General features: G+C 38.0%; 5 protein-coding genes across 7 annotated transcripts in view; all 5 read right to left on the bottom strand.

Annotated features, from left to right (window-relative positions):
* Nucleotides 1–9,633: 9,633 nt before the first annotated feature.
* Nucleotides 9,634–20,122, bottom strand: LOC114645350 (extracellular calcium-sensing receptor-like). The gene is made up of 6 exons (XM_028793212.2): nt 19,908–20,122; nt 19,006–19,297; nt 17,588–18,415; nt 16,617–16,844; nt 10,902–11,025; nt 9,634–10,544 (listed from the first exon to the last, which is right to left on the bottom strand). Exons 1-6 carry the CDS (start codon nt 20,120–20,122, stop codon nt 9,634–9,636), a joined length of 2,598 nt encoding a protein of 865 aa, XP_028649045.2.
* Nucleotides 20,123–29,972: 9,850 nt separating this feature from the next.
* LOC114643039 (extracellular calcium-sensing receptor-like) lies at nt 29,973–40,747 on the bottom strand. Its single transcript, XM_051922278.1, has 6 exons — nt 40,561–40,747; nt 39,767–40,058; nt 38,460–39,287; nt 34,488–34,715; nt 32,323–32,437; nt 29,973–30,886 (listed from the first exon to the last, which is right to left on the bottom strand). Exons 1-6 carry the CDS (start codon nt 40,647–40,649, stop codon nt 29,973–29,975), a joined length of 2,466 nt encoding a protein of 821 aa, XP_051778238.1. The 5' UTR covers nt 40,650–40,747.
* Nucleotides 40,748–44,769: 4,022 nt separating this feature from the next.
* On the bottom strand, nt 44,770–56,439 carry LOC114645349 (extracellular calcium-sensing receptor-like). Its single transcript, XM_028793211.2, is given in 4 exon segments — nt 44,770–45,205; nt 45,207–45,751; nt 52,260–52,383; nt 56,212–56,439. Coding segments are annotated over 4 exon segments (1,143 nt in total). The 5' UTR covers nt 56,314–56,439; the 3' UTR covers nt 44,770–44,833.
* Nucleotides 56,440–69,885: 13,446 nt separating this feature from the next.
* Nucleotides 69,886–95,549, bottom strand: LOC114645348 (extracellular calcium-sensing receptor-like). Of its 3 annotated transcripts, none has more exons than XM_051922274.1 (6): nt 95,357–95,549; nt 82,471–82,762; nt 79,716–80,534; nt 78,969–79,196; nt 74,874–74,997; nt 69,886–71,078 (listed from the first exon to the last, which is right to left on the bottom strand). In XM_051922274.1, exons 1-6 carry the CDS (start codon nt 95,443–95,445, stop codon nt 70,183–70,185), a joined length of 2,448 nt encoding a protein of 815 aa, XP_051778234.1. In that variant the 5' UTR covers nt 95,446–95,549; the 3' UTR covers nt 69,886–70,182. The 3 variants fall into 3 exon arrangements, with proteins under 3 accessions (XP_051778234.1, XP_051778235.1, XP_051778236.1); XM_051922275.1 differs by having other exon boundaries at nt 74,937–74,997; XM_051922276.1 differs by lacking the exon at nt 78,969–79,196.
* A 12,499-nt stretch (nt 95,550–108,048) lies between these two features.
* LOC127526617 (extracellular calcium-sensing receptor-like) overlaps nt 108,049–113,160 on the bottom strand; it is an 8,622-nt gene continuing 3,510 nt past the window's right edge. Inside the window, exon 4 of the mRNA XM_051922517.1 lies at nt 108,049–109,033. Within this exon, the coding sequence (XP_051778477.1) occupies nt 108,123–109,033 (911 nt within the window). The 3' untranslated portion in view covers nt 108,049–108,122. The remainder of the gene's footprint in view (nt 109,034–113,160) is intronic.

Here is a 113,160-nt window from a genome sequence, read left to right as displayed (position 1 = left end):
ATAAGGAAGTGTAAATGCACACTGAAGGAAGTAACAGTAAAATGAAATGATCATTAGATCAGGGGTCATCAAGTGCAGCCCTGGGGTACCCCTGTGGCTGTAGGCTTTCATTGCAGATCGCAAGATCAATTAGCTATTTGTTACATTTCATTGATCTGTTTAATTAGCTGGCCTTTTTGTCTCTTATTTTTCATTTAGAAAAGCACCTAGAATGATATTTACATTTAGAAGAAACTGAGAATTTTTTTTAACTTTAAACACTTAAACTTTCTTTTACAATTTTCTTTTTTTACTTCAACTTTTGTTTGTTCATTTGTGTGCTAATTAGCAAAAAAGGCTTAAATCAGTGGTTCTCAAGTTTAATCCAGTAGACTGGGGTCTTCAAAGTCAGTGTTATGAAGGCCACAGTGGCTGCAGGTTTTTGTTCCCACCCAATTTCTTAATGAGTGTTGATCGTCAAAATTCACCAAAGCATTTTTCACAGCAAACATGCTGTATTCACCGGTGAACTCGTTCGTTGAATATTTTTCTTGGAATTTGCTGTGCATCTACCTTAGACAGACATGTTTTTCCTAACATTCCATGATGCATGAGTACTGCATATGACACATAAGAACCGTAAGATCATTGCCAATTTGCTTTGGGCATGCATGATGTCACGACCTGGGGTGTGTTTCCTGAAAGTTTCCTAATTCTAAGTACTTCATTATCTAATACTGAAGATTGCTTATTAATTAGTGAGTGTATTCCAAAACCCTTCCTAACTAAAGTACTACTTAATCTTGTTTTTAAATTACTGATGACCCGACCCAGTTGTTATTTTTAAAGTTGTTCTTTATTTGGACTTTTGCATGCGATTCTGTCACAGAGAGACAGAGCTCACTCTAAGTTGATCAAAAATACTGACCCTCTTATTGGACAATTTAATAATAATAATAATAATAATAGGTCTATGTTGCAATATAAATAAAAAATGTAATATAGGTATAAATTGGGGCATAAGAGGCTCTTTGCAGTTTTTCTCAGTTAACTGATCAAAATTAGCTATTTAAGCAGTGTGATGGACGGCCAGCTGCTCATCCCGGCCGACACACAGGACGCTAGATGGCATCTTCCCTGCAGCCTAGAGGTGTCCCAGTTTCCTGCAGGGCATCATGGAAGACGGAGTTTGACTTCACAACCCTGCTGGGTACTGGGGGGGCCACCGTGTGACGCTGCAGGGAGACAAGGGGATTTTTGTTTCCCGTATAGCCTGGAAGCACTCCCAAATCGCAGGGACAGAAGAACAGAAATACTTCTGGGCTGAAGAAAAATACAAGTCTTCATGGGACCCGGAAGTGCTAATGAATCACATAGACAGAAGGACAGGAGCACTTCCGGGTCAAGAGCTATATAAAGGACTGGTGGAGACCCAGCAAGCGAGCCGGAGTTGGGAAGGAGTGTGACGGAGCTGCTGGGAGGAGAATTATTGTGTTTAATAGTGTGTATTTATTATAGTGATTACTTGTTTATGGTGGTGGAGGTGCTTTGGGGCACTTTGAAGAAGAAAATAAAAATATTTCTCAGTGCTTTTAAACCTGTATTTGCATCTGGCTGTTGGGTTTCACAGTGCAACAGCACCCTCAAGCATCCGACACCAGTCACATCTTTTAAAGTAAAATGGTGACTCCCGCCTTAGTACCAGCAACAACAATGGCAGCTGATGTGTGCAGCTAAACCAGAGACGTCATTTGAAACAATGCTGCCAAATAAGCAAAATCACAGGCTTACATGCTCTTTTCCACGCAGACATGAACCCCTTGGATCATATCAGTAATCAAATGTTAAGCTTGGCATAGGTGAAATAATAACCCTCCTTGGTCTGGTGCAGGATAAACTGGAAAGAGGAACACAACAGAATTTTTCTTTTGAAATTCATAAAGTCCCACTGTTCTGACCACTCTCTATTTCTCTGCAGACGGTCAGCGATACACATAGCTTCAGCAAGGATATTGTGTCCAAATCTGTGCATGCAATGAACAGACTAAAGTTGTGCCATTCACACAACAAACCTTGAGATTGTGGGTTTAAATTCACGCTACTGATATTGTGTCACCATAAGCAAGTCACTTAACCTGCATATGCTCCAACTGAAAAACAAAAGAAACATCACCAATTGTATCTGAAGTGCTGTTAATGGCCTTGGATAAAGGGTCAGCTAAATAGGTAAATAATAATAATAATAATAGACATGACATTAAACTTGTTTTTCATGTCATTGCAAGCTTATCTGGCATTGTAGGTACAGTGGATGGAATGCTCATCCCAGTTCACACTCCCAGCCTCTTGAATCCCATCTACATCTGTTGAAAAGATTTCTCAGCGTTAAATATTCAGGTGATATACAACCGGTCATCAGGGATCTTTTGCTAACATTGTGACAAAGAGGCCTGGGAGTACCTGTGATGCTTATATCTGATTCAACCCTGGAGTGTTTCAGATGGCAAAAGATGGTGCGTTTGCCATTGGCAAGGTATTAGTAAACAATGGGTGTCCTCTTTTTGAATACCTGTTAAATTTAGTGTTCAGGCCTCAAACCACAGGCTAAGGAAAGGTTGAACTCCACTCACCAAAGTGAATGCACTGTTGTAGAGTGCACTCTAGGCATGTGAAAAGTGTGATTCCTGTGCCTGCGGGGGTTTCTACAAACCATAACAAAAAATATTTCTGTAGTTTTCACTACATTTTTAGTTGTTTTAACTTCTCTTTTGTGAAGTGTTGATGTCTTTTCCTAACCACTGTTCTTTTATGCAAGGAAGCGGTGTCACATTTTGAGCCCTATATATATAGACTAATACATTCAATTAAATCTGCCCATTTGTTGAAACTTTAATTTATTTGGGCTTTGGGAAACACTCGGAAAACTCATAGGTTCTTTACATACATTATTCGTTATCTCTTTCTGTTTTAACTAAGATTGATCGTTTTTGGGAAACGCATCCAGTACTTCGGCCTTCAATCTTGAATGCATTCAAAGAAAAAAAAAAACCTGCAGTATTTTTGTTTGAGAGGAACATTAGCTGACTATAATGAGAATACTATGAATACTGCTACTGGATATACAACGCTGATCACTGTCAGCTGCACCGCATGGCTAATTTGCATTCATAATTAACCATGTGCCACAACTACCAGTCAAAACGAACCTTAAAGAGGCCATTCTCTTTGTCCTCCTCTTATCAGAAAATATAGGAGACCCTGTAAAATAACAATAATAACAAAAGATGTCTTACTATTTGTAAGGCATTTGTTTCATCTTGATGGAAGAGGAAAGAGCAAGCATATGCACAGATACCTGGGAAACAAAAAGACATACAAGCTGTGCCCCAGGCTGCATCTTCAAATAATAGAATGAGTCAGTTGCAAGCTGCCACTTTATAGCAGGGCCAATGTGTGCTTGCAAGACAGGAACTCTGTAAGTGCAATGGTGCCTGATAATCCCATTGGTTAATGGGCTATATCACTATCACTGAATTACTATGTAATTAACACAGTTAGAGAGTTTTTTTTTTTTTAATACCAGGAGCTAATATTATTACCATAAAATCTTGCATATAATGCGCACTTGTGTATAATGTGCATACTGATATAGCCAAAAATATTCAGGTAAAAAAAGAAATTCATATAATCTGTTACCTAAATTTTCAAGATATTACTAAAATTGCAGTGATTTTTTTAAACAAAATTAAAGTAATTAATATCAATTATAATAATTTTTTTAAATTTAAATTAGGTTAAAGCGTTATTTATAATAACAGGCGGATAAGTACCTATTAGGTAACAATTTTTTGATTTGCAAGATTTTATTTTAAATTAAGCTGAAATTTCTTTTACTAAATCTAAATATAGGTAACACCAATTATTACCCAATCAAAAATATGTAACTCTAAATATAGGTATAGAAGAACAGTCGTCATAACTGTTACTAGTGAGAAGCTCAACTAGTGCTGTCAAGTCAAAGATATTGTCATTGATACCATCGTAATAAATATCATCATCGTTATTTTTACCTGATAATGATGATGCCCGTGTTATCCTCCCACAAAATGTCATCCTTGCTGCTGTTAATATTATTAGAAATAGAAAGGTAGGCTCTCTTTGCCTGGAGGAAAGTTAAACTCATTGTCTTGACGTCTAATCTCTGTGTGTGTATCAGTAGGGACAAGAAAACGTCAAAAATAGCAATGACATCTGGCAAGAGAGCAAAGAGAACATGCAAAGCAAAATACTCAGTGCAATATTTTGGTGCAAGTGATCTGGAGAGGAACCGGCATCAGCTGATCGGTCCCCATCTGATAGTGGTGCTGAACAAGTTCATGTAGCTGATGCGACTATGGCAACATTAGCCTGGGAGGATGGCCACTTACAATTACAAGAGGTATAAACTAGATTGCATCACACTACAACCGCTGCTGCCCACTCCCCCACACGTCAGAGACGGCAAACATACAGCGAGAGTAGCCACAGAACCAGCAACACACATTTTATGTTGATTTATGTGAGAAACTTGCTTTGTATGCTTTTCAGAAAGCTGAGTTTTTTGGAAAATTATTCGGTCCTGTGAGAAAAGGAAAAAAAATCAGCCCTAAAAGTATTAAAATTATTACCTGCTGAAGGAACACGGTGACCCCCTCCCTACTACTATCAAATCCGTTGAGCAAATCATAATTACCAACTATAATGCGGTATAATGCGCATATGGACTGAGCAGTTAGTGAAAGATGAGCGCCAATGTCTGAAGTGAGAAGGGGATAACTGTAACGATGCTCCACCCAACGGAGAAGCCATACTGCAGGTGAAACCCAGTACTTTATACACATAATGAATTCAAGTGCCTACAATCCTACTGCACAAGGCTAATTGAAAACACCTATTTAATGTAATGTCTCATGTGTAATGTGCACCCCAGTTTTTAGCAAATTAAAATGAGTGAAAATTGTGCGCATTATATGTAAGATTTTACGGTACTAGAACTCCTTACTCTTGAATATGCTTCACACAATTGCACATGACTAATTGTATGTTGATTAATTGCTGCTTTTTCTGTTGACTGGCATTGGCTTTTGTTGATGGCTTTTTTGTGTTTGGGGGTCCTACTTTTGTGCCATGTGTTGACATCTGTAACTGATCCTCAGGTAGTGGCTGAAGAACTCAACAATATAAGAAAAATCAGCAAAGTCACAGTGTGGTGGAATACAAGGTATAGGCAGAGCTAATGTATACAAAATTGCATTGTTGCTGTCTTCATAAATAGTTTTTTTTTTTGCATTGCATTATAATCGATTTATGAGCTATTTGAATATACAGTACACACTGTGTACTCTCCAAGGGATTGTGGGAATTTTTAAAACATAATAGAGCTTACTGACTTCATTTAAGGATACTCAAATAATTTGCACATTTCCACCAGGTTGTTCAAGTGGTGACTACATATACAGAAGAGAGTAAAATAGGTTGTGATGTGTAGGCTTTTTGTCTTCATTGTATCATTTCCATTCATTCATCCATCTAGTTTCTTAACCCGCTTATGCAGGACAGGGTCTTGGGGAAGGTTGAGCCTATCCCAGCAAACTTCAGGCCCTAGGCGGAAACAATACCTGGACAGGGAACCAGTCCATCACTAAGTGCATACACACATACACACACATACACATGCACACGGAATTGAGTCAATTTAACAACGTCAACTCACCTAACATGCACGTCTTTGGACTGTGTAAGGAAACTGGAGCGCCCAGAGGAAACACACACAGACATTGGGAGAACATGCAAACTCCTCGCAGGGAACACCCCAGTCTCCTTGTATCATCTCACTCTCTGTCTTTTCTCACTGTTGGAAAGAATACTGTGTGCCTTAGTAAACCACAATCTCTGCTCATATCCAAAAGACCAAGCTTATTTTATTTTTTAGAAATGTATGATTTTTTGTTATGATATACTGTATGTCTGTCATTTTTCTGTGTTTGTATCAGAAACAATACATGTTCTATTTTGTGCTTATTTATACACTTTATTGTATCACATTATCAAATTATGGTGTTATGTTTGCTTCATATTACATTTCACCTTTTACAATTCCACTGAAGGCTTAAAGTGTTACCTTATAATTAAGTATTGCCAATCGAGTGCTTTTTAATCAAATTGTGCTGTTTCTGTTGTAGGAGAGTTCAGAGGCAGGGTTAACTAAGTAGTACTTTATGTTCACTCGTACAAGTGGCCGCTTAAGAAGAATTTTGGGAAAAGCATAAAAAAGTAGCTCATACTTTAAGAATGTGCACTGTAAAGTCGATCAGTAATCACTAAGATTCATTGTTTTCTGGAAATGCATCCCAGACCAGATTTTGATCCACAATTCTCCCAGGATGCATAAACTCTTCTCAAAAAGTGAGTGTCAGACTCAGATATCCATTAGCAATTTTCAACATACCCTTATCAGTAGACTTGATCTTCTTGGCATGTCCAGAGGGCTTTCCAACTGATGCAGTTTGTTTTTGGTTATATAAATGTCTGCAGTATTTAACGAAAAAATACATAGGTGGGAGTGCTGCTGCAATTTTGCTTGCAACATGAAGAATGAAATTTCTCATTTTCAGTGTAAATGTTTTATTAATTTTCAGATTCCCAGCAACACCATTTATAGCGTAACATAGTCTATCCTAAATATTATATTAAATCTCAAATCTAAATATTTTGTTTAAAGCTTAGGTAGAGTAAGTTATGAATACATAATCAGGAAAGTAATAGTAGCTAATGGTAGTAATAGTAATGTAGCTAACAATTTATTAATCTTGCTGAAGTCACATTTATAATATGTGGAGACAACCATGAATGGATTTTGTTTAAAACTGGGTGGGAACAATTAGACGGCTTCCTGAGTGTCATCTTTCTAAACCAATCCAACCTCTCATGAAGACGAGACTAAAACTAGGGGTGGATGTTTGTAAACTGCAAACATCAGAGTTGTGTTCTTCTTAACTTGGTCAAATTTAGAGCAAGCTTCTGATTATGATGAACCATCTATAGTCAAAAAGTCCTCTAAAAAACCTATTCGACCACAATTGTGTGTCACATGTGCAGAAAGCATAATCCATCCATCCATTACCCAAACCACTATATCCCAACTACAGGGTCACGGGGGTCTGCTGGAGCCAATCCCAGCCAACACAGGGTGCAAGGCAGGAAACAAACCCCGGGCAGGGCACCAGCCCACCGCAGTGCGCGCACACACACATACAGACACACCCACACACCAAGCACACACTAGGGACAATTTAGAATCGCCAATGCACCTAACCAGCAGGACTGTGGGAGGAAACCGGAGCAACCGGAGGAAACCCACGCAGACTCGGGGAGAACATGCAAACTCCACGCAGGGAGGACATGGGAAGCGAACCCAGGTCTCCTAACTGCGAGGCAGCAACGCTACCCACTGCGCCACCATGCTGCCCTGAAAGCACAATGCACTTTTTAAAAATGAACATAACCTGATGCATGGGAAAACCTTTCTGTAGCATCAAATTATACATTAGTATTCAGCATCAATGGACAAATGGTAAATGTGAATGAAGTATTTTCTCAGGTGCTGTGTGTGCTCTCTGTTGTTCAGCTACAACAATAGTGTAAGGCTTGATGCAAGCTTGAAAGAACTGGCAGCTATATTCTTGAAAATATCAACTGCAAAATATACATTTGAAATAAACATTGTGTCACAATCCATCAAAAGGACTGCCGTTAAGAAAGCTGATAATGAAGAGCCACAGGAGATGTAGATTTCAGTACTCAACACACACCCAAATCAACAAATCTGTCTGTATGTACCTTCTGACAGTATGCGTAAATGAATAACTAAAGATATTTAACATTACTGTCTAATTGGAAATGGAAACATACTATGACAAAACAGTTGCAACATTTTAACACGATGCATATCCGTAGATTACAAGGATTGTCTAAACTGTATTTACTGCTGTTATGTTACACAGTTAGTTAGTTAAAATGACAAAAGATATTGTAGTATACAGCAGCACTTGTGAAATGTGCGGAGTCCAGTAGCTGCAGTGGTCTATGTGTACATGTCTGTTTGTCTCCAATGTCTCAGTGCTCATTACTATGTTCAAATTAATAATTAAACTTTAGTTACCTTGTGCTACTGAGCTCCGGAATGGATATTAGTAATTTTAGATTTTAATTTTCTCTCAGTGTCAAGTCTTTTGTTCAGTATCTTTTGCTCTCTCCCTAACACTGGCATTTTAAAATGCAAAAGGAATTGGGGATAGACTTTTCAGGAAGAAACCCCGTTGGTGTAGCCTTTGGAGCAGAGGATTTTGCCGCTATTCACTACACACTTCTTAACAGGTTGTCTGTCTGGCCCCACAAGACTAATAATATATTGCCCATTCTGGACTGCTGACAAAGGATACACTAAATATTTTTTCAAAATTATACTGTACTAAAACTTTGGCTTTATGAGTATACAGTATGTGGAGAAACTATAAATTATCCTGCAAATTATATATTTTCTATTTTAAATTAACAATTGATTTAAACTGAGTACTCACACATTTTTCAAATTATGGCTTAGCTTATTTAAGTCCAAGACACTGACAGGGCTAATTCCATATTTGTAAGACAAACAGAGAGGTTGGGAGCATGCACTGATACAGCCGCACCCACCACACAATGAACCACCTCAGAATCCCAATTTAGGACCCGAGTGCAGCCGTGCAACGGGTGACACCTCAGCACCGGAATGGAACAGTGTACAGTTTTTTTTACGGTGGTTGGAGTGCCAATTCTGAGTGTACAGTTTTTTTTACGGTGGTTGGAGTGCCAATTCTGCCACCAACCCCTAAGTTTTCCCTGCTAGTTGGAGGACCACATCATACCCAGGACAGAGCAATTGCAGGTTAAGGGCCTTGCACAAGAGAATCACTTCTGGCATTTACAGGATTTGAACCGGCAAACTTCCAATTACTGGCACAGATCCCTAGCTTCAGAGCCTCCACTCCGTCTTATAGTTGTAAAACACATAAAAATATACTAGAATGAAAAAAGATGTTAGATGATGTGTCTCATGAAAAGAAAGCCTGATATTTTTTGGAATAAATATGATGTGATGCATGGCAGTGCAAGTAGAGACAGAACAAGAGTACAAACACCACACAGATAGTGACTAGGATTTGAGTGCAGAATGCTTCAACTGCGATGCAGGAGTGTTAACCACACTGAAAATCAAATGGATTATTTTATGAAAAATATAATATCACACAATAAAAATACCACTTTATACAATCCTGTAACTTAGGAAAGGAAATTATTACCTGATTTTCATTTACCTACAAAAAAACATTTTCACTGTATTACACTGCTAAGCTCAGATATAGTAGTTTAACATAGTATCACAAGTATACAAAAATAGATAAACTATTTGTATAAGCAAATGACTGTAATTTATTGTAAGGAAAGCTGAAAAGAGATTAAGAAGAATTGGGTACAAAGAAGAAGTCAGCCCAGAGCAGCGCAGCAGCCACTGATGCGCATGACCACACTCATACCTTTCCTTACATGCTGTAAACACAGTCCATAAAAATCTATTTATTTTTTCTTAAATTCTTTCCCAAGTAGTGCTTTTTTAGTGTTATATTCTGGTCGAAGGAGAATGACATAACATTTTGGGGCAAATATTGCAATTAGTAGGCCAAAACTAGAGGATAGGATGGCAAAAATCTCCACAGCAACTGTGTGCTTGCCAGGAGAGCTAATATAAGCAGGTATGAATGCTATCCAAACTGCACAGAAGATAAGCATACTAAAAGTGATGAATTTGGCTTCGTTGAAATTGTCAGGTAAACGTCTGGCCAAGAATGCCAAGAGAAACGACACACATGCTAGCAGACCAATGTACCCAAAGAGACAACTAAATCCCAGCACTGATCCAAGGTTGCACTCCAATATAATCTTTGCATGGTGATATTTTGTGTTTTTAGCTGGAGTGGGAGGTGCTGTCATTAACCAGGTTAAACATATGAAAGCCTGAATAAATGTAAAGAAGAAAACCGTGCCTCTCTGCCTGGAAATTCCAAACCTTTTAGTTATATTGTTACCAGGAACTGTTGCTTTAAATGCCATTATTACTACAACTGTTTTTACAAGAATGCAGGAAATGCATAAAACAAAACTGATACCAAACACTACATGCCGAAACATACAGGTCAGATTTGAAGGCTCACCAATGAAACAGAGTGAACAGAGAAAACATAAAGTTAGTGACAAAAGTAAGAGGAAGCTCAATTCAGAGTTGTTGGCTTTCACCATTGGTGTGTTTCGAAAAACAAGGAAAATCACTATTACTGAAACAGATGAGCAGGCTCCAAAAAATGATATTAATGTTAACGTCAATCCCATTGCATCTTCATAAGACAGAAATTCAATTTCTTTCAACACACATGCAGTTCTTTTTGGATTTGACCAGGAATCAGGAGGACATGTGTCACATTCGGAGGAATCTGCAAGAAAAATGTGACTGTTGAATTTGAGCTGTTCAGTCAAACTGTTTAGCTAACATCACATTCTAATTATCTGTTAATGTCTGAAACAACCTGAACAAGTTCTGATTGTTTTACAATACAGAGATGATGTTTCTTCATTATTGGAAATTTAGTAGCCATAATAGCCTTTATCTTCCTTTTTCATGGGAAATTTACAGAAGGATAATTAGATAAAGTATACAAGGTACAATGTAATGGAGACTTAAAATGGGCATGTTAATGAAACATGTTAATATAAAAGTCCAGAAATAAAGTTAGTAGCTCACATTGATCTACCCAAGGCCATAAGATGCTACTCAGTTAATTATAACATACCAGTTTGATTACTAACTGTTCCTTCTGCACATGGTATGCAGTCAAAGCAACACATTGGCTCTCCTTTCCTGGTGGCTTTTCTTGTTCCTGGTTGGCAGCTTTTACTGCAGACAGACTCTGGAACCTGATTGAAGAGAAAAATGAAATAAACACTGAATTTTTAACATCTATGAATATGTTTGGTTTACTTTTATAATACTTACTTGTGGCAAAAAATAGATGTTTCTGATATTATTAAGTGTTATTTGTTTACACGAGATGTACAGTAAGTGATATTATTATTTTGTGTTATGGCATCGGATGTGGTTCACCACAAAGTATAGATGCAAGGTTTCTTTTACAGTTTGAGGAACTGAAAAAGGAGATCCTTTTTGTATTATTTATACATTCTTTAAATACAGGTTGGACTGAGGCTGGAATAATATTTTTAAAAAAAATTGAATGTATATACTGTAACATGGGCATCAATGTATACTACCTTAACCAACAAAAAAACAGTCTCAAAACAACCTCTTTATCAAATCTGATAGTATATTATAAAAAAAAAACAAACAAACATAACACATCAATGCAATAAACAAAAATAAAACCTAGATGCCATTGCAAGCCTATTTGAACAGGTTTTAGATCCTGTCTACCATGTCATGTCATTTTCTAACACTCTTAATCCAGATCAGGCTCACAGGGGTTGCTGGAGCCTACCCCAGCTGGCATGGGATGTAAGGCAGGAACAAACCCTGGACAGGGCGCCAATCCATCGCAGGACAAATACACGCACCACACACACAAGGGCCAATTTAGCATAGTAGACAGTGGGAGGAGACCAGAGCACCCAGGGGAAACCCACACAGACATGGGGAGAACATACAAACTTCTGTTTACTATGTCTCATCCACTTACTCATTATCCAAAATTCAATGCTTCAAGCACGTAACCTCTTTTCCAGTTTCTTTCCAAAACACTTCACTGTTTCACTGTTCATTCACATTGCTACTGAAGTTTAAAGGTGTTTTCAGGTGGATTCATACCCAATCCCAGGTTTACAGTGAATTTACAATGCTTAATTCCTAGATCTACCTCAGGAGGTTCTGTAGATGTTTTCCTAGGGCTAAGGTTTTTCTAAATTTACATATTCATTTAAATGGCCATATATTTGCAGCATATGTAATACCGAATGATCCCTGTAACAGAGGACAAGAGTCTATCTGGTTGTTTAGGGCAGGGGTCCCCAACCCCAGGTCCGCGGCCCACTACCGGGCCACAGCCGAGAGAACTGCCGGCAACGGAGACTCACTCAGACTTTTCAGAACGCTAGGCGGGCGGGGCTTTGCAGTGGCGCAGAGAGAGGAGAGAGACTATGAGGGGCCAAACAGGCCATACATCATATATTTCTGTGTGTAATCTATTGGTAAGAGACCGAGGTGAGAGAGTATTACAACAAAGTATTTTTATGGTCCCGATGGTTTCCCCATATGACACGAGTCAACAGAAATCGCGTTACTACGAAGTACATTCAGCAGATGCTTTCATTACAACGAAGTGACCTTGAAATGCTTGAACGAATCATCTACAGAGCAGTTAGATCTGTGGTCGTAGCTCAGTTGTGCACGTTTGCACAACGATCCCCAAACAGAAACATTGTAAAAAAAAGTCTCTGTCTTCGAACTTTCCTCGTAGTTTTTTTTTTTTTTTTTTTTGCTGTTTTTGTTTTCTGTGGTTTTCGGCGATACCTTTTGCTTATTGCTTGTCAACATTTGAAAAACATCCATTGGAATTTAACTCATTGTTACCCTCCTATAGAAACAGCAGACACGAAAAAAAGATAGCAGTGTTAATATTTGTGATGTGAAATCTGTTGGAATGGCAAATGCAAAGCATACAGTATGTCTTTATTATATGCAAAAAAAGAAAAAAATCTCGGGTTGCAAACGTATGCGAACTGTTTAATAACTTACTAATAATAGAAATGTTATGTAAATTGTGTATAAAACTGCTCACCCCCCTCCCCCTCCCCCCGACCGGTCCATGGAAAAATTTGCATCTAATAAAGTGGTCCTTGCTGTCAAAAAGGTTGGGGACCACTGGTTTAGGGGATATCTTTTAGACTTCTGTGCATCTCTCTTAACATTTCAGTCAGTGAAATCTAAATAGTACAAAACCAAGAACCTCAGTGTAGGCTCCCTTCACAAAGTACAGACCTTTGGAGGCTTTGTCCCCTTTTGTTTCCACTTGACATTTCTGTCTATGGTGTCTCCTAGCCAAGCAGGCAACTTATAAAAATAAAAAGAGAATACCTTCCATCTTTGTATTAATAATTTATATAGAGTGAAGTCTTACATGCAGGTATTTCACAGAACTTTAAGTCACATTTGTTGATTGGGTCCTATAAAAACAATTAGATCATGATTGTCTATAAAAGTGCATGTACTAATTGAATATAATAACCATCTCCCAACCTGAAATATATACAGTGCATCTGGAAAGTATTCACAGCGCATCACTTTTTCCACATTTTGTTATGTTACAGCCTTATTCCAAAATGGATTAAATTCATTTTTTTCCTCAGAATTCTACACACAACACCCTATAATGACAACATGAAAAACGTTTGAGGTTTTTGCAAATTTATTAAAAATAAAAAAATTGAGAAAGCACATGTACATAAGTATTCACAGCCTTTGCCATGAAGCTCGAAATTGAGCTCAGGTGCATCCTGTTTCCCCTGATCATCCTTGAGATGTTTCTGCAGCTTAATTGGAGTCCACCTGTGGTAAATTCAGTTGATTGGACATGATTTGGAAAGGCACACACCTGTCTATTTAAGGTCCCACAGTTGACAGTTCATGTCAGAGCACAAACCAAGCATGAAGTCAAAGGAATTGTCTGTAGACCTCTGAGACAGGATTGTCTCGAGGCACAAATCTGGGGAAGGTTACAGAAAAATTTCTGCTGCTTTGATGGTCCCAATGAGCACAGTGGCCTCCATCATCCGTAAGTGGAAGAAGTTCGAAACCACCAGGACTCTTCCTAGAGCTGACCGGCCATCTAAACTGAGCGATTGGGGGAGAAGGGCCTTAGTCAGGGAGGTGACCAAGAACCCGATGGTCACTCTGTCAGAGCTCCAGAGGTCCTCTGTGGAGAGAGGAGAACCTTCCAGAAGGACAACCATCTCTGCAGCAATCCACCAATCAGGGCTGTATGGTAGAGTGGCCAGACGGAAGCAACTCCTTAGTAAAAGGCACATGGCAGCCCACCTGGAGTTTGCCAAAAGGCACCTGAAGGACTCTCAGACCATGAGAAAGAAAATTCTCTGGTCTGATGAGACAAAGATTGAACTCTTTGGTGTGAATGCCAGGCGTCACGTTTGGAGGAAACCAGGCACCGCTCATCACCAGGCCAGTACCATCCCTACAGTGAAGCATGGTGGTGGCAGCATCATGCTGTGGGTAAATTTTTCAGCGGCAGGAACTGGGAGACTAGTCAGGATAAAGGGAAAGATGACTGCAGCAATGTACAGAGACATCCTGGATGAAAACCTGCTCCAGAGCGCTCTTGACCTCAGACTGGGGCGACGGTTCATCTTTCAGCAGGACAACGACTCTAAGCACACAGCCAAGATATCAAAGGAGTGTCTTCAGGACAACTCTGTGAATGTCCTGGAGTGGCCCAGCAAGAGCCCGAACTTGAATCTGATTGAACATCTCTGGAGAGATCTTAAAATGGCTGTGCACCGACGCCTCCCATCCAACCTGATGGAGCTTGAGAGGTGCTGCAAAGAGGAATGGGCGAAACTGGCCAAGGATAGGTGTGCCAAGCTTGTGGCATCATATTCAAAAAGACATGAGGCTGTAATTGCTGCCAAAGGTGCATCGACAAAATATTGAGCAAAGGCTGTGAATACTTATGTACATGTGATTTCTCAGTTTTTTTATTTTTAATAAAATTTGCAAAAACCTCAAGTAAACTTTTTTCACATTGTCATTATGGGGTGTTGTGTGTAGAATTCTGAGGGAAAAATGAATTTAATCCATTTTGGAATAAGGCTGTAACATAACAAAATGTGGAAAAAGTGATGCGCTGTGAATACTTTCTGGATGCACTGTATAAACTAGCTGCATGTGGTCTTTGGGACAAAAAACAACCTCAAAACTCCTTAGCAGTTTTACTATATTGGTGAACTTGAAGAGGCTTCAGCTAAGTGGGCCGGGACAGGTCAGTCGAGTGCAGCTGTTGCACAAATTGAGCGGGACAGGCTAGACCCGTCCCAGGCAAACGTATAGTAGCTCGATGTGTGAATGTACAACGTGCATGTACCACAAAGCTGAATTTGTCTGCTTGGGTTTAATGAGAAGTGAGTTAAAAATGTAAATGTGAATGCATACGCCATCTCACCAAGTGTAAGTCACACTTGTATAAGCTTTTACATCTTCCATAGAATTCACACCAACTCCCATCGCTGCGGTTGAGCGTGAACAGAATGGACTGCTCCATAAACACACACAGGTCTTTCGTTTATGTAAGCCTAATGAATAATATTTAACATAAACAAATGTTAAATGTAATGCCCACACAACAACAACCTTTACCTGGAAACCAATTAGCTAAATACTACGCCTGTTTGAAAAAATATTTCAGAAATCAGAGTTGTTCTACTACATCCATTATCCATGTGTAACTTTGTTGTAATAAATGCATGTCTGCAGTAAAAAAAAACATTCAGCAAATTAAATATACTAAATTGATCTAATTCTCAGAGTGTATATTTTAATTGGCCTTCTGCTGCTTAGTACAGAATTTCTCCCACTCCAAAAATATGCTGACATTTCTCATCAATGATTCTTTGCATAACCTGTCGTGAGCACGTATTCTATTTGAGTTGAGATCCTGCTATTTATTAACTTAATGGTGCCAAGATACCTTGCAATAGTGTGAATAAAATGAATATAGAATGAACAAATTGATACATTATTTATATTTAACAAATAAGCATTATAAGTCTCAAAAACATATGCAAAATTATTTATTGTTTAAAGATTATTGATATTGCAGTTTTAAATATCACACATAAAATTTCTTCAAAATGTACGGTAGAGTGATGTATCTTTGTGATGCGTCTTGCATAGCATTTTGGTATTTATTTAGAATGGCTACCTCATGGATCCAGTCTCATGGGTTCAAGACCCACACCCAGTCATCGCTTGTATGTAGTTTGCACATTTTCCCTGTGTCTGTGCGGTTTTCCATCAGTACTCTAGTTTTCATCTCAAGTTCCCAAAGACATATGACTTAGGCAGCTCTAAACTGGCCTCAGTGGGAGTGGGAGTGGGTCTGCTGCTGTGTCTTTCCTGAAATGCAGTGGTGCCCTGTTTCTTTGCTTTGTACCCAGTGCTGCTGGGATAGGCCCCAGCACTCCACAACATTAAACTGAATTAAGCAGGTTAGAAACTGTGTGGTATATGTTATTGAAATTAAAAAATACCTTTATAACAGCAAGACATCATTCTAACTTTAAACTAGACGCACTCAAATGAACACTTTGAGGAAATAGGGTTAAAGATGATGGGGAAAATGCAAAACACCTTTAAATAGAATTTTTTTCATAAACTCCACATATGATAAAATACAGTATTAGCTTTTACACAGAAAAATAAACATAAAAAATAGGACAACTAAATATACAAAATATATATAATTTATATATATGATTCTACTTACTGTTCTAGAGTCAAAATTCCAAAAAATGTGATCTTGCTGAAGAGAAAGCTGGTGGTATGTTGTGGTCAGTTGATCAAAAACACCCACTGTTTTACTGACCACAGTCCCATCGGCTCTTCGCTGCCAGTTTACAATGTCAAATGTTGGGAGAGCGTCTCCATTTTCATCGAAAGTTACCCTCTCTCCTAAATGGTTAGTGAAATTCACTTTCCTTAGATAAAACACAAGCTTAAATATATAATAAGACAAAAATGTTAAACATGCTAAACATGTCTGTAATTGTATTTACAAATGTTCTCTCACAAATTACTTTAGAATCATGTTTGAAAGAATTGCATATTTTTGTACAGCAAAAGAAGCTTATTAAAATATGCATTTTTAGCTTCTTTCTACAGTATTTTTAAATCAACTAATAGGTATTTACTGCGGTGGGCTGGCACCCTTTCTGGGATTTGTTCCTGCCCACATTGTGTTGGCTGGGATTGGCTCCAGCAGACCCCCGTGACCCTGTGTTAGGATATAACGGGTTGGATACTGACTGACTGACTAATAATGAAAGGTCAACCAAAATGACACCTTTTATTGGTTAACTAAAAAGATTGCAGTATGCAAGCTTTCGAGGCAACTCAGGCCCCTTCTTCAGGCAAGATGTAATCAAATTCAGGCAAATTACATCTTGCCAGAAGAAGGGGCCCGAGTTGCCTCGAAAGCTTGCATATTGTAATCTTTTTAGTTAGCCAATAAAAGGTGTCATTTTGCTTGACTTTTCACTACATTCATAATGGCTAACACAGTACAACACCCTATTACTACTGACTGACTAATAGGTATTTACTGTATGTATATTTTAATTTATTATTTTGTAAAATAACAAGCATTCTAAATAACTTCACTTATTTTTTCATTTCTTATAAGTTAATTATGACAATGTTAAGAGTGAGAACAGGTAATTTATACATAGATAAACATACCTGCCAGGGCTGAAAGCTTGTAATATCCGCACATGTATTATTCTCAAATGGTCCATTTCCGCTTTCACAAGACATTAAATCATGGAGGGCATGAGCAACAGCATACACAGCTTTGTAGACATTATAAGAAGCTCTTAGCTGTGACACATCACTGAACTCAGTCCTCATGTCCCTGATTTTCTCTGCACCGGTGCAGATTTTGCCTTCACCCAAACTTGATAAATTAGATTTTGCCTCACTGAAGTAAAGCTTACAGCCAAACATGACCTCCCAAAACAGAGGCAATAAGCTATTGTGTGGGTCAGGTTGTGGTTGAATTTGAAAAAGAAACTCCTCCAGTCCTGGAAGTTCCCCTCTTCTTGCAGCGATACCTAGTGTTCCACCAAAGTAGTCAAATTTCTCACTGCTGGCCATTGCAGGGAAAGAACTCCAAGCTTCACTTGCTATCCACTGCTGGCCAGTAATGTTCTGACGAACAATTTCTTTTATCAGTTCCATTACCTCCACTTTTTGCAGAAATACAACAATGACTTTGGCAGTTGATTGCTTTATAACTCTGACAACCTGCAGCACCGTTTTCTTTTCATTGATGCTAAGAGTTTCTGAGAAGGTAATACAGCCAAATTTGTTCACCTGTCGAGTAAAGCTTGCAATAGCATACAGTCCATAGTCATCATTGCTTCCAATTACCCCAACCCAGGTCCATCCAAAATACTTAACAAGTTCAGCCATTGCTTTGACCTGAAAATCATCATTGGGGACTGTCCGAAAGAATGATGGAAACTCCAGTTTATTGCTTAAACAGGGACATGATGCGCAGTAACTGATCTGGAGAAAATATAAAATCTCATATGAGAGCATCTAACAAGGTCGAGAGTAAAAATGAAGTTACTGAAGTATAAGAGGGTTGCCAGAGCATATGTATATGTATGTGTTACAGTGAGTGATCCAAATGTTAACATTACATTACTGCATTTTTTTCAAAGTTGTCCTGAAGTCTGAAAAATTGTATTGTAACTGCAAAGATAACAAGTATAAGCATTTTTCACATGTAGTATTAAAAAGACAAATATGACATAAACCAGCACAATGGAATACTGCTTTTAAAAGCCAGGTCCTTTGCTGCTCTGTTGCTATAGTAAGTCAATAATAATTTTGATTAAGTTAGAAAATGGCAAATACATAAAATGTGCAGTGCAAAGAAAACTATAGTTCTGTATATATAAATATAAATCAATTAACTAATATATAATGATTCTGCTATTTCAAATATTTATTTTGTTATTTAGTCATATATTCAATAGTTGTACCAATTACATTCATAAGTATAAATATACCTTGCAATATACAAGGTTAATTACATTACTGTAATGTATTCCTACCTCTTGGAGCTTATAGTATGACTAATTAAATCTTACCTGAGGTATGCTAAAAATTCCCAAGATCCTGGCAATAGCAATAGAATGAGTAGAAACAGGTTCTCCAACAACAGCAACAACAGGTGTACGTCCATTACAGTAGGAATCAGTCATTGTGTCATCTAAACCAGCAATCAGAGTGGATGCTGCTCTCAGAGACACCTGCAGATTCATACAGTTGTCATATAATCTGTAACCAAGCGTTATGTTGGGTAGGAGGGTTTGATCCCTATTTATTTCTTCAATCGCAAACAGAAAAACCTGAGACCTTTGAAAAACTGCAATATCCAAGCTGTTGCAAGACAAAAAGTATACATTTTAATACATACTGTAATAAAATCCTTATAAAATATATAATGTTTATTTATAGCATTGCATCACTAGAAAACTCAGTTTGCAGACTTTAATATTGGGCAAAATGCCCCAGTTATATGCTAGTATAGTGTACAGACAAAGGATTATTTAAGCAACACATAGCTGACCACTGTTTTGGAAAAGATGGGTGCAGAAAATGAGAGATAAATTACTTATCAAAAAATCTATACTAACCTATTTCACTTTTCTAAACAAGCGTTAAATCAAATAATAACTTGATTGTTTCATACTTTTATAAGCTGAATATCTTATTGATAGCATAATATATTCATATATTTTAATAGTTGAAATTAAAAAATGTAATTGAAGATGTGCAGTGAAAATGAATACATTTTCTACAAAATTGATTGTGTGGGTCATGTCATAATAAAATTATATCTGAATTTAATATGTCCAGTTAAGAATACAATATATAATTTATATTATTAATTATATTATTTATATTATTAATAATAGAACAAAGTAATGGTGAAATACCATTTATAATAATATTTATGCATTACCTGATTCTTTAGAAAGTGACCTACCTTTCACATTTCCACTGTTCTGGCTTAGATTTAAATGAAAGTTCAGGTGCTATTGTTTTAAAATGTACAGAAAATACTCCACCCAGCATGATATCTCCAGTTTTATACAGCTCATTGAAGATATATTGTCCTAGAGGTTTGCATTTAGGGTTTTGAAGAGCAGTGATTAACAGAAGAACTGACAGCAGAGCTGAAGTGTACAATATGCATTTCATTGCTGCAGATCAAACGTTCTGGCACACATCTTATTTTAAATGGAATGTGCTTTTACCCTCCCGAGAGAAATGTTGACAGGAAACTAATGAAATCTTTTGTTTATTGTATAACTCCCTTTGAAAAATCTTTAGTCACCAAGGGACAAGTACTGCGGCGTAGCAATGGATTGTGCAGATTATGCAAAGCACAAGGGCCATGAGCTTCGGGGGGCCCACTTGGGGTGGTATAGATTTTAAAAAAATGAATAACTTAAATCACTTGCACAGTTCATTGCTTTAATAATTCACAAGTCCAATCCAATCCATGATGATATTACGTATTCGGCAGGCCTACAGTTTACACATTTCAACTTTGGGAGTTCGGAGGCTTGGAGCCTAATTGGAGGCACAACACATACTAGTATGCCTTACAGAGAACGGAAGAGGTTTTGAAGGACGTCACATGAATAATGTAAAAATACATTATTATCATAAATAATTGTTTCTTTAGTACTTTGATTTGATGTCAACAGTTTTTGAAATTTGAACCCATTAACGGTAAATCATAGCAATTCTGTTGTTATGGTCCCTGTTAGTCGGCAAAATATTGGAACAATTTGACACTTTTTATACTCTTGCCATACAACTCCATGTCGGCTAGTAGCAGTGGATCCTGCAAACATTATAAGAGTGGTGCTGCAAAACATAATGCACGCCTGAAACAGGAGTTGAAAAATGCTAAGCTTATCAAGATTTCTTCCTTTCTCAAAACTGATCAAGGTCCAGTGGTGGTAACTGAGAATGCTGATGCTGGTGAACAGTCGCAACGGTCGCAAGCAGGTTATGCAGACAGTGCAGTGAGTGAAATGGTTGCAACTACCAAGTCTGGAAGTAGCGATACAACAGCTTCAGATCAGGTACTATCTGCTAAAACCATTAAAAATGGAGAAACTACTGAAGACAAACAAGCAATATATATGACCAGGCAAATTTCCTACCAACAAGGCAAATTTCTTGGAACCATTGACACCTCACTTTATGATGTCCATTTTTGCAGAACTTGTGTAAAACAGGTCGATTGAGTAGTAGTATCCTGTCAGCCGGTGCTGTCATTTTAATTTGTTACAAATTGAAATTGCTTAATTTTATAGCACAGAACAGTTTCTACTTTCTAGCTTACATTACATTTTAATCATCTTCTTTCACAAAGTTGTCTTAGAAAAGCAAACGGGTCCACATTTTACATATACTGTATTTATCTACTACTACTACCCACACCTCCCATATTCCATTCCCACAATTTATTTTATTTTTGCTAACTTACAGCTGCCCTAATAAAGTGATTTAAAAAGTTCAGTGTGTTCACACCCCCTCCGTCAGCTTTGTTCACATCTTTGTGAATTAAGCAACTCTCAAACTGGGCTCGGACAAGCACGATAGGACATCTGCATTTATTTGTTCAGAGCCGGGACGATGACAGACACTAAAATTATATGGTTTGCAAGCTCAAGAACTATCTTGTGAGATGGGAGTTCATATCTTTCTGTCTATAGCCATTGAAGGGGAGCATGATCGGACACCAAGGTAAACTTACGACCCCATAAATAATAACGGAGAGATTCCACAGCTCATTTAATCGCCATACACTCCTTCTCAATTGTTGAATAACTGCACTCCTGGGGAAGAAATTTCCTACTAAAAAACGTGATAGGGTGCTCTTCACCATCAAAAATCTGAGACAGGACAGCGCCTAACCGAAACACACTAGCGTCTGTCTGTAGGACAAAATCTTTAGAGAAGTCAAGATTCCATAAAACCGGGTAAGAAGATAAAGCAGTTTTCAACTCACAAAAGTACCTTTTACAATCGTTCCACCAGATAACAGGGCGGTTCTTCCTGCCTCTCGTAAGATCGGAAAGAGGAGCAGCCCTATTTGCAAAATCAGGGATGAAACTCCTATAATAACAGGCTAGCCCGAGAAGTGCTTGAACGTTTTTCTGCATCTCTGGACATGGGTAAGCAAGCACCTCATCCACCTTTTTTAGTTGAGGATGAACCAACCCCCTGACCATAGAATATCCCAGATAATGAGTCTCAGACATACCCAATTTACATTAGCCATCAAAAAAAAAGAAAAATGACACAAGGCTACATGAAAATTGACAGAATAAATAAATGTAATTATCAAAACAAAATCTAATAGGGCATTGACCTTAAATATTGTTTAATAAAGATGTGTATCCACAGTTTTACTTCAAGCTTAACGTTCAACTGAGTGGCTTGTCAATCTGTCTCTGGTTTTTCCAACTATTTCACAATTTATTTTTGAGCCATGATGCTCAGGAAAATGCTTGAACAAATGTGAGCAACATACATGACAAGATGAGCAAACCATAGCACGTAAATACACAAATACACCTACAGGTCCATCTCTGTCGTATTGGGCAGGGTGTCGTGAGGTCAGTTTCTGATTGCAGCATTGGCTGTGAAATGATTAAGACTGGAATTACACACTGCCAACCTCTAGCCCCTCCGAAAAACAACTACAGGCTGCGGCAAGGTGCATTTCAAATGACTGCAATTTTGTTAGTACCGGTGTTGCTCATTTGATTTGGTCTTCGTATATATGAAAATTCAGCTTCATTGTAGTTCAAAAGATGCTGAAGGGTATGAAAATACTTTCTTTCTTGACTTTTACAAAGTGGTTATTTATAAAGCAAGGGAACCTGTGTTGAGTTCTAGAATTGTGACGTTGGTGTGGTAATGAGGTTGACTGCCCCAATCAAACTTTACAGAAATTCTGCTGATAACCTTAATCTCCTGGTATAGTTATTTGTGGCAAATTAGTCTAAGGGGAGGGGATAAACAAGGATAAGACTCTCATGATGCTTTTCAATTGACCTAGCCAAACCTTGCCCCAAAAGAGATACAAGAACCCATTTCTAGAGACAGACCTGATGATGTCACAAGTTGACATTTCAATTGATACATACATCCTTTTCAGTCTGAGCCTGATGAAGCTAATGGATGTACCCATGTATATTCACCACCTATAAGCCAAGGACAGCAGTTATGTGCAGTACCTGTAGGGGGGATTTAAACACACAACTTTTGGGTTTGAAGTCCAAAGCCTTAACTTTGGCAATGGAAAGTGGCCCTTGAGAAATAAAAATCTATATATATAAAATCCCTATGTGCGTCCAGGTGTACGTGTGTGGGTGTCTTCTGATGAAGTGCGCATGTACGGGGCATGGTGCGACGTGCGATATTACTGTCAGAGAAAGTTAGAGGCGTTTTACGGAAATACAAACCAGTATTACTGCGAGAGGAAATTAAAGGTACACAATACAGTGACGCATATTACAGCCACATACAAGCCAGTATTACTGTCAAAGGAGATTAAAGGCATATTACCGACGCGCACGCCTGTATTACCACCAGAGAAAATTAAAGGTATATTATGGACGTACAAGCCAGCGGACGTACAAGACGGTATCCTTCAATAAGGGCGCACACAAAAAGACGAGCCTCAAAAGGGTGCCCTCAATTGGGCACAGCGAATAAAGGCGCGCGTAAATAAAGATCTGCACCTTTGTTGCTCTTCACATATTCCAGAGCCATTTGAACTAAATTATCTACGAACGCCTTTATTTGCCGCGCTCAATTGAGGTCGCCCTTTTGAAGCTCACCTTTTTGTGCGCGCCCTTATTGAATAGAGCCGTACAAGACAGTATTACTGTCACAGAAAATTAAAGACACACAATACACGGCGGCAGCCCACGAAGAACGGTCAGCTCAGCAAGTAAACATCAAGAAAAGAAAGGCTGAAAGAAAGAAAAATACGACCAACAAAAAGAATGAGGTAAAAGTCCCTTGCCATTTAATATAGACTGTACCTACTAATGTTTATGCACTACTGTTCTAGCGCCCGTTATTGTAACGGGTTAAATGACTAGTATTCATATATTAGCCTAGAAAATGATTCAGTGTGTCATGTATGAGGTGCAAATAATTTTCATGCACATGGCTTTTGAAAGTGAAACATTTGAGAGTAATGGTTTATGATATTTGCAGGGTGCTTGCATAAACTTGTATCACAGAATCATTGGAAAATTCTTATGGGCACAAAGATAAGGTCAAACTTTCATGTCATTTTAGTGTATACACCAGTTGTTAATAAACTGGTATTTTATGAGTAACAATCTATCCAATATGAATTTGCCTCCTAGGAACTGAACTGAACTCAAAAAAATCTTATTTTTACTTCATAGTAATTTATGGACAGAAATATGAATAAAAACTCTAACATAAAACAAACAAAAAAAGAAAATCTGAAAAATTAATGCAATATACACCAAGAAAACCAAAAAAAAAAGAAAATGAACAGAAAACGAGAAAGAACCAAAGCTCAAAGCAAACTCAAAGCAGACTGTTAGTTTTAAAATGAACTCATCAAGAACATGGGGACCCAGCTGAAAACTTAAGGGGAAATTTTACACAAACATTAGGAAGTTTGGTATAAGCTACTAAGTATTGTAGTAGACAGTAAGACTTTAGGGACTTTCAAAGCTAGACTTGATGTATTTTTTAAGTGGAAAATATTAAGTGGATAGGACTGGCAAGCTTTGTTGGGCTGAATGGGCTTTTCTTGTCTAGATTATTCCAATGTTTTAATGTTCAAACTCTAATATCCAGTTCTATAGCAATAATGAAAGAATTACAACAGTTGACAAAAACAAAATTATACTCCAAACACACTGTAACATCTTAAATCTTAATGGGCAAATCCTAGATCTGCAATTGAAGGGCAAAGCAAAATCATTCTGAGAAGATTTTAATATTAATACAATACAATTCTCAAAATATTTACAATAGTCAAAACTAGATAAAATTAACTGAACTAAATGTTTTTAGGGTATAGAAGATGGTCATAGGGACAGTAAAGAAACCACACTAAAGAACTGAGAGAGAACTAAATAGCAGTGCCTCAAGAGACTGTCACAATTAGCTTCATACATGAGCAATTAATGACAACTGGAGGCCCCACACCATTTGTCTGTCTCCTCAAGGGAAAAACAGAAATCATTTAACAAATAAAATGCACATTTAAGGCAGCAGGTAAAATAGATCGACAGTGCTACTGAGAACATGACCAAACTGCTCCAAAAGGGAGTATCCCAGACACAACATAAATGAAAATACTACAGTTCCAAAAAATGTGAAAATGATGCTGACAGACAGACAGACAGGCATGGCACTAATAGTAGGTGCTTTTCCCATCATATGTGAGTACTCCTAAAAACAAATAAAAAAATCTAGAAAAATAATGCAACAGGCAGCAAGAGAAGGAGAAGGAATTTAGAAATAAATAATTTAACAGAAAATGAGAAAAAAGAAAAAAGCAAACTCTAAATTTAATTTTGAACACTAAAGAAAATTTTCAAAAATGAAACAGTTAATCTGGAATTGCTTAACCAAAACACAGATGACAAACAAAAATGCAAAACCAAATTAAACCCCAAAGAATTATTCATAGTAACCTAAATCTATCTATAAAGGGCAAATGCAAAACACATAATCAAAGGGCAGCATCAGTGCTTTAATACTACAGTCATTTTCAAAAGAAAGGCTTAAGATACAGTTAACTGAAATAAAGGCTTTAGGCTATAAAGGCAGTCTACAGGCATGGTGAGCAAAACCAACAGTTGCTAGGCATAGAAATGAGGAAGAAACTAATTTTTAAATAGCTGTGCCTCAGGTGGCTGCCGCAATTAGCAGCACCCCCGAGTAACCAATGACAATTGGAGGCCCCACCCCCTTGGGATTATTTTCAGGGGTAAAGGGAAAAAAAACTTAACAAATAATAGTGACATTAGGGGAGGGCTAGTGGAAAAACTAGCTCCAGTAGTAAAGCCCCAGTGAAAATATGACAGTATTAATTTCAATAAAACCTTCCAAATAAAACATAACAAAGACAGTTAACCTAAATGCTTTGTTTACCCCTGGATAAATGAGCCAAAAACATTAAACTTTTTTCAATAAGAAATAATGTTTTTACATTTAACAGAATGCCTAAACTTCCTCATAAATACAGTAGGAATGGCATGTCCATGTCCACTGTTGTATCGATATATTTTTAGTACATGTTCTTTGTGTGATATGTTTTGAAAGAATCACCAATGCACAGGATGACATCTCAGTCACAACAGTAGAAGCATGTTTCTCTGCACACTTTCTTATAATAGCTTCTGTTGCTTGCACATGAGAGTGTTAATGTCAGTGAGGTTAAACCAGTGTGTAACCAATGCAATGAATTAAATGAAAACCTCATTTGTAACATCACCATGTGAGGCACTGTGGTTTGCATGTGAATATATCTAAACGTATGTATTTCCTATGCTTTTACCTTTTGGATGGTAAGATTTGAGATTGACAGAGCCTCTGTTTTTGACTCATTCCTACAGAGTACAAAATACAAGGCTGCCCGTACTGTCTGAAACCTCATCATTAACAGTTCTATAATCCTCAATTGACTGTAACACAATGTTAGTTTGTTTTTGCTTTGTCTATTACCAAGCAAAACAAATACGATAAACATCATGCATATATGATCTCTTTCATGCAATGTTTTACACAGACAATGCAAATTGCCTTACAGGGTAGCAGATATGTTTTGTCAGGGATTTCAGGGATTGCAATGATTTTCTGGCTCATGATGACTTATACACAGATTTAGACGTCTTAGAGCCATCCTTGTGGAGTTGTGTGCTGAATTAAAGCCTAAATTATAGAGATCATCATGCAGAAATCACACAATCCCTGTTCAGTTACAGGTTTTAACAACCATAGAGCATTTGGTGATGGGAGCTTCTCAGAGTGAACTGGCTGACCAGTCAAGAATCTTGTAGTCATCCCTGAGATGTGATTTGCTATCTTTATATGATGGTATAATTAAGTTCCTACCCAAGTATATCCCATTTCCTTACAGGCAGGGTAAGCAAGGCAAGATCAAAAGGCAATTTGCAGCAATTGCTGATTTTCCTAATGTAATTGGTGCAATTGCTTGGACACAAACTGCTTTTGTAAACAGAAAGCACTTTTATTCAATTAATATACAACTAATATGCGATGCTCAAATGTGTTTCACTAATATTGGCACAGGGTGACCTGGCTCAACCCATGATTCCTTTATTTTATCAAGTAACATTGTGGGAAGCAGACTTCAGGGCCGTGCTTCATGTGATAGTTAGCTTCCTGGTAAGTAAGCCTAAATGATTAGATTGCACATAAGTTTAGTACATTACAGACAACTTGTATAATCAAGATGAGATATAATGAAAGGCACCCCTTGGGCACGGTCAGTAATACAACGGACCATTGGTTAATTAAAAGGTAGATGGTAGTGTTTGGACTCATTACGTTATTTGGTTACACACTGTAGTACAAACTCACAGTTTTACTGTATTGTGATGGCTTTTGCAGGACTGCAGAACATAGCACAGAAATATGGGTTGCTTCTGTCATCTGAGATACTGTAGGCTAAGATGAGTGCATAGATTACCCAGACACTGGCCCTCACGTATAATGCAGTGCATAGAATTCACACTCAAACATGGCATACAAACAAAACTGGAAATGTGCGTACACACAAAAAAATGCAGATGCATAAAACTATGTGTACGCCAAGTCCCACACACTTCCCCTTTATAAATTCCAATGAACATGAAAATTAATGCAGATGAATGCTCCTACAGCACCCCCATGACTCCAACCAGAATTTCACATATTTGAATATGCAAATCAATATATATAGCCCCATCCATTCAGTGTTTTGTTAAAAGACAATAGCTATAACAGGTGGAAAAAAGAAGAATTTCAGCGAATGTGAAGTGGACGCAAGGAAAAACATACTATTTGTTGGCTTAAGCAGTGGTATAAGCAACAAAAGGAAATTTATGCAGTGATACAGAGTGGTGTAGACACTCGAAAGTTCAAGTTCAGAAAGTCACACAGTGCCTGAAATAAACAAGTAGTCAGATATCAAAGTCAACGTGAAAAAAAGAGTTGCAGCCCACCGTCTGTTTATTCTGTTTCAGACAATTACAAAAGCTGACCCCTGTGCGGAAAACAAGATTCCAGGTGTTGCTGGTGCTGCTGTACCTAGTACATCTTCGGGTGCTGGCTGTGCACATACCTCTACCTCGGAAACTGCTGAACACCATCTGGCTGTGGGGTGACGGACGCTGTTCTGGAGTTACAAAATGTAATAATAGATAGTGTAAGAGATATAGCCTATGAACTAAGGAATATAAGGGGTGTACTATGTGATATTGACCACAATGTATTTAAATTTTTTAACAAATAAATGCTGCCTCTGATTACCTGTTTTTACATTCAAACAAAGTTGTAATGCTGACCTGCTGATATATTTATAGTCTGAGGTGTTCAGAGTAAAAAGAAGAGGAGAAAAGACTGTTTCTTGCTCACATCCATATCAGAAACACAGTCTTTGAGTCTCATAAACTGCAGTCTGCCCAACAAATAGTCCACTATCCATGAAACCTTAGGCTTATCCATCTGCATATCTCTGAGTTTACCCCTTAATATGGATGGCTGGATAGTATTGAAAGCGCTGGAGAAATCAAAATACATAATTCTCACAGTCCTGCCTGCTTTGTCCAGATGAGAATAGTCCATGTAGAGCAGATAGATAATTGCGTCGTCCACTCCAATCTTTGTCCAATAGGCGAACTGCAATGGGTCCAGGTGGTCTACCAGAAGAGAACTCATATAGTTCAGGACCAGTCTTCATGATGTGAGATGTAAGTGCCACTGGTCTGTAGTCATTAGGTGAAGACACATCTGCTTTCTTTGGAACAGGAACAATGCCAATGTCTTCCACAGCAGTGGCACTTTCTAAAGCATTAGAGACAGACTGAACAGGTGACAGAGGACACCACAAAGTTGGTCAGTACAGGCCTTAAGAACTCGAGGACTGACCCCATCTGGTCCCACAGCTTTTCCTGTATGTAACTTCCTTAGTTGTCTCCTTACCTTGCAAGACTTTATTGAAAACAGATTGTGAGATTACCTGCAATGAATACTTGGCTGCACTAGGATTGAGTGGTTATGCAGTGAATGACTCAAAAGCACTTGGATCCCAGATACTTGTTCAGCCTGATACTTTATGCATAGAGCTTGCCTATTCCCTACATACCTAATTGAGTTTCTTTCATTTTGCACCTATCTTCACTTTGCTCCATGTCAGTGAATGTATATATGTGCTCAAGTTTGGTTCCCACAATGGATAGTTCCTTTGTTGCAAGCATAAGTTTCAGCTTCATGTAACCTTAACTGAAAGGTATAGAAAATGACTAGACACATACTGTAACTAGGATGCGAAAGCTGCACTGTTGGAATTGATTCCATAAACAGCTGATAAACAGTAACCACTTTAGATTTGTTCACTGTAACACTGTAAAATTTATTTAGCATAATATATATTTAGCAAATAGACATCATACCAAATGTATTAGGCAATTTATGTCAGCCACTTTCCCAACCAAGATGCTACTAAAATGATAATGGGAATAACTATATGCAAATACATTCTACTGAAGAAGACAGATCATCAGCACTCTAATACTCTTAGTTCTTTTAGCCCACAGATCAACTGTTTTCAGTGTACCAAGCCTCACACCAAATGTAACATATTAGGCAATGTACAAATGATGATTTTTTTTATCATTATTTTTCCAAAATAGCACAGGAAAAAACTATATTAAACATAGGACAGTATTAAGCAACAACACGAAGAGAAAAATTTAATCTTTGAATATATTTTACACATTTTCAAGGTTGAACTTACTGATCATTTGTTTTTAGGAATGTCTCTGCCCATCAAGGCTTTTTTGGTGTTTTGTTCTGGTTTAAATAAAATGATGTAACATTTAGGAGCAAAAATCGCAATGAGCAGCCCAAAACTTGAGGCCAAAATAGCAAAAATTTCAACAGCCACAGTATGTTTCCCAGGAGAGCTGATATACGCAGGGATGAAGGTTATCCAGACAGCGCAGAAGATGAGCATGCTGAAAGTGATAAATTTAGCCTCATTAAACTTGTCTGGTAAATGTCTAGCAAGAAATGCAAGCAGAAAGGAAATGCCAGCAAGCATTCCAATGTATCCAAGGAGGCAGCTAAATCCTGTAACTGAACCAACATCACATTCAAATATAACTTTAGTAGGATGATGTTTTGTGTTTTTAAATGGATAGGGTGGAGCTGTTGTTAGCCATGCAATGCATATTAGTGCTTGAATGAAGGTAAAGAAGAAAACAGTGCCTCTCTGTTGAGAAATACCAAACCACTTTGTTATATTGTAACCAGGTAGCTTAGCTTTAAATGCCATGATCACAACAATTGTTTTTACAAGAATGCAAGAAATGCACAAGACAAAGCTGATACCAAACAGCGCATGCCTAAACATACATGTCAAGTCTGATGGTTTCCCGATAAAGCAGAGGGAGCACAAAAAACAAAGCGACAAAGACACAAGCAAAAGGAAACTCAGCTCAGAATTGTTTGCTTTTACAACTGGAGTGTTTCTGTATCGAATAAACACCACCAAAACAGAGACTGAAATGAAAACACCCAATAACGCAGTTACAGTTAAAGAAACTCCCATTGCATCTTCATATGAGAGAAACTCTATTTCTCTTGGCTCACATTTATTTCTCTTTTGATTAGACCAGAAATCAGGAAGACATCTGGAACATTCAGTAGAATCTGCAAGAACAAAAATGAGGACAGTGATAAATTAATTGAGTTTAACAAAATTTAAATGATATGAGATAAATGCACAAGTAATAAACAGCCATAATGGTTAAATGTAGTAACATCTTGCAGCATGTGCTTAACTCTGTTGAAAGAAATTGTAATTCTAGTCATGGAAACTTCATACATGGTGTAGTCATCTGTAGATGGGAGAACAATAATATAATAAAAGCAAGTGCTTTTTGCTTTCAAGAGGATTGAAATCAGTAAAGTGGCAGAGATGAGCTGAGATGACAGGAAGGCCAATAGAAAAAATATTTACTCATAAAGTAAAAAGAGATAAAAGTAGACCAAATGAAGATCTGCAGTAAGGGTCATTGGGACTACTAAGTGATGTATTATATATGCAACACACTTTAGTATACAGAAATCCCTCCTCCATCGCGGGGGTTGCGTTCCAGAGCCACCCGCGAAATAAGAAAATCCGCGAAGTAGAAACCATATGTTTATATGGTTATTTTTATACCAGAAATTAAAAGACCCATTGTCCGCAGAAATCCGCGAACCAGCAAAAAATCCGCGATATATATTTAAATATGCTTACATATAAAATCCGCGATAGAGTGAAGCCGTGAAAGGCGAAGCACGATATAGCGAGGGATCACTGTATCTGCTTTTAAGTTTGACATGTAATTTATCAGGTCTGTTATTATGTGTCCACTTAATTACATAGACAACTAGCTCTTAAAACACAAACTGTACATAAATGTATGTTTGAATCTATACAGTGTCATCCTGTGGAGTGCAATATATTGCGCATAGGAGGCAGTCAAAGAGCTTAACTGAGGGTAAGATGCCGAGTCGGGGGATGATGAAGCGCACTAATGTCTTTTCTCCCTCTTCTATTGATCATCAGAAGGGAAACCCAGCTAGACCTCAGTCAACTTCTGCATGCCCTTCCAGACCATGCCCTCCTACTGACCTCACTTCCACCAGTTCCCTCATGGACCCGCCTCTTCCAGCCAACCACCTTTTAAAAGTCCAACCACCTCACCTTTCCTTTAGTCACGTTTTAGACTCAGTCCAAAGAGATTACTTTGATGCTATTCACTGTGGTGATTAATCTGTCTTACAATATATGTGGTGGATCCCCAAACCGTTTTCTGTTTGTGTTTCCCTTCTTACAATACATACAGAACATTTGTGTGAAGGATATGAATTTTCAGGGACATGGAATTCACTGTGCACCTCAGACAAGGTATAGAAAGCAGTCTTAAAAACTCGCCATAGTATTTTAAAAGCCTTCAACTTACTTTAATAAACTAAAAAGTTCAAAAGCATTGCCTCAAAATGCCTTGATAGGTTTAAAGCATACCAAAGAAGAAGCATGTGAAGATAAAGGAAACATAGTTATGTCCAGTTAAAACAATAAAAGGGTTGCTATGTACCAGTTTGACTGCTGATTTCCCCATCTGCACACGGTATACAGTCAAAGCAGCAAATAGGCTGCCCTTTTCTGATGGCTTTTCTTGTACCTGGATAGCAGCTTTTACTACAAAAGGACTCAGGAACCTAGAAGGCAGACAACATTAGCAGTTAGATTAATATGCAAAATTAATTCTTTTTAATACTCAAGACATTCAAGAACAATTACAAACAAATAACAGAAGTACAGACAATGACAACATGAGCCTCATAAAATCATTGGATGTTTTTTTTTTGGTTAATGTTAGAAAAAAAGAGATATCAGTCCTGGACATGACCACTTCAGTCATAACATTTACCACTTCACACATAACCAGTATCTAATTACATTTACCAGCTTCACACATAACCAGTATCTAATTACATTTACCAGCTTCACACATAACCAGTATCTAATTACATTTACCAGCTTCACACATAACCAGTATCTAATTACATTTACCAGCTTCACACATAACCAGTATCTAATTACATTTACCAGCTTCACACATAACCAGTATCTAATTACATTTACCACTTCACACATAACCAGTATCTAATTACATTTACCAGCTTCACACATAACCAGTATGTAATTACATTTACCAGCTTCACACATAACCAGTATCTAATTACATTTACCACTTCACATATAACCAGTATCTAATTACATTTACCAGCTTCACACATAACCAGTATCTAATTACATTTACCAGCTTCACACATAACCAGTATCTAAGTACATTTACCAAACAAACATGATAACATATCTTTGGAATGGAGGATAACTTTGGGGTTACTACAAGAAATAGCACAATAGTAAAATTAGATTACATTTAAGAATTTTACTTTACAGAGCTGTATGTAGTATCAATATTTGTTGGAGAATAAGAAAATGACTTCTTGAAAGACTTCCAGCTGGATATTGAACATGGTGCCACACTTTATTAGACAGCAACACCCCTTCAATGTCACCTTGCACAGAAAGAACATAGAAATCACTACAACCAATAGAAATAATTTCACTGATTGGTTTAATTTCTCTTCAATTTAAAAATCTCCTTTCATATTTTAGCTACTGTTGCTTTTAAGCACTGCTACAGCTTGCAACATCATTATTCCTGTGTCACAATATTGTATGAAGGATATGAGCTAGTGTGTAGGTCTGGTTTTGTTACAACTGAAATAATTGTTAATGTTATATGAATAAATAGTAAAGCTTTGATATGGACATTTAATATTATTTTTGAGCCATTGTCAGGTGTAATATTTACACACAAAATACTAAAATGATAGTAAAATCCCTAAACCCAGATCTCTGAATTTATATCTAAATATACTCATCTTACTCTAACATTGCTCAGTAATGCATAGTTCCAGCTAATTATACTGGTGATTTCCAAATGTTTTTTTTCCACAAGGAAGCTGGAAGGATACTGTAAAATATTCAAGTAGGAATTTTACTGTACTCTGTACTCAATACTACACCTACTACTATTATATCTTACTACTATTATATCTACAGCCTCGTCAAACAGCAAACTATGTACTACAAATGTCTGTTATTAATTTGTATGAATGACACACACACTCAGATGACATTCATTATGATAGAGTGAATGCCTAGATTCATAAAAATTGCTATATTATAATATTATGATGACATTTATTATGATAAAGTGAATGCCTAGGCTCACAAACACTACTATATTATAACATTATCACTTGCAAACCTTCTTGTTGCAATTGACAATTATGTTTCAAAACAACTCTAGAGTTGTGCTGTATCTCACTTTTAAAATTTGCATTCAGTCTTTCTTAAAACAAAGATCAACATTAAAAACAAACACATTCATCCCGAATCAGGTTAATCAAGACCACTGTTGGCACCTAGTCTAGCAGAATCAGCTATAAGGCAGGATCCATCTCTGAACAGGGTGTCTGTGCAGCACAGCGCAAACACAAATCCACACTCACTCATATGGGGTCCAGTCATAAACAACAGTTAACTTAATTTGCATATCTTTGGAAGAAAAAGTGGAGTATCCAGCAATAAACCTACAAATATATGGGGAAGATATAGATGATCAGGAAAATTATGTTTAAAAATACATTCTATCAACTGACCCTACAAGACAGCAATACCTACAGTTCCAGATTTGAAATTCCAGAATATGTCTTCTTCGTTAAGAATAAGCTGGTCTTGAGACACAGATAACTGATTAAATACTCCAATAGTTTTACTGATCATAGTGCCATCTGCCATTTGCTGCCAATTTACAATATCAAAAACTGCAAGGGCATCCCCATTTTCATCAAAAGCCACACTTTCTCCAAAATGAGTGGTGAAGGTAACTTTCTTCAAGTAATGCAAAAGCTAATCATAGAAAAAAAATGTAATCAGTTTCAAAAATGCTATTGTTGAATATATGTACAACTTTCTAGGAGATAAATCACATTCCATAATTTTTAACTTTTGCCCAAACTCAAAACACTCTACAACTTCACAATAATTAACATCCTACTTTATTTTAGCTGAAACATCTGATTAATCTTTAAGAAAAAATCAAACACAAAATCCTTGTACTGAGGAAAAATTACTTGGAAAAACAAATATCAGATTTGCAATGAAATCTATTCTATCTTTATATTCTGAAAATAGTGTAATACAGGAACAAGAGCTGATTCAAATACTTGCCCAACATACTGTGGAGTGTTGATTCTACCCATTCAGTCCTGAAATCCACTGGACCAACCATTGTCACCACAGAGACATGGATGTCATTTGCTGTGGTGTGTTTGCTGAACCTGTTTCATCTGATATGCTATGCCAAAGTTCCACCAGGTCTGTCTTTAAAATCTCCTACTCACAATGTGGTGAGTTTATAGAAGTCATCATATTTTAGTTTAGCATGTGTTACATGTGGTATGTCAACTCCTCAGGTGCAACATAAATATTTAACTTTTACACACTTCTTGTTATGACATTTGGATATTAAAGCAATTTTGATGAGGACAGGCCATTCATCACAAAAAAGTCATTAATCCTAATTTCTTCAGAAAGAAATTGAGAGAAGTTCATTCCCTATTTGACAGCTTTCATAATAGCTTTCCCCACAGCAATCTATCTCTTCCTTATTCCCTTTTTAGAGTACTCTGCATTAGACAACTAATTATTGCCTCTTGAAAAAATGAATTACTTTGATTTGCAAGCTGCTGCTGGTTTTGCTCGCAGCTTAATTTTTTTTCTTCCTTTCTCTAGTTGTTATCCTTTACAACATTATAACAACATTCATATCTTTAAAGTCTGCGCAATTCTCTATGTTGCAATTTATTAGTGTTTCCTAACAAAGTCAATTTTAATTTTTAAGTTTGTTGAACTTTCACTGTGGCATTTACACAGTGATAATGATTTCTCCATGAATATATGTGCTGGGTAGTATTAACCAATTAGATGCTTGTTTTTTAGTGTGTCCTCATTAATTTTCTTTGTGAATGCCTCCATTCCTTACCTGCTGATTGATGTTCACTTATTTTTAAATCTGTATTTACTTTGGTAGAAAGTGCCTCTTCAGTAAAAAAATCATATTAAGTGTCTATTCTGCATCAAAACTGCACCATCTAATTTTATATCTTTTTTTGTCCCCTATAAAACCTTATATCTCAGTGAAGAGATATTATTAATTCCATATATCAATGCTTCTACTTGTCCTCACTTTATACATTGCCTCTTCTTTATGTCAAATAAAGAAACCAAATAATCTATAATTGTAAAAAATGTACCGCAGTCTTTTACCTACAATATTGTGTTTGCTCAAGAGTATTCAACATTCTCAGAATAATCTACAGTAGTTTTGTTTGGCCTGAACTGCAATATCTTTTAAAGCACTGCCTATTTCCAATCAAATCTTCTTATGTAATTAATAAACATAACCTTGGAATGGTTATACCCTAACACATATAAAAGTGGGAAAAGATGAAGATAAAGAAGAAAAAGAATAAACATAAGGTTAGATGTTACAATTTAACTAAATTGCTTGACCTTTATAGTTTTATAAGTATAAAGAGTTTGGCTAGGCATTTGCTTCAACATCATCATTCAAATCTAGTTTAGCAGCCCATCCCTCTAAAAGTAACTCTTTGTTGAACTCTTCCTGTTATGTGTGTCATTATCACAAGTGATTAGACACTCTATGTTATTAGTTTTTCCAAAAATAAATATGGTGCATCAATTTCAAAAAATCTACTGTAAATAATTATACATTAGCAATAGTTAAATTGCTATAAACTGGACTGAAGACCTAACCTGTGATCAACATGAGTTTCTGTTAAGGTACTACAAATATATATAACTAGTCACAGTACCTGTCAAAGACAGGTAAGAGGAAAATTTAAAGATATTTGCTGTCTCTTGCCTACGTGTACTTTTAGTTCCTTTCCTCTGTATTCGCTCCCATCTTTAAACTCCCTTCACTGGCAATCACTTTCTCAAACACATTCCTGTAAAGTCTTCTTCTCAGTCTTTGTCATTATTTTACAGACACCTTTGTTGCCTCATGTCCGGTACTATAATATCTGTCTTTGAAGGTGACTCTCAGCGTGTGTCTTTGCTCTTACCTGTGTGCCTCACACTCGGACTTCCTCTTTTGTTCCATCACAAAATCCAAACTAACTAATCACACCAATGCTAAATTGACCAATCGGATTGACCCAGACCTTAGTGTTTAATTGTATAGTAGATTGTAGTCATGCAGCTTTACTTGTCTACAGCACTTCATGAACCTAACGTTCTGTCCTCTATGATCCAAAGTCTTGCTTGTTTTTCTGAATGTATAAGTAGTATTTTTTTCAATTTAAATAAGGAAAAAACAAAGATCTTAGTGGTTGGCAAAAATGGAAATAACAAGGGTATTAGAAATAAAGTTGATCACTTAGAATTAAAAGTCAAGGCTGACGTAAAGAATTTAGGTGTAATCGGGGACTCTGACCTAAACTTTATATGACACATTAACCAGATTACAGGGGCTGCATTTTTCCGTTTAATGAACATTGCAAAAGTTTGACCACTTATAGCAATTCAAGATGCAGAGAAACGATTTTGCACTTTTGTTTTTAGTCGAGTAGATTACTGTAATGTACTTCTATATGGACTACCTAAGAAAGACATCAATTGGTTGGAATTAGTTCAGAATGCAGCAACAACAATCTTAACCAGAAAAAGAAACTTTGAGCACATCTCACCATCTTTAGCATCATTACACTGGTTACCCATGTCCTTTAGAATTGATTTTAAAATACTACTAATGGTATAAAAATCTTTAAATTATCTCCTTCCTATATTTTGGAGTGCCTGTTCCCCTACATTCCAAGTCATAAACTTAGATCTTCTAATAGTTGTCCGCTTATTATTCCAAGAGTTAATCATAAAAGAAGTGCTGTTACGCACCAAAAATCTGGAATACTTTATCGATAGACATACTTCAGGCTAGCACTGTGTATCATTTTAAAAAACTAAAAACACACCTTTTTTCTTGGCTTTTTTGTAACTGCATTACAGTTAAACTCCTAATTGACTATCCATGCATAGATTTATTGTATTCTCCTTTCTTTTCCGGTTTTTCTTTTGCACCACCACTACCTGATCAAGGCACCGTGCAGCCACCTGGGATGCTCGAATGAAGGTGGGTACCCCAGCTGTCTACAGGACCTACTGCATTGAATCCTCTAAGATGAAACTTGGAAACAATGACGGATGATTTTTGCACGTTTATGATTGGTAGAATGCCCAGTAGGGGCTGGGTGGTCTGCCTTGGAACCCCTGTAAACTTGTGTTTTGTATTTTTTTGTAAAACTTGACTGAAAATTAGTTTTAAAATAGAAGATTAAATAGTAATTAGTTTGAGTGTTTCAATGAACATTTTATAATCTAATATACAGTACAATACCATACTTTCAAAAGGAGTGTAAATTTCTTATTAAAAGGCAACAGATTAAAATACACACAACCTATTGGTTTATTTTAAAGGATGTTTCAAGAAGGGCTTTATATGGTACAAAATGTAAGTTGCAAATATCTGAATACTTTAATTGTATGAATACAAAAAACATAAACATTACCTACCTGCCAGGGTTTGAAATTTTTGATATCTGCACAGGTGTTATTTTCAAATGGTCCATTTCCACTTTGACAAGTTAATAAATCATGCAAGGCATATGCGACAGCATACACTGCTTTGTATACACTATAGGAAGCCCTTAACTGTGACACATCAGTAAACTCTGTCTTTTTACTTCTGATGTCCTCAGACCCTGTGCATATTTTACTGGCAATCATATTAGACGAATTAAATGTGTCACTAGAATAGAGAAGCTTGCAGCCAAACATTGTTTCCCAAAATTGTTTCAACAAATTATTTTCTGGATCAGAACTGGGCTGTATCTGAAGAAGAAACTCTTCTAGCCCTGGGATCACTCCTCGTCTTGCTGCGATACCTAACGTCCCACCAAAGTAGTCAAACTTCTCATTACCAGCCAAAGCAGCAAAGGCGCTCCAAGCTTCACTTGCTATCCACTGTCTCCCTGTAACGTTTTGTTGAACAATTTCTTTCATCAATACCGTCACATCTAATTTTGTCAGAAAAACTACAATGACTTTTGCAGTTGATTGCTTAATTATTTTTACTATATTCAAAATGTTGTTCTTTTCATTAACATTAAGGGTTACTGAGAAAGCAATGCACCCAAATGTATTTATCTCTTCATTAAAACTTCCCAGAGCATAAAATCCATAGTCATCATCACTTCCAATAACTCCAACCCATGTCCATCCGAAATGTTTAATAAGTTTTGCCATCACCTTCACTTGAAAGGCATCATTTGGGACTGTCCGAAAGAAAGAAGGAAACTCCTTTTTGTTGCTTAAACAGGGGCATGATGCACAAAAACTGACCTAAAATATATAAATATATATGTATGGTTATGGATTTTAGTAAGTACTTTTTATATTAAATGGGATTATTACATTGCTATTTGATAAGCATTAATATTGTGCCGGTTTACAGGTTTCAACAACATGAACTATATTTAAGGCTATATGGGAAAAATATGTTTTGTTGGTTGTCAAAGTGGTTAAATAACAAAGATCTTTCTTTATTTTACTGCAATTTTCACCTAAAACACTATCAAAAGATGCTATAAAACAAAAATAACAATATTGTCAAGCAAAGTAGACAGAAATACAGGTTATTAAATACAGGTTATTAAATGCAGATCAGGATCAGCAAAAGACATTTGCAAAGCAATTATAATGATAATTTCAAAGTTACACATTTATTTTTAAACTCTCTTTAAAGACAGATACTTGAAGTCATTATACTAATGCAATAATCATAAAAAGTATCAAAAAAAGCTGAAAATTTGGTGTCTTACTTGAGGAATACTAAACAAACCCAAAATTCTTGCAATAGCAATTGAATGAGTAGAGAGGGGTTCTCCCACAATGGCAACAACAGGTGGGAGTCCTTTGCAGTTGGCATCGTTCATGGCATCGTCCAGACCAGCAGTCAGAGTGGATGCTGCTCTCAGAGACACCTGCAGATTCATACAGTTGTCATATATTCTGTAACCCAGAGTTAGGTTGGGAAGCAGCAGCTTATTTCTGTTTATTTCCTCTATAGCAAACACCATAACCTGTGATCTTTGGAATACTGGAATATCAAAACTACGCAAAAAAACAAATACATAAATAAATAAGGTAAGTGCATTACACAGCAAATATATACCCTTAATTGATATGGAAGAGCATCACTATGAGGAACAAGATAATTATCAAATATAGATTTACACTATTACTAAAGAACTAAATTATGTACAACACTATGTATGGACATCTAATATATATACAATGTTGTATAATATATAAACAACAATGACACATTTATTAACAAATTAAAATACACCATATACCGTCTATTTTTAGCATGTGTTTATAATAACAAAATTTTTGACAAAAAAGTAAAGGCAAAATATCCAAATCTCAAATAAACTTACTATACCTAACTGGTGACTTCATAATTACAGCAAATAAACTAAAAAGAGAAGAAAAATATATCCAGTATAATACATGCACTGCGTATGCTAAACAAAAGGAGAAGCATGAAAGAAATCGCATTTTGTTATAATCGATGAAACCTAAAAATGCCTACATCAGTTGTCTACTGTACCTGTCACACATCCAGTCCTGAGGTCTTGCTCTAAAAGATATTTCTGGTGGTATTGCTTTAAAGTGGACAGCAAAAATTCCTCCTATCATGATATCCCCTTGTTTATATAAACCATTAAACAAAGGTATTTCTTGAGTTTTGCATGCTGGTTTTCTTTGGGCTGTAGCAAGAAAAACTAAAAGCAAATAAACATTATATTGTATCAGTTGCATTGCTGCAGTGCACGCTTTTAGGGATTTATATCTTTTATATACAAGTGTGTTTGAAAATGTTTTACTCTCCCCAATGGTTATGAAATGGAATTGTTTTCTTTATAAATCCCAATAGGAAATACACCACAACAAAGAGCTGGGAAACTGTCACCAGACTTTGCCCCTTTTGCACAACTGAGAGGTTTTACGTGCAATATGTGGTATTATTCACCAATATCATCATTTCTGTTATTAACAAAAGTTTTATGTTCATTGGTGATTTCAACAAATACACAGGCAATGAGAGGCTGGATTACATGTTTAATAACCATTTAATACACTGTGTATGTACATTATATTATATTATATATATATATATATATATATATATATATATATATATATATATATATATATATATATATATATATTTAATTTCTATTTATAGATTACTTTTAATGGAATATTAACTGTGTATTTTCAAATTTGTCAAACTATGGCTAACAATATTCAGATTAGAACTATTATTATAATAATAGTTACTATTAATACTACATACTTAAAGTTCCTCAGAGTCTCTTACATTCCCAGATGTTGTAGACATAAATTAGGCTTCGGATCCTTTACACTCAACCCGTTACATCTCTCAAGTTAATATCTTGTCAAAAAGGCATTTGAGACAGGTCAGTGCTCGGGTCTACAATAATAGCAGTATATCTTCATTTTAAAAATACTTTCAAAAATGTATATCAATAACCCTGTTAACAAATCATAACATTAATAATTAATAACATTAATAATTGCAAAACCAATGAAAGAGAAAGAAAGAGAGAGTTGCATGTCGCAGTGCCCAGAAGTTATTTAACATAATACAAAATTTGCCATTACTTAAACCAGATTTGAAAAATGTAGTCCTTCATTTATTGTGCCCTGATGAAGGCTTCACAAATGTTTATCAATATACAGTCAGGTCCGTATGTATTTGGACAGTGGCACAATTTTCATAATTTCATAATCACCACCACCACAATGGATTTTAAACAAAGTGTAGAATTTCAGCTTTAATTGAAGGTGTTAACAAAATATTGTATGAGCTGTTAAGAAAAGACAGACATTTTTATACATGGTCCCCCATTTTCAGAGGTTCAAAAGTATTTGGACAAACTAACATAATCATAAATATAATGATTATTTTCAATATTTAGCTGAACATTCTTTACAATTAATGACTGCCTGAAGTGTGGAGCCCATGGTCATCTCCAATTGCTGGGTTTTCACCCTAGCAATACTTTGCCAGGCCTTTACTGCAACAGTCTTCAGTTGTTGCTTGTTTTTTGAACCTTCTGCCATCAGTTTTGTCTTCAGCAAAAACTGCAGTATAGCCCTACCTACTTCAGAATTAATCCTGCTTCTTCTGCCAGGAATGTCATATCATCAATAACAACTAGTGACTGACTTCTATTCATAGCCATACACAGTCATGCCATAAAACTGCCTCCACCATGTTTCACAGATGATGTGGTATTCATCGGATCATGAACCACTTCTTCTCTTCTCCACTCTTCTGTTTCCAGCATTCTGGTATATATTGAGTTAAGTTTTCCTTTTCCAAAGGAAATTATTCCAGAACTAGAGAGGCTTTTAAATGTTTTCTGGCAAAGTCTAATCTATCCTTCCTTTCCAGGAGGTTTACCAGTGATTTACACCTGTGTAGACCCTCTGTCTTTACTTTCATGAAGACTTCTCTTGATAGTAGACTTTGGCATTGATAGGTCTACCTCCCACAGAGTTGTCTTGGTTTGGCTAAATGTTGTGAAGGAGTTCTTCACCAAGGATAGAATTCTGCAATCATCTAACACAGTTGTCTTCTGTGGTTTTCTAGACCATCTGGTGTTGCTGAGTTCACCTGTGTGTTCCTTCTTTTTAAGAATGTACCAGACAGTTGATTTGACCACTCATCATATTTCTGTTGTCGCTCTAAAAGGTTTGTTTTGTTTTACACATCCTAATGATAGACTGTTTTTACTTGCATGGACAGGACTTTGTGCCTCATATTGAGAATTCAGGGTGACAGCTTCCAAATGCAAATTGCACACTTGGAATCACTTCCAGACCCTTTACCTACTTAATAGTTAATGAAATAATGATGGAAATGCTCCAACCTGGCTATGGAACAGCTTGTCAGTCAAATGGCCAAATACTTTTGAGCCCCTGGAAATGGGAAGGTGGGGATGGCTATGCAGAACAATGGCTGTCATTCCTAAATGTCTCATATGATATTTTTGGTAAACCCCTTAAATTAAAGCTGAAAATCTACACTTCAATCATGTAATGATTGCTTAATTTTAAATCCATGGTTGTGATGTACAGTGCCAAAATTATGAAAATTATGTCATTGTCCAAATACTTATGAACCTACTAGGCAAGGAATAATGAAAACACTTGACGTATGTAAAAGGACAATTATAGGGGAAAAAGGAAGTTTTTTATTAAACAGATGTAGGCCAATAACAGCATTGTGTGCCTCCTCCTAGTTTATAGAACAGATATGAAAGAAGGAAAAATACTTGGAAAGTGGATTTAAACTATGGATTAATGAATTTGTTCAGTGTCTACAAAAAAGTTTTGCCTGTATAGTTTATACAAATACACATGGATAAGGTAGAATTATCTACTGTAAATTTCTTTTTTTTTTTTTTTGCAAAGTGCTGTTTATTGAATCTAAAAGAATTAAAATATATCCTAACAAGTGTGCATGGGTCAACAACGTTTTAATAAATGTATTAAAGAAAACAAAACTTTAATGGAAAGACCTGGTGAGTTGACATGTACAGGGCATTACCTTCCCTTAAAACTGTAGATGGCAGGCCCCCTGGACTGTAGCAGTGCCTCAGATTCCCACATGGCTACATGGGAGTAGCAGTTCGACACAGTCCTGTTGGGTTCCATGGGTGCTGCCATGGGGTGCTGCTGCAGGAGCGACGGTGCCCTACTAAATCGGGCTTCCAACACATCTGGGAGTACTTTCGATATTATGCTGATGGACCTCCTGAAGTACTCATGGGTGAGAAGGCAGTTAAAGAATGCACTGGGCTTGTTTTTGTTTTCACTTCTGTTTACAGTGATCGGTTCATAGCGTGCATTGTTGCAATGTTACTTTTCTTGGTGGTTTGTTAAATTACGAATTTTTTCAAATGTTAATTTTTTTCCCTGTGCTTAAAACTCATTAAAAAAAGTGTTTTTAGCCAGCGGTTGGTAGCACTATAGCGCGAACTATTGCAGTGTTAGTTTTCTCTGTTGTTCAAGGTTTTCTCAGTGTTATTCAATGTTTTTACATTTAGTTTACTATTACGTTGTGCATTCTATGGTTTAATTAACTATATTTGTGCTTAAAAACTTAAAAATATATATATACTGTATTTACATACAGTTCGTATGGTCTGGAACGGATTAATTGTATTTACATACAATCCTATGGGGAAAATTACTTTGGTTCACGACCAAATCGGGTTACGACAAGAGTTTTGGAACGAATTATGGTCGTGAACCGAGGTTCCACTGTACATATTTTCTACCAAACTTGTTTTTGTGGATGTCAAGGGGGTCCCTTCCATCATTTCATAAACCTTTGTAAGGAAATAAATTTGTACGGTCGATATAATATGTAAATAACAATTGCTAAACTTTATTTGTTTCTTAAAAAATAACATTTTCACAAAAATTGTAACAAGATCACGATACAGTGCTTAAAATAAAGGAAATACTTTATAATATCTATCTATCTATCTATCTATCTATCTATCTATCTATCTATCTATCTATCTATCTATCTATCTATCTATCTATCTATTGATACCAAGAGAACAATGTGAATGAAAACTTTCTGGATTATGCATTACAAAAAAAGGAACCTGAACAGCAAATACGCAAAAGAATGTTAGCTGGGATTGGCTCCAGCAGACCCCCGTGACCCTGTAGTTAGGATATAGCGGGTTGGATAATGGATGGATGGATATTTACAATCTTCCTGTCCCTGGTGAGTAAGATATTAAAGTTTTAATCTGCTGTGTCTTATTGCACATTTAATGGCATTTGTCAGCAATGGATTTTTCCATTAGAGCTTTTTTTGTGTTTCTCTCTGGTTTCAACAAAATGACATAACATTTGGGAGTAAATATTGCCAAAAGAATACCAAAGGCTGAAGCCAAAATAGCAAAAATCTCCACTGCTACGGTATATTTCCCCGGAGTGCTGATATAAGCAGGTATAAAGGTGATCCAAACTGCACAGAAGATGAGCATGCTGAAAGTTATGAATTTGGCTTCATTAAAAGTGTCAGGGAGGTTCCTTGCTAGAAAAGCAGACAGAAAACAAACACATGCCAGCAATCCAATATATCCCAAAAGACAGCTAAATCCAGTCTGTGACCCAACATCACATTCTAATATGATTTTTTGAATTTTGATACTTGATATTTTTTGCTGGTCCTGGTGGGGAAGTGCAAAACCAGATTAAACATATTACTGCTTGGATTAAAGTGAAGAAGAACACTGTACCTCGCTGCTGGGAGACACCAAACCATTTCATTATATTATTCCCGGGCAGAGTGGCTTTAAATGCCATTATCACAACAATTGTTTTCACAAGAATACAAGAAATACATAAAGCAAAACTAATTCCAAACATCAAGTGTCTCAGTATACACGTCAGTTGTGATGGTTGTCCAATGAAGCACAGAGCACAAAGGAAGCAGAGTTTTAATGACACAAGCAAAAGGAAGCTCAGTTCAGAATTGTTAGCTTTTACAACTGGAGTATTTCTGTACTGTATAAAGATGGCCAAAATGGCAACTGACAGGCAGGTCCCCAGGAGTGCAGTTGTAGTTAAAATAATCCCCATCACATCCTCATAAGACAAAAATTCAATTTCTTTAAGCACGCATTGATTTTTTCCTTGATTAGACCAAAAATCAGGTAAACACCTTGAGCACTCAATTGAATCTGAAAAAAAAACAAAGATATACAAATATAAGACATACAAATATTCATAAAGTACACACACACATGACATGCACACCCATATATATAATATTATTATTAATAATAATATTGTTATTATATATATATATAATAATTAATTCTTTGCATTTATATAGCGCTTTTCTCACTACTCAAAGCGCTTAGCAATTGTAGGTTAAGGGCCTTACTCAAGGGCACAACAGAGGAGAGTCTCTTTACGGGATTCGAACCGGCAACCTTCCGATTGCCAGTGCAGATCCCTAGCCTCAGAGCCACCACTCCGCCTAAATATATATCTCGCTGCACATGCATGCTATACCCCACTGGAGCAAGGGGGGGCATTGTCGCTAACAGTCTTGTCTTTTCTCTCCTGTTCAGCAGTGAAAAGACACCCCTTTAGGACAATCAACCCCATCACTAATGGCCGAAGTGCTATGAAAAACCAACACCTATAGATGCTACGGACTCATTTGGAAAACGATGAGCTCCCCATGACTGACCCATTCTCAAGAACCAACAACCTTAAGAAGACAAGAAGGCTGCATTATTCTTATTTATGTTTTGTGCCATCATGCACCTATTTTGATTAACACTAGAATTACCAGAGCCTACGAAAAAACTCGTAAATCCGGCCCACCTTAAATCCGTTCTCACCTCTCCATCAGTATCTTTTGTCTTGTAAATGTGTCTAAGCACAAGGAGCAAACATCCTGGTATCCCATCCCCCTGCCCACCTCCGCAGTTCAAATCGCAAAGAAGTTTCTCAGTGCTCAGTGTTTATCTTCGAGTGAAGTGCTGGAACTTTAAAGGGTAAAAAAGTACATCAGCATTTGGAATATGTCTACAACAAAGTATGTAAACACGTTGTTAAAACAGAAACGTTTTTCATGTTTTAGTAATAATTAACAAAATGTTGACATGAAATGTATAATGTGTGAAGCCTGAAGTCCAAATATCAAATAAACACTTTCACAAAAAGTACAAGCGTAACAAAACAAGTGCACTTTTATTCAAGAATATAACCGAAGAAAAGAGAAAGCACTGAGCACTGAGAAACTTCTTTGCGAATTGAACTGCAGAGGTGGGCGGTGGGATGGGATACCAGGCTGCTTGCTACTTGCGCTTAGACACATTTACAAGACAAAAGACGCTGAAGGAGAGGTGAGAACAGATTTAAGGTGGACCGGATTTACAAGTTTTTTCATAGGCTCTGGTAATTCTAGTGTTAACAACTGTTTGGAATTAAAAGGGGTGACCTAGCTGACCCTTAATTCTTTTATCAATGCTTGCTTTTTATTAGTCAAGGTTAAGGGCAGTAAAGAGACAGTTACAGATGCAATGCAAGAAAGAGACCCACCCTGGTTAGTAAGCTACTGCATTGCAGGGGTCACACATAAACAGGACATAAGTGAGTAAGCCCAGTGGATAAAGTACTATAGCTTTGTTAGGAAGCAGATAGGTGTGTCTTGAGTTCATGATTCCTTGATAATCTTGCTCTCCAATTTAGAACATCTACAGCCATTTGATTTAAAATGTTAACGCTCTTGACAGTTTGGTCAGAATAACTGCCTCTTTCTTTAATCAATTCCTTCCTTTTGTCCTGGCATTCAATATTACATTCTCGTATTGATTAAAACCACAAGGAAGAATATTTTGTCAATCGACACCTTAAAGTGAAAATGTGTCTGCTAGAATCTACTACTGACCTGAAAGTAATGGATTTCACTGATATACTTCAAAAAGCACACCTACAAATTATTTATTTTGGAAGGCGAAAAGGCACATATGAGCTTCTCATTTGTAATAAGGACTTTCTTTCCTCACATTTGAAAGTCTGAAGATTAACTTTGATTAGCCAAATGTCCTTTAGGATTCACTAGGTAAGTGACCTGCTTTTCTTATGATTCAAACTTGTGGCTCAGGTGGGGCTCAGGTGTGAGGTTGATTATTTACTTACAGAATACCAAAAATACTAAGTGTTTGTTCTCAATAAGATCAGAAAAATGATTTTCTGAAGTTATTGAAGGCGCTGGTCTACTACTTATAGTGGGGACTCATATGACAAAAAAGCTAAATGTGTCTGAGAGGGTGCTTTTGTTTGGAAAAGTGAGCTAGGACTTATGTGGAACACCTCCTTAATTTATGTTATATGTGAAAAACCTGTTAGTACTCTAGTCATTTCAGTTATGTACTACAGAAATATGGGCTGAGTAAATGAAAAGAAACAATGGAACCCTAACCTTACCCCTAACCTTAATTACTTTTCCTCCAGCTGTTATCTTATTACCACATCCTCAGCAAAGGTGATTCAGTATAAAATTGGTTTGTAGTGCTTCAAACTGTTTCATCGTAACTTTGTTCAAGTAGCATAATCTGCCATATTTTTCCTCAGTATATTTCTATTATGGCATGACACACCACATAAAATGCATAATTCAACAAGCAGGTGATCTTGTCTTTTCAAAAGTCTAAGACTTAAAAAAATGTTTAAACTAAATTTTCAGTTATTTATTTTCATTTTTACAAAGTACCTGTGATGCACTGTTGCCCTGTCAAGATGCTGTTCCTGCCTTGCACCTTATGCTTGTCAAATTGCACCACTACACTGCCCAGGATAAGCAGATTAGAAAGATGGATGGATGGATGAATGTACAAAGTACAAGGGAATTCTTATGTGCACACATAACCAACACGCACCACACTGCCACTTGGTGTGAATTGTGAATCTCACTCAGTAGACTATGTGCAATATGACAACACAAAACGTAATAAAAGAAAATTACAGCCTTCCACATATATACTCACCAATAATGGCATTACAGTGTTTTTCACAAAACTTGGGGTGTTGAGTCCGCAGCCTGCACCAGTTTCCAGGAACTGGAAGAATAACTGGTGAACTGGTGAAGAATACAATGCCAAAAGGCAGCATGCTCACAGTCACGGCAGACTCAACAGTGTTTTCAAATTTTACATTTTTAGTCGATTTTTTTTTATTTATGTAGATACACATCTGTGTTTGTATCAATGCTGTTGACAGAAGGATATGAGGTGTTGTTTAGGAAAAATAATCATATAATTTGACTGTGAATATATGGTTAAACTACTGTGTTTGCATGTGATTCAGTATGTGCACCATATAAAAAATTTGTTGTGAGTACACATGGCATAAGGAAAAAATGTGATTTGAGCATGCATATACCACTTGGACTCACACACGTTGTGAATCACATACAGTCACAATAGTTTGTCAGCAGATGCATATTCAAATCAAATAATTCCATTGTAGTTTGACTGCTCTGCCACCCTATCAGACATTAGCACACATTTGTGCAGAATATAATTTATTACAAACTATGGCACTACATGACCATTGATGAAACGGAACTGGACAGAGTAAAGAAGGAAAATATGCAACTATAAAGAGCCAATTGGAGAAGCATCTGTGAAAAATGTCAAAATTCTATCCATGACAGCACTTGTGTGCTGGCAAGCGAACAGGAAGCATACTGTATGCTCACCTTAAGAAAATAGGACTAAGAATCTGTGATAAAATTGATTACTTCTGGTTTACTTTTATTGTTCCAAGAATGCCTGATAAACACAGAAGGTTCCTATTCTTAAACTAAAACCATGTGGCATTAATTAAATTAATTAATTGAAACTAATTTGAATAAAATATGTCATACCATATGTACTAACTGTACTAACCCCTACTTTCTCTTCTGTTTCCTTTTCCAGTGTCCTTTTGGTGGCCACCACCATCTACTCAAAGCATCGTGATGTTCCAACAGTGATGGATTAAAAGCCAGAAGTCTGCATGACTATCATCATCAAGTCCTTCCATGAGAACCCTAAATACAAAGAGGACTATTTCATTTATGTTAGGTAGAATGCCCAGAGGGGACTGGGCGGCCTCGTGGCCTGGAACCCCTGCAGATTTTTTTTTTTTTCTCCAGCCATCTGGAGTTTTTTTTGTTTTTTCTGTCCCCCCTGGCCATCGGATCTTACTCTTTTTCTATGTTAACTAATGTTGTCTTATTTTAATTTCTTATTTTGTCTTTTATTTTTCTTTTCTTCATTATGTAAAGCACTTTGAGCTACTTTTTGTATGAAAATGTGCTATATAAATAAATGTTGTTGTACCAGGCAAAAAGAAGCATAATTTCCAGCTGAATACAATTTGACCTGAATTTGCTTCCTGCACATAGCAATACAGTTAATTAATGTAACTATAAGATAGTAAACAGCAGCTTCCAACTAACTTTAAGACAACATGACAATGCTCACATTAATACTGGGAAAACATACAAATCCACTTCAAAATACATTGTGATCAGTGCCACAGTTCTGACATCTAAAATTGTGTCCATCCATACATCCATCCACCCATCCTGAAATCCATGCATGTGTTTTCTGAACCGAGAGCAAGGTAGGCACATACTTTGGACATGGCACACACATGCACACACCCATATTCAGTGATGCCAGACATGTTTAGAGTCTCCAGTTTTTCTCACACATTCTGTTTGTGTTTGGCATGTGGGCTATTTCTAAGGTGTACACAGTTAAAAAAAAGCATATCAACACACAGAGAATATGCAAACTCTACAGAGGTAATGGAGAAATCATTATCTAACAAACCATCTCCAGTTTTGTCAAAATGTAAAAGTTTTTATTGTCATTATGTTTTCAAAATTATAAAAATGCTTCTATAGCTTGTGCAGTGGTCAAGCATTACTGCCTCATAGGTCCAAAAGGCTAAGGTCAAATGCATGGCTTGGTCATAACCTACGTTTAAGTGCACAGTCTCTAAGTGTCTACTTGTGTTTTCCTCCAGGTACTCCATTTTTTCTCCCACATCCGTACATGTTTGGTTAAGTGATGAGTCAAAACTGGATTGGCATCATTAAGTGCACACTGTGATGAATTGTCACTGCATCCATTGTTGTTCCTTGCCTTAAATAACAGACTGGGTTCAGAAAACTGATGGATGGATGAAACAGTTTTTTTTTATGAGCTCTTTCGTTTTATTTTGTTCTGAGCATTTGTTTCTGAATCTGCTGTAAGTTTTTTGAAACCCAACACATATGTCTTCCAGGAAAAACTGGAGGATATTGGAGATCAAAGGAGTCAGAACTATAAGCAGGCATTTTGTAACATAGTAAAGGTTTTTCCTGGTGTATGCTGGCTGAATGACAGCAGCTGGATCTAGATATTTTCTACTTTGTAAACCTCCTAGGTACTGAATTGTATTTCATATTTATCCCTAGAAGCTGTTATTATTCAATTGTACAATGTTACGCCTCAAAATCCCTCATACAGTATTCCTCTGCCATCTAGTGAATAAAGTAATATCATGCTGCAAAAAATCATGAATGTTTCTATCCATTTTACCACTGCATGGTAACTAATAAATATTGATGAGTGGGATGAAGCCTTTAACCAAAACACACCATGTCATGTAAACAAAAATCTGTAAATCAAGTTTTAGAACAAACTGAAACTGAAACATTAGTTGACTCAAGCATAAGTGATAACAATGCGATTGACATGGATAGTGAAACTGATGCATATGGCACTGTATGACTGAACCTCCAAGAATATTCTGGTGAATTTGGTCGTGTGAAGGTTAACCGTAGTGCAAGTAGGTGTAGCAAAAAGGCAAAATGATTGCAATCAAGTGGAAGGGCAAGGAAGATATTAGGCCCCCAAGCACTGCTTACAATGCAGCAACTGTCAATATTCATGCCAGGGGGAGTGTGGAAGTCACTAAGACATCCGCAATAGTAGCCTACAATAACACAATGGGTGCGTTGATCATGTGGATAAGGCACTGACATTTTACTCCCTCATTTTCACACAACAGAAAAAAATATTAGAAAATTTCACAAAAAAAAACACTTCTAATGTCCCGATTGCAACATACGGCTATGCGTTGGTTACTGTTTCAAAACATTTCACACAAAGAGCGTTTACTAAATCTGTATCAGTATAGCTGTGGACACTAGACATACCTTTCCTGCTGCGGTATTTACATGTTTTTGTTACACATAACATTTATTTCTTATTGAGAAAAATTTGTCATTTTTTGTTAGTTTTTCCAGTGGTAAACATAATGCAAAGGAGATTAAGTTTAAAAAAAATCATCATTATTATTATCATGGGCTTCAGGTACATTATTAGTATTTCTAAAAGATTTCATGCACCCTGGACATGGTGGTAACCAGTTAAAAAGAACATGCACTTATACTCGGGTGAACATCAGTTTAAAGTCAATAAACTAACCAAACAATCATACCTTTCGAATTGTTAAAGGTGAGCCCGGAACCCACTGAAAACTCACAATGATAAAGTGGGAATGAGCATGTTTTAGGCAGATAAGGGTCTGGACAGAGATTTAAATTGTGGATTTTGGAACTGTAAGCTGGCATATCTGACCACTGAACAGATTTCTTGTTCCTGTTACTTGGTTGGCAGGTTCGACACTTACCGACCTGACTGCTTATCTCACCATCAGCACATGGCACACAATCAAAACAGCATACTGCCTCGCCTTTCCTGATGGCTTTTCTAGTACCAGGCTGACAACTTTTGCTGCAGACCGATTCGGGAATCTAGAAAAGAAATATTTTTTTGGAAAAGTTTCAGTAATAATAATTACATTCCTGAAAAGTCCAATTTGAAACTGTATTCACATTCTAACAGGATGTTTTGTGATACTACTTATCATTTAATTTAATGTTGAGAAGTAAGTAAAATCCTAGAAGTTAAAAGCTATGAACATAACAATTACTGAATATGACTGACAGATTTGACAGTTCTAATGTATTAGAGGAAATTTATTGATGAGCTTTGTTTTGTCATTCTGATGGCACTAAAGGGGATTCCAGTGACTACCTGATTCTAAGACTAATTTATATTTTCCACACTGTCATTACCTGCAGTTTAATAAACCTCTGTATTTGATGATTTGATTTATATGTCATTTTTACCTTACATAATTAAAACTTTCTGTACTTACGTGACATGTATTTAATGGATTAATCAAACACTCCTTTGATTCAGAAATTGCTTGTGCTTTCTGCATTAACACACATTTTGTTCACAGTGAACCAAAAAAAACAGCTAAATAAATACATTTAAATGTAAAAACTATGGCAAAATGGTATATAACAATATAATTTTGATGGTCTAATACTCCATCCAGGGTTTGTTCCTATCTTAGACCCTTTTAAACTATTATAATTGATCAGGAAAAAAATAAATAAATGTAACATTAAAACATGAACCATTACTTAGAGGGGTGGTGTCATACATTTTATTTGTAAATGATGACATTTTGAAGCTAATTCCATAAATATAATTAAGACTTTGCCTTCAAACTTAAAAATTAATTATGTTTTCAAAATCCGGGAAATTGTCTCCTGCTTGCACAGCCTGTTTTTTTCCCCTAAATTGATCTTATAGTAGACAGTCTTTAATTCCAATGTAGATCATGATATACACATTTGCACGTATCTGAATGCATGCAAGTACAAGCCTGAGGTGTACATTTTCAGGATTGACTCATTGGCAACCAATAGAAGGAGAAAGAAAGATGAAAAGAAAGAGGAGACTGGAACATAATAAAATTAATTTATTCAGAAAAGATCATTCAGGAAAATGACATCTTGCTAACTACTGAACTGCTCTTCTCCTGGGTATCTCTGAAGTTCATTTATGCATTATACAAATGCAGCACCAATTTCTTTTTCCTCTAATGTCATATTCACCGTTAGTAATGTATGGTGTCAAAATTTTATAAGATTTATTACTTTATTTTATGATTAATTCAAGATTTTTCTGCTAAATTTCTGGAGGTTATAAAATGTGTTAATTTTTTCCACTTTCAGTTGCAATTTGTAAATACTGACATTTTTAAATTTTTGTATTGTTATTGTTCCCAATCCACCATTTTGTTTTGCACAGGTTCTGCCACTGTGTAGTTGACATAATGCACTGACTGATTGCTTATGGGCATGATCTCAGAAGTTGTGACCTGTGTGAGTCGTGACTTAACGCGACCACATAAAGTTCAACATCGCAGACCTCTCACTGTCCAGGATTGTGAATAAATACTAAAACGAAAAGAGTGAGGCTTTCTTTAGTTTCTAACCTATCAGGCTTGAAATTGTGTAACATTTTTTGATTTTGAATTTAGAATTACATTTTGTGATTTTGTATTAGGATTAGGGTATTTGATTTTAGCAACAATTAATGCTCATTGAGCCTGTCAAGTGATTGGAATTAGTGCAAGATTTCTATCTACCTGGTTACAGATTTCAGCCTAACCTTATGGTATCAGTTTTGCATCCATTGCCTGGTCCCTTTTTTATTAAACTATCTTCAATTCAGAACTGAATCATGATCTTAAAATAGTATGGATCCTGAGATGGACCATTTTATGAAAACAACAGAAACAATACAAGATAAGAAAGAGGAACAAAAAAAAATCAGTCTGCTCCGGTCAGCTGGCATTTTCAACTATATTTGAGCTAATAATTTCCCTGGCATTAGAGATAAATACATTAAGAACTCAGTATGAAACTAATCAAGCAGTAAGTCTCTGTTAAAAGAAAAGTAAGCACTAGTGAGTAAGACAAGTGTTTTAAGGAAGGATTGTGATTTGAATGTGGTGGTTCAGGTCATCTGGTAGCCGGCTATCCCTATCTACCAATGAAGGTTGGTGCTTAAGCTCAGACTCTATTTCAAAACTCCTTAATGGTATTCATAATAAGGAGATGTTGTCCTTGTGGACTCCAGGACCATGAGGAAATGTTATTAGTTTCAGTCTAGCAGCAGAATAGCTTGAAGCTAAACACCATTACAATTTAACACCATGGCATGATCTATTGAAGGCAATCCTGTGGGGTCAGGGTTGTTAGAATTTATGTCTCCACCTTTTTCATTGCAAGTCTGTGCCACACATTAAAAACTCTTACTTTCTTCATTACACATTGTGCATTACTTCAAGTTAAGTTTGGGCTTCCCGTTGCTTAAAAAATATAATCCTTTAAATGACTGGTTTTCAAAGGAAATAGTGGCTTCAATTAACTTTTGAAAAAAGCGCAGCTTATTTAAAATTACACCACGCATTACTAAAGATTTTGTTGTTGACATTTTATCTCTCTTTTATGAATTATTTAGGGATATATTTAGTAAACAAAAGTCTTTAAAACACTGTAAAGGTTTTATGTTTTCTCAAGACATGTGTTTTGGATATGTATGAAAATATACTGATAAGAATTTCTTTTTTACTTAGCCTAGTAGCAGACTCAGCATATTTACTTTCTTTGGAGCCTTATAACCTTATCTGAATTAAGGACTGGGAAACTGCCTTCAGTACTAGATAGATAGATAGATAGATAGATAGATAGATAGATAGATAGATAGATAGATAGATAGATAGATAGAACTAGTTCAAATCTTCTTGAAAATTTGTCAAGAAGTCTTCAGTTCTATTTTCAAAACAAGCTTCTTCCATGTAAAATGTTGAGTATAAATTAATATACAATAATTTTAAACATCATTGCTTAGAATTTTGTACTGAAGTTTTTTTAAACCTATAGTAATGTGATCTAAAAACTCAGCAAGTAAATAATAATTGAGTGTTCATATCTTGAGAATTATGGCTAGACCTCTGGGAATGTCTCCTACAACTTTGTTTTTTTTTTTGTTTTATGTCATAGGCAACTTTGATAGTTATTTATTTTTTTATTTTCAGTAGTTATTTTCTTAATGGGGTGAAGGCCACGGAATTGACAGAATATAATATCATAATTAGTTTTCAAAGCTCTTAGTCTTTGTTTATAACGTTTGTTTGATATTTTAAAAATTATTTATTTAGTTAAGCTTCGGAATATTTGTATTGCAATAGAAGAGTCTCCTGAACTTTCAAGTTTAGTCATTGTACTCATTTTTTCCAGTCTTTTCCCTATTTAATTTTGAATCTTCAGCAACAACACATTTAATATGCAGTTCTCATTAAATATGAAGTTACATTTTTGCAACATATCCAGGAATAATCTATACATTTACATCAAGCTTGATTTTTTTTTCAAAATGGTTAATCAATCTAAAACTGAACAGGACCAATTTCTCATGGATTGTTTTCAAATATATTCAAATCACAATATCCATCCATCCATTATCCAACCCGCTATATCCTAACTACAGGGTCATGGGGGGTCTGCTGGAGCCAATCCCAGCCAACACAGGGTTCAAGGCAGGAAACAAACCCTGGACAGGGCGCCAGCCAAATGCAGGACACAAATCACAATATCCCCAAATTTAAAAAAAATGATACATGACAGTGCATTTGTAGAAATGATTAGGGTTATGACCAAAATTTAACAATATTATTCCATAGGCAAACAACAGAAAAGACTAATTATTTTGCTTACACTTCTAGATGCAAAGTTCCAGAAAATATCTTTTTCATTGAGGAAAAGTCCATTCACTGTGGAGGATGATTCATCAAAAACTCCAATTGTCTTAGTTATCATGGTTCCATCTTCTAAGCGCTGCCAGTTAACAAACTCATATGCTGGAAGTGGGTCACCATTTTCATCATAGGCCACTCTTTCACCAAGGCGATCTATAAAATTGACTTTCTTTAAGTAATGAAAAAGCTGACAAAAGAAAAGAGAACCATGCATACTTTAATACAGTATGAATAATTGCTAAATATTATAAGGAAAAAATAAACACATTGTAGACTTTGGATGTAAGAGTTAAATCTTAAACAAATAGTTTTTTTTGGAAAAGAATTTAAATAAGTATAAGAAGTTTTCATTTTTGTTATAAGCAATTTATTTAGAAATTTGTTGATTTCTTAATTTTTATAAAAGAGCCAGTATAGCTCCCTGAATTGGATTCAGTGTCTTTCAAAATGCTATAATATATTTTTAATCTTACCTGCCAGGGTTGAACACGTGAGATATCTGCACATGTACAGTTGACAAAAGGTCCTTGACCATTTTCACAAGATGCTAGGTTATGAAGAGCATGTGCTATGGAATATACTGTTTTATAAACATTGTATGAAGTCCTTAATTCAGATACATCACTATATTCTGACTTTTTGCTCTTAATGTCTTCTAAACCTGTACATGTATTGCTTTGACTCACTGATGAGTTATATGCAGTATTATTTCCATTGAACCTGCATTCAAACATTCTTTCCCACAACTGAGTCAATAAGTTGTTATCACGGTCAGAAGTTGGGCGGGTTTGAAGAAGAAACTCTTCCAGCTCTGGAATCACTCCTCTTCTAGGAAGAATGCCTATTGTTCCTCCAAATGACTGAAACTTTTCATTGCTAGCCAAAATAGGAAAAGCACTCCAGGAATCACTTGCTATCCATTGTCTGCCAGTGATGTTCTGTCGGACAACCTCACTGATTAACATGGTTGCTGCTGCTTTTACCAAAAATGCAACAACCACTGTTGCTGTTGACTGCTTTACAATTTTAACTGTTTGTGTCAATTTTATATTATCATTGAGTTTAAAACTTTCAGAAAAGGCCACACAGCCAAATTTCTTAACTTCCTCAATAAAGCTTGTAACAGCATAAAGTCCATAATCATCATCAACTCCTACAATGCCAATCCATGTCCATCCAAAATGTTTAATGAGCTTTGCAATGGCTTTAACTTGAAAATCATCGCTTGGAATTGTCCTAAAGAATGAAGGAAACTCTTGTTTGTCACTTAAGCAAGAACACGTAGCACAGTAGCTGATCTGAAGAGAAACAAAAAATAAATTTAATTGTAATTGAACTACTGTGAAGACTAGTGCAGTGGTGATCGAGGGATCTCTTAATGAATGAGGAGCTATAACAATTCAGATTTCATGCTGTTTAATTTCAGTTTAACGCTACTTTTGACTAAATTGGGAAGTTTAAAAATGAACTTATAAAATGTTATTTAAAAAAATGAGAGAAAAAGTACATAGCCCAAAAAAAAGAATTATAAGAGCATTTAGTGTATTATAGTTAAATTATCTCCATGGAAATCAAAAGGTTGAAGTGTAAAGTACTGTGATTGAATTAGTTATGCTCTGCTACAATTTTAATAAATACAAAAAACAGTTTTACTGCATATGTGAAATGCTTTTGATGGATTATTAATTGTATTTCATCATTCCACATCTTGATAATCAGATGATTTTATTTGAAATATATATACTGTATATACAGTATGTATATTTGCAGCTGGAGATCCACAAAGGGAGAAAAAATGAATCACGTATCATAAAGTAGTTTTTATTCCTGAGCTTTCAACCCCTGCCAGGGGTCTTGAGGATAATGCTTAGACGTACAAGAATCAAAGGCAATATATAATTTGTAAGTCTTTCTTGTAAGTCTAAGCATTATCTTCTGATGAAGACCCCTGGCAGGGGTTGAAAGCTCAGGAATAAAAACTACTGATTCATTTTTTCTCCCTTTGTGGATCTCCAGCTGCAAATATGCAAACCGTATCACAGACCTTCTCTTCCATATATATATATATATACACATATGTAGTGTATGATCCTTATACTTTTTACTAACTAAAATTAGAGACATCCAAAAAATCTGTACCACAGGAATCAAAACAACTTAATCTACTGAAATGTTTTCTACAGAGTTTACAACATAGCTTCTTTAGTGTAATATTTTTGTATTAAGAGAGGTATTTGCTACATTACCATTGGCATCTTGAACAATCCTAGTATTCTTGATATTGCAATTGAATGTGTGGAGAGGGGATCTCCAACAATAGCCACAATAGGTGGCGGACCATTACAGTTATAATCAGTTGTAACATCTTCTGGACTACTAATAAGAGACATGGCTCCTCTTAAGGCTACCTGTACATTCATACAGTTATCATATATTTTATAGCCAAGTGTTACATTTGGAAGAAGATTTTTATCTTTGTTTATTTCCTCAATAGCAAAGATCATGACCATTGTCCTTTGAAATATTATGAGATCAAAGCTGTAGAAAACAAAAAAATTAATTACTTCTCTATTGCAACTATGGAAGAAATTTCTTAACTGAAAAATTACATGAAACTTTAACATGGAGAGGCATAAGAAGACTCTTTTGCTTAGTGAACCTAACACCAAGAATACACATAGTTTGCTTTACATAAGAGTCATTTTTCTACTAAGTGTTTCTAGCTCTGTGAGTAAAAAGTAAATACACAAAGAAACATGATTACACATTTGTTATTCAAGAAATAAGCACACTGATCAAATTAACCAACATTTTTAATAAACTTGCAATATAAGGAAGCAAAACTCACCCATCACATTTCCACTCCTGAGGTTTAGAACTATATGACAGTTCTGATTGTATTGCTTTCAGATGAGCAATAAATATTCCTCCCAGCATTATATCTCCAGCTTTATACAGCTTATTCAAATTAAACTTTTCTTCAGATGTGCATATGGGATTTTTAGATGCAGGTGTGGGGAAACTTAAAGCCAGAAGAGATGAAATACATAGCATGCATTTCATTGTTGCGAGCGGTACATCTAAAGTGAGTTGAGATGTCAAATCACCCTTTATAAATATCACTTTCTCTCTGGAGAGGTTTTTATCCTGGAATACCATCTCCATGTCTAAAGCCTAGGGGTAGTGCAGTGTTATTGTATCTAACATTTATACTTTTTTAATCGGTCCTAGATGTACCCTAAAATGCATTTTGAGGAATTAACCATTGTTGCAATATATCTTTATTTGTAACCATATTTTTTACTAGATTGTATATGTTAGTCACAAAGATAAAATATAATTCTAAATAGAGACAAAGTGTATATAGTGCCTTTATATAAGCCCAGAATGTTGAAATATCATTCATTTGCTTACATCATTTAAAATGTTGATATATATTTTATGAACTGATACGGTAAGGAAATGACAACATAGAAAAGAGTGCAAGAGACCAAATTTAAATAGTAGATATGGATGGAGAATTCTTTTTTTACTTTCTTTCAACATCAGTTTGTTTTGATTAAGTTCTTCCAGACCTTTTAAAGTTTAATTTGTGCTTTCAATTTTCACTCAGTAGTAAGGACTACTGAAGAGGTTTATTCAAAATACATTTGTTCACTCTGTAGTTTTTGAGTTATTGTTTTACATTATAGACCCTGGACTCTTGTGGTGTATCGCCTTTGGCAACTAGGAATATAACTGAATTTTTAATTATTTATTTATCTACTCTATATATATAAAATCCTAAGCCTAAAAATGCAGTGATTTTATGTAACGTTTTTAGTCATGCTTTAAATCAGGCTTATTTTAAAACCTACAGATAAATGTTTGGTATCATTCTTTTCAGAATTTACCAAACTTTAATGTGATGTTTACAGATTTTCAGATTCTTATTCCATTTTTAAATTATAAACTAAAAAATATCAAGAACTCGCGTCTTGCGAGACGGGACTTTGTGCCAAAAGATTTAACCACGCCTGGGGCCGAAAATAAAAGACAAAGAGTAGGACAGCTGCTGTACAGGCTTTTAAATGTTTGAAGTGCTGCACGAGATGCAGATCACGCAGCATGGCAGCAACAGCAATCCAGCAGCTGATTACGCAAAGAGAAGGTAAAAAAACTGTATTTGTTTCCCATTGTATTATCGTTTAAGAGGGACGACTGTGTCTCCTTGGGGTGTGTTCAGCCCCCCTCTTCACAACGCGAGTGGCAGACTGGTCACAACTGAGGGTTGGGCGCAAAAGGTGCCAGGGGGGCTTACCCCCCTAGTTTATTATAAAAGCTGAACATAGTGAGAATACAAGTGAGAATTTCACTGTACTCCGTACACATGAGAATAATAACCTTATGTGTATAGAAATACTGTATAAAACAAATATATACAAACATTTTACATAGATATTTTGCATATTGTTGAACTATAGGCAGGCATAAAAGGCCTTTTGCCTTGAAGAACATTTTTCATATATTTTGGGACCTTTAAGTATATTTTAGATTTTAAAACCAGGGGCTCGTTTAAACCTGTGCTGGTCGAAGCATGTCTGTAGAGTTTGGGATCAGGATTCTGGGGGTAATGTCTTTAGGCAGACCAATGAAGGTTCTAGACTCGGTCTTGAGTACTTTATCATGGCCTTTTTCCCCTTTTTTGAAACCCCAATACAACATATTCCTGTGAACATAATAGTGTATTTTTAAACTTCTTTCAACTAAACTAAACTACAGGTATGTACAGCATGTTGACCTTATATATACAGTCAGAAAAAGAATAACAATGACATGAAAAGCCACCACTAACTGAAGATTGATCCCTCAACAAAGGTGTGCTGTTTTGCTGTGGGATCACTCAGAGTGTCACCTCCCACCTCCAGCAGCTGTACTGGACATAGCTACAAGGTGAACTTAGGTTACTAGGAATTGCAAGCTGCGTCTTATATCACTTAGCTAAGCTGACAGCCACTGATTGATCAGCTTACTAATAATGGTACTTATTGTGTGGCACATTCTGTGTCACAAGCGCACAAAATGACTAAAAATGTTGGCATAATTATGTATTGTATTGTGCTTTAGCATTGGTGATAGCTGCTGCTTATTCAGTCATGACAAAACTAGTTTGTTGCATGCATAAGTTAAAAGATGAACATTATTTAAAATTCAAATGAAAAGTAATGTTTTAGGGTTTTATGTGTTTGTTTCTATCTGTGATTTCCACAGAATTGTGGAAATGCAGGGGCCTATCCTGACAGGGAAGGACCCAAGGCAGGATATATCCCAAACATCTCAGGGCATCCATATTTGCACAATGAAGACACACTTAGATTTATAGTCAGCTTAACATTTACATCTTTAGGAAATACAAAGAAATTTGAATACCCAATCAGACTAAATGAGGAGAAGAGGATAATGTCCACGTTACTCATATTGACCATACAATTATTTTAACCCAGGACTGTACAGCTGCGAGGCATCATTGTGCCATCTTTGTGCAGTGCTGTTGTGATATCGGGAAATTAAATTATATGTAATATAAGTAAACAAGAGCCAGCTTCTGTAGCCGAGGATCGGACCACCAAGGTCCCTGCCTTCGGCCACCACCCAACTCACACTGCACCCGACCTCCTTGGCCCCTCCCATAGGTGGTGAGCCCATGGGAAGGGGGACCCACATTGCCTCTTCGGGCTGTGCCCGGCCGAGCCCCATGGGTGCAAGCCCAGCCACCAGGCGCTCGCCATCGAGCCCCACCTCCAGGCCTGGCTCCAGAGGGGGGCCCCGGTGACCCGCGACCGGGCGAGGGAAAACGCCGTCCAAATTTTTTGTTCATCATAGAAGTTCTTTTGAACCACACTTTGTCTCATCCCTCTCCTAGGACCAGTTTGCCTTGGGTGACCCTACCAGGGGCATAAAGCCCCGGACAACAGAGCTCCTAGGATCATTGGGACACGCAAACCCCTCCACCACGATAAGGTGGCGGTTCCCTTAAACATAGGGTGAGAAGCTCAGTCATCCGGGAGGGGCTCAGAGTAGAGCCGCTGCTCCTCCGCATCGAGAGGAGTCAGATGAGGTGGCTCGGGCATCTGATCAGGATGTCTCCTGGACGCCTCCCTGGTGAGGTGTTCCGGGCATGTCCACCGGGAGGAGGCCCCGGGGAAGACCCAGGACACGCTGGAGGGACTATGTCTCCCGACTGGCCTGGGAACGCCTTGGGATTCTCCTGGAAGAGCTAGAAGAAGTGGCCGGAGAGAGGGAAGTCTGGGCATCTCTGCTCAAGCTGCTGCCCCTGCGACCCGACCTCCGATAAGCTGAAGAGGATGGATGGATGGATGGATGGATAAGTAAACAATAATATGCAACTGCATTGAATGTAAATAAAAGTTGCTATGCAAAATTTCACATATTGCCTAGAAGTGGGTATATTTATAGTAATAGTTTATCTTTGTTTAAAAGTTTAATGAATTGGTTGTTTATTATGCACTTCGAGCTTAAATTGAATTAATTATGAGATACGCAACTTCTAGTTCAAATGACAACTGAACATTTAAAGTGACACAAATAATGCTTTAGTCAGAAAAGATTCTAAAGGATGGAGTATTTTATACTTGATTCCCTTGGTCTTGAGGTTAGCCATTTCTCTAAATGTAGAATAGCTGACAATTCACATTTTCTCTAAATAATGCTTACATGTTGTAATAAGTCTAAACATTCTTGATTTTTTACCAGTATTGAAAAACAGAGTAGCTTGGGCCAGACAATTCTTTACACCAGTTGCAATACATTTACCCAATCATAATTATATTGAATTCTTATGTCAGACATTTCAAAAATTCACAAACATGGGCATCTAACATGGGCACAAACATCTATCTATCTATCTATCTATCTATCTATCTATCTATCTATCTATCTATCTATCTATCTATCTATCTATCTATCTATCTATCTATCTATCTATCTATCTATCTATCTATCTATCTTACACTAACCAATAAGAGGCCCAGATCTAAACGATCTGAAGTAAGCTTAAGAGCCATTCGTATGTCAGAATAATTAGGAATACTTGCACTAGTTAAAAATTCAACTCCAAAATGAATAAGAGGCCAAAAATGAAAAAAAAATAGATACAGAGCAGGAGAAAATATGCAGAAACACTAGGCAGACAATGAAATTCAGAAAATACATTGACAGAAGGACTTTCTTTATAATACTGTAAGTTTTATAGGTCATTTTTTTCCTTTAAATGTCTCCCAATTTATTTCCTTTCACCACTGCCTTTTCTTGTGCAGTCAGTAGAATGTGAGAGTTGAAGATGGCTATATGACTCAGGTGCCACTGCGAGTGGCAGCCTTTCCAGCAGCTCCGTGTATGACTTTATCTTTCTACCTTTTTCTCTATTTTTCTCTATTTCACCGATTACTCCTACCACTTTCTTTTATGTGGACTCGTTCCCTGGACACTTTTTACTACTTTTTGCTACTTGGACATTGATTTTTGCATGCAGAGACTCGTCTATTCAGGTAGTCAACTTCAAGCGCTGAGAACAAAGGCCCATGCTGGTGTAGTTCCCTATTTACCCAATGAGGTAAGAAGGTTGCATCATGGCAGCAGAGGCGGCGCTAAGCTAAAAGCCAAGCGGCTAGTGAGAAAGTGGCGATACAAGCCTTCGGTGCCTTGTGTGATCCTGGGAAATGTGAACTCACTACCAAATAAGATCGACGAACTGGCTGCTCTGGTGAAAAATGTCAGGACCTACAGAGAATGCAGTTTGTTGTGTTTTTGTGAAATGTGGCTAACAACTAACATCCCACATGCTAACGTGGAGCTACCCGGGTTTAGCACAGTTAGAGTGGACAGGGACGCAAATACCTGCGGGAAGCGGAAAGGAGGAGGACTTGCTCTCTATGTTAATACAAGGTAGTGCAACTCTGGACATGTAAACGTTAAAATCTCCACTTTCTGCAGGGACATCGAACTGTTGGCCGTAAGTCTGCGTCCCTATTACTTGCCCAGAGAGTTTGGACACGTCATTGTTGTTATTGTTTACATCCCTCCTCAGGCGGACGTGGCGATAGCGGGTGACATCATCCATTCTGCTGTTGCTAAACTGCAAACAAAGCACCCTGAAGCGCTTGTGCTAATTGCTGGAGACTTTAACCATGTGACGCTGGACAAAACATTACCTGCCTTCTCCCAATATGTGGATTGTGACACTCGGGGAAATAGGACTATTGACCTACTGTATGCAAACGTTAAAGATGCATACAGCGCCACCCCGCTGCCTGCGCTTGGTAAAGCAGATCATAATCTGGTTCTACTTCAGCCTCACTACAAATCAAGAGTGAGGGAGCTACCTACAACCGCACGCTTATTCAGGAAGTGGTCCCCTGAGGCAGAGCAGGCTCTGAGAGACTGCTTTGAAACTACGGACTGGGATATCCTGCAGGGATCATATAGTGAGAACATTGTGGAGGTTGTTGACTGCACTACTGACTACATCAACTTCTGTATGGACATTGTAGTTTCAGTAAGAACAGTACACTGCTATGCTAACAACAAGCCATGGATTACAAGTGACATCAAGGACCTTTTGAACCAGAAGAAAAGGACTTTTAAAGGCGGTGATCAGCATGAGCTCAAGCTTGTGCAGAAGGAACTCTGAGTCCAGCTCAGGGCGGCGAAGGAGCAGTACAGGAGAAAGCTGGAGCAGACGTTGCAGAATAACAGCATGAAGGAAGTGTGGGATGGGATTAAGATCATCACTGGCTGCAGCTCGAAGCAGGGTGCCACCATCGAGAGAGATGTGGAGAGAGCAAACCAGATGAACAACTTCTTTAACAGGTTTGACCACCCTAACCCACTCTTACCTCAGAGTACTGCATCCTCCACCCATCCTTCTGCTGACACCAGCATAGGAGAGAGTTTCCCCCCACCCACAATTGCAGCAGCCCAGGTAAGCAGAGAGCTGAGGAGACTTCGTGCCAGCAAAGCAGTGGGTCCAGATGGAGTATCGTCATGACTGCTGAAGGCTTGTGTGTTGGAGTTGGTGAGTCCTCTACAGCACATCTTCAAATTGAGCCTGGAACAGGGGAGAGTCCAGAGGCTTTGGAAAACATCTTGCATCACCCCAGTCCTAAAAGTATCACGTCCTAGTGAGCTGAATGGCTTCCGGCCTGTCACTCTGATGTCACATGTGATGAAGACCATGGAGTGGCTGCTGCTTCACCACCTGAGGCCACAGGTCCGCCACGCCCTTGACCCTCTGCAGTTCGCATACCAGGAGAAGGTGGGAGCGGAGGATGCCATCATCTAGTTGCTACATCGATCCCTCTCACACTTGGACAGAGGCAGTGATGCTGTAAGAATTATGTTTCTAGACTTCTCTAGCGCTTTCAACACCATCCAACCTCTGCTCCTTAGGGACAAGCTGACAGAGATGGGAGTAGATTCATACGTGGTGGCATGGATCGTGGACTATCTTAAAGACAGACCTCAGTATGTGCGTCTCGGGAACTGCACGTCTGACATTGTGGTCAGCAACACAGGAGCGCCGCAGGGGACTGTGCTTTCTCTGGTCCTGTTCAGCCTATATACTGTACATCGGACTTCCAATACAACTTGGAGTCCTGCCACGTGCAAAAGTTCACTGACAACACTGCTATAGTGGGCTGCATCAGGAGTGGGCAGGAGGAGGAGGAGTATAGGAACCTAATCAAGGACTTTGTTAAATGGTGTGACTCAAACCACCTACAACTGAACACCAGCAAAACCAAAGAGCTGGTGGTGGATTTTAGGTGGACAAGGCCCCTCATGGACCCCGTGATCATCAGAGTTGACTGTGTACAGAGGGTGCAGACTTATAAATACCTGGGAGTGCAGCTGGATGATAAATTGGACTGGACTGCCAATACTGATGCTCTGTGCAAGAGAGGACAGAGCCCACTATACTTCCTTAGAAGGCTGGTGTCTTTCAACATCTGCAATAAGATGCTGCAGATGTTCTATCAGGCGGTTGTGGCGAGTGCCCTGTTCTATGCGGTGGTGTGCTGGGGAGGCAGCATAAATTGTTTCCCACAATTCCAGGCTGAGGCTATTTTTAATTTTTTATGTTTATTCCTACACATTTTCTGATGATGCTTGTGTTTTTCTAGAGGTTCTGAGAGTCAGAGATTTCATTGCTGCCATTAATTTTGGTGTTGTAGACAGTTTAAAAGTTGTAAATTTATTTGTGTCTTGCAGTAGTGCCATTTGGTTTTTCCATGGGTGCTGCCATTTTGGGAGTTTTGTGTCAGCCATTTCTGTGACGACCTTCTAGATTCCCCAAGAGTGTGCACACTTGTGACATCCCTCGAGTGACAGTATAACAGTAGCAGTCCTGGATTATCTGAATTTGTGGATAGAAAACCTACTTTGCTACTTTTTGTCTTTGTGCTCCTGGAAACTGAGTTTCTGCCCTTGTTCTTGACTTCAAATATTTGATTTTCAAACTTTTAATCTCTCTCTTTGACCTCAGCTTGCTTTTTGACTCTGTCATTCTCTGCTGTTTCTTGAGAGCCAGTACATGTTTATTCTCCTGGTCTTAATCTTTTCTAAGCAGCTGGTTCTCCGTAATTAGCAAAACAGGCATTTGCTAAATTTCCAGCTATTGCAGTTTGTGTTTTTTGGATATTTTTGCCTTTTTTAGTTATTGATTTTTTTGTTCTCTATTGGTTTGCCTATTATAGAAAGAATCAGATTTTGTATTATTCTTTCTTTTGCTGTTTTGATTTATTTGTAAAAATGAATTACCTATATCTACTGTTGCTTTGTAAGTGTTATGATAACCAAAAGAAGCCTTTCTTTGTGCAATAGATCTCTAAATATAAAGGAATACCGTTTTTTGTTATTGGGGATCATAGTTTATTGAAGTTGTTTCTATTGTTGGGCCTGTGTAGGCTGAAGGCCTGCTTCTAGATTTTGGGATAAGTTTCCCTATAATAGTAGGCCTGTCTGGAGCTTTGAGGCCTAACTCTGAAATAAAGACTGTTTTGAATACTGATGAAGTCAACAATCATAACAACCAATTGGGGAGATTTACCTACTGTTCACGTACTAAGTACAACAAAACACGGAGCCCCTTCTAATCTTATATCACAGCTCCAGCTTATTCAAAACTCAGCTTCAAGAGTCCTTACTCGAACCAGCAGCAGCGAGCACATCACACCCATCCTGCTCCGTCTCCACTGGCTCCCTGTGTCCTACAGAATCGAATATAAAATCCTACTAATAACCTACAAAGCTTTAAATAACCTCGCACCAAACTACATCAGTGACCTTTTCCATCACTATGTGCCTGCCCGCCCACTAAGGTCCTCTGATTCTGGTAATCTTGTTGTGCCCCTCACTAATCTACACTCCATGGGTGACAGGGCCTTCAGCTGTATAGCGCCCAGACTCTGGAATGACCTACCAAAATTAATCAGGTCAGCTGACTCCATGAATTCTTTTAAAAAACAACTCAAAACTCATCTGTTCAGGAAGGCTTTTAGCTCTACTTGACTTTATTACCCTTCTCTCAGTTTACCTCTCTGTCAAGTTGCTAATGTAACCTGTATGTGTGTGCTAGACCATCAATTATGTTGTCTGTTTTTTTTCTCAGAATTTACTGTCTTAATCTTCTTTATTTATTTATCTGGTTTGTACAATGCTATATACTGTATATTCTGCCGTTCTTTATTTATTCTGTAAGTGCCTTGAGCATGGGAAAGGTGCTATATAAATAAAATGTATTATTATTATTATTATTATTATTTCTTCTTATTCCACCCTCTTCATTTCAGCAGTAAGTCATTGTCCCAATTAACCTCATTGAGCCCATTGGGTCAAAGAAGCTGTTAAACATCTTCCAGGGCCACTATGAGCCAAGGCCTGCATTCACTTTGGTGATCAGAACTACCCTTTTAGAGCTACAAGGACAATGGACCAGCACTTACATTCCCTGATGTCCTTGCTATAATGAGTCTTCAGTAGCAATTAAAGGACACGGTTAAGACAACAAAGTCCAACATTTTCAAGTTTTCTGACTAATTCTGCCACTTAATGTACGTTGTCACCTTTAAAAAGTCAGTCAAGCTCAATGTTTCCTATCTGAATGCTGCCATCTATACTGTAGGTCAGAAGATACACTTTCTCAATCTTTTCTATTTGATTCTTCCACTCTGTTCAGAACAGATGCTTTTATGCTTCTCCATCATCTATGGATCTATCTACCCACCTGCAGATGTTCACTTGCATATTCCTGCACAGGTTAGAGTCACTACACAGTAATTCTTACAGAGCAATTCTTGCAGAAATACATTGAGTTCTGACCAAAAATAATCTGTTCTACCCAGTGAATAATATGCACTTCACACACCTTTGAGTATTTCCCAATTTTGTTCAGATATTTTGTTGTCATTTGAACTTCCGAGATTTCCCCTGCAGGTGAAATATTATAAAAAATGGTGTCTGCAATGGTCAAATGAATGAAAGAATGTAGTCAGCGATCTGATAAACTTTATTTCATACAATGCTTACATACGGAACATAATACTTTTACAACAACAATTAAGGACATTATTATAAAGCAACAGGGAAGCAAGAGTACATTCAATACACAGTAGGGAAGATGAAAACACACTCTCAGAAAAGTAGTAATTCCAATAAATTTTAAATCTCATGAACAGGTTTAAGGAAGTTTCAATTAGGTTAAAAAACTTGACTATAAGGACCAGTTCTTGTGTTGTGCCCGTTGCTGACTGGCTAGGCTTCAGCTCCCTACAAAGTATGGACTGATCAGTGACTAAGGATATATTTCTTTTTCAGTATAAAAAAATGCACTAGGCTCTTACTTTTTAGGAAAAATAAAAAAACTTTGCCAAATCCATAATTTTATATTTACTATCATATTTGCATTCAAGACCAGTCTCTTGGAAGTATTTATGAAGGCCTGAAGGGAATGTTTAACGGATATGATGAGAGTGAGAGAGGAGTGAGTTTTGCCTGCTGCAAAGACAAATAATGTGACAAGTGAGAAGAAGGCTTCATTGGTTAAAACAGATGCTGAAGTGGCGTTAATCAGGGTTGAGGCCATCCTTCCTCTCAGACTTTTTCTTTGTTAACCCTTCTATTCCATATCTAGCGATATATAACTGAGAAATTCAATTTAATTTAATTATTTTATTAGGAATAAGAGAAAAATATATTCTCAGCATCAGAATGTCCATCCATCCATCCATCCTCTTCCGCTTATCCGAGATCGGGTCGCGGGGGCAGCAGCTTGAACAGAGATGCCTAGACTTCCCTCTCCCTGGCCACTTCTTCTAGCTCTTCCGGGAGAATCCCGAGGAGTTCCCAGGCCAGCCGGGAGACATAGTCCCTCCAGCGTGTCCTGGGTCTTCCCCGGGGCCTCCTCCTGGTTAGACGTGCCCAGAACACCTCACCAGGGAGGCATCCTGATCAGATGCCTGATGCACCTTATCTGACTCCTCTCGATGCGGAGGAGTAGTAAACGTAGAATGTAGTAAAGGAAAATAAAGGTGAATAATCTGCGATATTTTAAACATCAAAACTGTAATAAACTGTAAAAGCTTTGATAGTAGCAATGTAACAATGTATTAGATGTTTAACATGCACTTGTGCATTTTTGTAAAAAATTAAATAAAGTGGAACTGCTAAATATATTCATATAATGCAAGTAAAAGGCAAATTACATATTTAAGTTCTCACAAAATACCAGTGGGATCTGCTGTTTATTTAATTTAATTTATTAACCATTCGGCATTTTGGTCAGATCAAAAAATAAGCACACTGTACTAGAACTGTAAGCGGAATATTTACAGTAAATGATATGGCTGGTCATCTGTCTTCATCCAATTGATTTATTTTATCTGCCCATCAGGGCCTTCTTTGTATTTTGTTCCGGTCTCAAAAGAATAATGTAACATTTAGGTGCAAAAATAGCAAAAAGCAGACCAAAACTGGATGCTAAAATTGCAAAAATTTCAACAGCAACTGTATATTTCCCTGGGGAGCTTATATAAGCAGGAATGAAAGTTATCCAAACTGCACAGAAGATCAGCATGCTAAAAGTGATAAACTTGGCCTCATTAAAAGTGTCTGGGAGATTTCTTGCAAGGAAAGCTAAAAAGAAAGAAATGAAAGCTAAAAACCCAATGTATCCGAGGAGACAGCTAAATCCAGTCAGAGACCCCAAATCACACTCAGATATAATTTTGGCATTTTGATACTTACTATTCTTAGCAGGGGTGGGGGGTGTTGTGACCAGCCATATGATACAAATTAAACACTGAATAAAGGTGAAGAAAAATACAGTGCCTCTCTGCTGAGAAACCCCAAACCATTTCATCATATTATTGCCAGGCAGTGTAGCTTTAAATGCCATTATGACAACAATTGTTTTGACAAGAATACATGAAATGGAGAGCACAAAACTGATTCCAAACATTACATGTCTCAGCATACAAGTAACATTTGATGGCTGCCCAATAAAGCACAGGGAACACAGAAAGCACAGAGTTAACGACACCAGCAAAAGGAAACTTAATTCAGAGTTGTTCGCTTTTACAACAGGGGTATTACGATAATGCATGAAAACTGCAAAAACACAAATTGAGAGACAGGCTCCTAGAAGTGCTGTCATTGTTAACGTGCCTCCCATTGCATCGTCATAGGACAAGTATTCAATCTCTTTCACCACACATTGCGTTCTCTCATGATTTGACCAGAAGTCTAGAGGACACTGAATGCATTCAGTGGAATCTACAAGAGAAGACACAGTAGCATACCCTGGATTAAAAAAAATATAACAACAACAACAACAACATTTATTTATATAGCACATTTTCATACAAAAAGTAGCTCAAAGTGCTTTACATAATGAAGAAAAGAAGAATAAAACGAAGTCTATAAAATTTTAAAAACAAAATTACGTGTTTAGGAAAGCTAAATGTATTCACTAACATGATTAATCACCATTTAATTCCCTATTTGAAAATCTAATATATTTTTGAAATTGAATTTGCATGTGATTTCTTCATGTGTCACCTTCCTTAGCTGCTGTGTGTTAAAACTGATATTAACAATTATGAAGTTTTTCTGAAGGATGATACAGCTAGTCTAATTTGGTAAGAAATCAAAATCCATTCATTCATTCATTATCTCGGTCATTTTAATCCAAGTTTACAGTCATAGGGCAGCATCAGGCATTAAACAGGAGCCACCCCAAGGCAGGTCTTTTGTATGGTACATACAAGCACTCGCCCACATTCATTCAAACAGGACCTTTTTAGAGTTATCAGTTATCAGCTCATATGCCTGTCTGTAAAGTGTGAGAACCACAAAAAATACATAAAGAAAAAGTTCAGGAACACATGAGGAGAACATGCAATCTTCACAGAAACAGTGGCTGCAATTAGAATCATTGCCCTACAGCAAATCGATTGCAACTACTGCAACTGCCAGAATCTTAACTAGGAAAAGAAAATCCGAGCACATTTCACCAGTTTTTTGATGTCACTACACTGGTTAACTGTGCCATTTAGAATTTACTTTTAAATACTGCTTATGGTTTACAAAGCCTTAAATAATCTTGCTCCATCTTATATTTTGGAATGCCTCTCACATTACACTCCAGATTGTACCCTTAGATCTTCAAATGAGTGTCTGCTTATAATGCCAAGAGCTAAACTTAAAACAAGTGGTGAAGCAGCCTTCTGCTGTTATAAACCTAAAATCTGGAATAGTTTACCAATAGAAATTCGCCAGGCTAATACGGTAGAGCACTTTAAAAAAAAAACTGCTAAAAACCCATTATTTTAATATGGCTTTCTTATAGCTTCATTTTAGTGTAACCCTGATATTCTGTATATGCGTTTAATCATCATTTTCATCATGGCTGCAGAATCCGTACTAACCCGTACTTCCTCTGCTGTTCTTTTTCCGGTTTTCTGTGGTGGCGATCTGCGCCACCACCACCTGATCAAGGCACCATGCAGTTTCCTATATTGATGGATTGAAGGCCAGATGTCCACATGACCACCATCATCGTCTAATTCTTCCATGTGAAGCCTGAAAACCATGAGGACTGATTGTGAGGTCATTTATGTTAGGTAGAATGCCAAGTTGGGGCTGGATGATCTTGTGGCCTCGGAACCCCATGCAGATTTTTTTTTTCTCCAACCCTCTGGAATTGTTTTTGTGTTTGTCTTTTTTCTGTCCTCCTGGCCATCAGACCTTAGTATTGCCTAATGTTATTTTTATATTTTTCTTTTTTCTTTCTTCATCTTATAAAGCACTTTGAGCTACATCATTTGTATGAGAACGTGCTACATAAATGTTGTTGTAAAATATCATTGCTAAACATAATAAAAAATTTAAAATCTCCCCAGATATGTGTGGAGTATAAAAACATACCCTGGCTGAATCCACACAGTACCTGGCTTAGTCATTATAAAGGAAGTTTTTATGCATTATTTGATGGAAAATCTAGAAAATAAATTTATTTAATCCAAAAACAGACAATAATTATGCTTTGTATACAATTCAGTTTATTTAGTACAGACCAAATAATCAGAAATGTCCCAAAAGCCCTGTAGTGTGTGGAGTTTGTCATAAATCAATATTTCCTTTTTTATATATATACCAGGTATCGGTTTTGAGTCCTTTCTTATTTGCAATGGTGATGGATGGGTTGACAAACAAGATTAGACGGTCCCAGTGGAATATAATCTTTGGTCATGACATTGTAATCTGTAGTGAGAGTAGGGAGCAGGTTGAGGAGACCCTGGAGAGGTGGAGATATGCTCTAGAAAGGAGAGGAATGAAAATCAGTAGGAACAAGACAGAATACATGTGTGTAAATGAGAGGGAGGTCAGTGGAATGGTGAGGATGCAGGGAGTAGAGTTGGCGAAGGTGGATGAGTTTAAATACTTGGGATCAACAGTACAGAGTAATGGGGATTGTGGAAAAGAGGTGAAAAGAGAATGCAGGCAAGGTGGAATGGGTGGAGAAGAGTGTCAGGAGTTATTTGTGACAGACGGTGTCAGCAAGAGTGAAAGGGAAGGTCTACAGGACAGTAGTGAGACCAGCTATGTTATATGGGTTGGAGATGGTGGCGCTGACCAGAAAGCAGGAGACAGAGCTGGAGGTAGCAGGGTTAAAGAGGCTAAGATTTGCACAGGGTGTGACAAGGATGGAGAGGATTAGAAATGAGGACATTAGAGGGTCAGCTCAGGTTGGACAGTTTGGAGACAAAGTCAGAGAGGTGAGACTGCGTTGGTTTGGACATGTGCAGAGGAGAGATCCTGGGTATATTGGGAGAAGGATGTTAAAGATAGAGCTGCCAGGCAACAGGAACAGAGGACGGCCTAAGAGGAGGTTTATGGACATGGTGAGAGAGGACATGCAGGTGATGGGTGTAACAGAGCAAGACGCAGAGGACAGAAAGATATGGAAGAAGATGATCCGCTGTGGCGACCCCTAAAAGGAACAGCCGAATTAATCAATAATTACTCAGAAATCACTCCCCACTATGTCTGAAACAAAATCATGAATTAATTGTGTGTATATATATATATATATATATATATATATATATATATATATATATATATATATACACAATGTACACACACACATACACATATATGTACACACATACACACACACTAACATATATATATACCTGTATATATACTAGTAACAGCGCAATACTCTTGACTTGAACATTCATAGTTTTCCTACTCTTTCTCTGTACGTTTAGCATTTGTTTGCTCAGAGATTGATGTGCTTGCTGCTTCCTGAGCAGCTCTTCTTTTCTCCACCCTAGTGGCCCACTTCTTCTCCTATTTTGTCGGCATCTTTTCACATTAAAACTGAAAAAGTCAGTGCTTGTGCTGCAATTACTTAGTAAGTTTTCTTTAATTTTTCACTTAAGCTGGCACTTAAGTCTTCAATCTGCCTCAAGAATGATTTAAGATATGAAGTAGTAGTGGAAGTGACGGCGAAGGTGGTAGGGATGAGAATGGCGCCCATATGTATGTGATGCATAGCCGCCCTGGTGTATATGTGTATCAAATTTCAGGTTAATAGGTCTACTAAGAATTCCAGCGTTAATATTTACTTGTTCACAAAACCTTTCCTTGTTTTTAAAATTCAAGCACAGAAGTAGCAAGTATGGCAAGATTTTTTTAACTATAAATACCCTAGACGTTCAGGTGTAAATTTATGTCACATTTAATAGTTTATAATATTCACTTAGTTTTACCTTCAACTGAGATCAAACCCCAGCTGACGAGCATACAGACCTACCATGGGCTGGACACACAAGCAACCTAACCATTTGAAATGAGCAGAGATTTCTGTGGCTTTGCAGGTTTAACCTAACTTTGGGCATTGTGCTTGGATGTCAGAAAAGACATGGATAAAATGTACATCATTATTATTATTTATGGTCACTTTTATCTGCCTGAGTGGTGCTTTCAATATGATGTAAAGGACTCATACTATTAGGTACTACTGCAGGGTGGTTGAACATTGATTTAAACAGATCTTACCTATTTTACTGCTGATTTCTCCTTCAGCACAGGGTACACAGTCAAAGCAACAGATTGGCTCACCTTTCCTGGTAGCTTTCCTGGTACCTGCTGGGCAGCTTGCACTGCAGACTGAATCTGGGACCTGCAAAGTTCAATGCAGAAGATCTGAATTCCTTCATTTGGTATTTTCACAGATCTAGTCCAAGTTAAACAAAACTTTCCATTCATTTTCAGTACTTCTTTTACTATAGCTACTTGGCAGAGATACACTTTAATAAGAATTAATGAGAATGACAATTAGTTTACTACAGCAAACACAAGGCCATAAAAATACACATACTATAACACCATGGCAAATGTGTGTTGTAAATCAAACTAACCCAAAAAAAACCAAAAAAAGAGTTGAAAAGTATTAAGTTTAAATATATCCCTTTCATTTTCTGAACCTGCTTTTTTCATCTTTCCATGACAGCGAGACCAGAGCCCATCCTGACAGAATGGGTTGCAGTGCAGGAACCAGCCCTGAACTGGATTCTAGCTGGTCAAAGCGTACACATAGCGTCTGTACATTAATGTCCTAGGACGACCGGGAGTCATTCAAGCCTTTAATTTTATAGTCTCTTAGTAATATAACTTGTTTCTCTTGTAGCTTAAATAACGTATAACCCTTTGGCGGAGCATACAAACTGCAAAGTAGCAGCATCCAGGCCAGGATGTGAACCTAGGGCTCAAGATCTGCTACCCTCTTTTATATCTCTTTCATAGGAAATTCACCAATGCATTCTTAATTTGAGACATGATTTTATTACTGACTTGTTAACTGGTAGATAGTGATACACTCAATATAACTATACCAAAAAAAAAATCTATCCATTTTCTAACCTGCTTATAAAGGTCAGTATTGGGTTAAAGGCAGAAAATCAATACTGCAGTAGGCCCTGTCTATTTCAAGGCACTGATAAAAAAAAATCAATTATTATAATTATAAACGTATCATTCACAAAATAAATGTAAACATTTTTAATATATGCTGATATTCAAATAAAATGTAATGTAATTGAATATTGGATGAATTTTGTGTTTATGTAAGCAATTTTTTTCTTCTGTTTTTATCATCCAGTTTTATTGTATTAACATGTATTATTATTATTATTATTATTAATCAAACCATTAGTGAAAGAACAAACATACAGTACAATTGAATAGTTATTACTACTACTATTACTACTAATAATAATAGTAGTAATGATAATAAGCAGGAAGAATCATTTAAGTAACATTAGATACAGTATTCAAAAGCTCTGGTATCTCTATATTAAAATCGATTTACAAACAAAGCCATAACTGCCTTTGTCTTTCCTGCTGAACAAAACAGGCGTCTGCCTACCTACAGTATATCCCTTTGGGGACTGAACCAGAGTAACACAGATTTACTCTCAGTGAAGCATTTTTAATTAAGAATGCTGCTGTGTAGAGAAATGAATGGCTGAGCCCTGCACATACAAAAGTCATACAAAGTGATAGCCAATATACTGTAATTTTCCTTTCTCACTTTTTAAATATACATCACATAATCTGTATATTAGTTTTAAGCCTCATTTGATTTTGCATGTACACGTTAACATATCTTCTTGAAGAGATATGCTTAATGCAGGATGGACAGCTCTGGCCCTGTCATGCAGGCGATTTTGCAGCTTTTTATTTCATAGGTACATTTTTATTTGAAATTTGCTGTTAATTTCAATACAAAAAAATACAAAATAAACAACTTGTGATCTTCTATAGGAATGCAGGTAAAAAGAAGGAAAATATAAATATGAATGAGAATGAAGGTGTAAAAGTAAGAAGTGTTTCTTAGTTTTACAGATGTTATGAGAAGTTAAGCAAAATGACACCTTTTATTGGATAACTAGAAAGATTACAATATGCAAGCTTTCGAGGAAACTCAGGCCCCTTCTTTAGGCAAGAAGGATAAATAAAATGCACAGTTATTGGTCATTTCAGAGATTGTGCACAGAGAGCTGAGGCAAATTGTCTCAGTAATCCATCCATTTTCAAAATCTACTTATCCTGAGCAGGAACGATCCCTAGACAGGGCACCAGTCAATCACAGGTTGAACACACACACCCAGGGCCACTCCCACGCATATTATAGCCAATATAGCATCGCCAATCCACTTAACTTGCATGTCTTTGGACCATGGGAGGAAACTGGATTACCCAGAGGAAATCCACACAGACATGAGGAGAACATGCCCAGTCTCAAAAATTAGTTTATAAACTTATGATTAAATAAGTAATTTCAAAAACATCAAGGATGGTCCTAAAATAAAGGAGCAACTATGAATGAGAATCTACAGCCTCTAAGGCATTCCAGAACTAAGACTGTCTAATCATGGCTAAACACATTAATAAAAAATTATAATTTTGTCAATTCAAAATTCCCTGGAACTGGTTAAGAAAGATAACAATTGCATACCTATGTAAACATTAGATAGATAGATAGATAGATAGATAGATAGATAGATAGATAGATAGATAGATAGATAGATAGATAGATAGATAGATACTTTATTAATCCCAATGGGAAATTCACATTCTCCAGCAGCAGCATACTGATACAATAAATAATATTAAATTAAAGATTGATAATAATGCAGGTGAAAAACAGACAAAAACTTTGTATAATGTTAAATGTTAACGTTTACCCCCCCCCCCCCCCCCCCCCGGGTGGAATTGAAGAGTCGCATAGTTTGGGGCAGGAACGACCTCCTCAATCTGTCAGTGTAGCAGGACAGTGACAGCAGTCTGTCGCTGAAGCTGCTCTTCTGTCTGGAGATAATACTATTTAGTGGATGCAGTGGATTCTCCATAATTGATAGGAGCCTGCTGAGCGCCCTTCGCTCTGCCACAGATGTTAAACTGTCCAGCTCCATGCCAACAATAGAGCCTGCCTTCCTCACCAGTTTGTCCAGGCGTGAGGCGTCTTTCTTCTTAATGCTGCCTCCCCAGCACACCACCGCATAGAAGAGGGTGCTCACCACAACTGTCTGATAGAACATCTGCAGCATCTTGTTGCAGATGTTGAAGGATGCCATCCTTCTAAGGAAGTATAGTCGGCTCTGTCCTTTCTTGCACAGAGCATCAGTATTGGCAGTCCAGTCTAATTTATCATCCAGCTGCACTCCCAGGTATTTATAGGTCTGCACCATCTGCACACAGTCGCCTTTGATGATCACGGGGTCCATGAGTGGTCTGGGCCTCCTAAAATCCACCACCAGCTCCTTGGTTTTGCTGGTGTTCAGTTGTAGGTGGTTTGAGTCGCACCATTTAACAAAGTCATTGATTAGGTCCCTATACTCCTCCTCCAGTCCATTCCTGATGCAGCCCACGATAGCAGTGTCATCAGCGAACTTTTGCACATGGCAAGACTCCGAGTTGTATTGGAAGTCCGATGTATATAGGCTGAACAGGACTGGAGAAAGTACAGTCCCTTGTGGCGCTCCTGTGTTGCTGACCACAATGTCAGACGTGCAGTTCCCGAGACGCACATACTGAGGTCTGTCTTTAAGATAGTCCACGATCCATGCCACCAGGTATGAATCTACTCCCATCTCTGTCAGCTTATTTATTATTAAATAAAGGTAGAGTAATGGAGAAATTATAATGGGTGAGTGCTGGGTGGCACAGTTGCACAGTTGTAGCGTTGCTGACTCACAGTAAAGAGACCAGGGTTTGCCTCTTGGGTCCTTCCTGCATGGAGTTTGCATGTTCTTCCCATTTGTGTGTAGATTTCCTGTCCAATGACATGCAGGTTAGGTGAACTGGCAGTGCTAAATTGCCCCTAGCGTGTGTGATTGGTTGGCATCCTGCCCAGGTCTTGTTCCTGTCTTGTACCCTATACTAGCTGGGATAGGCTCCAGCATCCCCCGTGGCCCTGGTCAGGATTAAGCGGGTTAGAAAATGACATGATTCACACTCCAAAATAGAAGTGTGGCTCAGAATTCCAAGTGATGTGTTCTTGTTTGTGAAAACATATGGACTACTGTAGGAAACTTAATACAAAATAATCTAAACAGCTTTTAATTAATGAGTCAAAATGATTGCACTAACCTTTCTAGATACAAAATTCCAGAATATATCTTCTTCTCTGAATGAAAGCTGATATCCACTAGCAGGTGACTCATCAAACACACCGATTGTTTTACTTATCATAGTGCCATCTTCCAAACGTTGCCAGTTGATGATGTCATAAGCTGGTATGGCATCTCCATTTTTGTCATATGTAAATCTCTTTCCTAAGCAATCAATGAAATCTACTTTCTTCAGATAGTGGAATAGCTGATGATAGACGATGGATATTATTGTATGAAGCTCTCCAAACTTTAAATAGACTTTAATACTATGCTATACAAGTACCCCCAAAAATCTTTGAGTAGTTCACCTTAATCCAGAGAAACAGAAGCCTTTCTGGTGCAGCATCTTACTCTATCACCACAGAATGAAGTGCTTCAAAACAGAATCATAGTTTGTGCCATATTCCAAAGCTAAAATACACATAATTTGGCATAGAGGGGGTGTGTGTGAGGGTGTACCCTTTGAAGGACTGCTGCCTTCTCCAGGGTTGGTACCTGCTTTGTCTCCAGTGCTGTTAGAATAGGCTTCAGCCGTCATGATCCTGAATTTGACTCAGTAGGTTTTAAAACAGATGGATGGAAAAATTTGTGTCAAACTAATGTGAGGTAAAATTACACTTGAAATCTCACTTAATTGTTCTGTAGCTGCTACATATATCTGTAGAAGACAAACCCAGAGTAAATAATAGGAACTGGAAAGCAAGCAAAATAATGTTCTCCTTACCTGCCAGGGTTGAACACTTTTTATATCTGCACATGTGTTATTTTTAAAAGGTCCTTTTCCATCTTCACAGGTCATCAAATTGTGAAGAGAATGTGCTAAGGAATAAACTGCTTTATAAACATTATATGAGGTTCTCAGGTCGGTTACGTCAGTGTAGTCTGTCTTTGTGCTGGCAATATCTTCTGAGCCTGTGCACATTTTGATTCCTGATAAATCTGATGAAGTACTATTTGTTGGAAACCTGCACTCAAACAGTTCTTCCCACAGCTTATTTATTAAATTGTTCTCAGGATCAGAAGTAGGATGAGTACTAAGAAGGAACTTGTCCAGGTTTGGGATGTCTCCCCGTCTTACAGCAATACCTAATGTTCCACCAAAGATACTAAACTTCTCATTGCTAGCAAACATGGGAAAGGCACTCCATGAATCACTCGCTATCCACTGTTTGCCAGTGATGTTGTGCTTTGCGATCTCATTCACAAAGACAGTGGCTGCTGCTTTTATCAGAAATGCGACAATGACAGTTGCAGTCGACTGCTTTATAACTTTAGCTATATCAGTTAGCTTTGCACTGTCGGTGACTTTGAAGGTTTCAGAAAAAGAAACGCAGCCAAATTTTTTGACTTCTTTGTTCAAGCTGTCAATAGCATAAAATCCATAGTCATCATCAATTCCTACAATACCTACCCAGGTCCAATTATAATGTTTAAGAATCTGAACAATTGCTTTGACCTGGAAAGTGTCACTTGGAATCGTCCGAAAGAACGAAGGAAACTCTACTTTATCACTTAAGCAGGCACAGGTAGCACAATAACTGATCTGCAAAAGAAGGGATCAGACAAAGATGTGAGTGGCACAAAGATATGTCAGTAACAGTATTCAGTTTCTTTCTACTATTCCTATGCATCAGTTTGGTACTCTTCAAATAACAAATAGAGAACTACCTACACCATTGTCAAGTTACACAAAAGTGCAGCAACTGTTGTTCTGTTGCAGCCACTGGTGGATGTAAAATGAGACCTGATACTCAAAAAGGATTAACATTTTTTGACTTCATGTATACACAAGCCCTGATCATTCTGTGTAAGTGACATAGTGACTGTTCACTGCTGTCACTAAATAGATAAATGTTTACACATACATGCCTAAATAAGAGTGGCATGGTGGTACAGTGGTGCCTCGCAGTAAGGAGTCCAGGGTTCACATCTCAGGTCCTCCCTGGGTTTGCATGTTCTCCCCATGCTCAAGTTTCCTCCCACAGTTCAAAGACATGCATGTTAAATGGACTAGAGATACTGAATTGGCCTTAGTGTGTGGTTTGTGTGTCTATTTACCTTGCAATGGACTGGCACCCAGTCTGGGGTTTGTTCCCGCCTTGTGCCCCATGCTAGCTGTAATAGGCTCCAGCACACCCCACGACCCTATTCAGGAATGAGTGGGTTGGAAAATGACTGACTGACATGTCTAAATATATAAATATATGCATAAATATGTTTACACAGTCCAGCATATCATCTAAACCAAGGTACCGCCTTGTGGGAGTATGTTCATAATTTAACAGCCATTCCTTTTATACTCAGTAGATTTTTTTTTAACACAGCAGTTTGAATCAATAGTTTAAATAAATTACACAATTAAAATCACTTTAAATATAGCAAAATTGGTATAAACATTTCACTTTGACACCTCACAGGGCATACCTTATCATATGTCATTCTATAGCATTCAAAATAACAGAAAAAGTGGAAACAGTACAAAAAAGAATGTATAGGGGAAAAAAAGTCTGGTTTAAATGTGTTTTTATCTGCATTTTAATCAATTTCATAAAAAAAATTTAATACAGTATTGTGAGTCCATTGCAGCAGCATCAGGTGTAATGCAGGAACAAACACTGGACACGGTGCCAGGAGATTACAAGGGACTTTCACACTTTCACCCACACGGGCTCACATACCGCCCAAAACAGATGCACTCTTTACTATATCTTGCCACACTAGGGTGTTGTACCGTGTTAGCCATTATGAATGTAGAGAAAAGCCAAGCAAAATGACACCTTTTATTGGCTAACTAAAAAGATTACAATATGCAAGCTTTCGAGGTAACTCAGGCCTGAAGAAGGGGCCTGAGTTGCCTCGAAAGCTTGCATCAGGCCTGAGTTACCTCGAAAGCTTGCATATTGTAATCTTTTTAGTTAGCCAATAAAAGGTGTCATTTTGCTTGGCTTTTCTCTAATATCTTGCCAGTGTTCTGAATTTACTTATTTCACCACATAGGTTATCATAATCTAAAGGCTATGCCGGAAACTATGGGAGTAACTAAACTTAAATGGTACCCAAGTGCATTAGCTTATTATTTAATACTATTGTGCCAATTTTAAGTGTTCAACTAACTTAAAATGCACTTGCTGAGAATGTGAGAGGAAACCGCAGAACACAGAGAGAACGTGCAATCAATACAGAGTAAGTGAGAGGCTGAAAAGTCAATCACAACAAGGAGCTGTGAGCCATCACCCCTTGTTGGGCTACCGGTGGCGCAGTGGTAGTGCTGCTGCTTTGCAGTAAGGAGACTGTGGAAGATTGGGGGTTCGCTTCCCGGTTCCTCCCTGTGTGGACAGCGCTTTGAGTACTGAGAAAAGCACTATATAAATGTAATAAATAGAGTAAATATTTTACATCTCAGATGACATGCCTTACCACCAGTTAATTAACATTATACACACAACTTTGTAGAAATTTATAAATGGCTCATACATTACCAAAGGCATTCTGAAAAGACCAAGTAATCTTGATATTGCAATTGAATGGATTGACAATGGATCTCCAACAATGGCCACTACTGGTGGAACACCCGTGCAGTTGTAATCAGTGATCACATCATCCAGACCAGCGATTAGTGTCATGGCTGCTCTCAAGGCCACCTCTACATTCATGCAGTTCTCATATATTCGGTATCCTAGTGTAATATTAGGCAAAAGGTTTGGGTCTTTGTTAATTTCCTCAATTGCAAAAATCATCATCACCGACCTTTGAAATATATGAAGGTCTAAACTGTCACAGGAAAAAGTAAAGAAATAAATAAAAGATAAAAAGATTTAAGGCAGAGACCAGCATGTAACATGAGCACATCTAAAATGCTTTTTAGTTGTATTATTTCCTTTTGAGTCTAAAAGCATGTATTTGTCTTTTACTTAAATTGACCACTCTTATCTGTTAATGTACATTCATGCAACCATTGACTTATCAAGTAGCTTTTTATATGATAAGTAAAACTCTTCAATAAATGCTTTAATTTATACAGTAGATATTTCATGAAAATTTCCAAAGGACACATAAAAGGACCAAAAATGAAATAAGTATAAAGTTAATTCACAGAACAAATACTTTTAAAATGAAAGCTAATTCAAAGTGTGTTTGTAAAATTTTAATATTTACGCATGACACATTAACTGTATAAGTTTTACAGGAAGAGCTGGGCTGCATTAAATGAGGCTCTTGCCCACAAAGATAGCACTTCAGTTAAAAACAATAGGATTATCTGAGCTTAAGAAGAAATGTTACAATTTAAAAATGCCTCTGTTGTAGTTTGTGGACATAATGTATGATCATTTGTAATGCCTTTTGTAAAGCTGAGGAATGTAAGGGAATGAAGTCACTTTTCGGGAACTCACCTCTTACAAAGCCACTGCCCAGGTTTTGACTGGAAAGATAATTCCGGAGTGATTCCTACTATATTCGCAGCAAATATGCCTCCTAGCATAATGTCTCCAGGTTTGTATAACTGATTGAATGCAAAATGTCCTTGAGATTTGCATGCTGGCTGTTGTGGAGCAGGTGCTGGAAAGATCAGAACTAAGAACACACAACTATATAGTGTGCTTTTCATAGTTGTCAGTTTCAAATGTTTCTTAAATTGGCCGCCCTTCCACCAAAGCCAGTTGTATTTTCCAGTCAGTCCTTTTTGTTGATGTGAGCTTTGCAATCCACTGCCACTATTCTTTGGCTAAATCCTGAGCCACATAAGGCCTAGTATAAGAACGTCACTATGATGTAGACAAAATTCAGCCTTTCAGCTACTGTGCTTGGTATCCTATTGGGATGTATTGAAATGATGATACTTATTTTTATTGTAGTCAAAAAATGTCTATACTTGCCATTAATGAGTGAAGTTCTTAACTTGACCTTTGGGAATTTGATTGACTGTCTACACAGAGTTTTAAACAAATATTTTGTTTTGATTTGCTTTCTGCCAACTGCTACTGCTAATCTTTGGTGCTGTGATACACATTTAGTGCATTATTCTAATTTTAATTGCAGAACATTTCATTCTCTTCATACGATTATATAGTGTTATGCATGGTTGTGAGCCATGTACTTCACACTTCCAGAGATCTGAATTCATATCTCAACCTACTCACTACCTGGATGAGAGTTAAATTTCCTCCCTGTGCCCATATTGCTTTTTTTTCTGAAAAACGATGTTTCTTCCCACATTACAAAAATGCCTAGGTTAAGTTTTTAGCAGTTCCAAATGAGTGAGTGCAGGTATGTGGGAATGTTTCCAGCCTAGGACTGCTTACAGCTTTGCACAGTGCAGAGCTCCAGCCCTCTTTGCCCCTACAAGAGTGCAATCCCATTCAGCAAGCTGACTGATGATTGCATACTTTTTTTTTTTTGTTTCTTTTTTTTTCTATGTATGTTTGTTTGGACAAGAGTATGTGCTTATGCCTTGAAAGTTGTCCAAGTCTAAAATGGTAAAATGGTTGCAATTCAGTGAAGTAATCCTTAAACTTCCCAATGTTAAAAATTCGATACAACTAGAAGGGCACATGTTGTACACCAGCTAATTGTGAAACTTCAAGTGGATTTAAAAAATGGAATGTCTCCATTAGTAATTAAATTAAGTAAAGCTTAATAAGAATAGCATGGTGGCACAGTGGTTTGCACTGTTGCCTAAAAGATTTAGATGTTGAATCTGTGTTGGGTTTCCTGCAGGTACTGCGATTTTCAATCCACATCTCCAAGTATATAAGGGTCAAGTTAAATGGCAACTCCAAATTCACCCCATGTGAGTGTAGGTGTGTGTGTGTGTGTGCGTGTGCGTGTGTGTGTGTGTGTGTGTGTAAGTCAGGTTTGACAGACTAGTGTCTGGTCTGTCCAGTGTTGCTTCCCACCTTATTCTAAGTGCTGTCAGGATAGGCTCTGTGACCCTAAACTGTCTTGATCATTCCCTATTTGAGTTTATCATTCTTCATATCTGTGAACCTACCAATGTACCATCCATACCTATAAAATTATTTGTGTTTTTAAGTGGATTACAGAAAAACATTAAACAAATGCTCACTTTTTTCTCATCCTTGATATTTTTTTCACTTGACAATAATACCCACTTCTCAAATCTCAGAAGCATATGGGGTTAAGGTTTTTATTTTGGTGTGTGTGTCATGGTAATGAGTCCAATTGGACAAAAACTTAACTAGTGCCACACTATCTCTTGAGGAACTTTTCAAAATACTTCAATGAGTTCAGTCCATCCGTTTTCTGTGCTCATTTCTTCTTAGTCATGATAGTGAGGAACTGGAGATTTTGCTAGAAGCAATATGTACAAAACAAGAATCCACCCTAAATGGAAAATCTAGTGCATCAGAGGAAGCATGTAGACCAAATACATATTGGAACTTTTTTCATATATCACTTAACCTGGTGGCATGTTATTGAACTGTCATTAAATACTAGAGGAAGCTCAATTAAATCTACAGACTCTACATAAAGAGCTGAGGAGACTTCGTGCAAGCAAAGCAGCGGGTCCAGATGGAGTATCGCCACGACTGCTGAAGGTCTGTGCATCAGAGCTGGGGGGTCCTCTACAGCGCATCTTCAACCTGAGCCTGGAACAGGGGAGAGTCCCAAGGCTTTGGAAAACATCTTGCATCACCCCAGTCCCAAAGGTATCATGTCCTAGTGAGCTGAATGACTTCCGGCCTGTTGCTCTGACATCATATGTGATGAAGACCATGGAGAGGCTGCTGCTTCACCACCTGAGGCCACAGGTTCAACATGCCCTTGACCCTCTGCAGTTTGCATATCAGGAGAAGGTGGGAGCAGAGGATGCCATCATCTATATGCTGCACCGATCCCTCTCTCACTTGGACAGAGGCAGTGGTGCTGTAAGAATTATGTTTCTAGACTTCTCTAGCGCCTTCAACACAATCCAACCTCTGCTCCTTAGGGACAAGCTGACAGAGATGGGAGTAGATTCATACCTGGTGGCATGGATCGTGGACTATCGTAAAGACAGATCTCAGTATGTGCGTCTTGGGAACTGCACGTCTGACATTGTGGTCAGCAACACAGGAGCGCCACAGGAAACTGTCATTTCTCTGGTCCTGTTCAGCCTATATACATTGGACTTCCAATACAACTCGGAGTCCTGCCACGTGCAAAAGTTCACTGATGACACTGCTATCGTGGGCTGCATCAGGAGTGGGCAGGAGGAGGAGTACAGGGACCTAATCAATGACTTTGTTAAATGGTGTGACTCAAACCACCTACACCTGAACACCAGCAAAACCAAGGAGCTGGTGGTGGATTTTAGGAGGCCCAGACCACTCATGGACCCTGTGATCATCAAAGGTGACTGTGTGCAGATGGTGCAGACCTATAAATATCTGGGAGTGCAGCTGGATGATAAATTAGACTGGACTGCCAATACTGATGCTCTGTGTAAGAAAGGACAGAGCCGGTTATACTTCCTTAGAAGGCTGGCGTCCTTCAACATCTGCAATAAGATGCTGCAGATGTTCTATCAGATGGTTGTGGTGAGTGCCCTCTTCTATGCAGTGGTGTGCTGGGGAGGCAGCATTAAGAAGAGGGACGCCTCAAGCCTGGAAAAACTGGTGAGGAAGGCAGGCTCTATTGTAGACATGGAGCTGGACAGTTTAACATCTGTGGCAGAGCGACGGGCGCTAAGCAGGCTCCTATCAATTATGGAGAATCCACTGCATCCACTAAACAGTGTCATCTCCAGACAGAAGAGCAGCTTCAGCGACAGACTGCTGTCACTGTCCTGCTCCACTGACAGACTGAGAAGATCGTTCCTCCCCCAAACTTTGCGACTCTTCAATTCCATCCGGGGGTGGGGGGTGGGGGTAAACATTAACATTATAATAAGTTATTGTCTGTTTTTACCTGCATTATTATCAATCTTTAATTTAATATTGTTTTTTTGTATCAGTATGCGGCTGCTGGAGAATGTGAATTTCCCCCTGGGATCAATAAAGTATCTATCTATCTATCTATCTATCTATCTATCTATCTATCTATCTATCTATCTATCTATCTATCTATCTATCTATCTATCTATCTATCTATCTAAAGAGAATGTCTTAATTCAGAATCAGACCATAGCCCAGTGGTCTCAAACTCCGGTCCTGGAGGACCACAGTGGATGAAGGTTTTCATTCTAACCCTTTTCTTAATTAGTGACCTGTATTTGCTCCTAATTTACTTCTTTTGAATTTATTTTAATTGACTTGCTCTTGAAAACTCAGCCTCCTTAATCGTTTCTTTTCCTTAATTAGCAGCCATATGATAACGAGATACAAAATGAGTCAATATATGAGCAGCAAACTGTGTCATTTAATATCTGAAAATAAAGAAAGATGAATGTCTCAAGAATGTTGATCTGCTAAGTTCCCCAAAACATTTTAAAACTACTATTAGAAAAGAGAAAATCAAAAATTTTGGAAATATATGCCATTGCACAATAAGAGCAGCAACAAACCATGGAATTAAAGAACGGGTTTTATTAACAACAAGACTTGACACCTAATTAAGCAACTGGCTGTAGTTGAAGGCCCTGACATAGTTGGTCTTCTGTTGCCTCATTCACGTCACATTTCATTTCTGTTTGGGTGCAATTTAAAGAAAGAAACTAATAAATTCAGAGGAACGCTCAGAGGAATGATCAGGGGAACAAATCTTAAAAAAACAAGTCAATTAAAAAAAGGAAAAGGAGTTAATTACCAGAAAAAAACTGGTCAACAATTAAGAAAAGGGTTAGAATGAAAACCTGTAGCCAGTGTGGCCCTCCAGGACTGGAGTTTGAGACCACTGCCATAGGCTGTACTGTTGGGTAATGCTTCTCACTATGTTATTCTTAAAAGAAACAGAAAAGTTAAATGGAAATAAATCAAATATATAGTATACAAGTAAGCAATGTAAAGATACTATATATAGTATATATAGTCATGCACGCAGTGAAGGAGTGTATTGGGAGCTTCAATCAGGAGAACAAAACAAGACTTGTTGCTTTGAAGTGCATGTGCTAACTTCCTTCCTGAGAAATTGGCTCAGCAGGTCAAAGGACCTCCTGGAATAATATGGGGAGCACTGTGGAGATCTTAGGGAGACATCACATTGTTCTCCATGTAGAGCATCCAGAAGACAAGATCAGGCTAATCTGAGGAAGAGTCCTCTGATCAAGACTAAGCAATCCTACCAGCAATCTGAGCGCACACTTTGCTGAAATGAACACTCACCAAATTATCCAAAGCTGGAAAAGCTGATGGAAAGAAGTGTTGTACATTGATGGTCACTAACTTGCGCTGTGTTCCTCTTACAGGTGTGGTGGTGGTAAAAGGATTTAAAACAAATGGTCTTCTGGATCCCAGGAGTAACATAAAAATTGTTGCTCACCATTTTTCCCCCGTAACATTGCGATAGTCAAAAGACTAGCCTTATCTGCATCCATGGAGAAATGAGCGTTTAATGCACTGCTATCTGCACGCTCCACTTCTGTGGCTGATTACAAAGCATGGTTTGCCAACTTCGTGTGTCAGGATAGGTCAAATAGTAAAGGCTGTGGAACATAGCCACACATCCCTTGAACACTGAAGCCCTCAAGTGGACAGGCTTGCCAAACCTAAACAAAATTCCCTGCAATCCACTGAATGTTATACAGGCAGAAGGGCTGCAGAGGAACCCAAGCCTTATTCTTCGGTGGAAGTCTTGAATGGGGAGGTTCCCTCCATGTCAAACAATGGGGCGATGAAAATCCCTCCAATGTCCCAACCCCTACAATATCAGTTCAGGAAGCTTGCTTCTATGATCATAATAAAGTTGTTTTGATCAGCAGTCAATGTACAACTGTCTCCATTCCACCAGGAATTAAATTTGTACAAGCCAGTGATTAATTGTAAAAGGTGGCTGAGCACCAAGGGAAAAAGTATGGCCAGCTATTGGTGCTGCAGCCATAATACTGCAAGATATGCAAGCTCACTCATTCATGCATCTTGGTCGCACAATTGGGAATGAACAAAATAATTGAATGAATAAAACTCCACTTTTTTTGGTTGGGTGTCAATAAGAAGGTTCAGTTACATTTGATATCCCACAGGGATGAGCACCCCTTCTGTCCTTACCTATTACTGACACTCCACTTGAAGAGATTAAGGGTTAATATCATGGAGCCACTCAGACCCTCTGGCAGGGGACACAAATACATCCTGGTGCTAGTTGAGTACACCATCCAGTAAACAGAGGCCATCACACTTGAGGTAAAATAGTAAAACTATCGTCCGTGAACTTACATATTGATATTTAAAGAAGTCATTACAGAACAAGGGACCTCCTTTACGTCTGACACATTTAGGGAAACTGCCAGACTACTTCACATTAAGCATTTGAAAACGTCAGTCTGACACCCCCACATAGACTGGCAGTCAAACATTTCAGCTAAATGTTGAAAGAAATGCTGAGAAAGTCTGTCAGAAAAGATGGCTGGGATTTGGATCAACTCCTGCCTCTTGTTCTTATTGTATAGTAATGGAGGCTTCCACTGGCTTCTCTCCATTTGAACTTTCATAAGGGTGACCGCATCAGGAAATTCTTGACATGATTTGTGAAAGCTTACAAGCCATTGTCCAGCTCTGCCAATATCTCCAAAAAAGTTTGCCCAATTTATGCACAACCTCATGGTTAACATGCAGCAGGCTGAGACTTGCATATATGATAGATGCACCACCATACACGAGCTCCAATCAGGTAATTGTGTAATGGTCCACATCCTCGCATCTCACTTCAAACTCTTATAAGTTAAAGGAGAGAAGGGGACCTGTGAATTATTTAATAGTGCTTCCACCATATCAACCTTCTCAAACCTTGGAAGGTCTGGGAGACAAACATTTCCAATCCTAATGCTGCGCCATCCTTGTATATCAACCATCTTGACCTAAATCATGGGGAGAACCTAACACCCACACAGTGACAAGAACTGAAACAATGATGCTTAGAATGTCAGACCTAAGTATAACTGAGGAAAGCCTTAGCCCATGGTCTAGCCCAATGGTAGTGGTCATAAAACCAAATGAGTCATGACGCTCTTATGATGAATTTTTCCATTTAAATCACGTCTTCAACACCCTTTAATGGAGTTAACAAAAGAAAAATCCCAAACCCTTAATGGGTACAAGGATTACCGTGTCCTCCCCTTTGAGGTGTACGAGGCTCTGGCGATCTTCCAATATCTGGTGGAAAAACTGCTTTGGCCCAATAGAGCCTCTAGTGCTGCCTACATCAATAATGCAGTCATCTTTTTCAGAACATGAAGAGAACAAGTACAGCATATCTTTCATGTCCTCTGGTCTGTACTAGCTATCGGAGTGCATGTTAACTTCAAAAATGGTACTTTGGGCTAACTGAGACCAGATATTTGGGTTATGTAGTCAACCAGGGGACAGTCAAGGTGTAGTGCTTGAACGTTTTTCCCATCCAGCTCCTAGTTCCACCCCTGTGTTTATTGCCCCTAACTTTTCTGAACCTTTTATTCTCCAAACCGATGCATCTGATACAAGCCTGGAAGCAGTGTTAACTGCTGTTGTGTGCCTGAGCTGGAAACTGCTGGCCCGGAGGAACTACCTCTTAGGCCACAAGTTCACTTTGGGTACAGAACTGCACCCCTTCATTAGATGGCACACACAGAGATGCCAACCCAAGGATGATCTGATGGTTTGTGGACCCTTCAAGGGGCTCGCTCCACGCGACCATCAATGCCTTCTCATGGCTTCACAGTAAGGTTTGTTTGACCCATTGAGAGCATGCAGGATGCCATATAACAAATGCATGATGAGGCGGTGTGTTGGGGGCCCCAGTCAGGAGAACATAATGAGAACAAGTTATGTTGTACATATATTAACTTCTCCTCCTCTTCCAGGACAGGAATGGAGGAGGTATAATGACCTCACTTTAGGAGTATCCCAGAAGTTCTACCTCTTCTGGTGCTTTCTTTATATGAATACTGACAGGTGTAAGTCAGCATTCATTCTTGGACCTGTGACAGTTGGAGCCATATTATCCTACTGAAGCAATGCCTTAGAAAAGGGCCCACAGTGAAAATAAGGTTTTGCCATGAGTTTTTGTTGCCTTAAATTTAAAAGCTTCATTGCTAATTAACAGGGATCTCAGAGAGATGCCAGCATTTTATCATATCATGTTCAATTTCTCACCATTATATATTTATGTATATATGTGTAGTACCGTTCAAATGTTTGGTCACATCCAGAAATGTTTTTGTCTATTGATTTAAAACCACAGTCAAGACATTACTTGTGTTGCTAATAGCTATTACAGCTTGAAATGATTGATTTTTTAATGTATTATTCACATTTGATGCAAAGCTCCATTTTCAACAGCCATTCCTTCAGTCTCCTAATGGTCATTTCCCTTAGATTATCCTTAATTAGTCATTAAATGCTAATTGGATATTAGATAAACCTTTGTAACTGCATTACCATTGCTGAAACCTGTTATTCTGTTTAATTGTATTGCAAAGTACTGGCATTTCTAGTTCAGTTCTGGGTTCAAAAATGGCCAAAAGAAAGTTATTCCATGTGAAAGATTTCCAGGAAACTGAAGATTTCTTACAAAGGTGTCTATTACTGTCTTGAGAGAAAAGGGCAAACTCATTCCTACCAAAACATCTATGGAGGGTCCAGATTTACAATTGCATAAGAGGATAAAGGAATCAGAGTCTGCAATTTGAGAAGCAAACATCTTACAGTTGGCTTCTTCCTTATATACCTGCCAAATACCAGTGTCATACGCAACAATTAAAAAATGTCTTCGGAATGCTAGTCTAAGAGGCAGAGATTGAAAGAAAAGCTGTATCTGAAACTGGCAAATAATAAGTAAAGGCCAAAAGAGCACAGGAAATTGGACATAAGAAGACTGGAAAAACAGAACTGAAATTTAGGAATGTCGATACATTGCAACACAAATGAATGAAATAAAAGGTTTCAGCAAGGCTTTCACTAGTAACTAATTAGGTTTTAAAAATAATGAAATAATGAATTAAGGATTAGCTAAGAGAATTGACTATAAATATATAAATATGTATGTATGCATGTATATTTGGTTTCAGGCATTCTTAAACACAGGAGATACAAACAAGGTATAAAAATGTGTTACATTCAGTAACCCGTTTCAGCTTCTTTTCATAGTAATTTGCTCATTGTTTTAATTATCATATAAACTGAGGTACAACTTTGTTTTGTGAAATTCAGTTTTACACATTGAAAGTGTGAGGCTTTAGGCAGAAAGAAATTAAATGCATTGCTGATGGTTAATGTATTTATGCAACCTTTCAAAATGACAATTATCAGTAACTTTATAACAGTGCAGTTATAAAGTCAAAAGATCTGATTTATGTGCAAGCTCTTTTTTAAACATAAGTAAGCCATCCTTCTGTGCTTATAAGCAACATTCTCATAGCATACTATTCTGACACCCAGTTAATAAATTCAGGATTGCAGTGGGCTGAGTCTATTCTAGAAGCGTCAGACAGAAGGTAGGAACCAGACTTCAGTGGGGTGACAGCCCATCAGGGACCCAGCAATGCGCACACCCACACGCACAATCTTTTGATACCTATTTAGAAAAGTAATACAATATCCAGAGAGAAAGCCCACACCAATAAGGAAAGAACATACTCCATTCCAATGGGCATCAGTTTAAATCCAAGAATGCTGAATCTGAGAAGCAGCTACATTAACCACTGCAAAACCATAACCAATTTCTTGTAACATTCTAAATATTTCAAAGTTTTTTTTCTTCACAAAGCACTTGAGTCTTGGGTGCCTTTTGTATAGAAATTGTTTGTTTGCTTTTCCTGTGTTCATGTGGGTCCTATCTGGGAACACAGGGCTCATCACAGGTCTCTGGATAGCCTATACCATCACATTAACTGCTGTCTCTAATGTATTAAAAACCAGAACCAAGTGAACAGAATGGCAAAAAGGGGTTTATCCATTATGGGTGACAGCACTAAAAGAGGCATTACTTGCATATTAGTTATACCGAATACAAATGCTGGATATTACTGAACTTGCAAATTTGCAGTATATTTAGAGGAAAGCAGTGAAGTTTAAATTGTTCTTTTTAATATATATATGTTTTTGTGAGCACTGTGATGTTTTTGTGTCCCTGTTAAGATAGGTTCATGCTTTTTTTGCCCAACGCTGCTATTTATAGGTTCTGGCTTCTCATCACCCATTAGTTTGATCAGAAAATAGATTGATAGATATTTTAAATTATGCACAATACTCAATTTCTGATTATTTTGAAATTCACATGTATACTTTCTTGAAACATAAATGTAATGAATTATTATTAAATCACTTTCTAAGTTGTATTGAATACAGTCATCAGGCGAAACTGCAAGAAATGCTTGAGCTTCGTCTGCAGTTTTCTGCTCCTCGGACTTGTTTCATACAAGAAGTGTTTATTGTAAAACATATTGCTTAAAGTAAAAGTTACAGAAAGGTCTAAGCCAAAATTTAAAAAATGACACCCAAAGCATCAGTTTTATTGGCAGTAGTCTTGTTGCCTACATGATGACACTGATTGATGAGCTCCATGTCCACACTGAAAGAGAGGGTGGAAATTCAGCAGAAATGACAGTGTTGATGTTCTTGTGCACACAATGGTGAGCTTGAATCTGTCATTGCACTCAATCTCCAATTTTTCTTAGATGATATAAAAGCACTGAAATGGGTGTCACCTATTCCTTTTATATAAGAATAAATACATTGTAACTGTATTAATGGATAACAACTGTTAGGGAATTGTAATCTTATTTCTTTCTTCGCCCAAGAAAACCAATTGCTTTATGTTCTTTACTCCACAGTCTGGACAATCTTCACTGAGATATGCCATGTTTACTACCCTGTAACAGCAGTTTTTTGTAGTTCTCAATAAAGTACCAGAAAATGCCCTTTTAATATTTAAATTATAATTAAGTGCATTTGTGAATGCATAATAATGATTTAACAAAAAAAAAAAGAGGCAGCATTACCATTCTACTAAAGTGACTATGATATCAGATTTTTGATTATAGTTAACATATTGATATGTTTTTAGTTTATATGCAGAACACTTTTGATTAGTCTTTTTTATATAAATTCAAATTTATTGTATGTAATAATTTTAAATAGTAAAAATCAATTCAAAGTCCTTAACAATCAAATACTGTTTTTTATGTAGTTTCGTTTCATATCCAACACCATCCCAAGGCACTGTACAAGTACATACAAATATGTATACAAATAAAAGAAATAGGTTCTGGCATCGCATCACCCATTAGTTTGATCAGAAAATATATGGTTTGGTATTTTAAATTATGCACAGCACTCAATTTCTTCCTGATTATTTTGATATTCACCTTTACAATTGCTAGTGCTAGGTTAAGTGGCTGGTTCAGTGACTCAGTGGCAGGGACTGAACCCTCAACAATGCGATCTTCAGTTTACTCCCCTAACCACTATGTCACACAGTACTGGCCTATAATGAGATTATTTCTGTAAATTTATAGCCATAAAAACAAAACAAAAAAAAATGAAAAAAACTATTTTTTGTTTGCTATTGTCACGTTCAAGAAATTATGTAATAATAATAATTTTTTACATTTATATAGCACTTTTCTCACTACTCAGGTGAGTGGGGAGCCACTTCAAACCCCACCAATGTGCAGCATCCACCTGGAAGATGTGATGGAGGGCCATTTTTACACCAGAGACACGAGATGATTAGGGGGCCAGAATGACTAGACTGAGGTGGGCAATTTAGCCAGGACATTGGGATACACCGTACTCTTTACAAAGGGCTCCCAGGGATCTTTTATGACCACAGAGAGTCAGGACTTCAATTTTACATCTTATTCAAAGGACGAGGCATTTTTATAGCACAGTGTCCTTATCACTACACTGGGGCAATAGGATCCATATTCAGACCACAGTTTAAGCACCCCCTGCTGGCCTTACCAACACCTTCTCCAGTAGCAACCCAAGCTTTTCCTAGATGGTCTCCCATCCAAATACTTGTCAGGCTGGAACATGTTTAGCTTCAGGTGGATGACCTCTTCTGAAATGCATGTGATATGTAGCAAAAATGCACAAATTGTGCCATAAACACTCTAGCATGCATCCACATTTGTGAAATTATGTTTTTCTTTAACAATAAATTCTTTGTGAAAAGGTGAATAAGAATGCTACATGGTATAAGCATCAATTCTGTGTTAAGAGCACCAAATTTATAATGAGCAACTAGAGAATAATAACAACATCTTAGTCTGAATGAAATATTTTATCTTACCTTTCACATTTCCAGTCCTCTGGTGCAGATCTGAAAGATAATTGTGGCGCTGTTGCTTGTAGATGTGAGATTAGAACACCTCCTAACATGATATCTCCTGCTTTGTATAAACTATTCAATTTAAATTTAGCTTGAGGTACGCATGTGAGAGTTTTAGAGATGCTTACTGGAAGAACCAATATGAGAAAAATAAAAGCCATTAGTATGCATTGCATTGTGGCAGAATGGCAGCTTAGGACACATTCTGAATGAAGACACTTTAATACTAAAGATGTTTTCTCCAGAGGGATATGTTGCTTTTTACGCGTGACCTTTGTCTTGTTATTCATGTCTCACTTCCTATTATGTCCCAATGTATCTGAAAAGGTTCAGTGTTAAACACACCCATTTTCTATAATATACACAATAGAATGCATTTACACTGTAAGCTCACCTATAAATATCTTATTTTTAAATAAATTATATTGTATTTAGCTTCTGCACTTCTATTGGCTTACAGTAAAATGAAGTTTCTCCATTTTTAGAACTGGTATTTTAGAATAGGTATTTTGAAATGCTAGTTTATTATTGTGTTTGTGAGGTAAAACTTAATTACTCTATTACTTATATTTGACACTATTACTTTCTCTATGAAGCATTCATTGTATTCTCTTTTCAGAATTTTCCTTAAGTGATTGAAAAAAAAAACATGAATTCTTGTAATGAAATATAATTTTTGGATTTATTATTTGGAACATACAGTGTATATAAATTATTCTTAAAACACATGTTGCAGCCATAGTTTTCATGACATAGTTTTTAAGAAAAATTAGGATTTCTGTACAGAAATGTAAAAAAGGTACAAATATTAGGCAGAACATTACCATTTTAAAATGTTAAACTAATTCTCTAACTAGTTTAAATTATTTTCAAATCTATACAGTGTTGTGAACAGCAGGGTGGGACAATGCTTAGCATCCTTGATTCAGATCCTACACTTAGCTGATGTCCTTGCATGTCCTCCCCATGTCTCTGTGGGTTTTTCTCTAGGTGCTAGAGTTTCCTCCTACATCCCCAAAGATATGTGTGTGTTTGTGTTGTGTGTTAGGTTGAAAATTAGATTAGATGAAATTTAAGGCACATTTGCATATGAGCTAAAAATGTGTTTATTTCATTTCTTTGCATTTTATGAACTTTGTCCATTACAGGGAACAGGGAGGAGTAGACTGATCAAGCTTCACTGCAGCCAGGGCAGGAGCTAAACCTTATGGGATGTTGGTCCTTCTCAAGGCACACTTACACATGCCCATATTTCATTACAAGCTGACTAAAATTGATTAACTAGATAACCTAACATGCATGTTTTTTTCATGTAGAAAGAAGCCATTAGCAAAAAAAATGACAATAGGAACAAATTAATACAAGTTCAGGCATTTACAACATTGCCAACATGCAACTCATTTTTACTGCTATGAAGTATTTTTACATACAATTGTTTTTGTCAATGGGTTTTATTTTTTCTTTGTCAGATGTTTTAAAACATTATAGATATTGTCGCAGGTAGCTGGGGGGGCGACCTGGCCGGGACGCCCTGGAGGACCAGAAAACCACCCTGGTTCCTTTGGGGGCCACGGGTACAGAGCTTTGAAGCTCAACCCTGTAGGGGCCCGTGGTCACCGCCAGGGGCGCCCCAATGCCTTGGGAGCCCTGGACCTCAGCACTTCTGCCACACCCGGAAGTGCTGTGGGGGAAGAGAGGCAGGGACGCCCGGAGTGATTCCAGGGATGCAGCCGGCACTTCTGCCACACTGGGGCGTGTCGATGGAAGATTGCCAGGAAACACCTGGAGCACATCCGGGTGATTATAAAAGGGGCCGCCTCCCTTCATTCAAGACTTGAGTCGGGTGGAAGAGGACGAGGTCTCTGGAGGAGGCAAGGAGGCGGCCTGAAGAGTAAGGCATTTGAGTTGGCCTGGACTTTGGGGGATTTTGGGGGTTTGTGGTGCACTTAGAACTGTACATAATGTATAATAAACGTGTTGTGGGTGACTTGAACGTGTCCGCCTGTCTGTGTCCGGGCCGGCTCCACAATACATACTAGCTGAAATACCCGGTGTTGCCCGGGAGGAAAATAAAGTTTTTTTTTTAATTGTTTGAGAAAAATATAATTAAAAAAACACAACTTGACAGATTAATTCTTGTTTTGTGGTGTAGTAATAAGTTTTTACATGCAGAATTTTTGACGAAAAAAAGGTCAATTAAATTAATATTATGATCAGGTTGATTTAATTCTATTACCACTACAACATTGTTGCAATAAGAATAATTCAAGATGAAAATAGAGTTAACAAAAACTAATATTAAATGACAAACAAATCATACTACAGATTTTTCCTGATAAAACTGTCGGTTGCTTTTTCGGAGCACTCCAGAAATGTTTGGAGCGTCAACTGGATGATAACATACATATAAGATCGCAACATTGTTACAGTCTGCTTTACATATAAGATTGCGGCTAATTGTTGGAGAGGTGTTCATTGGAAGGTGCTTTGTGGAATAAAAACTCTTTATTTTATTTATATTCTTATATTGTGGACTGTAATGCTGTGTTGGGGTTCTCTGGCACCCCTTGTGGTTACTAAGCATCAACTGTATGATAACGTGCATACAAGACCGCAAGATTGTTACAGTCTTCTTTATACAGTATATATATATATATATATATATATATTTTTTTTTTTTTTCAAGACTATATATTCAGGCATTAATGCATGTGATTAATGAGTTATAAATTTCACCAATTACATTTTTCAGCGCAACCCCTTACACATTAATTTAATCCAGTTAATTTCACACGTTGTTGATGAAGCCGATAAATCCAAGTCTATAAAGAGTATTAGCGAGTCACCATGTTGTATCTAGTTAAGTCTCCCTCTGCCAAAAATATCAAATCAAACCTCAGAATCAGTGACATTTCACAATCTGGGCTTGCAATGGATTGAATCAAGCACAATGATTTGATTCTTTTAAGGTGTGGAGATCAGAATATACACAAAGAATCACACAGATGTGCCTTTATACATAAAATATGTATAATTTTACAGCTTTTTCTTAAACTTATAGTCTCAGTGACTTTTTTCTCATGTGTATAGCATGCATCCTCCCAAGTACAAAGAATCACTAGTGGAAGGGTATAGGACGATTAACCTGTGATAAGGATAATGAAAGCTGATACATGTTTTAAAGCATGTACGTGTCTCATAATATAAAACAATACACTTTCATATTAATTCTTTTATTGAACTGAAAATAAAGGGGGGACCAAAAGTGATAGCTAGGTCACCAATTTGGTCCCGTTGTAATTGCATTTATCAGTGAGGAATAAGAACTCATGCCTTAAATTATTCTTGTCACTCATAATATAGATAGAATAAATCTTCACATTATTTCCTTATGTTAATGGCAAATAAAGTGTGTGTGTTTCAAAATTGATTGGTAGGTTATCAAGTTTGGTCCCCTCCATAATGTAATGTACAGTAACATTAAGGAATAAGAAATCATATTTTAAAGCATTCATGTGTTTCATAATATAAAAGTAATACACCCTCACTTTAATTCTTTGTTAAACTTAAAAATAAAGGGGGGGGGGGGGGGGCGGCAAAATTGATGGACAGATAATTAGATATGGTTCCCCCTATATTTTAATGTATCTATATGGAATAAAAAATCAATTAGTACAAATTGTTATATCATTCTTTCTTATCAGTCTTTCATAATATATAAACAACAAACCTACACTTAATTTTCTTTTTTTGAATTGAAAATAAAGGGTGAACCAAAACTGATTGGTGGGTCATAAAGTTTAATCCCCCCTATAAATGATTGTAGCAGTAAGGAATAAGAAATCAGTTGATACCCATTTTAAAGCATTTGTGTATCTTATATTGTACAGTAAAAGGAACAAATCTTTATTTTTTTTTTAAAAGAGAAAAAAGTGGGGGTGGGGCAGATTTGATGGGTAGGTTTGGTCCTGTCTCTTACTGATGTATTCAGAAGGAACAGATAATCACTCTACAATGCAATATATAAACAGATTCGATACAAGCAGTAGTTCCCATACATGCATCATATGACACAACACAAATGATCAAATACCATTTTTTACCTTTCAGATCTATCCTTTACAAATTCTTTTAAAATAAAGGCATACAGTATGCTGTTTAATCCAGTTTCAAGAACTGATTTCAATGAGATTAATAGAAGTTACTTTACAACATATATAGAGTAGACTTTGCATGTCAAAAGCAGGTTTACCAGAGTCCTTTACCAACTTCATGGCAATTTCCAATCTTAAATCAGCAAGACAAAAAACAAAAAGCATACCAGTTCACTTGCTAATATTTTTTTTTTCAAGAAACTATATGTTTATAAGGATGTTTATATTCTTGGCACTGTTCGTAACTGTTTATCATTTTATTCTTTGCATAGGGTAACTCTGAATAATGTCCAGATCAGTGTTAAAACAAAACATTTATGAATGAGTTAAAGAAGTACGGACACTTTATGAGCTCCTGAAAGTTAGTGCCAAACAAGTGTGTACTGTTCTTGAGTACACACTGCTGGGGTGCCAAATGGGTTGTCCCTTTTAATAACGGTGCTGGCAAGGTAAAAATAAACAACCCTACATTGGCACAAAAAAGAGCAAAGCAGTTATTATTAGACTGTAGGGCATCCAAAATAAAAGTTAATGTAGCTCTGAAAAGTGGCCAGTATTTAAGTTGGAGCTCCATCCAGCAATCTGCTTTTTCCTAAATGAGACACCACCTTCCTGAAGCATCTCGGTCTTTCAGTCCTAGAATAGAGTGGGATGGAGTCAGTTGCCTTCATTGGGCACCTTCTCAAAGATGTGGGTGGAAAAAGAGACTACTATCAGGGACAGCACCCCCTTGTGTTCAGTGTGGTAGTGCTAACCTCTGATGAGCTCTGAAGGTGGCCCTTTGACCAGCATACGTGACAGTACCTTTAAAACAAATGTATCACATTATGTTCCACCTGGCTGACATTAATGTGGAACAGTCTCACAAGACCACCATGGCAAAGTAATCTCCTTTTTCTCATGAAGGTTGTGAAATTAAAGACCAACACTGCACTAACTATTTACTTGATCCATTTTTTTCAGTTGATTAACATTGCAAAATAAGAATTATGTGCACTATATAAATCTGAGCCCTGCGGTGGGCTGGTGCCCTGCCCGGGGTTTGTTTCCTGCCTTGCGCCCTGTGTTGGCTAGGATAGGATATAGCGGGTTGGATAATGGATGGATGGATATAAATCTGAGGCTAATGATGTTGGTCTCCAAACACTACTTTATTATTTGCTAATTCTATCCAAGTTAAACCTAAAACACCAGATTTTAATTAGGCTGAGTGTATTATTTGTATTTCAGAGACTGAACATTTGTTGAGCAAACTCAAATTGCTTATAGCACTTGGCCTACCCGCCGTTTATTTCCAGTTCAAACTAACCATTAAAGTGTAGGTTTGTTCTTTTTATATTATGAGAGACAAGATTTATATCAAACATTTCTGAACTGTTTTCATATTCCTTATTGCTACAGTACATTCAGTTATAGGGGGGACCAAATTTGATGACCTGCTGTAACCATCGCTTTTGGTCCTCCCTTTATTTTCAATTCAAAAAAAGGAAATAAAGGCAAGGTTTGTTCTCTAGACAACAATGATATAAAAACTTGTATCAAATGATTTATTATTCCTTATTAAATCATTAAATTATAGGGGGGACCAAATCTGATGACCTTCCCATCAAATTAGTTAGCCACTTGTAGGGGGCATTGCAGCACCCCAAACACAACCACACAAACACAAGGCCTCAGTGAAAACTTAAGGTTTATTATTAACGTTTACCTTACAAATGGCTTCTTTTCCAATATAGCCCACCACAAATTATAATTCTTTCACTCTCTTTCGCTTGTTCCTCTAGTACTCCCAGGTGAGCGTTGCCTCTCTCCTCTCTGACTTGCCTGGAAATGTTGTGATTTCTTTAATCTTGGAGCCAGGAGTACTTCTGGTGGTTGGGCAAAGCCTGATGGAAGTACTTCCGGGTCAATCATAAGTCTTAGAAAGTAGGGATTACTAATCCAAATAGCTCCTCTTGGTGCACCCCATGAAATACAACCGGGCTGCCCCATGAAACTACAACTACCATTATGTCCTGCAGGTATTTGTGTAGGAACACCCACTTGGGTGTGCTGCCTTCTAGCGCATTGTGGTAGCCTCTGTTCTGAATCCATTGTCTCCCCTATTCTTCCCAGATGGTTAACAAATCGTTTCCTGTCCCAGGCGAGATGGACGCCAGCCCATGCTTACTGTCTGTTACAGTACCCCCACCCCCTTAGCTGTGCCCTAGTAGGTGCAGTTCCAAATCACAGGAGTTGGGGTTCTGTCCTGACCATGCACTATGTACCTGTATGGATGAGAGAGATTACGGTTAGCAGAAAAATATGACTGCTGACATTTGTTTCGGCTTCCCTTCTGTGTAAAATGGAGCTGGTTGTTCTTACCCCAGGTCTTTGACAGTCCCAGCAGAGGATAATGCTTCCATTCGTGCCCCCACGTTTGACATTCAAAACGCTTTCCCCCACATCTGATATATTTCCCATAACGGTTCTTAACATGCCTTTTCTATAATCTTACTCAGCTCACCACCTGACCCCAATTTGCCATGGTTTAACAAGCCTGAGTTAAGTGGAGACCTTTGGTCATCATTCAAGACCTTGACTCTCCCACTGTTGGGAGAGCCTCTTGGGCCGTCCGCCTGTTTATGTGGCAGTTTAATTGTCTGGGAGCCTCCATGAGTTAAAGAGGACCCACGTGACATCTGCACTGCCTTTACCACTTGTAAGTTTGCCCTCTGTATATTTGGTTGTGTTAATCACCCTGTAGGAATAAGAGTTACTTGGACTACTATATTAATACCAGTGTCCTTTCATTTTTTATACCTGCTTCTCTATCCGCTTTGATCTCTTCTGTCTGCATTGGCATTTCCTGGGTGGGAGGTCAAAGCATCGGCCTGTTAACAAGCAACACCTTTCATAAGTGAAGGAACAGCAGCTACTTGATTCCCATCACTCATGTCCGGGACCCATTTGCCTTTGGTTCCTTTATTTTCACCCTTCCTAACCTCAGTAATCTGGGTAATGGCTTCCACAGCTCAAGGTTTAGTCATGGACAATTTATCACGTGGGACACCATGGTACATGGTTCCCTTCACTAACGTTCAGGACCTCGTTATCCTGTGTACCAACTTGCTCTACAGCACAGGAAGGTATAGCCAAATAGCACTTGTATAGCCAAATCAGGTTTAGGCATAGGTCCTATTCCTAGCTGCCGTAAGTATTTTTCCACCACCTATTTTCTATATTCTATATTTTCTAAATTTTCAAGCCTCAACAACATTGTTTCAAGTTTGTTTAACAGTGTGCGAAGCAGCACTAACAACATTTTGAGGTCTCCTGCATCAATCCGTTCTTGCAGTGGAGAAGAACTTTGGGTATTGTCATTGCTCCTCCTGTAGTTGGACAGAAAGTATGCCCTCTGTGCCTGCTCTATCTAGTTTCACATATCTTCCTGAGATCTGGAGTTTAGGTAGTCACTCTGGTCTCAATTTAATGTCGAAATCCAGACACATTCCTCTCTGTATTGTATGTGGATATCTGTATAAATTACGTTTTTCTTTTAGATGGTTACTTCTTGTAGTTCACAAGGGCTGCCTGCTTTGCCTCAATGACAGAAAATTCAACATCTGCCGAGTCCAGACATTTCCTTATTTTTTTGCCAAAGGTGTCCATGGGCTCTGGTGCAGATTGCTCAAATGATATGGGGTAGTTCTGGAACACTATATTAATGGAGTGTGCAAAATGCTCAACCAGGCTGAGAAAGTCTGCCTCTGCAGTATTGATGACATAGCAGGCTTTCTGCTTTGAGCAATTAACTTGACCTGACTCAAGATGCATCTTACTGCAAATCAGAAAAAGGCCTGTGTCACATTCAAAACTGTGGTAGCAGTGAGTGTTTAGGACTTTGCTTAGAGATGTCACCTTTAGAATGACCATAGCCAACTGTTTCCAGCAGTTAGAAATAGGAAGCCCTCAGCAAACTATGGGTTGCGGCTTGATAGAAGAATGTGTTGAGCGAATGTTATGGTAGGAGAAAATTCCAGAAGCCCTTGAACTTTTTCATTCATGCTGCACTTTTCCAAAATGCCTAATGCTGGTGGGCCAGGAGTTCTCTTCAAAACCTTCTTGGGCAGTGAAATCACCAAGCAGGCAAAGCTGTTCTGTGACAGATGCATCTCTGATTATGGTTTCCAGCTCACTGTGGAACGGGTCCTTGGCCCTAGCAGAAGAGCAAAGTGTTAGTGGATAGATACCAAGGATGACCTGCACTCTATGTGCTGGTCCTGTTGCAGGAAGCAGTGTTTTTCATTGCAGTCATGGTAGTAGAATGTGTATATCTTTCCCTAGAAACTGCAAACTGAAAGAAGTGTAATCTCCTACAGGGTTGAAATGTCAATATCTTAGCTTCTTGAATTATAAGTCGATAATGGCTCCTTTCCTAGAGTCAACAATTTAATCTAGGACAATGGAAGGACCTAGACACATGGTCTTGATTTTCCAGCTTCCTAAGCACAGGACTGATGATTGTTTAGTACTTCTGTGTTTGCTTGGTGCAGTGTTTTCATTCTACTAATCAACTCTGAACTCTAACCTCAATGTACTGAATGAAGCGAGCAGCTTGTGGTGGGTTATAACCAGGGACTTCTCCTAATGCCATCAGAAGCAACCCATAGCACCTTTAGCTTTGGAAATTTTGTTAGCTTATCACTCATAATCAAAACATTTCATTGGCACTGGAGTAACCTCTCTAGGGTATCATCCAGGCAAGCTGCATGGAGACTCATGATAATCCTAACAATAGTCCTTCTCTTGGTATTGTCAGTGTGTGATTCAAAGGAATGCAGGTCACAAAGTTTAGCACTAACTTGAATGCATTACCATATGGAAAGATGACAAATACTTAAACCAGCCACCATCAGAGCTCTACTTCAGGTTTTCTATTAGGGCTCATTCCCTTTACCCTGCTTTTTCTAAGGCTCTCACAAAGCTGTGAAACTATTTACACAGAGCTGGAGGTTTGCCTCATGGACACCTTGGCATAGGTGCCACGGGCAAGTAGACCAAACATCTGGGGGACAAACCTCCTCTAAATTCCTTGTAGTGTAGCCAAGTGTAAGGTGGAGAAGGCAATGCATGGAGTTTAATAGGGATAGGCAGTAATGATGACTTAGGCACTGTGGGATATGGCCGGCCTGTCACCCTGGCCAACACCCCCAGGCCGCCAGATGGAGCTGTCCCTGCTGCATGGAAGTGCCCCAAATACCAGCAGGGAATCATGGACGATGGAGTTCTCCTTTACAGCCCTGCTGGATATCACAGGGGCCAACAGATGACGCTGCAGGGAGGCCCAGAGAGGAGTTTGTGCCCTATAACCCGGAAGTTCATCGTAGGCAAGTTCTGGGTTGAAGAAAAGGACTTTTTATCTGACCCGGAAATGATAAGAAATCACATGGACTGTAGGATGGGAAACACTTCCGGGTCAGGGAATATAAAAGGACTATGGGAAATCCCAGACGTGGAGCTGAGCTGGGTGGAAGGATGGCAACACGTCTGGGAGTGGAGGATTGGTTATTGTTTGTTGAATTATTGATTATTATTGAGTATTGTGGAGTGGAAGGTGCTTTGTGCACTATTATTATTATTATTATTATTATTATTAATAAAACTATTATTTGGACTTTTATCTGGTGTCTGACGTCAAGTCTGAGGGTTCAAGGGGTCACGGAGACCTCAAACTATCACAGTTGGCGTAGTCGGCAGGATTCTCTGGCCGTCGGATTTGGCAGAGGACCTGAATTTAAATAAATTTTACTGTGGACAGAACCCTGAGAAGACAACATTCAGACACACTGCAACGTCGCCAAAACCTTCCGTTTCCAAGAACGTCATGGGGAAGAAAAAACTTAAGCAGAGCGGCAGCCCAAGTGGAGGTCCTATGTTTAATATGGCCTATGCTCAAGATGAGCCATGGAGCGGTTACGCGTCTCGGGAGAGACATCCGGAGGAGGACGACTTCAAAGAGGTATGTGCCGGGGAAGCATTTGAAAACCTTTTTAAAATAACCCATTTTTTCCTGTGCACATACCTCCCAGGTGTCCACCCGGAGACTCTGCGGAAGGCAGGAAAACCTCCTGAAGACGATGGTATACGCGCATCACTGCCTGAAAATAAAAAGAAGGACTTCCGCATGTCGGGTGCTGGTGAAGGGCACGTGACCACCCCGGAAAGAGTGAGGGAAACAGACGGTACGCGTCCTGATGTTTTTGCCTTCGCCTGTAAAAAGACGGTCTTGGCCTGTTCGAAGGAGAAGGGGGAGGCGAGTGAAGCGCCGCTCGACCCACAAAAAGGTAAGGAGGGCCGAGTAATGGCTGATCGGTCTGCCGACAAATTAAAAAAGACAGACCGCAGTCCGCCGAAGAAGGCAACCCGGTCCTCAGAAAATGAAAACTCCAAATCCCAGGCTCCCTTGCGGAACCCGTCAGAGCACGTGCCAGGAGCGTGCGTGCTATTTGGCTCCCAGCCGGAGGGTAAGACTAGTAATCTCTTGAGCATGCCTCCGGCTGAATTAAATAACTTTTTTGATGTGCACGAGCTGGAGAAGTTGCTTCAGCCCATGCACAGTTTCTTGCAGATTGTGGCAACAATACAGAAGATTGTTGGAGAGTTGGGAGCCGCAGCTGAAGCGCCGTTACGAAAGGTGGATGAATACCTACGGCGGTTTGGTCGAGAGCGTCCCGTGTTATATGATTTGGCGGTACAAGTAGGAAATGCCGGTACCGTATATAATGAAATAGGGACGCAGTGTGAAACGGGCCCGCATTTGATAAGTAGCGGGTGCCAAACCACTGCGAGCCCTACAAGAGATTGTGGTGTGATGACAGAAGGGGCGGAGGAAGCGCCAGTCAAACCGGAGCAGCTGAAGAGTGCTGTCTCTCGGGGTGATGCGGTGCTGAAGACGCCGCCCCTAATTAAGGTTAAAATGATGGGCGTTCAGACAGAAAAAGGGCTCTCTTTTACTAATAGAGAGATCCAAACTGTGGAAAAGCCCCAGATTAAAAAGGAGATCCTAAAAGAGAAACGGTAGTCTCCTGATAAAGTGATGAGGGAGTAGTCACTAGGTACTGGAGGGGCGGAGGAAGTGCCAATCAAACCGGGGCAGCTGGAAAGTGCTGTTACCCGGAGCGATGTGGTGCTAATGACGCCGCCTCCTAAATTGCATAGAACAAAGGGCGTGCAAACAGCAAAGAGGCTCTTCTCCATAGAGAGCCTCAAGCTGAGCACAAGCCCCAGAGAAAGCAGGAGATCCCCAAAATAAAATACGGGTCTCCTGACACAGTAGAGAGAAGGGCGGAGTATACTGAGGCGGCTATAAAACCTCCCTTGGCGGAGAAAGGGGAGGAGTTGACGGAGTTCCCAAGGTGTTTCCAGTCACGCAGAGGGTTACAAACGGGAGGACAGCGGCTATGCTACGACTGCTGCCGGCCGGGCCACTTATGGCGAAGTTGTCCTCGGAGGACGGGGGATCAGAGGGATTTCCGATACAACGTTCCCCCTAGGTTCTCCGAGGAGTCTCGACGACGTAGCCATGGCCCGACCCATGGACCCTCATGGAGGAGGACATCCCTCGCGGGGCTGGCCGCTTCGAACCTTGGTTCTTCGCTGGGGGGGGAATACTGTGGGATATGGCCGGCCTGTCACCCTGGCCAACACCCCCAGGCCGCCAGATGGAGCTGTCCCTGCTGCATGGAAGTGCCCCGAATACCAGCAGGGAATCATGGACGATGGAGTTTTCCTTTACAGCCCTGCTGGATATCACAGGGGCCAACAGATGACGCTGCAGGGAGGCCCAGAGAGGAGTTTGTGCCCTATAACCCGGAAGTTCGTCGTAGGCAAGTTCCGGGTTGAAGAAAAGGACTTTTTCTCTGACCCGGAAGTGATAAGAAATCACATGGACTGTAGGATGGGAAACACTTCCGGGTCAGGGAATATAAAAGGACTATGGGAAATCCCAGACGTGGAGCTGAGCTGAGTGGAAGGGTGGCAACGCGTCTGGGAGTGGAGGATTGGTTATTGTTTGTTGAATTATTGATTATTATTGAGTATTGTGGAGTGGAGGGTTCTTTGTGCACTATTATTATTATTATTATTAATAATAAAACTATTATTTGGACTTTTATCTGGTGTCTGACGTCAAGTCTGAGGGTTCAAGGGGTCACGGAGACCTCAAACTATCACAGCACTCACTTCTCTTTTCACAGATCCGCAAGTAACATGTTATCCATCAGTGACACTGAAAACAAGAGATGACAAGCACACAGGCACCTCGCCAACACACCACATACATCCTTCAGTCATTTGACAGTCATGAAATAAAAATAACCAGAATTTGAAAAGCAGAAATATTTTTAATTTTACATTATTTTTTCATAGTCACCACAATTTCTATTAAAAAATCAAGAGTTATCTTGGTGTTTTTGTTACAAATGTAAATTACAATTTAGTATCAATGTATGTCATCTTTCATTTATCAGCTATACTAAAACAGTAACAATCCTATACTTTATCTATCACAAATAACTATTGACGTTATGTCTTCATTTGTCAGCATTTCCTCTTCCCATTAGTGCCTTTTTTGTATTCTGTTCAGGTCTAAGTAAAATAATGTAACATTTTGGAGCAAAAATGGCAAAAAGAAGACCAAAACTGGATGCCAAGATTGCAAATATTTCCACAGCTACAGTGTATTTTCCAGGAGAGCTGATGTATGCTGGGATAAAAGTGATCCAGACGGCGCAGAAGATGAGCATGCTGAAGGTAATGAATTTGGCTTCATTAAAAGTGTCTGGAAGATTTCTTGCAAGAAAAGCCAATACAAATGAGATCCCAGCCAATAAACCAATGTACCCGAGCAGACAGCCAAATCCAGTCACTGATCCAACGTCACACTCATAAATAATTTTTGCAGTTTGATACTTGTTGTTTTTAGCTGGAAAAGGTGGATTGGTAGCCAGCCAAATTATACATATTAAAGCCTGGATAAAAGTAAAAAAGAAAACTGTGCCTCTTTGCTGGGTCACTCCAAACCATTTCATCATGTTGTTACCGGGCAATGTGGCTTTGAACGCCATTATCACAACAATAGTTTTAACAAGAATGCAAGAGATACACAAAACAAAGCTGATACCAAACACCACATGCCGTAGTCTACAGGTCAGATCTGATGGCTGGCCAATAAAGCACAAAGCACAAAGAAAACACAAGGTCAGTGCAATCAGGAGAAGGAAGCTCAGCTCAGAATTGTTGGCTTTTACCACTGGGGTGTTTCGATAGAGGACAAAAACAGCTAAAACGGTAATTGACAGGCAGGTACCAAACAATGCAGTTGTTGTTAATGTACATCCCATAGCATCTTCATAGGACAGGTATTCAATTTCTCTCAGCACACACTGATTTCTTCCATTGTTAGACCAGTGGTCAGGTGAACACTGTCTGCATTCAATAGCATCTGCAAAACGATGTGGTAAGTGACACAAAAAATGCTCATTAAACTAATGAATCAGTTGTTTACAAAAAACAAGAAGAATAATGCAAACAATAGTACTTCCTTTTCCTTTCCTTTAATGCCCTCTTGGGGACGGCCATCAGCAGTGTGTCTGTCTGTGGAGAGAGTGTCGACCTTGTTGAGAGGTTTACTTACCTCAGAAGTGACATGTCTCTTTCGACTCTTCCTATGAAGTCAGTAGATGGATTGGGAGAGCATGGGGGTTCATGAGGTCACTGGAAAGGGGTGTGTGGCACTACCGATATCTATGCAAAAGGATAAAGGTCCAAGTCGTTAGAGTCCTGGTGCTCCTGTCTTGCTACATGGTTGTGTATCGCTGGTTTGACTGGTTGAGTCCCAAATGAGGCACATTACCTACATTATGAGGTAGCATCAGTTACGCCACTATGGCCATGTGACGCGATTCCCCGAAGGTGATCCAGCTTGCAGCATCCTCATTGTTGAGGACCTGAGTGGCTGGACCAGGCCAAGGGGACACCCATGTAACACCTGCCTGATGGTCATATCCGAAGGGTGGGACTGGACCGCGTGTCTGCCTAGGGGGGTTACCAACCAGGATGTGCATGCTCCCTAACCTGACCTAACCTGATATTATTTAATTTAACCAAAAATATTTGAATTTACAATTATTAATGAACATCAATCAATCAAAACTGTTTAATCCAACTGAGGTTTGTGGGGGCCAGAGTACCAGTGCACAAGGGAAAAGTCAAAATGACCAGTTAACCCAGCATGCACACCTTAGGGATGTACTGTAGGGGAAAGCAAAATACCTGGAGAAAAACCAACAGACATGGGGAGAATGTGCAGTGTCCACACTGACAGTACTGAGGGCCAGTGTTTGAACCAAGATTTTCAGGGATTCTTGGCACTGCAAAGTACAGTAGAACCTCAGTTCACAAATGTCTTGGTACATGTACAAATCGGTTCACAACCACACACTCGGTATACAAACAAGCCAGTTTCCCTTTCGGTTTGTACATGTTCAGTCTCTCCCTGTGCAGCGAGCAAGAGAGACAGAGCGAGAGAGCGCAACACACACACACACACACACACAGGCAGCACGAGAGAGAGAGAGACGCACGCACACACACAGGCAGCTCGAGAGAGAGAGATGCACACACACACACACACACAGCAGCGCAAGAGAGAGACAGATGCACACACACAGGCAGCGCAAGGGGGGGGGGGGCTGGACGCAGGTAGGAAGGCAGTTAAAGAATGCACTGGGCTTGATTTTGTTTTCGCTTCTGTTTACAGCGATCGGTTTGTAACGTGCATTGTTGCAATGTTACTTTTCTTGGTGGTTTATTAAATTATGGATTTTTCCAAATGTTCATTTTTTAAACTCATTAAAAAAAAGTGTTTTTAGCCAGTGGTTGGTAGAGCTATAGCGCGAACTATTGCAGTGTTAGTTTTCTCTGTTGTTCAAGGTTTTCTCAGTGTTATTCAATGTTTTTACATTTAGTTTACTATTATGCTGTGCATTCTATGGTTTAATTAACTATATTTGTGCTTAAAAACTTAAAAAAAAAAATATATACATACAGTTCGTATGGTCTGGAACGGATTAATTGTATTTACATACAATCCTATGGGGGAAATTGCTTCGGTTCACGACCAAATCGGTTTATGACCAGAGTTTTGGAATGAATTTAGGATAGTGAACCGAGGTTCCACTGTACTGCACTTCTGTGTCACTCAGAACTGAACATTTTAGATAAAGTAAAGGTTAATTGCTCCGTTACTTTCTGGACTGCTGCTACTGTGTCGCATGATATGCTTCTCGCGCAGCGCTTCACGTACTTGAAAGCCTGAACAGCACCTGAACTTTTTGATGATTGCTTTCTTTCTCTCTCCTCCCCCAGACATCCTCTGCTCCTGTTGGGGGTCCCACTCCCATTGTGCACTCCTATGATGTTTGTCTATTTTTTTAATAGAGATGGAACTGTCCCCTCTAACTACATACGGAGCTCATTTTACTTCTGAAAGAGACATGATTATTTGAAGTGTTTGAATAAAGTTCCTGTCTCTACAATCTCCTGTGTTTCTGTGCAATTCTGTGACCCAGGCATGACAAGTTTAGAGGACAGAGGTACACGGGCTGAAATACTTGTATTTTCCCACCGGACCAGGGGTTGGCACTGTCCTCTAAACTTTCCTCTTTTACCCCTGCATAACAACATAAGAAACCTCAGATTAAATCCCCCTCTAGTCCTCAGAAGTCACCTTCCAATATCATCAGTTCCACTTCTGCCCCTCAAGATCCCGCCTTACCCTGATGTAATTTCCTGTTCCGGATCTCAGGATTGCACCCTGCAGTTTACATCACTTCATAAACCCATCTCTTCCTTTCTTTTGTACATACAGTATATATTAGCCCTGATGTAACCTTTGTCAGTTCTGTGTGGAGCTCAAGTCTGTGAAGACTTTCACTTGCATTTGCATTTTCTTCAGTATACGGGGTGGATCCCCAAACCTTTTTCATTATCCATGTGTATATTTTACAATATATAATTGGAAGGCTTAAGGAAAAATCTTTCACATTCATCACTATTGATGCAGAAAACATTTTTATTGCTACTTTTATCAATGCAACTACTGTAAGCCCAATTTTTCATTAGTCAAAGTTTGCCAAATCTTTCATGGCAACCATAGAGGATTTTTATGCAAGTTTTGTTATGCGCCATCTTGGACACCTTTAGCACTTCTGCAGATAAGTTTAAGTTTATTACCACATGTATAGAGTACAGTTAAAGTTTTGTCTGATCAACGTGAAACCAGCTTCCACGTTCTGGCACCATGATCAGAAAATACTACTACATAAATGTGGACCATATTTTCAAACCTTCGTATGTCTTCCTTTCTTAAAAGTGGTTTGCTCAGAAAGTAACCAGAACATTTCAAAGTCCTTCTCTTTCCAGAAAATGTGTAATTTGATTTAACAGTTCTAGAAGTTTGTTTGTGTAAGGTGTTTGTACTTTCCCCAAGTGATTTTAAGGAGATTTTCTTCAAGCTCTCAAGTTTTCTTCCAAGATTCCATTGCATGTTACATGAAAATACATATCTGACTTGCCTTTATATGAGTGGTTGTGTGATTGTATGAAAATGCCCTAAAACAAAATAGCTCCCTGTCCAGATACTTTGCGCCACTAAAGTAAACTCAGGCCCACCTAGAATTGGATTAACAGGGTTGGATAAGGTATGCCACAATTCTTACACTTTTGTTTTCGATGAGGGCAGCACAATGGTTAGCAATGCTGCCTTATGGATCTGACATTTTGTATTTGACTCCTGCACCTGGTGATTGTGAGTGCACTTTCCTTCCAGGTCTGTATTTTCTTTAGGTATTCTGGTTTTCCTTCAACATTTTTAAAAACACCATATGGCAGTGTGTATGCGGGTGTGTGCACCCTGCAATAGACTTGCAGGCACCAGTTCAGGGCTCCTGTTTGGCATTTATTGCTGCCAGAACAGGCTCTGGGCTCCAGGAACCATGAACTGGTTTGTGAATGTTGTGTTCTGTTTAACTCATGGACTGTAACTTTAAAGGATTAAACTTTAGGATGCTTTGACTTCATACTAAGTAACTTTGAAAGCTTTTTGAAGCAACTGGAATAACAGATTCTGAAAAGGTAACCATTCCTCCTGTTCCTACCAGCAGTTGTTAAGTCAACAATAAAAAGAGTCATACAAACTGATTTGAAAGGCAATACAGGCTTGGAAAACATTATTTTTCTTTTATGATTACTTTTTAGCTATTTTTACAGAAGTAAACATGTAGTGTATGGTACCACACACTATTCATTATACTAGGCTTATTCCTGCCTACCAGTAATATTAACCTTAAAAAAAAATTACAAATATTGTATACAGAAGCGTACTTAGTTAATTAGCACTTCTGATGCATCTGATTAACCTATGGCACTGAGGCCCATTATCTTATGAAATTTCATGGGCACCATGCATCACATTAGACTTCTGGAAAAATAAATTGAACAAATATTATTTCATGTGCTTCAACTGAAGCAAATTTCTTTTCCAATAATGTAAAAATTTATTTTAAGTCT

Source organism: Erpetoichthys calabaricus, chromosome 2, assembly GCF_900747795.2.
Source record: "Erpetoichthys calabaricus chromosome 2, fErpCal1.3, whole genome shotgun sequence".
Classification (NCBI taxonomy): domain Eukaryota; kingdom Metazoa; phylum Chordata; class Cladistia; order Polypteriformes; family Polypteridae; genus Erpetoichthys; species Erpetoichthys calabaricus.
This window is presented reverse-complemented; position numbering and strand designations above follow the sequence as displayed.

Coding starts and splice junctions, on each gene's coding strand:
- LOC114645350 (XM_028793212.2), bottom strand. CDS start 20,122: ATGAAATGCATATTGTACACTTCAGCTCTGCTGTCAGTTCTTCTGTTA. Junction 18,416..19,005: donor GAATTTTTAGCATACCTCAG/GTAAGATTTAAT, acceptor TATTTTCTCCAG/ATCAGTTACTGCGCATCATG. Junction 16,845..17,587: donor CAAGCTTTCAGCCCTGGCAG/GTATGTTTATCT, acceptor TATATATTTAAG/CTTGTGTTTTATCTAAGGAA.
- LOC114643039 (XM_051922278.1), bottom strand. CDS start 40,649: ATGATAGGAGGAATTTTTGCTGTCCACTTTAAAGCAATACCACCAGAA. Junction 40,059..40,560: donor CAGGACTGGATGTGTGACAG/GTACAGTAGACA, acceptor TTTTTTGCGTAG/TTTTGATATTCCAGTATTCC. Junction 30,887..32,322: donor GGAAATCAGCAGTCAAACTG/GTACATAGCAAC, acceptor TTGTTCTTGCAG/ATTCTACTGAATGTTCCAGA.
- LOC114645348 (XM_051922274.1), bottom strand. CDS start 95,445: ATGTTAGGAGGTGTTCTAATCTCACATCTACAAGCAACAGCGCCACAA. Junction 74,998..78,968: donor GGAATTTTGTATCTAGAAAG/GTTAGTGCAATC, acceptor TGAACTTTGCAG/GTCCCAGATTCAGTCTGCAG. Junction 71,079..74,873: donor AGAAATCAGCAGTAAAATAG/GTAAGATCTGTT, acceptor CTTCTCTTGTAG/ATTCCACTGAATGCATTCAG.